Here is a 144179-nt window from a genome sequence, read left to right on the forward strand (position 1 = left end):
TGCGCATCCTAAAGGATGAGTTCTCCTCATGGACCTAGTAACTGAACTCCATCTGGTATCGCAAAGAACCTAAACTGGTCTATGCGTAGCTCATTGGTTTACCAGACTAACCTAAAATATTTTAAAACTGAGAGACTAGTTAACTTTTATAAAGGCTACATGGCTAGCAATGACAAACTCGCAAAAACTTGCAATAATAATCAGTTCATTGATTGCTTTCGTTTAGTAACAATTTAGTGTGCAAAAAGCTTTACAAAAGAATTAATTTTTGAGAATGTTTGCTTGCCACACTATTCAATGTTTTTCCTAAATGTCTACAGTTGATGACAGAAAGAGAAGTAGTTATCTTTGTTTGGTTTGTAACATTTCAGTCATAAAAACAGTTCGTGAATGAATTAGCAGAAATCTCCTTCGAAAACGGAATATTCTGTCAAGAAAATGGATATATAGACTAGATCAATATCAAGACTTATTCGATATGATCTCCCCATGAGGGCCTACGGTCGGTTAAATGGTCATCGTTTGACAACGTGCTTGGAAACAAATAAGGCTCAACAAATGCAAGGGATTAATGGGCAGAAAATTATCCGAATCCGGTTGAAATAATAATCACTGTTAAAACAGTTTTTAATAAGCAATACGACAAAATCCACGCAAAACTGCCAAAAGCGTATAAAATGTTATTCCAAGGTTTGATTGTCACCATGCAGCTGCTGTAATGGTTGGTGGGTCCTATAAAGACCCTATCTTCATTTCTGTGAGAAAGGACTTAACAGTATGACTTAATTTTATTCTTGTTTATTTCTTATAGTAAGATGCATTCGTTGAGTTAATGGCATGTAAAGAGGTTATTAGTGTTATGGGAGAATGCATATCGCCACCTAAAATGTAAATTAACATAACATCACTTTTATAAGTTAACAGGTGAAGAAAAAACGTTGTTATAAAAACCACTCTTTTGAAACAAAATTTGAGTTTTGGTTATAAATTGGATATATATTGATTATCATACTTTCATATTGGGACAAAATTTGAGTTTTGGTTATCAAATGGTCATATATTGGTTATTATATCTAACAGCGATTTTCGATTTTTTTTGATGTTTTTTTTGTTACGTTGGTTTACATTTAGAAAATAAATAGTATGAAGTTGCTTTTGCTGAATGTGTCTTTATTTGACTATTATCTTCTATTTCAACTGGATATCTAGAAAAAATTATGCTCTAAAATATGCTGTTCATTAAGCACTTCTTTTTGGCTGAGTGTAAGCATGCGTGGAAAGCTATTCAGAGTCCCAATCGACTATCTGCAGATTACATCTAAAGTATTTTTTGTTGAAATCCGCAACCGAAAAGGGTTATATTATAAATATATATATATTATTATATTATAAATATAATATAAGAATAAAAGCGGTCTGTCTGCGGAAGTCGCTCTGCATGTTCTTGAATAAGATGTCTCTGTTTCGAACAGCGTTTTCTAATTTCCTATTTGCTAAGTTACATTAAAGGGACAATACGGTGCTTATCGTTAGTTTTTAAGATAAAATTCAGCAGCAGTATCAATTAGAGATATTTCATTACACGTTACAATCTGAGTTCTACAAAGTATGAGGTTTCCAAAGTATGTTGGCCTGACATAAAATAGATCTTCAAGCGTAAAACCAAATAATTTATTGATATTGGGATCATATTTTCATGAGCACTTTATAAGGAAACTATTTTTGTATACTTCAAAAGAAAATGTATACATGTAGTAATCATTCTCAAAGGTGGAAATGCAGCAACAATAAAAGTCATTGATTCGTAGAGAGTGCATGCGCTCTCCTTTTATTTTATTTTATTTTATTTTTTTTTTATAATAAGATAATGAAACCTATATAATATTTTCAAAACTCAGCTCTACCTCAATGCAGTATTATGTATTTTAACCCTAAAAATAAGTGATAAAAGAGAACATACATCTATAGACTCTTATTTCTTTATAAAAATATATAATAATACGATATAACTACAGTAAAGTTGTGCGGTGAGTGCAAGTTCGTCATATTTAAACTTATGAAAAAATATTTTTAATTTTTAGATATAAAGAGGGAAAAATTCTAGAGAGTTTTATTTTCAAAGCAGTTATCAAAACTATATATCAGAAAGCCAAAAGTATTTAACTAAGTGCATGAGAGAGAAAGAGAGACGTAAAGAGTAGAGAAAAGAGTTAATAGCTTGCAAAATGTATATATTTTTTTTAAATCTTAAGTTTTAAGTGAAAAAGGAGGAAAAGTTAATTTCAAAATTGTTAAAAAATTATTCATACTCATTGAGTGGTGTTAGAACCATTCCACTTTGTGTTTGTTTTGTGAGAGAGTAGATAGTTGATGTACAAATATGTAGTAAAACGGTACAGATGTAAGTATGTATATATATATATATGTAAATATGGCGAGAATACAACAATACAAATATGGTTAAATACATGGAAATGGAACAAATACGAATAGTGAGTGATCGGTTGAATGAAACAGTGATGTTAAGGCACAAATACAACGGTGTGCAATAACAATTGAAATAAAGATGTATTTTGTGAATGGTGAAAAAAAAACAAAAATATTAAATGACAATCGGAATATTTAAGCTAGACAAAAAATTACAAAAAAGGTTTGCAAAGCAACTGTATGACTTTTTGTTGGGAATTTTTTACAAACAGTGAATTCATTTTAAAGTGTTGCGCACAAGTAAGAGGTTGGAAAATATGGTAATCAAATAACTAAAAGATATTATATTATTATTTTTTGTAAACATTTGTTATGCTAAGTGGCACTGATTCTTATCTCCATACTAAAAAACTGAAAGGTAAGCACTAACTCTAACTTTAGACGCTTTGCAAAAATTGTCGTTTGGAGACTTAATAATTTTGAATTTATGTGGAGTTCGCAACAAAAATTATAGGTTCTTTCGACTAGCAACGAAGGATTTTTTTTGAGTCCACTTCAAACTGAGTTCTTCACAATAAAATCTTATCGTTCCCAGAATGCTGCATGATTAAATCATTGGAGAGTTCGCAATTGATCTAAATCTTAATAATATTTTAATTTCTTAATCCATTTGAACGAACAATATATTAAAAGACACTATAAATAGATATAAAGAGTCGCTATATATCTATCTTAAAAACAATATCTCATGCTGGGAACTTTAGCATTTTGAAGCAAATGATCTGATGAAACTCATAAGAATCTAGTAAATAAAGCTTTAACGCTAGGTAATTAGTGTAGATTGGACTAATAGATTCAGTATTTTACCAGCACTTTTCATAAAGGCTCATGTTTTAAAAGACTAGTCAAACAAGTAAAAAATGGCAAAGTTCGGGTGCAACCGAATATTATCCAAATGTTGCTTTATCAAGAAGTGATGTGTTTTGGTGGAACCAGGCCTTTTTGACGTCTCCTCGACCAAAAAAGGGAATGAGCAGATTCAAAGTGAAAACGATGCTCATTGTCTTTTTTGACATCAAAGGCATCGTCCACCATATATTTGTTCCTTCTGGACAAGCCGCCAACGGCAAGTTTTACGTGGAAGTCCTCAAGAGACTGAAACGAAGGGTCAATCGGGTCCAACAAGACATCGCAGCCGGTTGGAAATTGCACAACGCTCCGACTCGCACCGCATCTTTTGGGGTTACCTAACTAAGGCTGGCATCCCAACGCTTCCGCAGCTACCCTACAGCCTAAAGGTGCCTCCCCGCCGGAGATTTTTTATTTCCTTGCCTGCAAAGGCCGATGAAAGGCAAACATTTTGAGACGACATAGGAGATCCAAGCATGCACGTCAGTTCTCAAGGCTATTCTGAAGAATGCCTTCCGTGACGCCTATAATGCTTGGAAATCGCGTTGGCAGCGCAGCATCGACGCAGAGGGAGCCTACTTTGAAATTGTTTAAAGAATTGTAAGGATTGATTCCATACATTTTTTTAAATCGACTCAGTCCTATTACTTTCCGGACAAATCCTGTACATGTACTATATATAGCTCATACGCTGACCAACATGTTTGGCATATGGAGTTAAGTCAGCCGGAGGTTCGAAAATCTTGATATTAGTTATATGGGTGCTAGTTCTCACCAATTTCGCCTCTTTTAGGCACAAAGATATACTGTTATGAGTAAAACATGCTCTCTAATTTTCATTGAGTTCAAAGTTTGGCCGATATATTCAGCATAAAATCAGGGCAGTTCAAAAATCCTTATATCAGATATATGGGGTTTCTGGGAAGCATTGATCCAATTCAACTCACTTTGAATGGGTTTTAACTCGTCTCGTTATTCTGATCATTTTCAATTACATACTGTCATCATGTTGCAAAAGTATAAAAACTGTTGTGGATGAAGAGATCATTAAACACGTTTTTTTCTCGTTAAGCTTGAAATGTCTGGTTAATCTGGAGTTATTTTATTAAACTAGAGTAGACTCGTTGAACTTAAGAAATCTTATCAAACTAGTGTTGTATCAATAAAGTCGAGTTGTCTGATTAAACTCGAGGTATTCCGATAAACTCGTGTTGTCTCGTTAAACTCGAGTTGTCTAGTTAAACTTAAGAAGTCTTGCAAAATTCTTGTTATATCACGAGTCGAGTTGTATGGTTAAAGTCGAGTTATTTCGTTAAACTCGAGTTGTCAGTTAAAACTGAAGTTAATCGGTTAAACCCGAAATTTCTTGTGTCGTTTTGCTGAACTGCTGCAACTCTAACATTGCCATAACCAAAAATTTGGACATCTCTATAATGGCGTTGATGATAGAAAGTGGGTTCGTAATTATTCAGATTGATATTAAGCATGTATTCCGCAAGCAAAAAGGCTGACGTGATATAAAGTATTTATTTAATTTGCATATCTATGCCCTTAGATCTACTTACGAAGCACTACAGAGAGTTTTCTAGTTCTACTTTTAGATACTATTAAGGAGACATCAAATTTGTGTTACTAACTAAACAACCTCCAAATAATCTTCAAGACTTATGGCGGCTTCCCTGTCTTACCTTCTCTAACTAGCACCAGAGGGAAGCTTTTGAAACTTTTGATTAATAATTCTATTATCAGCTGACTTTGAATTATACCAGCCAAGAAAATATTCTCTCTAAAAAGTAAAATTTCAGCTCCATGGCGCTTCAAGCCTTCATCTCATAGATTATGGTTGCGAAATCTCTTTTTTCAAATTTTTATAGCTTCGAATTTGACGAATCGAGAGCATAACTTTTTGTCACTTCGTGATGCCATTCATTGGAAGATTTTAACATAACAAAGCCACTTGCTCGAGCACAACACTTTAAAATAAATAAATACATATGTGTGTATATATAAAAAAATTAAAAATAAAGAATTACTTACAAAAAACAAAATACAACAAAAGCATTTTGCTTATAGACAATATTCAATATTTTTATTATTTTACGCAAATTTGTACAAAAATTAAAGACCAACACTCAGGTGATAAAGACAACACTTCTCGAAATAATATAAATACCATAAATGTTAGTTGTTTTTTTTTTGAAACATACGAGTATATCAAAAATAAAGGCAAGTACTATATCTAAAAAATATTTATACCTGGGTGGCATTGTGTCCATCATCATTTTGTTGCTTTGGCAGGAGGGTGACACTTGCGAGGAGGAGAAGAGAGTACTACCGAAACAATGCTGCTAGTTTATTACGCTAAGTCTTACGTTTACGCTTAGGATTATGTTACGAGTATTGGGTTAAAACGTTTTTAGGAGCTACGTTAAAGTGCTTACAACTTATTTTAGTATTTGGTTGACTAGTGTTAATACTTGATTTGTTTTTAGTTTTTTTTGTAGTTTTTCTTTTTTAATTTTTAGCCAATTGCTTCAAATTCCGTTAGCTTATGCGTTTTGCTACAAATATTCGTTAAAGTTTTCGATTTTTGCGCTAAAAGTTTGGCGATTTAGGTTTTCAAATTAAGCTGCTGGAATATTCTGTTGTGTTTCATTTCTGTTTCTGTTGCTGTTTTAACCTTTTTCTTTTATTTATTTCAATATACAACTTTTCTTGTTTTTTGTTTTCTCGCCGCTTGTTGTTGGTGAATGTCTTTGTTGCCCTACAACTGGTGGACCGTGTTGCGCCGCAACTTTTCGGCTTCGGCTCTAGCGGGCCAAAACAATAACAACAACACGCTACAGAATCGTAACAAACTTCAACTGAACAGACTAGTCTTCACTGCTAGCGCGTTAATACACCGTTAGGTCGCCGTTTTCAAAGCACTCCTCACTTACTGTTCTTTTCGTGATCTTGCTTTCGTTTAATTTTTACTTCGTATTGCCGTTTCTGTTTTCTTTCTACTGTTCTGCTGTACTAATTATTATTGTTAATGCTAATTTGAATGCTGGCAATGATAATTGTAATTGACATATTGAGGGTGCACTTAAATTAACATAATCTGCTCAGTTAGTGCACAATTCTGTTGCCGCGCGACGACGTCGAGCCGTAGTTGAGTTGAGTGGGGGGTGGGTCACAAAAAAACAAGACGTGAACGAATTGTTGAACGAGCGCAATAAATACGGTTATATTTAAATAGGCGTTAAATAGAGAGTGAGAAAGAGATGAAAAACACACGATGAATGGAGGAAGAGAAATACAAAAAAATAACTGTATTATAATGATTGCATTTTAATTATAAACGTGACGCGTCAGTTAGTATTGGTGAATTGCATATACACATTTCCATAACTACTATAAAAATGAGCAGAAATGTCGGATGGATTTATGTATGAAGCATGAAGAAAAAATAGTTTTTCTTTCAACAAAAATAGGTTATGTAACACTAAAAAGTATAAATAATGAACAAACAAAACAAAATAATAAAAAATGATAGAAAATATTAAATAAAAATAGTGTGAAAAATATTTATAAAAATAATGAGCATAAAAATAGTTGTGAATCAATTCATTATATTGGCATGAAGCACAGTGAGAGCTTTTGGTATTCACCTAACACCATTTTTATCTAAAAACTTTCACACCTTCATTTATCTCAACACTTACTTTTTAGACCCTTAATTACAAAATCATATTTATGATCTCCACTTCATACACAATTGTATATAAACTTAAATCAACGTATGAGACTAGCTAGAAGTTTTTAAATCAGGGCAGAAAGCTTTAAGCATTCATGATACATTTGTCAAACCTAATATAAGCTTTTTATATTTGCCTCTCATAGAAAAGTTTTCAGTTGGATAATGTCCCTTTTATAGTCTGATCTCGTGATTTTAATTCCGAAAGCTCTAAAAGTTTATAATAAATATATGTATATGTCACACGTAATGCTTCTCATAGCTGCTCACCTATCACCTATTTGGCTAGAGAAAAGTTCTTGGAACTACATTTAGAAATTAATGTTACTTTAGTCTGATCTCATCGAAGTAGAAGTATTATAAACAGTTTTCTGGACTTACAGTTATGTAGATAATATTACATAAAGTTTAGATCTAAGCTCAAGTGGCAAAATTTAAAATAAAGAGAGTCCTGAAGAAGTTACTCAGTCACAAAATATTCTCATCTCAACTAGAGATATAGTATTTTTCATTGGTATAACCTTTAATGTTTTTAAGACAGATGAGTGGAGTGAAGCGCTTTTAAGGCCGATTTAGCTTTAATGCTTTTACAGCGTATGAGCAGGTTTCGCCGATATAACCCTTAAAGTTTTTTAAACAGATGAGTTTTGTGAAGAGCTTTTGGAACCAGTTTAACTTTAAAGTTTTTACAGTGGATGAGTATGTTTCGCTGATATGATCCATACGGCTTTTAATATAAATAAGTTTTAAGACGACCTTTTAGTGCCGATTTACTTTAAAGCTTTTAGAGCGTATAAGTAAGTTTTGCTAATAAGACCCAGTTGTTAAACAAATGAGTTTTGTAAAGAGCTTTTAGGTTCGGTTTAGCTTTTAAGCTTTTATAGCATATGTGTATGTTCACTGACATGACCCTTATGGTTTTTAAAACAAATGAGTTTTACGAAGAGCTTTTAGGGCCGGTTGAGTTTAATGCTTTTACAGCATATGAGTAGGTTTCATTGATATAACGCTTGCGGTTTTTAAAACAGATAAGTGTTGTCAAGAGCTTTTAGAGTCAGTTAAGCTTTTACAATGATGATCGTTCCTGGCAGCTTTAAGGCCGATTTTTTATATGTATACATATATTTTTTTTTTTTTGTAAAGAGCTTTTAGCTTTTTTGTAAAGAGGTTATATATATATGTATATATGTAGTTCTGCTTATCAGATGGCATAGTCGAAAATAATTTCAGTGGTTAGTATTACTATAGATACTGTTATTTAATCTTCTTATATTAGATGACGTTACCATACTAATTTCCTAGATAATTGTAATGACCAAGTTGATCCACTTGCTACAAATAATTTCTCCAGAATAGTGTTGCCTGGTATCCAGTTGAGAACATAGACAAATATTTCCATTATTATTTTTCTTTTTGAAGATCAAATGAAGTTTTGAAAAACAAATCTAAATTTTTTCACGACCGAAACTTTTTTTTTTTTCAAATCGAAGGAAGAAACTTGTCGCTTAGTAATTTCGTGTTAAATGCAGAGGGATGAAAGCTTATCCTTTTTTATGCTTGAAAGAGAATGTTGCAATTTTCTCTCAGAGAGTATTCCTTTGAATTGTTGGACAAAATTAACATTTATTTATAGATTAAAGAATATTTTTTTTTTACAATTTTCAGATAAGTTTTCTTAGACTACTTCTTTCAACAATAAACGACGAGCGTAACGAGAAGCTCAGGGATATAAAATAATATGATGAGGTAGGAGAGTGAATATCAGTTTTTAATTTTGGGTAAACAAAACGGACCAACGTAATAAGCTGTCCAAATGAGATCGCTCGACCTTTTAGCTTCATATTTTTAGAATATACCATAAATTTACCCAGAACGATGGCAGGCAGAGTTTGAATTGTCTGCCATCGACCAGACATGCTGAACATATTAACCCAAGTTTAGTTCTGAAGGACACTCAATATAGTAAAGACAATATTAAAATATTTTTGATGATGCTACTGAGCTCACTATGAGCCGTCATTTTAAAAGGCAATTAAAGAAGCGCTGCTCTCACTTTATGTTCCATGGTGAATAATACTCGCTTACTCATTCAAATTTAACTGCATTTGGCATTAAACGAAAACATTGCATTATTAACTCTCGAAAATATTTCCAATTTTTTTTCAAAGTGGAATTAAGCAAAACAACTTTTTGTTACTGCCAATTTGTTGGACCCACTAATTGGCGAGTGTCAACTTTGTCGTTGCCAAACTAATCACGACAATGCTATCAAATTTTAATCAGTGGCGCAAATATTTCGCAAATCGCTGTGCAAAATGCAAATAATGGCAAGCCGTTTGGATATTGTACGAACTCGTTTTTGAAAAATGCATTTATTTTGTTGTTTTTGTTTTTTGCATTTCACCGAATAAAACTAAAATATTTATTAGTTTATTTGGATTGCACAATAAATAACCAAATAACGGCGCATTTGTTTTATGCCACTTTGTTGTTGGCGGTGTGTGTGTGTGCGCGGCTATCGAATTTGGCTGGTCGCATAAATTAATTACAAAACAAATAATTTGCCATACAAATGGCAGCAATACGTAATACGTACGTGCTTACGTCACGCATTAGAATTGCACTCGCTTCACATATACGCTCATGTGTGTGCGTGTGTGTGTTGCGCGCGTAATTTGTGTTTGGCAATGGCGAAATGCAGTTAAGTAATTGCATTTGCATTTCGGTTGTGTGAAAATAAATCACAACAACAACAAGAATAACAAATGCTTATCAACTGCCAACGCTGACTACCCAAATCCAATAAATTCCACTTTAAATTATTGCTAGGTAGATAATTCGCTTTTAATTATTAAATACTTTAAGTGCTAAAGAGTACTTTTTCAATTAGAAATGCTCCGCTAAGCTTCCGAGGGTTATTTAATGCTCGCATGCCTCGTATGATCCGCGCCGATTTGATTGGCTGCAGAGGCACACGGTTGCAGTTTTTGAGTGAGAATTGCAAATGGCACTTCAGCATAGCAGAGTTGTATTTTACAGGTGATTTTAACTCCCTTTTTGGATGCTCCAAGATTTTGCTGCTTTCAATATGATTGAGAGAGCTCAAGAACTCACATTCAGTAACAACAATCAGTTTTTTTGATTTTGCTCTCGAAGAAAATGAGTGACAAGACAAAAGTAATCTGACCAAGACTGGCCTAGCGATCCAAGCAACAATCCTCAGTAAATTTGTTTTTGAGATTAAACTCAATGTTAAATGAAGTGAGTTTTTTTGGAATCATGCTCAAAGCATATGAATGTCAATATAAAAAAGTTTTCTTACTAACTAATTTAGGCAGTCATGTTCAAGGTACTTTAGGTATGTTCTCGAAAAAAGAGTGACCAAGCAAAAGACGTTATTCAAAGCTGACTTAATTTCTTATTCACATAAGGAGTGGTTTTTAGGATTATGTTCGAAGTATGAATGAGTGTCGCCAGTCCGGTCCGTTGCGATACTTAAAACTCCGTTATGATAGATCTTAAGATAAAACGATCCGCACAAATCGCTTTGGGCCTATCACAAATTTGTGGAGAGTTTCAGTTTCGGCTTTATCTAATGGTACGCCGAAGGCTGGACAATGGAAGAGAAAGTGCTGGGTTGTTTCCGCTTGACACGCTTCTATACAACTTTGACAAAATTGGTCTGAGAAGATTTTTTAGCTTTATCACATGAATGTCTATTGAACAATGCCTGGTAAGAGCCTCTACGATTGGGACAAGTTGAACTTTGTCATGGGCAACAAGTAGATATACTGCATTCTGCTCTAGAGCAAAATATTCCTGTAGACGCACAAGAGCGGGTCGTAGAACAGCGCCTGCTAAGCACACGCGCGGTCCATTTTCGTGCAGCAATATAAGGCAAACTAAGTAACAAGTCGTAGGAATTTTTTCTTAATGATAGGATGACGTCAGCCACCGATTGATGGGAGAGGAACGTCTTACACCACGTGGTAAATAAAGCCATTTTGTTTAACTTGAGTTGACAACCAAGTCGCTTCTATTCGTCCAGTTGCATACCAAGTTAGGTTACACTCTTCGACAGATGTCCGATAGCCCTTATTGTTACTGAGGGTTCATTAATTTCATCTAACAAGTAAGGGAAAGGCAATAAATAAGAGAACAATTGCTGGAAGATTAAAAATTGTACTTCTATTATAAGAACAACGTCATCACTTATCATTAGGCTCCAAAGGAGTTGCTAAACTACTCCACCCTGCAGGGTGCTCCTCTTAACCTATCGTATATCTTTGCATTACCTCACTCCACCACAACCGTTCTGTCGCTAAGAATACTATATATGAGGTGTTGAGGTTCGTTTCCACCTCAAATTTTTCGGGTGCTTTAGCCACCACCTTCGGCCGCACATTGTTTAAGGCTGCCTCGATGACGAGAAAGATGTCTACGGCAAGTTCCATATGAAGTTATGACCACTATAGCGTGCCTTTGCTGTAGGCATGATGGGTCCTTAACAGTTCACCCCTCAGTATGCTACTCCTGAAGTAAAAGTCCATTAGCTCCAATGTTTTCAAAAGAAAGGAGGAGAGGCTAGTGGGCCGTAAAGCATATATTCATAAACTCTAATTGAGTAAAATATTTAATGGTGGTGCTCTGAGAAGTGACTTGAAAAGGTTTCAGAATCGATTGAACTTATAGTATCAGTGCAGAGGTGCAGAAATCTCGGACTGTCGTTCATTCAAGCAGTCTAAACATTGCAGTGTAGTGCTCTCATAAATATTTATGCGCTTATACTCGGCGAAATATCTAGTTTAAAATAGACAAATTAATATTTACTATGTAAAAAGTGGAAAGGACCATGAAGCCGATGGAAATTATATGTTTAATTCTCTAACAGTACCGGTCGAAGACTAACCGATGATTTCCAGAAATAGACGAAGGTCTTAGGTAAAGAAAAATTTAAAGACATTTTAGCTCTAAAAATTTTTTTATCTTATTTTAAAGTTTTCTTTTTTTTGCGTTTCAAGACACAAATTAAATTTCTAAAATATTCACTCCTAAAGATAACTTTCATACGACACTATATTCGATCTATATTTCTCACTAAGTTAGCGGGAAAAACTTAAACTAAACTTATCTGACTTTACTCGCCATAACTAAATAGCACAGCTACGCACTAACGTAGAGTTGATTCCAAGCAATCTTATAGTTGTACAGTCTATGTAGTGACTGTTTATGTGGAGACAGTATATCTATAAGATCGCTTGGCTTTATCACAGATATTCTAAGGGCGAACTTAACGAGAAGCTCGTCTGCCAATCTAATACGCATTTATTGTTGCTCATTTGCTCTCATTTATTTTCATTTTTTTTTTTAATAAAGAAACAAATACAAAAACTTGAAAAAAATAAATAATAAAAAATTAATATTTATTTACAGTAACAAGACGACGAAACAAAAAACGAAATACATGTGAGATGAAAGCTGGATGATGAATTGCTGTTAGATATACAGACGTGAACGGCAGTAAATACACATGAATGATATGTGAACGTAAGTAAATGCGAGTATAAATAATGTGAGAATGCGAATGAGACTAAAAGTGATTGCAAATAGAAAGGTGAGGGAGAGTAGATTTCATTTGTGTACATACTCGAGAAGCAGTTGGCGCAGTGTTGCTTCGTCTTCGCCATGACATCTCAGTCGTGATTCACGATTTTCATTGCGTTCGCTGTTGTTGCCGTGTCGGGTGCGTTTTGGCGCGTAACTGAAGGAATGACGATAAAAGCGGCCACCATTATTTACGTTGCCACCACGATGGTGTGCGTCTGCGAATGGAAGACAGACGTAAAGTTACAGATAAAGGCGATGCGCCGATAACACATAGTAAATTCTATATATATATAATACATCTGTGTGTGTGAGTGTGTTCGTAGGTGTGAAAATGTAATGAATCAGTTGTGGAAATGATGATACTTCATCTGTGTGTCGGTGTGTGTGTGTGAGGATACTTGTATGTAGATAAGATTTAAAGGATGGTTGAGTATGGCAATTAGTTTAATGAAAACTCATTTGTTAATAGACGGAGTTTTATAACTATGAGAGTGTGAGATGGCTATACATCAATGTGTTATATGTTTTATTATATATTTCAAAAGGGTATTCACTGTGTAAACATTTATTTGAGAATAACTTTTTCTGTTTGTAAAGTAAATATAAAGGTACGGCGTGAATAAATTTAAAAGTGCCTTAATGAAAGTATAAAAGAACTTGAAGTATAAGGAATGCCATATTTTCGCATTTTGCCTAACGAACAGCATTTTTTTCAAAAATCTATGTGTTTTAATTTTGTTTCATATTTTTAAAGTGCAATTTTTTAAACTCCATAGTGAAGTAGTACATAGCGGTCATCAACAGTAAAGGCGGTATTAACTTTTTAATGGTGGTCGGTGAGAAATTGAGAGAAAAAGTAGCTGAAAAAAATTAAAGTGTTGCCACCTGTTTTAAAACAATATTTGTATAGAAATACCTAAATATTAATTTTAAATTGGAACGAGCTTAGAACAGACATTTGAAAATACTTTCGACTAGGGTTGCCACCTTTTTCAGGTTTGGAATTGAAATATGGTTTTTAAAGGTATGAAAACAATTTTAAGTATTCAAAATTGAAAAAAGTTTAATAAAGGAATTTTATTAATTTTTTTTAGGGTTGCCACCCTTTTGAATATTTTATTTAAGCAAATTTTTGAATTATACGAAAATTGCAATATTTGTTTTAAGATTTAAGAGTTCAGGAAAGATATTTTATTAAATTGTTATCAGGGTTGCCACCCTTTCAAAGTTCTAATTGAAACAAATTTTGAATTATGTATGTGAAATCAATTCTTTGAATAGTTCAGAATAGGCCTCATAGTACTAACAACTGAAAAATTTTAAAGGGTTGCCACTTTTTTAAGATTAAATTCAAGTACTATATTATTTAATTCACATAAATGTTTAAAAATTATTATTTTTTAATTTAATAAGTTGCCACCTATTTGAAAATTGTATTTGTTTGGAAGATTTTTTATAAAAATATTACAATATAAGGACTTAAAGCGTTAACAGTTATATTGTTTAAATATATGAAACCAATTTTTCTTTGTTTGTTTTTGCATTGTACGTCGTAGAACTGAAGAAAATAACAACTGAAGAATATTAAAGAGTTACCAGCTATTTGAAAACTTTATATATTGGGAATTCTCATACAAGGTTGCAACTATTTTCAAAAGTAACAAGACAAAGCGCCTTTTTAATGAGGGTGTGAAGCTGCAGAAAATCTTAGCTTAACAAAATTATTGGAAAATGTTGCCACCTGTTACAAACTTTATTTTAGGTAGCTCGAAAATTAAACCAATAATTAAGTTAAGGAACTCAAAATAGAGAGGTTAAGCAAAATGTACGATTGAAAATATTTTTAACAAGGATTGCCATCTATTTATTTATTTTTGTACATTTTTAGCATATGAAATGAACGAAGTGAATTATCGGCAACAGATTTAACGGATTTAAGTAATATTTGTAACTGTTATATACTTCAATAAAGTTGCCAACTATAAATAAGTTGGACGATCCAATGATGGTATTAGCTACATATAAAGTTCGGGGGAAAAAAAGTATTTCCAGGGGAATCAACCTATAATATTTTGCAGCAAAAATTCTTGTTAGTTTAAAAACAATTCTATCTAAAACAAATTTTTCCACTTCGATTACTAAAAAATCTTAATAAATTTTATTTTCATAGTGAATACCCTTATTATATATTTTATGTACCATATAAAAACATTTTTCGTCTGAAAATTACTCACCTTCTGGTCGCAGGCGTACTGGCGGTGAGGTCAGCTTGAGTGTAGTTGTTGTTCTTGTTGCAGGCGGGGTCTTACGTCGACCACCAAAAACATAATCGTAAGAGTCTTCGCTCAAATTGGACACTATACACGAATGCGAATGTGCGAAATATATACATACATACAAATAATTTATAGCGCATTTTTTTCGTATAAAAAGAGCCAACGAACATAAGAACTCACGAAATAAGGCGTTCAAAGCAAGTAAAGAAAAAGAAAATTAAAAATTTTATAAAATAAAAATTAGTTTCTTAAATAAATATGAACTGCAGTTATACTCACTCTACGAAAATATAATCAACGATAAAGCCACACGACAATAAATTAATTTTTTTTTCGAAAATAAATATTTTTTATACATTTTTTGTTGTTGTTGTTTGTGTAACACAAATATTTAACATAATTGTTGTAACGTTTAATTTATTTTTATATATAATATGTGTATTTGCAATAATTTTGTTTTATTTATTTTATTAGTTTTTTTTCATTGTTGTAGTATAAACAACGCGCAGAAAAAAACACAGAAAAGAAATAGAGAACGAGTAATTTGATTTGTGATTAGCATTTTTGAAGCTTAGTAGCAGATAATAATTAGTTGTTATTGTTTTTTTCTTTTCTCTTTATTTGTATAACAGACATGAATGTTCAAAAATTCAATCATGATGTGGGGAAAATACATATAGATTTAGTGAACCAGTTAAGAAAAGCACAAAAACTCTTACAACTTCATACGTTTTTAGCGAATGCGCAGGCATTAAACGATTATGAAGTGAAAAAATACACAAAAATTTTGTAAAAGCTCAAAAATCGCTGAGCAACTGCGCTCTTGCGGCAGCTGCTTACAAAAATTTTTCAATTCAAAAACAATGAAAGTGAATTTTTTGAACACAAAGATATAGGATTGTGCATTAAAGAATTTTTTTTTACTGAAAAATACAAGCAAGCATCACACTTTTTGTATGCTGATATTCCATGACATTCAATGACAGTGAAAATTGTATGGAAATCACTTCAAAATAGCGAAAAGGTGATAGATACGTATGTAGTATGACAGACTGCAGTTACGCTTATGTTCATTTGTGTAAAATATTGTGAAATTTATAAAGTGTACGAGCAATCGTGTGTATTAAAAATAAAAAATAAGCTGCCATGGCGTATACGCAACCTAAAGTCTAACATAAAAGTTGGACAGCCAGGGCGTACACGCAACTAAATGGTGTCATACTGATGGTGTTATAACTATAAGGGAAAATATATAATATAATCTGTACTTTTTAATCGGGCTATATTTTTGTATTTTTTTAAAGCAAAGCTATTACAGTGTAATCCGGTTATAATGGACTCCACGGGACCATGTCAAATTGTCCATTATAACCGAGTGTCCATCTAATCAGAATATAAAATTTTTAACTCAAAAAGTAAATTTAATGTGTTTTTTTTATTAAAGCATTAAAGTTTATGAATAAAAATACAAAATTAAGAAAATAATAAGTTTAATTAAGTCTTTTGAAAAAAGTCAGTGATTTTCTTTTGGGTGAATGCCTTATTGGCAAAATCTCTTTGTGGTTTGATTTGGAGTTTATTGAGCAAATTGATTGCATCTGAACTATTCTCTTTTTGTTGAAAATATAGCTTCAGTTTCCTAGAATAATTCGTAGCGTCTTCTATTTTTATTATAGTTTCGGGCTGTGCTAAATCTTCATCACCGGAGTCTTCTTCAAGCAGCTCATGCAGAAAGTCTTGAATTAAGTCATTGTCTGAGTGTTCTTCTGTGTTCTTCCTTGAATATTCATCAAACTTGCTTAAAACCACTACGTTATTAATTTCGATAATTTTGCTTAAAGGTTCATCGTCCTCCGGGGCGAAATCTAATCCATCAGGAATGTCTTTTACCAGACCAGCATGTCGAAAACAGTTTCTTATGGTTTCCTTAGAGACACTTTCCCATGCAACACTTAACATATTGACAGCATCTAAAAGACTCACAGCTTTTGTCGGGTTTGCTTCTTCAGGAAGGTCCATAATTTTCATCAGAAGCTGCTTTCTATAAGATTGTTTCAAGCTATTAATGACGCCTTGATCCATAGGCTGAAGAACCGATGTAGTATTAGGCGGAAGAAAATGTGGTTTAATGTTGTGAAGATGCACTTGAGGATGAGCAGGGCAATTATCTACTAATAGCAAAATTTTAGTCTTGGCTTTTATAAGTTCACAATCCCATTTCTTTAAATAGTCAGTAAAGGTCTGAGAAGTCATCCAGGATTTGTTGTTAGCACAATAATCTACCGGCAACGTTTTAACGTTTTTAAAGCATCTGGGGTTGTTATATTTTCCTGAAAGCAGGCATTGTGCAGAAACAGCGGATTGTATTAAATTGTATTTAAAACTTACCAATAACCAATAATTTCCGTTTTACCGTGCCCGATGCATTAGCACAAATCATGGCAGTTATTCTTTTTTAGACATTTTTCCACCACTGTATATTTCACCTTTGATCTTATGTGTTTTGTCAGGCAGCATCTTATAGAAAATTCCCGTTTCGTCCACGTTAAAAATGTTGTCCATGGAATAATTGTTACTTATTGTAGGCCAGGTTTGTAATAGCCAGTCATTTGTAACACTTTGGTCCACAGAAGCCGATTCACCACAAATTTTGCCGAAGCAAATATTATGCCTCTTTTTAAATCTGTCTAGCCATCCGGAACTGCATTTAAAATTAGCACCGACAGCTTCTCCGAATTCATTGGCTTTCATCATTAGCATTGGACCACTTACTGGAAAATTATTGGCCCTTTTCTGCTGAAACCATTTAAACAGTAATTCATCAACTTGAGGATGTGTCGCAAATCTTATTTTTTTTTTCTTGTCGTTGACTTTCCAATCATTTTTAATTTTTTCCCGATTAATCCATATGTTCGAAACAGTCTGTTTTTTTAGGTTTTTGTTCAAGCAAATGTCAGCTTGGGAAGTTCCTCCTTCAATTTCGATTATTGCTTTATATCCCACCGCAGAAGTTGTTTGCCTTCTTTGACTTATTTCCAAGAAAAAATGAACATTTTCTGCTGCAGAGACTGATTGTGTTTCTTGATCGAATTCAGGGAAGTACAAAATTTTGCTTATTGCCAACTGATTGCCAACTTTGTTTTGAAATTTGATTTTGAAACCTTCGGTTATAATGGACAAAATCCGATTTTATTGTCTATTATAACCGGAGTCCATTATAACCGAGTCTATTTTAACCGAGTTTTTTACATATGTTTGAACTGGGACTTGACAAAGAGGTACATAATAACAGAGTTTCCATCTTAAGCGAGTCCATTATAAATGGATTACACTGTATACTTTTTTATTAATATTTGTAATCTTAGTATTTTACGCGCTCATTTTAGAGTTAACTTTTTACATAAAAACCATACTGATGTGTCAATTAAGTTATAGGTCAACTAGCGGTTGATTAAATAATAATATATATTATGTATGTGCTTCCTTTACCCTGAAGTTTCAGTTTACCTTAAACATTCGAATTTCAGAAGATCGCTCCATATAAATTCTTTGATATTTTTGGTATTTGAAAACGTTTTGATTACTAATATGTGATAATAAGTCACTACCTTTTAATATGATTTTTAAACCTTACAGGCAAGTGTATAGTAAGCGCAATTTACATTTTTTTAAGATATGTTTAGCACTTAAAAGGCAGAATCAGTTCTTAGACTCAAGACGAAATGATTTTTAATATAAAAGGATACCCTAAAATACTTATCAAGCTTCGTTTTTACTCAATATCACGGATTTTCGAAACACTATAAAATTGTACTTACATCCGGTCTCAAATGATGCTTTGCCTTACAGAGAAGTGTAGGAAAGCGGTGAGTTGGACAGGAACGCAGGAATATGCAACTATGACAGATAGTTCCAGCTAGATAATCTAGTGGGAGGTGGCGCCTTTTCAGCAAAATTAATTATCAGTATTGCCTTCCGTCTAGTAATCCACTACAGTGTCTTTCAAGCAGAGATCACAGCAATTAATGAAGTACTTCCTGTTCTGATAAGGAATGTACTCACATCTAGGAATACATTTACATATATAGAAGGTGAAGCAGCTTTGAAATCACCAAAGTCTCTTAAAGGTTTTCGTAAATGATTACGAAAGAACGCCATGATCTCTTAGTGAATCTATCATCCTATTCCACGATGTACTTGTACTGGGTTTGAGAACATAGTGATATTACTGCTAACTATGAAGCAGATGGACTAGCTGGAGCACACAACACCCTACAATTAGACTCCAGAAAAAAGAGGATATACATTATATGCCTTTGACTACTTGTAGATACATATTTAAACGAAAAAAATGCTATAAATATAACTGAGTCTCGGTGAAATCAATCTCTAACTTGATCAGCAAGCAGACAAACATCTACATCTCTAATTCTATATTCGAAGCAAAAATTTTCACTAGAAAGATTCACTTGTATTTTGAGTAATAATTATAAATCAGATCCGTGGCCGATAACCACGAAGATTTGTTAAAAGTTGCGAAAAGGAAATAAGTGAGCTATTGAATATTGAGGATAGACTATGTCCAGTGGTATTGAGTTTATTTAAAAGTCATTTTCGAAGCTGGTCATTTGAAGTACACTGTGAGCAGCCACCTTTATATCATATATTAGATGATACCACCAGAAGGCACATATGGAATGACTATATGTATAACACACATGTGATACTCGCAGACTTATTTCAAAGTTGTGAGAATCATTATAAAACGAAGTACTAGGATATCACGGAAGTGTACAAAGCATTAATTAGACTTAAGAGCTTAGAATCGGTACAAAACTTAACACACATATTCTGCACAAGAAGAGAGTAGTAGCCTCCATACTGGTATATTATGAAATCCAACTTCAGCGTCTCACTAGCGCTAATCACAGTATAAAAAAGCTTGTTTCCTCTTTGAATTAGAAATGAAATTCTTTGAAAAAAACGAGCCTAAATCATGGAAATTTGTACCGATAATTTTGGATGATATCTATAGTTCTTATGGCATTCGCGCTCTACCATATATGTATTTCTGTATGTGATTCTTATAAAATAGAAATAAATTTTTTGATGTATAAACTACTATATACATATATATATGCAGTGTTTAGAGCAGCCTAGTGACTGATTGTTGGTATATGTATAAGTACATATCTTCACCTAAAATGCAAAAGAAAGTATCATCAACACAATCGAAATTGAGTTTTTTATTGCTTACGATTCACTACATCATATCACGTATATGTATGTATGTATATGTAGCTGCCGCTGTCAGATATAACCAGTGTATAACCAATATATAACCAATGTATAACCAATATATAACCAATTTATAACCAATATATAACCAATGTATAACCACTATATAACCACTTTATAACCAAAACTATTTTTTTAAATGAGTTGGTTCTATTATATCGTTTTTCCTTCACATGTAAACTTATGAAAAGTTACGTTATTTTGCATTTAAGGTGACGATATGTATGTATGTATGTATGTATGTCGAATGATATGTTGAAGAATACTTGTATATAAGCAACAATAAAAACACATCAATACATTATATAACACCAATTAGCGAAGGTCTATAAAATAACTAAAATATGAAAATCAAGATCATTCAATTATACAACCTCTAAAGAAACGCTTGAAGAAGGCAACTAAAGCAAAAAAGGTTAAATTCATTCAAGAAGCTAGAAAAATAGAGGGTACCAAACAATGGCTTAGCAAAAAAACTAAACAATACAACTCCAAACAAAATAGTTGAGCAAAAAAGCTATGAAGGTTACAAAAGAAAACACCTACGAAAAATTTTAAAAAGAAATACAAAACAAAGAGTAGTCGTAAAATAGTAATACTACCGAAAAAAAGGGAATTATGCAAAACACAACAAAAAAGATTCACATTAAAAATCAAGAAAACACAGAAAATTGCATTGCATGCCCAAATATCCAAGCAGGACGTTTCAGATGATGGATATTGGTGCTGGGTGATTTACATTTAGTTGCTTGAAATATTTGTCACACCTGGAAAAACCGTTAGCGGTTGAAGCACTTGTGTTGAACGCAGTGGCGGTGGCAGCGGCGGCAATTGTCCGAATGGATCCTGGCCGTTCGAAATGGAAGACGATGGTGGTGAGATCATCGATATATCACCGCTAGTCGCCATTTCATAATTGCGGCCAGCTGAAAGTAAACACGCAGAGAGCAAAGAAATTACGAAAGTGTTTTATAAATATGTGCATAAACATTTGATGTTGTAGTAATGAACTCAGGAGGCAAACAGAATTACAAAAGAAACGCAACAGAAAACAAATTTCAACAACTAAAGTAAAAAAATAACAAAAAAAAAATATTTAAGTAGTAATTAGTAAAAATTAATTACCACACTTAAATACGTAACTCATGACGTCTTAACCATATTCATTTTATGCCGGTTTCTAACAAAATAAAGATAGGCGAACTTTCCTCGAATTATGTCGGGTGGGTTCGATGACAGGATGACAAAGTAATCTTGATAGTCGAAAACGGGAAAGGAAAACTAGTCTAAATTCAACCTAACGAGAAAGGTGCATTCAACTAAGTTAGTACGGCTGCACTGATAACAATTACCACATCTTCTAATTTTTATCAGAACCTGATGGTCTAATTAAGTTATATATTAAGCAATAGACCGACCACGTACTTTGGGAGAGGTATAAAAATCGCTCGACAGCTCATTTGTGGCACAACGCAGGGAGGCATTCTATTTCCTTTGCTTTGGGTCACCTTGATCAACGAATAAATACTTCTACTTAACAGGGAGAAGTTTTGAGTCGTCTACTATGTGGACTTTCAGGCAGAAATTGTGGGCATAACGCCAGGTGCCACGTATACTTCTGCTCTAACCAGCATTTCCATAAACCTTCTAATAGAGAACCAACTTACGTTATCCGTAGCATCAGCACTGGATATCACTCCGTTTAGTTATGCAAGTATAAGTAGGCAACTCGGTTAAAATCTAATGGATACCCAGTCATATACGAATAAAAGGAAATAAAAAGGCAGACGAGCTGGCTCGCTCGGGGTTGAAGCAGTAAACTCAGGACATACTACAAAATTACTTTGAGCTAGTTAACTCAGCATTACTTATTAGGGTAATTACAGAGCACAAACCAATAAGATCGCAGCTTCAGAAAATGGCAAAAGTGGATTCGGCCGAATGCAGGGAATCCGAGAAGTATGATGAGACGCTACAACATTCCCAGCCTTTAGCCAGATGAGAGGAGATATATCCTACGGCTACCAATGCTCTAACTTAAGAGACATTGAGCAGCTGGGGTGGAAAAAAATCGGTATTTTTTAAATTGATTGAGTTTCAATTGATTAAGTCACATTTAGGAATAATATAACAAGTTTTAAAATTCGTTAAAAGCTTATTTCTAAGAAGTCGTAGGTACAACAGCAAAATCAGCCTGACGGCCTCTAAGGTCTTACAGAAAAATAAATTTCTTAATTTTATTTAGTCTTCAAGGGACCATCCTGAGACCCACTCATTCATTATTGGATAATATTCGACCGAATAGACCATGTCCAGCACGCAGTGAAGAAACTATAGCAGCCGTAGCTGAGAGTGTACACAAAGCCCGACCCTCCAGATTAGGCGCCGTTCATAGCAATTCGCACTGACGTATAGAACGCCTTGGCGCATTTTACGTCGAGATCTTCTACTGAAAGCGTATGAAATACAACTTGTACAAGAACAAAAGCGCTCGACCTTTCCAAGCGACATCGATTCACTCTATAGGCTCTCGAAAAGTTCCAAAAAGAGCCAAGCCAAATTTTGTTCAGCGGCGAGGCCCATTCTTTGCTCAATGGGTATACAAACAAGCAAAATTGTCACATTGAGGACAAAGAGCAACCTGAAGAGATCCAAAAGCTGTCATTTTATATAGAAATCTGGTGGTTTGTGGGACGGTGGAATCATCGGTCCATATTTCTTCCAAAATGATACCCGTGAGAACGTAACCGTCAATAGTGAACGTTATCGCGCCATGATAACCGACCACTTGATACCCGAAATTGAAGCTCATAATCTCAGCGACATTTGGTTTCAACAAGACAGTGCCACTTCCCAAAAATCACATCAATCAATGGATTTATTGAGAGAATACTTCGGTGAGCAGATAGTTTCACGTTTTGGGCTGGTCGATTAGCCACAAAGATCGTGGCATATCACACCGTTACACTTTTTCCTGTTGAGATATGTTAAGTCTAAGGCCTATGCGAATAATCCCGCGTCGATTCAGGTCTTGGAGCAAAGCATTATGCGTGTCATTCGCCAGTTATCAGTCGAAATGCTTGAGCGAGTCATCGAAAATTGCACTCAATGGATGGACCATCTGAGACGTAGTCGCGGCCAACATTTGAAAGAGATAATCATCAAAAAAAAAAAAAAATATGGCAAAGGATGTTCTTTCGAATGATAATAAATATTTCTCATTAAATTTGAACTTTCTGTATTTTGTCTTTGAAAAAGTAGGAAACCTCGTAATGGATGAACCTTAATCTATATTTTTTATATAGTACATTAAGTTTGGCCCGAAGTTTGTAACACCCAGAATGTAGCGTCGGAGACCTTATAAAGTATATATATATATAAATGATCAGTATGTTGAGCTGAGTCGATTTAGCTATATCCGTCTGTCTGTCTGTATATATACGTCTCTCAGTTTTTAAGATATCGTTATGAAATTTTGTAAACGTTATTTTCTCTTCAAGAAGCTGCTTCTTTGTCGAAAGTGTCGATATCGGACTACTATAACATATAGCTGCCATACAAACCGACCGATCGGAATCAAGGGCTTGTATGGAAAACTTTCGCATTTGACAAGATATATTCACGAAATTTGGTATAGATTATTTTCCAAGGCAACAATGTAATATCCGAAGAAATTGTTCAGAACAGCTCACTATAGCATATAGCTGCCATACAAACCGAACGATTGCCATCAAGGACTTGTATGGAAAACTTTTGCATTTGACGTGGTATCTTCACGAAATTTGACATGGATTACTGCTTAAGGTAAAAACATAATCACCGAAAAAATTGTTCATATCGGCTCACTATAGCATATAGCTATGCCAAATTTAAGTGCCAAATGTAAGTGCCTAAATCCTTAAACTTCCGAAAAATTATTAAAGAATGCAACCTAGAGCATTTTTTCCTATTATAGTATGATTGAATTTTGTTACCTTTCAATAGAGCATAATCATAACGGTTCCTTATGCTAACCAACCACCAACATCAGCTTAGAGTAGCTTGTCACAGCTGCTTCCCGCTTAAACATGGCTTGCGGCTTAAACGCTTTTTAAAGACGCTTTTCTTGCTTGATGAACCGATTTGCTTGCGCTGCCAAGCAAATACTTGTAATTTCATCAATTTGTACTTTAGACTGTTACCGCTGCCGCAGCTCCCTCAATCTGTCTTCACTTGCGGCATTTGTTACCTGCGGGCCATTAGGTCGCGTGCTGCACGTTCGCGCGGCGTATTTTCGAAAGGGATAAAATCGCTTTAGATGATTTTGATTTGAAATGAACTTGAAGCCATAAAAAGCCCATTAGTGACATGGCAAATACGCGATGCCGTGGACGCTTACAACAACAATACCACGGCATACAAATATATGCAAATGTTTGCGAGCGATTACGCATTCGACAACACACACATGCAGCAGCATGCATGTGTCTGTGTGTGTTCCAATGTGTTTTTGCGCAAGTATTAAGTTATGCAGTTAAGCACATGCGTAGCTTTTCATGGCGCTCACAGCAGGCTTGCTTGTGTGTGTGTCGTCGTCGCTGCCGTCAGCTAAACTGTCGGTAACCGCAGCTCCACTTTTCCACAACATTAACGCAAATTGCAAAGGATAAAAATTCAAAATCCCCCATTGAATTTGAATTGGCATTCCACGCATCACTTTACCTCACACACACATGCATGCATACATGGCAGAAAAACATTTAACGTTGAAAATTTGATGTTTTTTTACGCTTTTTCATTTTTAGTGAAAAAACGCTTATCGATTAGGGGGCAGACAGAAGCAGCTATGGAATGCGCCAAAATTTAAAAAAGTGTACGCATATGGTTTCGTATACAATAGGGAATCGCTTTGCTAAAAAACTGAGCAAGTAGTCATTTGTGGGCACATTAGGGTGGTTTTTAATATGTCATATGAATTATGTTAGGTTTGATTAAGTTAATGCAAAAAAGTTACTCTTTTAGGTTTCCCCGATATTTTATTCAACAAAGCTCTGATAGGTTTGCAGACATTATGCCATGAGTAATGAAATTAAGTCATAAATGAAGGAAGGACATATACGGAAATCTATAGAGCAACTGAAACAGAGTTGGCACTTGTTAAAAAAGCTCCGAAAAAACAGCTAAAATAATTTAGTGTAGAGAAATCAACTTCCAAGTATAAGCCTGTTGTGCTTTATGTCAAAAATTTCCAAAATAACGAAACTATTTTGTCAACTTTTGTCCGTGAATTTGACACAAAAACGTTGTTGGCAAAGTACAAGACAATAGGCCGGCCGATCATAAACGGATATGGTCACCTATTTATATATACAGTAAAAATCAGTATGCTACACTCCGAACGCTTTCAGCAAGCCAACATCAGACATCAACTTTTGTCGTACAAAAACATATATGTACATATAGTGACGACTACAAGCTGTCCAACGAACATAATGCATTCCTTTTTAAATAGCTTCCCGGGGTATTTTTTGTCAGAAAACAACATATTTTTTGTCAGGCGGCTGCTTGATGCTAAGCCACCGCCTAGTAACATCAAAGGTTTCTTCTCGAACAGTACGCCGGTCAGACTACCAACACAACAAGCTTCAGGTTAGCTTTTCGTTATTCACAGTGAAGCCATCAACATCTTCATCGACTGCTCCCCAGTGAATGGAGTCGAACCAGCATCCATCGTAGACGAAGAGATCGAAAAATTATTAAAGAATGCATCCTCAGTCTAGAGTGGAGCCTTGCCCAACTTTGTTCTGGACGCTGTAGCAGTTCAAACTCCTGCTTATCCAGAATCGACATGTCGAGTAAAACCAGGTAGATTAGTATGTTACACGCTCTAGTGGCTGCAAACTACACCTTTCATTGAAAAGATCTTTTTTTCTTACGCCAACAGCGTAGATATTTATCTAAAAGAGCCATTGCGAGTATCACAAAATGAGCATGGATTTTCATATTTAGTAATTAGGAAGCTTGCAAATGTACAAAAAAATACATCTGAAATGATTCTATGTAATATAGCTTCTGTCTTTACTTAGATTTGGAAAAGAAGGAACACTGCATTATTGAAAAATACTGAGTTTCCAGTCTCCCAAGATTTAGCGAATCTTAGTTAAAACCGAATACTCGAGCTTATTCTAGTTGATTTCTTGTATTGATTCAATCCTAAGCGGAGTAGCTCTTTGATATATTGGTACGAAAAATAGTTGAAAATGTCTTAAATCCAATTTAAATGATCATTTAAGCTCCCAGACACAAATAACAACATGATGAATAGCGATCAAAGTGTCATACCCCAATGATCGATGTCAACTAACCTAAAGGTAAACACCGTTAAGACAGATATGATACTCTATACAAAAAGTATAAGATTCCAACACGGTAACCCCCGATGTTAAACGGCATAAAGTTTGCACCGGCTGCAACAGAAAGGCTACCCAACCTACCACCAAACTGACATTACAGTGAAAGGCTCGGCAGGGAAACCAGTTCTAAGATTGGCGGCGCTATGAGAACTTTCAGCAAGAATCTACGGGCACAGCTCGAGAAGCAGGTCATCTGTAGACCACATACCTTCATGCTTTATCTGTGAAAGAAGATTTCAAGTCCCACTATAAGATGCACGCGAATAACCAGCAAAGCTTACAACATCTATACAGACGAATTCAAAATTAGTGATGGAGTAGGCTCCGGGATCTATTACGCAGATCTAAATTTCAAATGAACCTTCAAGTTGCCGCAATATGTATTAAGAGTATCTTATCGGCAAAGGTCTTCGCGGTCAGCAAAGCTGTTGGGCTAATAATGCGGGTAACAATATAAATAACATCAAAATACTCGTCGATAGTTAAGCGGCAATTAAGGCGATAATCTCTCGTCACATTGCGTCAGAGAATGTACTTGGAAGCAAGTAGGCAGTAGAAGTGGCGGCTACCAGAAAGTGGCTGCACATATACTGGGTACCAGGCCAAAACGCATTTCGGGAAACTACATAGCCGATAAGGATATAAAAATATTCATCCACTGATCCTTTTCAGGGTATACATAAAACTCTAATAACGATACACAGTGAAATTACCGGAAGGGCTGACAGACGGATCAGGGTGAGGTAGAATGCCTGAAGCACATGCAGGATCGCCAAGCTCATGTATAAAGGAACTGAGGGAAAAAATACATGCTTCTTACTCACATGATCTCGGAACGACTTGGGGGAAGTTGTTAGCTTGTCGCGGGTTACAATTTACTGACATCACATCCGAGTCGTTAATGTGTTATATGGGAAAAACGCACGTGGCGAAGCTGAATCATATCTTCTGCTTCTATCCGGCCCTACTTAGAATTATCTCAACACAAGTATTAAAAAAATTAGATATCCAATCTCTATTAAACTTTGCAAACAACGTTGGATTCCTGTACGACATAAGCTTCAGCTCGTATTAATATGAACTTCATCTGGCACTACAAAAGACCTGTACGTTTGTGTATGGCGTGACAGCTAGCCAGTATAACCTAACCTTAGCCGGATATATGTATATATAATATTACATCAAAAAAGTTCCCAAAATAATTCCGAATCCCCGTAAAGTGAAGTTGTTCATAAGAGCTGAGACTCTTAAGATTTCAACGGAACGTATTGGATATACAGGTACGATATTGTTAATGAATATTTGGGTATGCTAAAGCTCTGATGTGGGTGCCGGGCGAGCTAACTTTTGCACAGCTACGAGTTGATGATTCGAAGCAGTGCTTGTAGATGTACAAGCGTAATAATCACGAGTTTTTGCGTCGATATGGCACAATGGATGAAATATGGCTGCATCATTTCACTCCGAAGTCCAATCGACGGTCATACGAGTGGACTGCACTCAATGAACCCGCTCCAAAGCGTGGAAAACGCAACAGTCGGCTGACAGGGTTATGGCGTCTGTGTTTGTGATGTGAATGGAATAATTTTTATTGACTACCTTGAAAAAAAAAATGACCATCAATAGCGACTATCACATAACGTAATTGGACTCTTTCAAGGTCGAAATCACCACATTTGAAGAAGAAGAAAAGCTTTGAAAGGCCGGGAACTTACTTAAGAAAACTACCAAAAAATATGTTTTACAAAGTTTAAAAAGAATAATTTTAGGAGCAAACCTGTCACAATTAATATAGATAAAAATGCCTTATAATATACTGAGAAGCATTTGTGTTGAAAATATGCTCTGTTCCACCTTTAAAACCCGTTTTCAGCTCATTTTTTCCGGGCGTGGCTTTGAACGCATTGCCAAAAATTAAAATCGCAAAAAATCGGCAATAAAAACAAATTCTACTGCAATATCCATGCATTAGCGGTCGTACAGATTGGCGGTTGCGCCGGTTGAAGCAAATCGAATGTGTGGTCTGGAGAGGAGAGCAGAGCGCACACACTAAACCGAAGCAGGTGAAGTTGATAGTGCCAAAAAGCAGGTCACGTTGCTCTATTGGCACATTTTCAGCACACACTGAGTATATACATATATGCGAGTATATAGCGGCATGCGTGCGCTTCACAATGTTATTCAAGCCAATATATAAATGCGTATGTGTGCGTGTGTGTGTTTCGGGTGTGTAATTTATGTAAGAAGCACTACGCTTGGTTTTCATATTATTTCTGAATTCAAAGCCATTTCACCCACAAAAGGGTTCACGCCAACTGCGTATGCCTAACGGTCATATCATATAGGCTGTATATTAAGATCTTTTTTGAGGATTTTTTTTTTGAATTTTTTCAAACCGCTTCGCATTCGTTAAAAATCACAAAAATGCAAAGCATTCACTCGGATGTTTTGGCGCTAAAGCTGCGAGTGCGAGCATAAAAGTCGTGCAAAAAACAAAAGCAACGCATGAAATAAACCAGGCCACACTGGCTGACGTAAATATGCACACACACATTCTTAAAAATATACTAATACATGCGCACATGCATACTGTTGGCCAAACGCACTCAATCACTCCCACCGGACGTTGAACGGCCGCCATGTGCGCTCAAATATGTATTAGTGAAGGCACGTGTGTGTCTGCGCTTCCTTTTTGTATGGTTGTGTGTGTGTGTTGAATAACTGTCGGTTCGGTGCGGTCTTCAAAACACGTTTATGCCATATTTAACTTAAAAATTATTGGTTTGTGGCAACGACCTCATTGTTATTGCAACGGCACCTTTCGCTTCGTTTTACACTGTGCGGCGCTACACGGCGTATGAGTTATATTTTAAGCATTTTAATGTTTTTGGCAACATGTAAAAATGTGCAACGACGTGTGCGTTAAAATATCCCGTTAAACTGTGTTATAAATACTTAAGTTGTAAATTACATTTTTTATATGAGCGTTGGCAGACAAACAAAACAAAAACAAAGAGGGATAGATAGTAAAATTTATCAATGGCCCCGGTGAAATGGTAACGAGTGTGTACGAAGTTAATATGAAAACGGAATTTGTATACAATTGTACTTGTAAGACAATAAGTGTAACTGTGAATGGGTAGGAACGCAAGTTCATAAGAAGTTGAAAAAACAAAGGAGATTGTGTTGGAAAATAGTTACCTTTGCATTAAAAATAAAATAGAAGCTCTCTAGACAATATGGTAGCTATATGCTATAATGAATCGGTCTGAATAATTTCTTCGTAGATTGCACCTTTAGCTTCTCGGAAAGAAACGTTTATGTGCATAATATCGCATAAATTGAGGGACAAGTTCGCCTATACGCAGATGTACAGACAGATAGATGAGGCTAAACCGACTCCGCTCGACATGTTGATTAAGTATATATATAGTTATATATAGGGTCCCGGCGTTTTGACCGCTTAGGATATAACTATGAAAAATCATGCTTTTAAATAAGTTGATTCTTTCAGTTTTTTGTGTTCAATCATGAATATTTCCCGGAGATTTAAATTTAATAACAATCTTGGAATGTCTAAATGAAGAAATTTGTCTTATATGATGAGATTTTTGAGTAAAACTGTACTTGTGTATATTTTGGCATTAAGTTAATATGAACGGAAAGCCATCACTATTAAATTCTCCTCTAGAAAATTGTCTTTCTGTAACTTTTGCTTTTAGTTCATACTACTATACTCGAAGGCCTGTATAAAGTAATGTGAAGCATGTTTTATAGGCTAATGCTATATTTACCACGAAGAATTTATTGAGCCCTTACTAATTGGGAAGGTGCCGCGAGGTTGATGTCCTCGTAAGATTAAAGGCTGACCTCACCGGCAGTGGAATGGACGGGACAAGAACTGAGACGAGTAGGCCTTTGTGGCATTTACTGCAGTGACCATATAAAGGAGCGCAAATTCGGTTTGGGATTCGTAGTGAGAGAGAGACTCTGGCACTTACTCCGTCGGATATACCTCTATCAATAATTCGCATGAAATAGAAGCTCTTCAACATGTTGCTGTTGATAGAAATAACTTCGAAGTCGTTGATAATTCCATCGACAACGCAAAATAACTCTTTTCCAGTGCTATTTCGAACTGAGTAGGCAATTGAGAAGTACAATAAGTCTTTCATCATCCCCGTCCTGTTATAAGTATGGTGCAGAGGCATGGACGATGACAACAACTGATGACTCGGTGTTACGTGTTTTCGACAGAAAGGTGTTGCAGCAGATTTATGGTCCTTTGCGCATTGGCAACGACGAATACCACAGTCCATGAACAAGACAAGCGATGACATTTACAGAGTGCAGCGAATTAAAAGACAGCGGCTGCGCTAGCTAGCTCATGTTGTACGAATAAATGAGAATATTCTGCTGTGAAAATATTGCACCGGTGAAGCAGAGGACGAGGAAGACCTCCACTCGGTTAGAAAAACCAGGTGGAGAAGGACCTGGCTACACGTGGAATCTCCAATTGGTGCCAAACAGCGAAAAGGAAGAACATTTGACCCGCTGTTGTAAACTAGGTCATAACCGCGTAAGCGTTGTCTACGCCAATAATGAAGAAGAAGGAGAGACAACTGTCAAACGAATCTGTTAAACAGAATAAATAAATATATATTTGTTACGAAAAGTCGTTATTAAAAACAAGGACGAGTTCAAAATTGATAATAGACATAACATTGATAGTTAAGATGAGATTAACAAAATGGGAATTGTACCTTAGCTAGAGTATTCAATGCAGTTCCGCTTGAAGTCGGAAAATAGAACTTGTAATCGGGGCTTAGACATAAGTCGGCAAAGATTGGGCGCTTTAGTTTTGTTCGCAATAGCTCTGCGGTATGTCTGAAAGTATGATGTCCGAGGTGTTTAAGCCTTGATCACGTAATCATGAAAAACGTTTGAGATGTCTTCTTCTTAACAGCTTTTATAGCTGGTATGCGGTAAGAATATTAACCTTACTGCGTGGCCTACGATAGACCAGATACCCTTTAGAATCACTACAACTAAGGAAAGACTGGTCCTACTAAAGGTGAAACAGCTTGCGAACTACTTTGGGTGAAAATTATCTGCGACAGCGCAAAAACTAATGATACCCAAGAGTTGGTCAAGCTCCAGCGAATATGAACTATACAGTAGAATGCATGAGTAGAACATAGCTGTGACCCAATCACATTGTATTGATGCATTTGCTTGCCTGCTCATAAATTGTACAGTTAGCTGCGATTACGGCTTAGCCTGCCACCTATACTAGTAGTATTCTCGAAGTGTTTCGTTGCCGTAGATAGCGAGGTCAGACATTCATTTCATTAGCGAGCAACTGACTAGACAAATGCGCCACAAGCAGTAAATTTCACAACCAATATGTTGGGGAGAGACTTTAGGGGTTTACAAAAACAGGTGTAAAAATTGGGTGTGAAATCTCATACCTCAAGAACTACTTGATCACTTCGAACTAAATTTAGTGAGTGAAGTTACAAAGACATTCTTATTGTATGTACACTATGAAAAATAGCGCAATCTGAAGACAACAACACCTTCTTTTCATATAACATTTAACTTTCAAATTCCATTAGATTATTTCAGTATACAAATCGAACATCAATTAAGTTAAGAAAGTTGGAATAAAACTTTACACAAACACTGCTCCAATGTATTGCATCTTAAGTACAAAATGGTCGAAATCGAAGGTGTTTAAGGACCCAAATACCAAATATGTGTACCTCAGTGCATATGGTTAATTCTATCAGTCAATTTGTAAGGTCTAGTAAGTATTGAAATTCGGGGAGCACATGTTTGTGATGACAGAATACCCTTGTGCTCCCAATAAACTTAAAGTAAAATTTTTTCTAATTTCGGTCAGACTTTTCAGCGCTTCTATCGGCAAATATGTATGTAATGAATCTGAATGAAATTCAGAAACAATCTTTTTCTAATGGTAAAGTATCCTCTTCTCAAAAATGTGTGAAATCAGGGTAACATTTCCCCTAATCGGCAGCGGATTCTCAAACCTCCGCTTGACTTCACTTAGGTTAGATGACTGATCAGTGATCGCATGTGGACTGCTATATGTATGTAGTTCCTTGCGAAGCCATAGAAAAAAAGGACCTGTGTTCGAACTTATAAAATATTGGTCATTCTGTGAGGTCTCTTAACGCATTTTTATGGGATTGACCATTCAAGGGCCTTTTTCGCTTTTTCGAACAAAAAAATTAATGTCTCCGGTTTATGTTTGACACTAGTATAACCAAAAGCCATGTTACTAATTCCAAGTCGAATAATTTCTTCAATGAATAACAGTTGGTAATGGCGAATATTGCAACCAATCAAGCGTGTTTTTCAACAAAAAATGTCTGCAGCAGTATTTTTTAATTAAGTGTAATCTCGAAAAACAAAGAATCTGTCAACTTTATCCATATTTACTCTATATTTAAGTGCTTTTAGCTATTTATTTTTTGCATTAAATGCACTTGTAAAAATATACTCTTACACGTCACTTTACTTTCTGTAGATATATATGGTATTCCCATACACCCTCTTATACATATACATACCTATAAAGATACGTCGTCATCCCATTCTGTCGCTTACAAATTCAGCCTCACACAAAATGATATTTAAAAAGTTAATTAAAAATGCTTTGTCTGACAAAACGCAAGCAGTTAAGTACACATGTAAACCACAAACGCGCACACATTTACACATATACGCTTAGGTAAACATTTTTGCACTTACCCGGAAACAAGCTGATTACTGATTCGTTCGACACACACAAGTGATTTCAGCGATTTGCATATAATTTGCCGTGGAAAGCTGAAAATAAATGGCGACAGCGACTGCTAAATCAAGCGTTCATTCGCCTCTAATTTCAATGCGACAGCTGTGGCATTGCGTAATACAGCGCGCGCACCAACACAAGCACACAAATGTCGCGGCAGGACTGCAGCGAATGCAAAGTAAACACAAGCGCACACACATACATGCAAACGGCTAAGGTCTTTAACACATTTAAAAGCTAAAAGCCTTCACTGTTCAACACACACACACACACCACTTGCTAAGCGCCTCAGTGCTGGTGTTCCGCCGCAACGCTTTTAAGTGAATTGAATGCAACCTTTGCCACAGGCGCCAAGGATAACCGTTGCTTGCCTGCCACTGTGCGCTACATACACAGCCGCATCGTGAACGCCCGGCAATCGCGCTCACACCTACTTTCAATTGCTTAACACGCTTCTAATTTTGCTGGCTTGCTGGCTTTTTGCGCTGCCTTTAGAGCTTTTTGTGCGCGCGGCCACGGCCGCTGCTGCCGCATGAGTTTTTTGTCTTGGCGCAGAGCAAATTCACCAACAAATCAAGTGTAGCCACGTAGGCGCACCAATATGAACACATTCAAGCGCGCACATACACACACTCATCTTGAGCGCAACTTAACGGCCACACACTTGTAAAGCGCGCGCACGCGGTCCTTAACCTCTGGCGGTTGAGGTCGCCGCAATTGCAGATATTAGCCGCGTCACAGTTACTTTCGCATTAGCAACGGCATTGACATCAACGGCGCGCCCGCGCTGCAAAGCGTTTGAGTGTCACTCATTCACTAAACCACCGCGCGCCGCACGCGGCCATGTGTGTTAGTCCATCGGGGCAGCGCCGTCATTTATGGCAGTTGTGGCATCGCCGTAGCTGCTTCTATGTTAATGTTGCTTCATTCAGTTTCCATTTTACTTTTCCCCTGCCACATTAACATATGCAAGTGCACGCACGCACACACACGCATCACACACTTATGCTGCTGCGTAGTTTTGTATATATCCGCATGGCGTAGCATACATTCAGGCGCATTGACAACATTTGCTCAGGCATCTCTTGAGTGACAGGTTTGTTTGCACTGTTTGTCTGTTTGTTTTCATTGCGTTCTTCCGCAAAGCATGATGAATAAAATTTCTGCATGCAAAGCGTCAACTTTGTCACAAGCGCAAGCACGCACACACACACACAAGCGCGCATTCATTGCTTTAGTGACACAAATGCTTTTACAAAATTTCACAAACACACACACACACGCATACAACTTTATTCATAGATAAACACACATGGACGCGCTGACTGATTGACTGAGTTGACTAGTCGCTGGGTGCCGCTGCTGGCTGGTGGTCGCCGGCGGTTGCTTGGTGGGCTGCGAGGCCGTAAAGTGGAAAAGTGGCAAAGTGGAAAATGGAGTTGAGTCATTGCAAGTTGCAAAGTTGTGTAAAAAGTCGCAAAGCAAATATTTGCGCAAATTGTGTTGCTGAGGTTAAGTTCTATCCGCAGTCGTGAGTTCATCCTTTCACCAAGCCAGTCAACCAAGCAGCTAAGAGTTATTTACATAGATGTATGGCGGAGTATGTGTAAGTGTTGCACAGTAGGTATTATGAGAATATTTTTTATAAAAAAATATTTAAGAAGCCTTGCCGGAAAGTGTTTGTGAAAGTATTTATATCAAAGAAATTAATGAATAGAGTTGCCACCTATCGAAAAATTTGATAAAATAAAATTTATGTAAACTTTAAGCAATTTTAGAAACCTTATGATTTTTCCACCAAAAATTTAAAACAGCGTTGCCACCTGTCATAAATTATCAAACTAGATGAAATAAAATAAAAATATTCCAGAGGTTTAAGCAACTCTTGCTGAAAGAATTTATAGAAGAATTTAAAAAAAGAAAAAATTTATTATTAGAGTTACCACCTATCAAAAAACTAAAAATTAACAAATCAAGTTTATGTAAAATTGAAGAAAGTTCCTCTGTAAAATATTTAGTACAAATATATTTCAACATAGAGTTGCCATCTGATGAAAATTATAATACCAAAAAAAATATAATAGAATAATCAAAAATATTGTAAAACAATCTTATATTATAAAAAATATAATCTAAAAAATGTTTTTAAAGAGAACGAGCCGAAATCGAGCTGATGTTTTAATATATTATAGGACAGAGTTGCCATTTCTCAAAACATAAAGCTCACCTTATAAGCAATGTTAAACATTTTTGGGATATATGTATTTCTAGAAACCTTTAATTTTGAGCATTTTTATAGCGGAGTCGATTGTGAATGTAAGTCAATATTTGAACAGGGTTGCCAACTAAGAAAAAATAAAATATAAAAAAGTTTATAAGAAACTTACAGGATTGTTAATTGATTTCGCAGAAACAATTACGAAGTCTTTCGGTTCTATAAATTTTAGAACGGAGTTGCCACCTAACGAAAAAATATAACTCATCTTTTATGGAATATGTATTAAATATCAAAAGTTGGTTGGTAATGGAAAGTGCAGTGTAGTATAAATATATATAAGTTTTCTTTGATAGAGTTGCCATATGTGAAAAAGTAAATAATACAAAAAATTTTGCTTGAAAATTACTTTAAAGAAAAAATATTAAAAAATAAAAGATTTAATAGAAGTAAATGGGCAATTCTTTATTTTCAAATTTTTTTAAACAGAGTTGCCACCTATTACTCATACTGAACACTCCAAATGCGAAATTTTGAAATGTCGTTTAGGTATTATTTAATGTTAGTAACATTTTACAGACGCTTCAAAATAATTTAGTAACACTCAACTTTCTAGAAATCTTTATCGAGTTGCACCTCAGACAAGCGGTTACTGTTTCATCATCTAACTCTCTATTTTAAAGTTATGAACTCTTCCGCCGGATCAGGCATATATGAAAATTCGACAAAATTATGACAGCTACTAAATAAAAATTCAACTGATATCTTACTTTGACACTGGTGACAGTGGAACTCTCATTCGAGGCGTCAAACCAGGGTTTGTAGCATACACAGGTATGAATAAATTCATTTAACCTAACTCGAACAGTTTTGGCTTTTCTTTTTAAAATATAAAGAGCTTGAACTTTACTGCCAATCTTTACTTAACTATGCTATCAGTTTTTTAGTATTACTAAGCCCACTGTAAATGCTCCCTCTCTCTGCTTCCAGTAGCTGCCAATACATACATACATGTACTTCTTAAACATATTTAAATGTTGCTGAATGTGTCTATTTTGACTCCATCAGCTCGACATGATTGCTTTGGCCATGAGAAGCTAACGGCGTGCATTTACCACCGATGCACCGATTGTCGTACGAAGCGAAACAACGGCACTTTGGCTTTGGTCAAAGAATGAACTCAAGAGTTGACAGGAAACAATCTTCTGCATTTCCCAAACACACAATACTTGACAAAACTTAACTGGGAATTGTGGATTGCTAGTTTTCCGTAGTGCACATGTGTGTAGCACGCAATGTGTGCTCATTTTCAAATATATTGGTTTTAATTTAGACTGTGTGTTGAGAATTTTGCGAAAGTATGTATAATATAAATTAAATGACTGTAAGTATTGGGTTTAAGTTATTGTAAGCTATACATGTATTTGATACAGAAATATAAGTAGTCAAAGAAAAAGTGGCAATCAGCGAGGAGAAGTCAAAAGAAGAGCAGTTTGAAAGAAGGCGGATTTCAGATTCAAGCTGGCTATTAAAAAATATAGCCTTGGCTTAGCTTAACTGCGGAAGAGCAACTAAGTTTCAGATCTTTTACTGATCTTCAATTAATCGATCGTAGCGGAGCGCATCAAATAAATCCACAAAATAATCCTCATGATGAAATCTTTTAGTTCCTTCATAGCTTTAGCACTGCGCTCTGATACTTGAAATGGTTGTTGTTGTTGTAACGGTTATCGAGTCCTGGTGGTAAGCTTGAGATAAGTTGACATCGAGGCCAGCCAACGTTAGGCCCAGGAAACATGCTGTTTCGACGGGGCCTGACCATAGGAAGAGGGGTGACAGATGCGTAAGGTTAGCTGAGCATGCAGAGAGGTCGTTAGAGTCATACGGGAACTCGTTACATGCTGCACATATATTTGGTATGTAGAGGTCGATTCTGGATGAGTAGTTGTTTGACCTGCCACAGTATTCAGAATGAAGCTGCGCAAGGGTCACTCTCGATTCTCGCGACAACTCGAGCTCGTCGTCTGCAATTGGTGTTGCTTTATTTACAAATACGCCACTCACTGAGATGGAGTCCGCCAGTGCATGTCTGAAGTTAGTTGCGTCCGGAGTCTAGTTGGCGTATTGTCTTATGTCGAGGACGGAGTTGAGAAAAGACCTCCTGATTTTAGATGGTTCCGCCCAAGCAAGTGGCTGAAGGATTAGTTTCTACGAAAACACCCCAGCAGAAACTAATTGGAGAAGAGTTTATTAGGCTCCTTAACTGGAAGAATACAGGAGACATCAAGATACATCCTGTTATAGTTCGGAGTTCAGTGTTCTGGCATGTCTGAAAGTTCCTCGCCTGAGTTTAACTGCATTCAGGCGACCATATTAGTGCGGTGTAGTTAAAATGCGGCGGAACGATTGTCTTATATGTTGCCAACAAAGTCTCATTGGTCTTATCCTTATTGCCGATAATTCAGCAATACAATATCAATATCATCAAAACAATATATTTCTTGGATGGGCTCGTGCTAAACGTCCGGTTTAAGAGGACAATTACTAGAGGATATCTTAATATGTTTCTGGTTTTTTGACAGATAGACAACTTTCACACTGCGGACGCTGAAGTTCTGCAATAAGAAATTTCGCTATTTGTTGATAAACATCTACTTTTTCCATCTCGTTCTCTCTGTCATACTGGATTCGCCTATGTGGCAGTGAATATATAAAAAATAAAAGGGGCCTTATTTTGCTCTCTTTTTTAACTTTTGTGAAGAAAGGTCTTAGTTTTTTTTTGATGAAATACAAACTGGAATTAGTAGAGGTTTGGTAAAAATAGGTCCACAAATTTCCAATAGAGTCTTTAGTACATACTATATACCATACATATATACTAAAGCTATCTCGCGTTGTATAAGTGCGATCGTGCTACACTAGATGGTGCTAGAAAAATGGGATTCTCTACTAACACACTGTCTCCTAGAGTTTTGTGATTGCTTGACTCCGCATTTTTTCAGCACGTTTCAAGGATGGGCACCAGAAAAGAGGAAATACCCCATATTGGACAGTTTTTCTCCTGTCAAGTCAATTTGAATATTATATTTGGTTCACATATTGAAGGAGTCAAGCAAACATTTTGTTAGTTTCGACGATTCCATTTTGGTAATTTGTATGCCAAAGTTGCACCACGCTCTGGATTACCATTTTTCGATAATATCAGGATTAACGATCACGATGTACTCTCAGAAATTGGACCGTTTGCGGTAAGCAAAGGCTCAGAATTTGCCAGCTTTGACAATAGATGAGGAATTGTGTTATATCAGAACAACTCTAGGCCATAGCAATCGATACGGACTCATCAGAAGTTTCAGTAGCTTGGATGGGATCATCTTATGCACCCACTTTATAGTGTGGATCTAACACTAAGCGACTACTACCCGTACCTGTCTATGTCTATGAATAATTTTACTGGAAAATTCGCCTTAAAGGAAGGTTTTGGAAATCGACCGACCCAGTTCTTTGGCAATAGGTCGAGGGTTTTTTTATGAATATATCGAACAAACCGGGCATACTTCAACTAAATCAAACAATTCTAAGTAAGCCAAATGAGGACCTCAATTCAATGTTAAAGTAAAGGAAAACTTTTTTCCATACCTATTATACCTAAAATCATACAAAACCAACGCTATACGCTGAACTTACGTTTAAGAGTACAATTGATACTCTTTCTCTAGCATTATTTGCAGCTACAGCACTCTACAACTATTAAAATTTAATTGAATATGTTTTTGTGGACGCAATAACCGCAAGAAATGCCAGTTCTGTCACTTTACTGAGGCATTGTTTAGCGGATAATTTTACTTCTTATCAGATTTTGTGTCCCCTAGTGAGAGGGGCATAGGTACACTCGTAGAACTTATTCGATTGACTTAGAGTTTGGACGCTATAACGGCTGCAGCGTGTCAACCCTTAGCACATTTATTATTTCTTATCCATTTAACTGTTTTATATGCTAATGAACTCACTTTCTCCAAGAGAAACTGAACTTAAGTGACCACTATACCTTTTGGAAAGTCTTAAGTTCAATTCGCTCACTTACAGTCATATACTAAACTAGTAACGAAAACAAAAATTGTCTGCCATTAAAATGTCTACTCAATTGCAAGTAATTTAATTTAGCTATTCGAAAAATAGATAAGAAATAACAAATTAAGAAGGCAATTTAGAAAATTGTTGAAGAAAATGCCGACATAACAACTCTAAAAGCAAATAATTAAAGTAGAAACGGAAATTTAATACGTTTCGAAAGAATTTCCTTGAATTGTACAAGAATTAACAAATAATTGCTGTGAAATTGGATATATAAAAAATTGTTTTGTTTATGCGCCAAAAAGTATGCAATGAAGTGCATAAATCTTACTGTAAATCATTTGCTTGATTTTATGTGTATTTCTGAGAGTGTGTGTATGCAGCAGTTTATAGAAATATGCGTTGATTGATGCCACTGATCCCACTTGATTGGGTCAAACTTAATTGAAGCAAAAAGCGGCGGGGGGCTCCATGGAAATTAAAACAAAACTGCATAACTGCATTCAAGTGCATTTGCGTATGCATAATTTTCTAGATAACAATAGCTAGAGATTTGCAGGCAGATTTGCACAAGTGTGTTAGCTTTTGTGCGTAACCGTGTGCATGAGTGGGTGGGCGTGTGACTATGGATGGCGATTTATTGTTCTCAACGCGCTGGAAAGTGCGTGCGTATGAATGAAAGCAGTGAATTTGTGAGAAATAGAATGAAGAAGCATATAAAATATTATTTTTAAGGTAAAATTTTATTATATATCGAAAATTTTTATATATAAATCCTGGATTTTTTAGGTTTTCAAAAAAAGTATCCAAAATAAGGTGAAAAATTTTAACTATCGTTGATCAGGAAAGTAAATTATTTTCACAAAAATCCTATTATAAGGAACAGTCACTATTTAAATGACACTTCAAGCGCCTTCTAACCCAGTGCTCTACCAAAAACTAGTTCCCACAACAATCAGTTGCATTTTGCCGCCTTTGGCAACTCGATGTTGGGTTAAAAGCCCTGAGTGATTTATGCTTTTATTAACGCTAGATTGTTTCTTCATCCATTCAACCATTCGTTTATTCATTTAAACAGTCGAACGAGCAGTCAATCATTTATCGTTTGCTTTTCACTTTATATTGCACAGCAATGCACACACACACACGCAAGCAGGCATATATACAAATACAAATGGGATTGTGAAAGCATATATATTGTATTTTAGTTAACATTTGCACTTTTATTTAATCAAGTACATTTGTTATTTGTACCACACATATACATACATATATATTGTGATATGTGTCTAACTGCGCGTGTGTGCTGCTCAACACACTCAATATGAACAAAGCAAACACTTGCTGTCTCAATATTGTGTATTGTTTACTTTGGAAATTGTCATTGAATTTTTATGAATGATTGTTAAAATAAAATAATTTAAATGCAAATCATTTGTTCTGCATCAAATCGTTTATTTAAATTTATTACTTTTTTCTAGTGATTCCACAGAAAATTTTTGAGTGGCCTAAATATAAGGTTGGGAAAATATGTTCTATATATAAATATACGTATAAATAGATATAGTAGAAAAAAAGAAAAAAAAACATTAACTTTATTCTGACAGGTTAGTTTTTTTTCCATTCGAATGATTTTGGTGGATATTTTGGGTATGAAACGCCTTCTTGCTCGACTCGTTCTGATGAAACTAAATTTTTTTCAAAAAGAGTGACGTAAACAGGTCTCACTGTGGACATACTTGATCGTGCGAATTCCGAACCGACATTAATGGAGAGCATTATAATTGCGATGAAACCTGGGTTTATGAGTTTGAGATGCAAGCAAGTCAAAAATCGTCGGAATGTCGGGGAAAAATGTAGCCGAAACCAAAAAAAAACACCCCAAAGCCGCCCAAAAACCAAGGTGAGCTGACTGTTTTTTCGATATTCGTGATTTGGTGTATCATGAATTTGTTGCGGAAGGACAGACGGTCAGTATTGAACAGACTTGTTCCCCAAACTGAAATTGGCGCTCCATGGTACCCGTTTTCAGTCGATCGAAGAGATAAAAGAAAATTCGCTGAAGGCCATCCCAAAAAGTGCTTATGAAAAGTGTTTTGAGAACTGAAAATATCGTTGGCATAAGTCTATTACATCTGTTTGGGATTATTTTAAAGACGACAAAATAAATGTTAATGAAAAATCGAATTTTTTTTCGCAGATCGCACCGTTCCCTTAGACCACAAACCATATCAAATTTCATATTTGAAGATTTCTTGTCAAAAGAAAAAGTTTCCCATACAAGCACTTGATTCTGATCATTTGTATGACAGCTATAGTGATCGGATATCAGCAATTCCTACAAATGGCGGTTTATTTATAGAGTCTATGCCAGTGAGGATTTGCGAATGTTCAGAAAAGTGTGCAATTCAAAACCCAAATACTCTAAATATGACAGCAACTTTCGCGGTCAAATAACTATGGATACTATGTGCAGAATGACATTAAAAGTCATGGTTGGAGTGGACCTTACTGCACCAAACATGTTGATGATCGCCACAGGTTCGACTAACTCGAGCTTTCTTGCACGTGGTTTTGCCAATGGTTCCTGTGCAGAAATATAAGGCAATCAATGCATTCTTTGCTCTCTCGCTTCCATAAAAGCTTCTGATCCAGGATGAACCCTAAACACTTCACTTTATTCTACAATCTTATAGGATTGCAGGCGGATTCTTCCCATCCGTGGCACTGATTCCTTCAGGATCTTGTTTTTCCTAGTAAATTAAACCAACTCAGTTTAATTTTGGTTAAATGCGAGACCACCTACGGCCATTCAATTGATTATGACGCAGAGATACTTTTGCGTCAACCAATACGTTATAGTCAAGAACTTTCCTTTCTGCATGAGTTCAGTTCATCGTCTGCATAGGCAATCACCTGGAGGCTACGATTTTCAAGTTTCTTCATTCAGGAGTTCGGTCCCGCCCAAAATTCATAGAATAAGAGAGAAAACTCCAACTTATGGTGTGCCCGTACTCACATTTCACCGAGCATGTACGTTACTCCATTCCGTCACGACTTCACTCCGTCGTACAGATGACTGAAAATGAAGTGTTTGTCGTTCGATTAAATCCCAAAACTTTTCAGGGTTGTTAAAACTTCTTGTTTTCTTCTAGAAAAAATTGAAGACCCCAACAGCGAGTTTTTTAAACCTTATGGCTACTAAGGACAATAGTAGGCAGTATCTGCCGACCTTCTTTTACAACAAGCGTGTTACGCTTCTGATAAATGTTCTCTTGCACTGCGCCCAAATATGTACCAGTCTATCAGTCTCGCAAAAGTTTTCAGTAAGAAAAGCTTGAGCCTGGTGGGCCAAAAATTCTTGTCCATGACGTGGGAGCTCTTAACAGCCGCCGGGATGAACTTAGCTCTGACTCGCATCCAGACCCCTGGAATATATCCCAGTTCGCATAGATGAAATCAATTACATGACACCTTAACAGCCAGTCGCAGCTTTTGTTTCTAGTCTCAAAAAGTTGACTAAAAACTAAAAGTTCAGCGACCTTCTATCAAAATATATATTATTGGTATGATATGATAAAGGTGAAATCTTCTCTTTAATCATTGAGTAAGGCCTGTGGAAACAATAGTACTTCATACTAGGTTTTATTTGTCTTCAATAATTGTAGACACATTTTTTTCGCTTTCCACATACAGAGTATTCAAACAATTGAGTTTTCACTTCAATTCGACTATTTAAGAGCTTTTCGAACTTTTCTGGAGAAATTTTTTCTTTATATACGACATACATAGTAACAGTTAAATAGGCGACCTATTATCGTCTACTTGTGCTCTCGTATTCAGTATGTACATACTTCATTTAGTTAGAAAGAGAAGGATCAAATATTTTGCAATGAAGCTTCAAAGCTTGCTATTAGCTGTGATCACGAGAAGTTTCCGATGAATACTCGTCTTTATCTTAAAATTATTTTAATACTTGGTTAATAATAAGAATAACAATAATTTTAGTTTAACATGATTTTCATTATACATATGTCAAAAGCTTAAAGCTCTCTTACCATCAAAACATCGAAGCATTTCCTGGAAATACAACTTATCTGCCGATAACTCAGAACCATTCACTCAACTCTACAACATTAAAATAATAAATATCGCACATAATTTACGAAATCACAATTAACACCTACGATGTGGCAGCATTTGTTGCAACAACACTCAAATTGCGTCGTGTAATGAACACATGTGCGACTTTTGGCCCCGAAGCACTCAATAGATTTCGAATGTCGATAAATAGCTGAAGGACATTGAGCGAGTGTTTGGGCCAACAGCCGAAGAGAAAGACACAGCAGCTTACAAGCTCTAGCTGCCATAAGCTTAAGAAGCTTATGCCACACCACAACAACGACAACAACATCAGCAACAACTCGAGCATATGGTGAACACAATGTGAACTTTGTGGGCACGAACATGGCCACAAAGTAAATTTCGCCATTGTTGCCCGAATGCCAAACATGTCGCATGCTGTATTTGCATACACTCCACACACACACACAGGCACACGCACATGTGCGCTAATGTAAGCGCATCTTGTTTTGTTTACTAAGAAACATATTTGCTAATACATAATAGCGGGCTGTTGAAATATTCGAGTAATGTAAATAAATGAATTGGGTTTTCAGTGATGAGCACAGCACAACAGCTGACAAATACCCTGCCGCTCACGCGCCTACATCTATGCCATATGCTGCGGTAGTAAGTGTTTTACCAATACAAGGAGATATTGCGTATGTGCAAGTGTAATATCCCGATTACGTTTAAGGATGTGCTCGACAAATTTATCAATGGCTCACAATGCAACATAAAATGTTTTCTGTGGCACACACACACATACACTTACAACTAAGTATACTTATGTATGTCTTTATTACAAGCTCATAAATAGAGCGAGTAGCGGCACAAAACAAGCCATCGGAGTATAAATATTTTTGAGTTATATATACTTATATACATATTTAGTATATATATACTCTTATACAAAATGACAAACGACAATATTGGCCGCATAAATATGTTATATATAAGCATGTGATAAATTTCGTTGTTGTCAACATCAAAAAAATCACAGCTCACACAGGAATGACTAACTGCTGCTGCACGATGGGATTTTCGAAAAATACAGCTTGAGGAGCATAGATATTTTAAGTTTGATCGAGGAGGTCATCTAAGGAATTATTTGGATAGAAATCGATGACCTGTAAATAGAATTCACAGACAGACTAGGAAACTAAGGCCTTCGTCACAAGACTTATTCTAGTTTTTCGATTTATTAACTGTAATATATTAAACTCCCAATATAACCAGCTGGAATTCGTTCTTTGAATGCCGAAGAACCCAAGAAAAATATCTAGAAATTAATATAAAGCATAGCTTTAGGCTGACGGCTGCCAGACGTAGAAAAATCAAATTCTTTCGATTTTTAAAACATACACACCGGCGCAACCTCTAAAGCAACTCGAATTTGTATACCGAAGATTATAAATTTTTCGAGAAATTGAAAATTTTAGCATATCTTTAGGATACAGGACAAACCAGAATGAATGCTATAGTTAAATGCATAAGACATATCCAGAAAATTAAAAGGCTAATTCAAATTTAGAAAATTAAGGCCTTTAAATTATGATTTCGATTTAGCCATGTCCGTTTGTCTTTTTATATACGAACTAGTCCCTCAGTTATAAAGATATCGTTTTGAAATTTTGCAAACGTCATTTTATCGTCAAGAAGCTGCTCATTTGTCGAAATTGCCGATATCGGAGTACTATAACATATTGCTGCCATACAAACTGTACGATCGGAATCAAGTTCTTGTATGGAAAACTTTCACATTTGACGATATATCTTCACGAAATTTGGTATGAGTTATTGCTCATAGAAATAATATAATTTCGGAAGAAATTGTTCAGATCGGATTACTATAGCATATAGCTTCCATACAAACTGGACACATAGTTACTAAAAGAAATGCAGCTGTGAAGGGTATATTAGCTTCGGTGCAGCCGAAGTTAACGTTTTTTCTTGTTTTAGCAAATTTGAAAGCAAAAGGTCTCTGAGTAGAAAACCAGTCTCAGCAGCACCAAAGAAAACATCTTTTAGGGAGGATCGGCAAGTAGAACGCATTATCCTAAAGAATCGTTTCAAAACCATTAAAGACATCAGGATGGATTCCAAGGACTGAACCGAAATCACTGCTAGTACTATACGAAACAGGCTCCGGGATGCTGGCTTAAACGCTCGACGAGCCGCAAACAAGTCTCCTTTGACTAAGAAAATGCGTCAGATATGGGCTATAAAGAACCAAAGCTGGACTGAAGTCTATTGAAAAAAGTAATCTTCGCTGACGAGTTTAAAACACCTTTATAAACAAAAATTCAGAACCTTATAAGTATTTTGTTTTTTTTTTTCGGGGCTATATTTCGGAAACCCATATGTTTGTATAAATCTTTGGGATTTCGTTATAATATTATCGATAAAATTAATTAAGAATCGGCGTTTTCAGTTCATCGGGATATATAAGATCTTTCAGTTTTTGGGTTAGGTATTTTTAGGTTAGGTTGACATTTGAAATATGCTTTAAATCAATTAAATCAAAATTAAGAAAAGCTCTTTTGCTAAAATATTCTCAGGGTTATATACATATATGTATATTATTAGAATGTTCTTGTTACTTCTTATTTAATTTTTGAGGTTAGAATTTTTATTGAAGGTAGGATTGCGACAAACCTACAGGTCATAGCAGGGTGTCAAGAATAAGTATATCGATTGTGGAAGATATGCAATATATTTTTCACTTACAAAATATCTTAGCATGTATTTGAGGTAAGGTTTATATGAGGGATGTTCCAAATCATTGCGATAATATATTCCCTCGGATTTTTTTAACAATATAAAAATTATCAAAGAAACATCAAATACATCTATAATATATCTATGACTCTTACGCTGTACTATACACGCACATAAATACGTATATTTATACCTATAAGTCTGTATATAATGTACAGCAGATCTGCTGGGATATGGCGTTTGCCACAGTGTTCCCCTATAAGCTTGTATCGATATGTAAGCCATCGTTCAGTTCTAATATTTACCATTACCCCTTTGTTTTCAACGTTGTCGTTGCCGTTGCTGCTGCATATCAGTGCTTTGCAACACTCCTTGTTGCATGTTGTTGTAAATATTGCTTAACCTGCTCTTGTACTTATTTGTGTGCTGTGTTATTTTGTATTTTCGATAGCTGTTAACGGTGTTTTTTGAATTGTTGCTGCTGCTTGCTACCATGCCACATGTTGTAGTTCATGTGGCATGCGCTTGCTTGGTAAGCATTGAAAATATTTCTGTCACTGTTGTTGTGCAATCAGCAAGATTTGTCACATGTAACCCCTCTTTTTGTCGACAATCCGGTCCCCATTGTGTTACTTTGTTCTATTGATTGTTATGATATGCAATGATAATACGCCGAGCGGCACGTACAATTGAATTCTGTTTACGCTTTTCGGTAGTTTGTTCTTGTGCTTGTTGGTTTTTATGTTGTGACACAAAACACTTGTACATGTGACCTAAAAACAATGAAAACAGAAATGCATCCATCCACATGTTGAATTTGTTCGCAATTTGATATAGGTGGAATCCAGGAAGAGTAAATGTGTCGTAAGATAATATTTTCTCTCTGAATTTCGAATGAGAGAACATAAGGAAGAAATCTATCTATTTGAAAAAATTACTCTCGGTTTGGCAATGAAAAAAGTGCTTAAATATAAACTTTTATGAACTCATCAACTCCTAGTTATTTAATACTAGGTTCCTAATATTTCTAGGCTGATGGCTACAGCCATCCACATGAACAAATTGAAAAGAAATAGATAACCATGAAGGTTTCTGATGGCTTCGAGACGCTTTTGTTTGACACGAAATCCTAACACAGGAGCTGTCCGACTTCACGCGGAACTTATCTTTGGCTTTACCAATAATAACCATCTTGAAGCACAGAGTTTGGCCAAATTAGCCTTATGATCGAATTCCGACTGTTCCCTGTTAACTCCGCGTGAAAACCGTACGAATATATATTTTTTCTAGATTTGGTGAATGGTTTGATGAATTTTTGGTGAATGTTTTGGGTATGAAGCGTGTTATTGATAGAATTATACTAAAAGACATGAATATTTTGAAAAAACGACATCGCACAGTAGTCGAAAAGGGAATCCTTTATAAGGTAGCTGAGGACTCTACATTCACCCGCAACGCAGTCTTACTGATGATGAGACGTGGGTTTATGATTATAACTTCAAAACTTAAATTCAACAGTACAGCGAATGCCACGAAAAAAAACTAGAAAACGAAAAAACCCAAAATACTCGTATGCTGAATGCATTGAAGGCCATCCTAGCCGATTCTTATAATTAATCATAGTTATTCTGTATAATAAATATTTTTATTAAAATACGTAAAATTTGATCACATGATCCTATCTGAACTTGTTAATTATCCACGAAATTTAATTTTGCCATGAGTCGGCTTATCAACATTGTCACCGACACACGCCATAAAATTAATCGAACTTAGACACATCACAAGGTTGACTGGCAAACTGATAAGCTTCTATTTTTATATTTCTATGCCTAATAAACAATGACTTCAAGACTTCTATCATCTTGGCAAAACGATTTTATATTCACTCAACACTAACATTGGTAGCGTAGTCAAGGTTTTTAGTTTTAAATTACATAAGTACTTAAAATAAATATCAAGATTATATGCTTAAGTACTTTCATAGCTAGGTTGACAGTGGATTCATACGTGGTATGATATAAAACAAAGAGGAAAGTTAAAAAAATGTTTGTATAAAGTTTGGATGGGTAATACCTTTAAAAAGAACATATTAAAAATTTAAATCGATATATCCGATAGTTTTTACCAGGAACAGTAATAGTCATGAGGAAGTGAGCAAGCAATCAGTTAATTTTCAGTTTATATTTTTTTCCTCATAAAATGTTCGTCTGTTCAGTCAGCTTTATTAGTTTTTCCGATGATGATGATTACAACGTATGGAGGCAAAAAACCGATTATAAGACTTTTCTTACTGTTTTGTATATGCTTTTCATAATAATAATGGCTTGCCAGTCTTTTGACCTGGTCAAAAATCTATTCTTTTGAGGCCAGAACCGATTGAAATTTGATATAAAATCAATTTATTTTTTTGGATTTCTTTTCTGACCATATGTTTTTTAGGTTTGATTCACGGAGAAGTCTGAGATCGAAATTATTTATTTATTTTTTTCATACGCTGCTTTTATCTATTTTTATGAAACAATATCTTCAGGTTAGGTTAGTTTGAAAGATATGAAGTAATTGATCTCTTACTACTACTTTCTGCATATATGCATACATAAAGCGTCGGTCAATAGGAACAGAAACTATACTTCACGAGGTGATAAATATAATACAAAAACTGTTTACAGTGGCTGACTTTCCTGCTATAAGAGAGCTTTTAACAATATAGAATTAGGCATGATCATTGAGTCTCAACGTGTGGCGGCATAAGCGATATGATGAGCAAATGGACAGAACTATCATATCATAAAAAATATAGCTCAGTGACATGAACTCGCTGAGTACGTAAGCACAGGAACACCTCAGACTAATGTGCTTTCTCCGCTTTTATGGGAGGTGGCACTAAACGAAATATTAATCCAATTCAAGGGAGGAATACTCAGGAGTAATTTCCATCGAATATAGTTGTAATCATAAATATACGGCTATGTAGACCAATTCTCACATATGGAGTACTGATACTGCCCCCCATAGTATTAAAGTGAGAATATAATATCAAAAAATTAAATGAAATACGGAGGGCTCCTTATGCTCCGACATTAACTGCCTACAGATGTTTTCATACGGAATTAGCAACTTTTTATGTTGTAAGAGTAAAGGCGATTGTTGGCTCGAAAGGAAGAGTTATGGACATAGCGATATCCTGGACCAGCATACACTAAATTGAAACATTTCGGTCAATATCCTATCAGGGCTGAATTTTGGTAGTGCCTTCCAGATGAGAATATCATCTAGACGTGAATTTAGAAGAGGTTTAGAAGGAGGATAATACTATCTCTATGTATATCGACGATTACTAAATAGACTGCATAGCAGGAACGGAACTATTCTTCGCAGATCTTCCTATCTCTTTTCATCCGTTTACCAAACTCAGCTGACGTCTGCTAAGCGGAAGTACCAGACATAGAGAAGAGCTGTGGACTTCTACTGGATAACTACGGTGGGATACAGATAGTCACAATATATATACCTTAGATAGCCAGATGGCATTCTAGTTTTGTCCTTGCTAAAATAAATTTCAGCGTGGTTTGCTAATGTAGGAAGACTTTAGACTCACTAGCAGATCAACTCCACTTACCTATAATTTTTATTTCGGTCACAATGTTTTCAGCAACGAAAAAGCAGAAGAGTGGGCCAAGTCAGGTGCCTATCTAGACGAGTCTGAGGTGGATGCAATACAAGTCCCGCTAGGTACCATCATGAGAGAGACAAATACGCGATTTGAACAAATAGCTCATAACAGATAGAAATCTACAACCAATTGCCGAATAGCGAAACAGATATGGCCACAAAATTAAAAGACAAGAACTAAATACTTATTAAATATACACAAGAAAAGTATATGTCGTCACCTTAAATCAAATCAAAAAAAAAAGTTACGAAAATCGCTTTCAGATATAATAACTAGTATATAACCATTTTATAACCAAAACTCAAATTTTGTTTCAATATGACTGTATGATAACCAATACATAACCATTTTATAACCAAAACTCATAATTTTTTTCACTTTGAGTGGTTTCATTATATGGTTTTTCCTTTGCTTGAAAAGTGATGTTACGTTATTTTACATTTTAGGTGACGATATAGACTTATAGCCACCATAATTGGACATTGGACAATTGGAGAACATGCCTTAAGATAGTAGTCTGGTAACTTATGCCTATTGTCATGACTTCTTTAGAGGGTGGTTTTATAGGAAAATAAAAATGAATTATCTTGAATATTTAGAGTGTTTTTATTTACATATTGAAAATAAAAAAAAAAAATTATTTGAAAAAATTTAATACTTTATTACTATTATTATTGTCACTCGAAGTTGGAACCTCAAAAAAAAAAGCACGTGGGTGGCCCGGGTGATTTTGGCCTTTGATGATATCTGAAATCAAATATTCTTGATTATTCTTAATCTATAGCCATGTCATTCTGGTCGGAACTACTAAAGTTAAATTTCAAGGGTAAATAACAAAATGGCGGACTTTGAAAAAAAAGTCTTTTTATTTTAGCAAAGAAAGGGTTGTAAAATAAAAAGTTAGGGTGAAAAAAATTCTCGTTAGTACCGACGAAAACTATATGTGTGGAGAATAGCCTGTTAAAATTTGAAAGAAATCGGTTAAGTAGAAAGTTAGGACCCGGGTCGACCAGAAAAACAATGTTTTGAGAAAAACGCATTTAAAGTTCAACAACTCCGAGAGAGAGAACTCCGAGGCGCTCTAGGAAACTAGTTATAACTCCTGAAAAATTTCGAATTTCTGTCTGAAATTTTCATAGTATATTCTCAAGACATTGTACATTCAAATTAAGCAAAAAAATTTTTCGATTTTTTGAACCCAAGTTACCAGACTACTACCTTAAAACTGGTAAGGTCCTATAACTAAAGGGTTACTATGAAGTTTTAGCGACGGAGAAGCATTTCACTATCAAAGGGTGAGTTGAAAAGACATTTCGTCAAACGTTTTCACCTTGTATACGCTAATGCTAGACATTTTACGAGGACACGACATAATTATACGACTTAAGAACATATTAGAAGTTAATAATATTTTTAGAAGAAATATAACTTATATTTTCCCTCAAGCATTTTGTGAATCTTCCTCGCCGAAGCGCAACACTATTATGAGTGTTTCAAAAGACTTGTTAGCACAAGGTTGCATCGTAAGTGTTGCCAGTTTGCCTGAACAACTCGTATTGTTTGTTCGATTCGTTACTTTTCAATGCTTGATAAATCCAACAGAGTTAATATTAACTGATTTTTGAGGTTAGATGTGGTTTGTTGAGACCTAAAACCAAGATCTCTTTCAAAAGCTAATAGTAAATAATTTCAAATAGAATAATAATATAAATTATGACAATAAATTACAGTAAATACAATAAATTTTATTAAATCAAACACTCAACTTAATTATTTATATTCCACTGAAATAATTAACGAATCAATTTGCATTAAATATTAAATCAAGCATTTACGTATACAATATACATTCATAATAGTAGCACATACCTCACAATTTACGCAGGCCATGTCGTTGCAATCAAACTAAAAAAATAAATGTGTCACTCCGCCTACCAGCCGTCACGGTTACCAGATCCTATCCGTTCCTATGTGTGTTTGCCTGTGTCACGTGCGCGTGAGCTACGCGCTATGCGACGAAGAATACCGCACGCAGAGACGTCAACAACAACGTCCACACCGCGTGCAAGCGCTTCGCTGCTGTCTGGCTGTGATTCGATTGTCGAACAACAACAACCAGCGGCACAGAAAACGCCTTCCAACTACTTTCAGCTGTCTCGTCTGCTGTCTGGTATCCTGTGGCTGCTACTCGAGTTTCACACACTAATGACTACTACGTGTTGCGTCGACGTGATTGGCAGTAACGCGCACAGTCGCTCGCTTAGATTAGCGAGTTGTGTTGCTATGATTTCTTTTTATTTTAATAAATTTTGACGTTTTGGGTTTAAGGTTTCTCGGTTCTAATGTTATATTATCAGCTTTGCTAGAAAAAATGCATTAATGACGCTGAAACTAAGTATGGATTCACTGCTCGCCTATTTGGAGTGTTCGATTCACCACTTTACGTATCTCTCAGTGGCAGCGCTGGTGATCTGAAAATATGAAAGAAAATTGCTAATGTTGAGGAGATAATAAAACAAGGAAAGTAATATTATCTAGTGTTTATTAAACAAGATCTTTTGTTCCCTGCTACATTGCCGCTTTCGCTCACTCCTCTCTGCAACCTTTCAAGTAATTACTATATTAATTAAGTGAGTAGAGATAGGCGCACCCAAAGCGACTCACAAACATACATACAAAAACTTAAATATACCCTCGACCACATTCAAGGGTATTCACCAAGGCTGTTGGCGCTCACAAAAGCCCAACGCGTGCAGCAGCATTGCATGCAATCACCAATATTATAATTCATATCAAGCATCGAGCGTTGAGTGAGTGAGTTGCAACATTATTATTAATTTGGCGTGGCACTCGTAGAAGTTCGTCGTTCGCATTGAATTCATCGAATTGCATTGAATTAAATTATTTCATTGACAGAGTGAAAATTGCAAACAAAGCGCCAAAGTAGCGCAACTGTGAGCAGGAGCGTGTGTGCACGCGCACTTTCGTAGCTTTTGAAGCCGCTTAACTGTTAATGAACAAAGTTTCAAGTACAGCGAAGAGTTTTAATGTGAAGAGTGCGCGTAATGAATAAATACATCAATGCGCTGATTTATATCTGCCATCTGTGGGCGGAGTAATGCACCGAAATATATTACGTATACGACATGGTGTACTTGATTTTATTTCACCATTGATAAATGGTATAATATCATATAATAAATTACGTAGCGACGTGTATGAACTTGTTAGAGCAAGCATTTAAAAATAGAGAATAAAACAGCTAGAGAATAGATCTGACAAAGTTATGGCAAGCCAGTTATGGTTATGGTAAAACACTTTGCATATTTTTGACAATATCGCTGCAGATATTTTATTCTTTTTTTATTAAACTGGTAATTAATTTGTGAAGATTTGCAGTAGGTATTACATATAGATAAACATATGTATATACTTTAGGTAGTTAAATATATTGTATTTATTATAGGTAAGGTGTCATACCTAATGTGACAACCAAAAAAAAAAAGTGATTTTGAGAATTAAAAACACCAGAGCATCAATTGTTTTAAAATTTTCAGAGTATACAAAATATAAAATTTAACAAACAAGAAGTGGTTTTCGAGTTACACGGCGCTTAATAGAGGTTCTGCACTGCACTGTAGCGATTACTACCTTCTCTGTGGAGGAAACATTAACATAATTCTCATTGAACTAGATGCTATTATGCATACAACTACTCCCGACCGAAAAAATCAAAATTTAAAAAAAAAAAAGTTGAACTTTATCAAAAAATTGTGGTCGTTGCTGGCCAGCAAAATTTCAGGTCAAAACTGTGGTTGATCATTGTTTAGAGAACTATGTACAGCTTCAATTGCACGGCGAATAACCCTCGGACAGAAAAACCTTTCAGATAATGCGGATGGGTTTTAGTACAATTCATATATTTGTAATTCTATACCGAAGCATTATGAAGTAAGATTATTTGCATTCATTATTTTATATAACATGTAAACACTGCTAAAATGAGAAATTTATAAAAATATTATTTTATTTCTGAAAACAATTTTATTCTTAATTGCCCTTTCAATGACGAACACGCTGATCGAAGTGGACGCCCTAAAGCCGTTGTTACCGAGGAAAATATCAAAAAAGTCCGCGCGAGCTCACTTTTGACCAAACACTAAAACAAGTTTATGATTCAGAGCAATGTTTGAAGATTTTGAAAAGTAATAAACCCGATTTTTCGCGTCGATATGTGACAAAGGATAACAAATAGCTGTATCGTTTCACTCCGAAGTTCAATCGACAGTCATCCGAGTGAACTGCTCACGACGAACACGCTTCAAAGCGTGAAAAAATGCAACACCCGACTGGCAAAGTTATGGAGTCTGTATTTTCAGTTGCGCATGGCCTATTTTTTATAGACTACCTTAGAAAAGAAAGAACCACCAAAAATTACTATAACATAGCGTTAGTAAAAACATTTGAAAAGCGAAATTGCCGAAAAACGACGGCTTTCGAAGGAAAAGATAGTGGAGTATCATCAAAGCATTGCACCAGGTCACAAGTCAGTGAAAACGATGACAAAGGCTCAGATTCTCAGATTTTAAAAGAATACTAGTTGGGACGAAATTTTCGCGGAATGAAGAGGTGATCCCCGAAACTGAAAAAAAAACGAATTTTGTCCAATAAATATGTTTTACTCTGATAGGACGGGTACTTTTCAATTGATCTGATGAACCTCTGACTTGATATTGCTCTCACACAATGTCAGTTATTGTCTTATAATAATATTGTCCTAAATTTTCAAGTTGATCTGAGTAATAGTTTCGGAGATACAGCCTTGAGAACATGTGCGCTCGAGGCTAGCTAGGCTAAGTGCGCCGTTTTTTAAGCGCGTTTTACTCGAGAACTACTAAACCGATCTTCAGGAAATTTTACACAGGTCTTTGAGATACAATTCTTAAAGACTTGAACGGAGGATTTTTTTTTTCGATTACAGCTATTTGAAAAAAAAATCGCGAAATTGTCACTGAGGTTTTAATTTTTTGTAAAAATGTCTGCCAAAAATGCAATTTTCAGTGTTTTTCCTTCGTCCAAGCTCTAAGTAAAGGTTTTAACAAAAGCAAGTATTATTTCACTTTTCCTGTAAGGAGTTATCCTGCCAAGCGCACCTTTTTTCGAGGGGGAACGGGAAATGGCGTCGCAATGGCCAAGTTTAAAATATTTTTCTCCAAAAATTTCAACATTTCTTTGTATGTTTGTAGCAATAAGAATCTAATAAAATATTTAATTTTTTTATGGGGGGAAAATGTTGGAAAAAGTCGATTTTTTTACCCGAGGAAACTCATGTAAGCCCTTAACGTGGTTGAAGTGAATTTGTTATGAATCGGATTAATATCGGCGGTATTTTGAGTATTTTTTTAATGTCTTATGTTGGTTCAGATTTACATGATCCACTTATTTGACAAAATTTTTGTGATATTGTCCTCACTCAATGAACAATTTATAACTGTATTTATAACGGTAAATATTTGGACTAAATTATATAAATAAATTTGGTTTTATAACTGAAAAGTGTAAATACGCAAACCCACCTTAGCAATTCGGCATAAAAAAGTAAAATAAATAAGTTACATAAGTCATGCAAGCCCCGCCCCTGTGATTTTAAGGAGGAAAGTTATTAAATATTAATTTATGTACCTCTCACATAATATTCATTTATTTTACCCAGTTGTCAAAATAGAAAATGGAATAATAAATTTTATTCATAAATATGAAATATAAAAAATTTGCGCTCAAAACCTCCCCGGGGTCACAGGTGCGCTCCTTTATTTCCTCGATTGACACTTCATAAAATAGATGACTTTTGAAAACAGAAAATAAAAAAAAATATTTTCAATTAATTTTTATTGCGCAATAATTAAATGCTCATCAAAAGAGCTGCACTTTTTAAAGCGATCGATTTGTAATTAATATTAATTAACTGCTACTCTCAACACAATTAAATATGCAGCATTGCATTATGCGCGCCATTATTTAATTTATGTACATGGAGTTATTGCCACTGCCATTCGTCATCATTTCCGTTGATAATCGCAATTATTTATAGATCCGCAGTAGATGTTTTGTTATTTCCCAAAACATTAACGCCGCTCGACTGGCCACCTGACTGACGGCTACGCCGCCGTCCGCGCGCCCGTCTGTTATCCTTAATCTCCTGTGTGCATATTAAATGCATTTAATAATGCTAAGTGCCTGCCAGCGCATGGTGGCACCAACCAACCGGCGCAGCAGCGCTTGTGCCAGTACACGCTACACCGTTAGACGCAACGCAACGCTTTCGCCTTTCGTACTTCGACGTGTTGACTGACTTTAGTGAAGTTGAAGTTACAGAAAAAACACAAGTTAAATAGAGAAGAATAGCAGGCAATGGCACACCAGACGGTGCAACCGATACTGGTGCACTTCGGCACCCTATTTACATTCTGCAAGCTGCTCGGCCTTTATCCACATAATTTGCAGGCATTCCGAAGCGTACACTCGCTGCAAAGCAGCAAAATTGGCACTGCAATTGTTGTTGCCACTATGCTTGCTATTGTTGTACTTTACAATTTGCTCATATACTTTTTCTCGAGCGAGGATCACGAATTGAAAGCTTCACAAAGTGAGTATTGCGCTTTTAGACTACAACTACAACGAGTTAAAACATAACGCATCACCCTGTAGGCACGCTGACCTTCGTCATTGGCATATTTCTGACGTACATCGGTCTCGGCATGATGATCACCGATCAGTTGTCCGCTTTGCGCAATCAGTCGAAAACTGGCGAGCTCTATGAACGCATACGCGCCGTTGACGAACAGCTCTTGAAGGAGAATGTGTACGTAGACATTTCGAAGACAGCGAAAAACATACTTTTAATGATCGTACTCACGGTCGTCTGTGAACTGATCATTTTGATATCCACCTATATAACGTTGGTTGAGCTCACGGACTGGAAGGCGATACTGTGGCTGTTTTCTTGTTTTCCAACCCTTTACAATTCGTTGGACAAGATTTGGTTTGCGAACACTTTGAGTGCTTTGAAGCAACGCTTCTTTGTTATCAACATGGCGCTCGAAGACATGGTCGAGTCGCATGAGCGACTTAAGCGTTGGACCGAAAACGGTGGTGATGGTGGTGGCCAGATTTTTCGAAGACCATCCATTGCGAATGTCTCAATCGATCCGTCGCTGGAATACTTGTATAAAGAGCTTACTCACATGGAGGCGGTTAAGGCGTACAATATGGCGCGGAATAAAATTTCACCAAGTGAGTGCTAAATTGTCGTGTTGATTGTGGCAATTTTAAGGTAAAATTTGTTTCGATTTTGAAAAAAATTTAATCAAAAGTGATGACTGTGGAAGATTTTTGTTTAAATATTCATCATTTTTTAGTTTAGACTCGCCGTGAAAGTAGGTTTACTTGAGTCCTTGTGACTAAAAACATGCTTTACGAACATACACGAATATGGAATTATAAAGTTAATATTTTTTTCTCTCACAAACTATTACGGTCTTTAATATTATTATGAAAAATATAAGTATTTCTCTTTCTACACATCAAGCCTAATTAAGCGACTAATTGTTCAATTAACGAAAGTAATGCAGTTTAGTTAATTTTTTTTCTGAAATTACCATTCAACAGTTCAATGAACATTAATTTTAGAAAATTCCTAATGATCAGTACAATTAACTAATTCCACAATTAGTTATACTTATAATCAATTAGCGTCAAATTGTGCACCCTATAAATTGTATATTCCGTTAGAAATAGAAAGCACAAGAAGAGCAAGAGAAATCACGCTACACGCAGAATTTACAAACAAAATTAAGAACAGTTTCTAATAAACTGTCATCTGCTAATTGAACTAAATTTAGTAAATTTTAACAGAAATACGATGAGTCATTAATTGCTTCTTTTAACTGACTCATTTGAGCATGGCATGTAATTACAGGCAATGTGATATTGTAAGCTATACTTGTAGTAGGTCTTGGTGTTAAAAATGATCTACAGAATTGAACAGTGTTGTCCTTTATCTTTTACCAAATAATCTGTAGATACAAATTTAAATTTAAGATAAACCTTACACAGCGACATCTAAAGTAAAAACATTTTCTGTAAATGATACTAAATTAAGACAAATGTTTATATCTGTGGTCATCTGGAGCAATATGATCTATGAGTATGAAATTAGGGACCAAATACCCTTATTACTTGCAGTAAAATCTCTCGTGTTAAAAATTGAGCAAACATATTTTCAAACTACGAATATATAAATGCAATGAGCCTCGTCTTGATTTTTGAGCGGTTTTTTGGTTTCGGCTCGTTTTTTCCTCCATTCCGATGATTGTTGACTTATTTGCATGTCAAACTCATTAATTCATGTCTCATCGGCAATTATTATTCTCTCCATGAATGTGGGATTGTAATTTGTGCTATCAAGCATATCCAAAAAGACTTGTTTACGGTACTCTTTTTGAAAAAAATTCAGCTTTATCAGGACAAGTCAAGCAAGAACGCGTTTCAACTCAAAACATTAACCAAAATTATTCGAGCGGACTCGCGAGAAATGTCAAACTCTCTTGTCATCTCTCTAACACTTGCTTGATGATTGATTTTCCATCCAGCATGTTCGTCGTCCAGATGTCTTCACCGATCTATCGCCCGTCTTTGGATGCTGTGTACCACTCGTAGGCTTGTGTTTTTGACAAAACTGAATCACCGTAAGCCTTTTCCAACATTCGCAATAATTTCGAACACGAAATTTAGTTCAAAATACAAAATTTAAGACAAATACTTTGTTCGATATTTTTATCCATTGTAAAAATCAAAAATACAGTTGATTGATAAATACCATTAACCTTAGCAATCAACTGGAGTGTATTTGACAACTGTTTATTTCCGATGCGAGGATTTTGTAAAGCGAATTTGCTCCAAATTGTGAGTTTCCAATGAAATCACGGCCGCGAAATTGGTGAAAATGTCCCAGACGCATTTTGCGTAGTCTACACTATCACGAAAACACGTATTCTAGTAACATCAAGCATTCGGTGAAGGTTTACGACCTAGTCATTGAAAAGCTTAAAAGTTAACAGTGCTTGGAAATTATGGTGTTAGTCAGAGGGATAGCAAATGATCTCAACATAGCTAATGAATCGTCTCAACTATTTTGGTTCACGTTTGTGTAAAAAGCGTGTCAATTCTATATTCGCACCAAAAGACCTGAGTGCGCCGACACATTTTAGCCGAACAGTTTTCTACCAAACAAGAAGCGGCGGTCATCACTCAGCTGCCATTTTCGCAAGATTTATCTCCCTTTGAACTATTTTTGAACCAAATAAATGTGTTTAAGGGAATGCGCTGTAGTTTTTAAACGATTTTAACCTTTTATATATACTTATTTTTAAAATACTGTGTACAATTAAAATTATTGAAGGAAATTTTTTTGTAAATATTTATTTTGTTTATGTCTTTTCTATCTATCTACTTCACTATTACTGTCTTAATTTAATTTTTCTCGGGGCTCTCATTGTCACATTAGAAGATGCCTAAAGCCATGGCAAGTTCAAAGAAGTGAGACTAGCAAGGCCCAAGGAATGAGAGAGAGTTTAGTGTTGCTTATTTTTTATAAATTTTTCAATATTTTTCGCTCTTTCAGTTTTTATGTACGCATTCGTTATTTATTTCATTTAATTTCCTATTTGCGATAGCTTAAGCTTTTATTCGTCAAAGCTTTCATATTCCAAAGCATTCGCATTCTAAAGTTTTCATATTCCAAAGCTTTCATATTTGGAAGCTCAATTTGAAGCTTTCACTAGCTAATGTGAGAAGCTTTTATAAACTAATGTTTTGAAAGAAAACTCGTTGCTCCAAGTTACTTAATTCTTCTAGTAGAAAACATATTCCCAAAATAGAAGCAACGACTAACAAATTATAGTTACTATTTATATCAAAGTGAAAGTCAGGTTGTTCTGCAAATATTTGGTTTATGGAAAGATAGTACATTTCTGCCAGTTAAGAAAATATACATGTATTTCGAGACTTATTTTCGACGAACCAAAAACTCATACTCAGCGATGTAATCACAATAAAATAATTAAGATAGAAAGAAAAGAAATTTTAACGAGTAGAAAAACCCATATTCAGATTTGCTATTGTTTGTTCTTTAGGAAAATATTTTTAAAATTTTGTTTCGTATTGTAATTTAGTTCCCTACATTACTAATAGATCCTTCTACTGGTCAATATAATAAATTATTTTCTTCTTGTCATTAAGGCAATCAACACACTTATTAAAATTATTCAAATTCCAGACATTGAATTATAATTTTTCTATCGCAGTCGCACACTCCCTAAACTCATTCGGCGATGCACTGGAGACACCAAAGAAGCCGTATAAATACACCAGCCAACCGCCAACATTCAATATGGTCTACGAAAGCGAACTCAATAAGGATATCGAAAAGGTGGAGGAGAAACTAAACAATTTGTGTCAATTGCACGATGAAATCTGCGAAATTGGCAAACTGGTGAACGAGCTATGGAGCTATCCGATATTGGTGCTAATGGCCTACGGTTTTCTCATCTTTACAGCACAATTGTATTTCTTGTATTGCGCCACGCAAGGCCAAGTAAGCAGTTTGATTGAGCAGCGCGTGAAGAAGCGTTTCTTGCTACAGTTTCTCTTAACAATGGTCTACTTTCAGGCCATACCATCGCTGTTTCGCTCGGCGAAGAGCCCCGCCATAACGACCATTTTCCTCAGCTACACCGCCGGCAAATGCATCTATTTGATTTACCTCAGCTGGAAGACGTCGCTCGAGTCGAAACGCACCGGCATTTGCCTGCACAAATGCGGCGTCGTGGCCGACAATAATTTGCTCTACGAAATTGTAAGTGCTCATCTATTGTTGTGTGTGTGTGTGTGTGTGTGTGTGTGTGTGAGGCTGTTGGTTGTTGCACATTTGAGTGCCCATCAGCTTTCGCATATTTACAGCCAGACATTTATAATGCGAATTCTCAATTGTATCCTTGTTATTCCCGGTTTGCGTGCGACTATGCGAAATAGGTCAACCACTTATCACTCAAATTACTAAATCACTCAGTTGATTTCTCTGCTTGCGGTTTCTTCACCCTGGACATGGAGACGCTCTATGGCGTAAGTGGTCGCAGCTTAATAACCATTGTATGCGCATAATTGAAAACTATAATTTATTATTGTTGTTCTTGTTGTTGTGTTCATACACAGGTGAGTGGCGGCATTACGAGTTACCTCATAATTTTGATACAATTCAATTTGGCGGCCCAGCAGGCCAAGGATGCCTCAAATGCTGCGGAGACAAATTACAATACGATGCTCACCACAGAGGCTGGCAACACCACAGCGCTGATGGACTACTTCACCACCACCTTTATGCCGTACGCACAAACCGATCTCTATTAGTGCTGCGTGGCGCTGCTGCATACGTATATGTCTGTGTTTGTGTTGGCAAAATCTTTACAGGCTGGCGATTCATTTGAGATTTAAATTGCCATAAATTTTGCACATTTAATTCACTATTAATCAAACACTTTGAAATTCAATGCGTCGATATATCAATTTTACCGTGTCTTTGTATTTTGTAGTGTGTGTACATCTCTCTTATATAGATATATTTACGAATGTCAGATTTATTGCTTCACATAAATACAGTTGAGTGCATAAACTCTTATTAATGTGCTGACCATTTAAACGTTTAAGAGCGCATTAAGAAAATGGATACTTTACTGCAAGTTGGCAAGGTGGCAAGTATGTCAAAATGAATTTTCATAAAAGTTTGGCTCATAATAGTAGTTTGAGCATCAAACTCAAGTTCAATGAATGTCGATAGCAAGAGACTTAAGAAATGTGTTCTAAGAAAATAATCTGGAATATTTGGTTTGCTTCTGTGACTGATCCCGCATATTGGTAACCTGCATACCTTTGTAAATATCCGACGTTTTCGAGCCAAATTTTGTTCAGCGATGAGGCCCATTGAGGGAGAGCAATCTGAAGAGCTTCAAGGGCTGCCACTTCGTGCAGAAAAACTAACGGTTTTATGTGGTTTGTGGGCCAGTGGAATCATCGGTCCATATTTCTTTAAAAATGATGGCGGTGAGAACGTATCCGTCAATGGTGGTGCCACTTCCCACACATCGCATAAATCAATGGATTTATTGAAAGAATACTTCGGTGAGCAGATAATTTCATGTTTTAATCCGCTCGATTGGCTACCAAGATCATGTGATATTACCCCGTTAAACTTTTTCCTGTAAAGATATATAAAGTCCAAAGTCTATGCGGACAATCTCGCTTCGATTCAGGCCTTGAAGCAAAATATTACGCGTTTCATTCGCCAGTAAGCAGTCGAAATGCCCGAACGAGTCGTCGAAAATTGGACTCATCGAATGAATCATTTGAAACGTAGCCACAGCTAACATTAAAAAAGATAGTATTCAAAAAATAAAAGGTAAAGGATGTTCTTTCGAATGATAGTAAACAAACCTCAGTACATTTGGAGATTCTGTGGTTTTCATTAAAAAAGTAGGGAACCTCGAAATGGGTTCCCCTTAGTTTGATCTGATGAACTGATTCTCTCTCTTCTTCTTCCAAGCCGCTTATGCAATTGGTGCCCGGAAAAATTTTTTATCTAACCGCATGCAACAATTTCGCACATTGTCCAGTTAGAAATTCTACAACTATTGTAAGTTGAACTTCCATGAGGGTAAAAGAGCTCACTACACCTCTTATAATGTACCCTGAGCCTGACGTACCATTTAACAGCAGTTGTAGTTGACCAACGCTTGCTGAGCTGGCCTGAGACTCAATTATACAGTAGTGAGCTGCAAGAAGTCACCGACCTTCTCTACCCACTTCCATTGTGCAGCTAGTCAGACTAAAGTGCTTGACTAAGTAAGCTCATCATCTTTATAGTTTCCTGCAATACCGCTGTGGTCAGGTCACCAAACCAGTCTGATTATGTAATAACTCGTTGACAGAGGTAGGAATCTTGACATCCCTACTAGTTTCGAGCTTAAAGTGAGATCGCAACTAATAGCGCCACTGTCGGATTGGATATTCTTTTCTCCGAAGAAGGCTGCATTCTAAATCAGATAATTTCCGACAGTACGCACCTTTACTAACCCTCCCGGCGAGCTTTGATCTATGCGTAAAAGTGTTCACCGCGCCTCTGCGAATTCTTCACTTCCCATACGTTTCTAAAAGCTATATGAGCAGAAAAAATATTAAAGGCGTTTTGGTGATAGCTGTATACAATTACAGGATTGTTTAACTGCCCTTACAAAAGGCTTTATGAAGTGGTGGTGTATATCTGATCCTCCGGCGTCTTAATCTTAAAGGATGAGCTATCTAACCGGTTAGTTTAACTAGATGAATGGCGGTCAGAGTTCCAAGGATTTTCAGTCTTGATCTTTCGAATTCGATACCATAACTAAAGAAGTTAATGAAATGGTTCTATTTCAACTTTTTCCAACAATTTCTATATCTATATCTGACAGTACTTTTCTTAAAAGAATCGCGTGGACACCGATCAGATCTTGGACTGCAGCATTTAAGGGTAAAGTGAACTACAAGTATGTTAAACAGTTATGCTTCTGGGTAAGCAGTTATAGTTGTAGGACTATACCCAATTCCAACTCTTGCGTCCTCGTCGCGCACCCGGGAAACGTTAGTAACCCTTGTGTAAGATGTGGAGTCACGGTTAAAAGAGAGGAAACTTCACCAGAGTCACTCCAACATATTCGGTTTAAGGGTTTGCAGAAATTTAATTGCAGCGTCTGTTCACCGGAGGTGCAGCTGCGAGCGGGCGTCGGTCTTGAAACAAATGGTTCGCTATATGAATGTGTATAAAACTACTATTCTTCTAGTGAGGTTGTGCGCAAGCTGTGGAACCCTGCACGTAGAAAGCACTTCCAATATAAAGAAAACCAACTTTTGAGGACGACCGAACGAAATATGAACTTTGCTTTAAGGGCATGCATCAAGAATGTTCGATCCGAAGTAGATGGGTTTGGAAAAAGCAAACTAAACTGAGATAAGCCAAGTAGCAGTTGTCAAAAAGACCTAGTTCATAAACACTTTTGTCTCATTGAAGACCACACGTCTAAAAAAACAAGGGTTAAAGTCACAAAGTAAATTGTCGAGTTGAATCAGAGAATATGCGGGTACTTGCTTAAATAGTATATTCAATTACTATTGTGAATGACATTTATGACAAATTAATATACACATTTTTCCGTTTTCTTTGATTTTAAAAACTTAAGACTTAAAAGTAAATATAATAGTTTAAAGAAGATAAAACTAAGGTATTATTAAAATATTTTTTCACGGAAAAATATTGTGTCTCCACCAAGAAAGACGCGAACGCGCCGGAAGCAATGTTAGTGCAGAGTTGCAACGTCGGGTATAGTTTTATATGTGGGATCTCCAAAACAGCGTCAAAAACCATTTGACCGATAGTTGATATTATTTTCCTATACAAAGTTTTGCATTTGCAAAGAAGGTGCTTTATAGTATACTCTTCTTCTACCTCTTTACATATTCTATAATAGTCATTGTATGGTTTTCCTAGTGCACTGGCTGGTCTACCTATAGGACAGTAAGCTGTTAGCACTCCTATAAGAGTTCCTATGTCATTTTGTTTGAACTTTGATAGTCGATATGTGCGGCACACATTCCATTCATGCCAAATTTGTCTGCTTATTGAGCAAGTTAAGGATTAATTCCTAAGAGCCTCAGCTATGTTTAAAACATAGTTTATCTGCCTCGCAATTACCAGGAATAATAATATGTCCTGGAACCTTGAATGCTAGCTCTACCAAGAGCTCAAGGCATTCCCTCATTATCCTTGAAGCCCTAAGGGACTTTAGTGGTTTCAAAGCCACTTGGCTATCTATATATATGTTGTATAATTGAGCATACTCTTTGTCAGAACAAGATGGCTTTCTTTAATTGCTCTGATTGGAAGCCACTGTTGTGGTCTGCTAAGCGACAGGCAGGCAATTCTGATAACTAATTTTGCTGAAAAAGCACTACCTTTCACTCATTTATCTATTTTGAATCTAACCGTATTGACACTTATACATGTGTCCCTGACCAAGTCGTCCCTTTCCCACTCTTCTCCGGAAGGTAAGCCATATTGGGTACCGAATTCAAGTTCTATTCATTATATTTTATTCCACTCTCGCAACAATGTTGCGAGTATTATAGTTTTGTTCACATAACGGCTGTTTGTAAGTCCTAAAACTAAAAGAGTCAGATATAGGGTTATATATACCACAGTGATCAGGGTGACGAGTAGAGTTGAAATCCGGATGTCTGTCTGTCAGTCCGTCCGTCTGTCCGTCCGTGCAAGCTGTAACTTGAGTAAAAATTGAGATATCGTGATGAAACTTGGTACACGTATTCCTTGGCTCCATAAGAAAGTTAAGTTCGAAGATGGGCAAAAGCCCACTGCCACGCCCACAAAATTTAAAGTGTCACTAAGCCATAAATTATCTATTTTTCACATTAACCATATTTGGACGTAATTTTTTATGGAACATGTGGTATTTTTCACCCCTTATGAACCAAAAACCATATCTCAGGAACGACTAAACCGATTTCAATGAAATTCGGTACATAATATTTTCTTAACACCCTGATGACATGTACGAAATATGGGTGAAATCGGTTCACAACCACGCCTTCTTCCAATATAACGCTATTTTGAATTCCATCTGATGTCTCTATTAGGAACCAATGATTATATTTTATTTGAAAAATATGTAAATGACGTATAATTTTATAAAATGTTCGGTGACACCCGAATTAGCCCTTCAATTCTTCTATTAAGCCAAGGCTGACTTCTTTCTTCATTCTGTAATATATACAGGGGTTTTCAATAGGGCACTACGAAAGTAGGCTGACGGCATTTTTTTCTCAATCCAGCAACAAGTCGAAATTATTAAAATTTAGTACCGAAGTTCCGAGTCAGTGCCCTTAACTTTAGAATTTATAGTAAATAAATTTTATTCTTCTTCTTTTTCTTTACTGGCATAGAAACCGCCTACGCGGTTATAGCCGAGTTAACTACAGCGCGTCAGGCGTTTCTTCTTTTCGCAACGTGGTGCCAATTGAATATTCCAAGCGAAGCCAGGTCCTCCATCACCTGGTCCTTTCAACGGAGTGGAGGTCTTCCCGGCGGGTACTGCGTCGAATACTTTCAAAGCTGGAGTGTTTTCGTCCATTCGGACGACATGACCTCGCCAGCGGAGCCGCTGTCTTTTAATTCGCTGAACTATGTCAATGTCATCATATATCTCGTACAGCTCAACGTTCCATCGAATGCGATATTCGCCGTGGCCAATGCGCAAAGGACCATAAATCTTTCGCAGAATTTTTCTCTTGAAAACTCGCAACATCGACTCATCAGATGTTGTTATATATTTTATTCCTCTACTAAAATCATGAATTAAAGCCAACCAATCAACGCCTTCGAAGCACTTGAATAAAAATTCATTTAAATTTCATTAATTAATGCGGCAACGCCGGATAAATAAATTCATTTGATTGCAATAATATAATTACTATGAAATTCATACACAAAGGAGGCGAGAACAACAACAAAATCGCCAATAATTAACACTCAATTTGCAATTGCACACCACACATACACACGCACACACCCACGCGCGCTTTAACCATAATTGCTTTGTTGTATTAAATGTGCGACCATCTTCGGTGAACCGCATGATGCTGGCAGCGGCAACTGTGGCAAGCCGAAAAATGCCGCCACACCAACTACGAGCGGTATTATAGCCACGCCGCATATCAACATTTTAAATCATCTCATTATTTTGCATACATTAGCACTTTTACAACTGGACCGTCCGTCCAACACACGTCCATCAGCAGCACTCAGCCACTGCTGAGTATTCATTAAAATGACCTCAAACACTTGAAGCATAATTACATTGCAGCCACGTCTATCGGGCGCGACGTTAGATTTCGAGCACTTCAACACTAGTCAAGCACTTGCTGTTTTGTGTATGTGTGTGAGCGTGTGTGTGTGTGTGTGGCTCATATGGTTGACTGATATTTGGCTGACAACTCGTTGGCTCGCGCGCAATGGTAACATGAAACTGTAAATTGAACAAAGTGAGTAATTATTCAGGCATTTGTGGCCGCCACACCACTGGCGCCACCACTTACACCCGCGCGCGCGCAGCAAACCAGTGCCCAACAGCCGCCGAATTGGCATTCAGTCACTCGTTGCAACACTTTGCTTCCGCTCGTTGCCATCGCATGCATCTATTAATGCAATTTACAGTTTTTGTCAACTCGAAATATTTCGCTGCCCAGCAGGCAACGCTTCCCCCACCAAAAAAACAATTACAAAAAAAAACACAAAATGGAGCAAGCGCAGCAAAAGCGGCTAAAATAAAAAGCGCAAATGAGCTGCATGAGTTGCCTGAGTTTGAGCCGTTCACTCGGCTTGCCTCGCATGTTGCATGCATGTTGATGGTGGGGTTGCCTGCAACTGCCAGCTCGTCACTTTCAACGCCATCATCATCGTCGTCGTCGTCGTCATCGTCATCGTCACAGCTTCATGCATAAATGTTTCGAATTAAAAGTTATTCCACGAAATGCTGCCAACACAAACACACACAGTCAGCTGCATTTGCTGGCGCTCGAAGCGGGGATGGCGGGCGCAACGGGCGGCAGCCTTCACAAGCGAGCGTCATTTGTGAGCCCTTGTACGTCGCGCGCATTTCTATTTGTTACATTTCGTTGGCGCTTTGTCGGCAAGTTACTGTGAAAACAAAAAGTTTGTCAAAAAAAGTAAGAGAAAAACGAACGTTGCATACTTCAGGGCGCATTTGCTGTTTTTATGCGCTGTTCGCCGTTTAAATAGCGCGGGTGAAAGTTTAGTTGCGCAGAGGAAGCTTCGATGAAACCATTTCATAGTTGTGTGCACCGAAATGTTAATGTCACAGTTGTTCTTCCGCTTACCGCTTCCCGCTTTCCGCTGCCCGGCCAAGCGGTTATAGTTTGCCCAGTTTTAGCGCCAACTGCCAGTCATTAGCGTGCCGTTGGCTGGCGGCGGAGAGCGCAGCGCAAAAAGAGTTATAAAAACGGTGTCTGAAGGGCCAGTAATGTCAGTGCGGTGTGCCATGAATACTTAAGTGCATATGGGTGTGCGTGCGTGTATGTGTGCGGGGCTGCTGATTAACATGCACGTGCTTTCATTTCTGCTACGCCGATTATATGCTTGGTTTGACATTGTATAAGCTGATGACTTTAGTATTTTGTTCAAGTTTTGGATTTATTTAATAATAGAAAATGGTTTTCAGAAAATAGTAGCGTTTTTGGTCGGCTGCTAACTGTTGGCGCCAGCTGCTCTCTGTATCGAAATTTTTTATTTCGAACATATCAAGAGCCTCTTAATGGTCAGTGTAGCGTAAGCTTGCAAGATATTTTCAAAATTTTTTTTCAGACAAAAAATAAAATATTTTACAATTGTTTTGAGAAATTATAAAAAGAAAATTTTCAAAACTAGGTCTTTACGACGTCATTTTCAGCAGTCGCTCGGCACTAAACCGCATCCGCGCTGACATCAGAACTCAAAATTTTAGTCGTTTGTCTATTTTGATTCAGATGAAAAATTGGTGGGTAGCATCCAAGAACAATAGAATTGTTTTATTTTGAAATTTCCTACCAGATGTGCTCTGTATCTGCCTGCAAATTTAGTCGGAAAACATATTTTCAATTCTGAAGCTATGAAGAGCCGAACTTCGAAATGACAGTGAATTGAAATCCTATTTTTTTAGTTTGAAAAAATTTTCTTCAAAAAATCTGTGATATACAAAGCCTGCGGTTTGAATAAGACTACTGGAAACCAAAGAAGAAAAGGTATGTAATCATATAGAAGGGCCGTACATATCCATAACGGTACTTTTGCCTAACCTTTCTCTATGCAACTGTCAAAGATAATACTTAATCGCATGTAAGCATATTGGAGAATAGATCTACGATTGTGTCAAGATGAATATGTTTTTTGGCAGCTACATATGTACATCTTATAGTGGTTCTGTAAAATTGTCACCTTATTGTATAATATACATATGTACATACATATATAGGAGTTTACTCCTGTAGAGTAACAGCTTAAAAAACACTGCAAATTTCACAATTCAACCCACCAAATCAAAATGAAAACCAAACAGAAAATGAAAATACTTTAAGTGCAAATAATCAAAGAACAGATCCAGCTGAGCATCACTTAATTAGCTGTTAGAAGTTATTCAAAGCTCCACACAAACAGCGCTCCCAGAATGTTTTAATCGGTTTTCAATGCACGGATTTGCTAAAGAACATTGCAACAAGCCATTTGGGTGCAATGATAACGCAAAAACAACAGAAGAATAGCAAAAATAAAGAAGGAGAATGAATAAGGAGTGAAAAAATCGAGTTAGTAGCATTCCCAAGGCGATGTGCATACATACGGCGTCGTCAATGAGATTGTGGCAAGGCGATTGCCTGAAGCAGGAAAATAAAGTAAAGATTTGTGAGAGAGGCAAATTCAGCTGATTGACATGTAGAACAAGTTGTAGAGGAAGGAAAATAAGCAAAAACCAAACCAGTGCATGATGAAGTGTAGAATTATGATTTTTGTTTTTGAAATTCACACTTCTTTTGGAGACAGTTGCTAAGCAAAAAGAACCAAACTTTATACCCTTGTCATAATGTAAAAGTGAGAGTTGTCCAGCTGTAGTTTTTTCATTGTTTTTGCTTTTTCTTGCCTTTTTCTTATGATAGTAGTTTTTTTCGAAACAAGTTTTTCTAGTAATTATAATGAGGCAAAATTTTTATTGAGCAAAAAAAACGCTATGAAATGGCTAACAAGACAACGACGAATCAATGAAAAATGATTTTAGATGTTACTAAGCTAATTGTATAATTCATGTATCTATATTTCATCCAGATCCAGATCCAAATGCCAATATAAGAGAAAATTTATTATACGGATTGTGGTTAAAATCAGTTTTTGGTTTCTTAACTACATTGCCAGATTAGTTAATTGACGTTCGTGTTTGGAACAAAAAGAAGTTGACCGTCGAATTAATGATCCAGTATGGAGATATATGTATATCAATTTTGGCTCCCATTGATGTTGTTATACAGAATTAACTGAGAGCTTCTGGTTGCTGTCGAGGAATAGGAATTCATTCTTCTAAAAACGCCTGTCGGGCAATTGTCATTCTCATATCATAGCGACGAAACGCAAGGAAACAGTGAACGCAGTCGATCTATCTATATACTTAGAGTAATACGAACTAGTAATTTTTTAACAATCATGCAGTAAGAATGGTGATTCCTCACACCAACTGCCAATGCTCTCTAAAAACGGCATGGTTTAAGGCACTATACCAGTGTAACCCATGAAAAATTAGGAGATTTTCGTGCGTTTTTTTAACAGCAAGCACTCGCGATCGAGTCTTTCGAAGTTCTATAGTTCAGCTATATTTTAAGATTTTTTTTTTACAAAAATTTTGAAAAATGTCAGAGTTATGTGCTATCTTGGGAGGTGACAAAAAAAAAAAGGGTCCCAGCTGCTCTCATGTTTCCGGCCAAACTTAAAGAGTAGCTGAAACAAAAAAAAAATCACAGGTAAAAAGGTTATTAATTTTCAACTAATCAAAAGATTAAAGGTAAATATATTTCCTATACAAATATCCGTTTTTTTACAGAAATTTTAGTTCATTTTTAATCTTCTTTTCAGATTAAGCCAGAAGTTCTAACTTAATCTTCTCGGTTAAGGTTAAACTCAATAGACGAATAGCAAATGAAATTTTTCCAAGTTTTTAAAACCAATGGTCTAACTCGTCCTATTCATGCGTCATTTGACCGCTTGTCAGTACTATTGCTCAAAGAGCCGCTAATTATCTAAGTAAGAAATTATATAATTAATTATCGTGGTAAGAAATTGGTTATAAAGAGCTTTTTATACCCTGAAATATATATGTACATATAAATAATTAACAAACGAACTGATTTGATTTAGCCATGTGCGTCGGCTTGTCTGTATATATGCGAATTAGTCCCTTGATTTCTGAGATATCGTTGAGAAATATTGCACCTGTTCTTTTCTCACCAAGATACTGCGCATTTGTCGGTACCACCAACAGCGGACCACTATAGCATATAGCTGCCTTACAAACTGAGCGATTAAAATAAAGTTGTTTTATGGATATTTTTGTATTTGTAAAGGCTATTATGGTTTAAAGGTACTATTCACTTCGTGCAACCGAAGTTAAGGTTTTTTCTTCTTCGTAATATTTTATTCATTTGATGAGGTCTGTGAGACCTTTAGGTACTAATGAATCTCATGAAAGGAAGAAGCTATGCGTAAGAAACTGTTTTGTGTCCCTCATACACAATTTTATAGACAACAAATTGAACCGCTCTAATAATGACGTTTATCCATCAGTAAATCTCAGTTCAAAACCTACCCAATTCGTTAATATTTAAACACTTTCTAAATTCTTTATTTCACATTTATGCAGTCTATTGTTTTCGCATGAAATCAAGCGTGCTCCTGCGATAGCATGCGTCCTCAATACACGAGTTGTTCACAGTTGAAAATTTAGTATGCTTCAGCGGGACCACACTGACCGCACTTGGCGCCAATAAACTTCTTATTTGAACATTCACACACTGCACGCATTCATTAGTTCATTCACGCGTTCATTCACTCATTCATTGTGTGCAATCATTCCTTAACTCATTCCCTCTTTCGCTCGCTCGCTCACTTATTCATTTGCGTAATGCGCTCATCTATTGTTCCACTCAAGCGTTCAAAGTCGCAACGCAATGGCGTGAACCGGCCATCGGTTGGCTGACCTGAACTGTGTTTAAAACGCTCGATTCGCGCACAAACGACGCTGCTTTCGCATGCATTGCTTGGCTGGCTCCGCCGCGTTGCGGTCGCGTTGATTTATTCATGACGTAAAGTTGGCATTTAGGTGCTAGGCGCTTGAAACCTGGCGCTGCGCATATATCGTATGTATGTATGTATGTAAGAATTATACATGCACCATTATGCGCATTTTAGTGGCCTTTGCTCTCTCGTTGTCCCTTTGTGATGACGATAATGCAGCTCAACAATTCCCCAAACTCATACTTTGCCGAGCATCCTGCCCAAGCAGGCTTTATACGTGTTGCATTGTTGTTGGATATTTTGTTTTTCATTACTATGGTTCACCTTAGTTATTTTTGTTGTGACAAATTCAAAAATGCCTTATTAACGAACTGTACATGGCCATGGCAGTCTTTGGCGAATTTGTCTCGGTTACACCATCCGATTGCGCTAGCGCAGCAAGCAGCACGCATGTACATATATATGTCTATAGGTTTGTGATTTTATAGTATATAGTTACTGCTAGACATATGAGTAGATATGTACGATATAATATGTATATTACTGGGTATCATGTACATTTCTAATGAAGCACAGTTGACCACTTTCGTTGCCCAAAAGCGCATTACAGCTGAGGTTAGCCGCTGCTATGAGCGCAGCGTATGTGCTGCATGTGGTAAGTTTAGAAAATGGGGAAGAAAAAGGTGTCATGATAGGAGAGGTCAGCAATGTTCGATTCGTACTGATATTGGACTCAAACAAACTAAAGTTTGGGAGAGTAGAGTCTAAACGACCCTTCTTAAATCTGAAATATTTGAAAGCTTGCCCAATCGTTTAGTCAAAATATATATTTATAGAAAGACATAAATAAGGGAAGTAAAATATGTAAAATCTTGAAAAAGAGTTTGGAACTAGAAAGGTTAGGATTTTTGTAGGCAGAACTCCATCAAAAGAGTTCTACTGAGCCACGTTATTTCATACAAGCACCCTTTAAATCGAACTAGAGTTACTTAATCAATAATAATTAACTTGATTTTGATTGATCAGGGTAGAATAAATAGTTAAAAAGGAATATCAAGGCGAACATCTTAGATCTTGGAACACCAACCAGGTAGGAATTAATCCTTAAGATTTCATATGCAGAAACATGGTAAAGACGAATCGGTAAACTGCAGAGGATCATGTGATCTAGGAAATTTTTCTTTGCAAATGTTCATCCTTTTATCATTTGAGATGGAAAATCTGGCATGGCTCAAAATGTTTCATTTCAATATTCAATATTGAATGGCTGAGGGGAAAAACTCCGAAATTCTTTCAAATCCCCCGATTTATTAAATGTTGCTCAGTTGGTTCTGACTTGAGAGCACAGTGGGTCTAATAATGATATAAGTGCGGCCTCTTTCCGTTGAAGTTCTTGCAAATTCTCTTTCCCAATCTACCAGCAAGATAGTCAAGAGCGCTAAGTGAAAACGAGCTGACTGCGGCGAGAATTATTGATCTGCTATTGCAGCTATACGAAAAACTAAGTACTGGCAACACCATAGTCAAATTTATTATCGACAAACGAGAACTACCGTAACTTTAAAGCCGGCTGAAGAGCTGCACGGACACAGCAACGTTCTCTCCAAGAGAGAATACAAATTTTTGCAATGCTCTCTGTTAAGAGCTTCCTGTAATTTCCTTCACAATATCACCTCTTTTATAAGAGGCTTGGTACTTGGTCTTCTCATTGTTTTTACAGTAATGTTTTGAAGTTGTGTATGAGACAAGGTATACGACCTTTCTTCATGGACAGCCCATCACTCGATTTCCTCAGAATCTTTTCTTAGTTAACGGACTTCATGTAAGTAAAGGCGAAGAGATTTCAATGTAAAGAGTAGAGCTTTTACTCACTTACAACCTTACATGACTATGATATGAGTTGAGTTTACGTCAAATAGTTAGACCTTAGCCATAAAATATAAGACAATTTGTCAATGCTCGTAAAACTAGGTAAGGAGAGGATTAAATGCGCTTTCAGTGCTGAAAACAAGATGTTACTTTTCAACGAGAATGGTGCAATGAAGCTTAAATAATGACTTTTGGTGTCACGTCAGTGATCGGAGTGTACTCGTTTTAAGTCACAAGTTAAACCTGTAATTAGACAATGACACAGCTTAGTAAAGAACCGAAAATAGATATGAAAGTAATATAAAACACTGCACTTCAAATACATACTTGTAAGTTCCCTCCATACTGTCAATTGAGAGAAGAAATCTGAGCAGCATTTAAAAGGTCTATTAATCAATCTTCGGCTACGTAATAACGTTACTTCTTGGCAGCTGTGAAGCCAACCACCGAACTGCTGAAGACTCTTCTCATGTTCTCATTTTCCGCATGTGAGTTTGAAGGCAGAGTTAATAGAGATTGACCATACAATGAAAACAGGTTACATCTTACGAAGTATGCCGAAGATGCTAGTGATCTCTTTGCCCTCAGTAAGGCTAGACTCTCCTTAATTGTGGGTTTTTTTAAGAGGTCATTGCTCTATTGCGTTCCACGCGGTAAGACTGGGAATCCTACCAGACTTCATCTCCAGAAGCTGTATGAAAGAAGATTAATTGGAAACAACTCAACACTTCTTTCTTGACTGTCCCACATTTGGGAGGTCAAGACTGAAACACTTGGGAACGCATACTTTCAGACATCCCATCGAACTGGCGGGAATGGAAATGAAACGCCTGTGCAAATTTGTTTTGCTAATTTATAAGTTCGAACACAGGAGTTCTTCTTTTCTATGGCTTCACAAAGGACTACATATACATGGTAGTCCACGTACGATCTTGGATCAACCATCTAACCTAACTTAACCTAACCTAAGATATCCTTCTTATAGGACCAATACAGTAATTCCGAGATACGAAAAAAAACAGACAACTAAACTTTAACCAAAATTTGAGTCGAGAACAATTCTATGCTTACGAGTATTATTTGGAAGAAATTACTATGGGTATAATAGGTAATACGTGGTTACTTTTTCTTCTACTTTTTGCTGCAAAAACCTTAACATTTCCGAAATAATTAATTATTTAACTTTAAACGCTTGCCTACACATTTCACCAACTTTCTGCACACCCTCACTCGCTTCAACTGCACTCGCCACGCACCGCCGACCAACGACCAACGACTAAGCCAATTGCAGAAATTTAATGAAAACTTGCCGCACGACCTTAACTTTGGCGCCCACAGTGGATTTCCGCCGTAGTTAAACCGGTTGCAAATGCCAAATGTGACCACGACGAGCTGCCTTGGCCAGCAGTCACAGCGGCCAAAGCGCGCCGAGTACGCCGTGTACGCCGCTTGGTTGTCACGGCGCAGGTAATTTCGTATGAATGAAATGTAAAGTTCACATATGCAGCTCAATGGACCCACACACCCTCACACCCTCGCCCACACACACACCCATACACAGTTGCAAGAGGTCGAGCACAAATATTGTTGCAAGTTATTCACATTTATACGTAACGTTCAACGACTCATGTGCGCCACTAGCATGTTGCATGCACCATTATGCGGCGCACGTCGCGTATGAGTGCTATTTAATGAAACTTTCATTTCGCTTGTCTTAAATTTCGCTGGAGCTTATGGCGCGCACATCCACATATACACAGACAGCACCTACACCCACTGGCATTTGTAGTCAGCTTTACAATATTATTGCGCTTTATTTACAACAACAACGGAATGTGTTTTGGTAGGCGAATTTACATTTTCTTTAATAAACGATTTCATTTTCACAGCAATTCCGTCAGCGTCCCCGTACCCCTCTCTTTGCGCCACTCAATACATTCAAATCCTCTTTGTTTGCTGTTTTTTTTTTGTTTGAGATTTTCTGTATTGCATTTTATTTGCTCAGCATTTTGTCATGAATATTTAATCAATTGCTCTCTGCTCGCCCCAAAAACTAGCAGTTGCCGCTGCTTGTCGCCGCTCGCTCTTCACACCGTCACAGCGTCACTCAGCAACTCACTTAGCTCACTCACTAGCTGAGCTGATTGCTTTGTTTTGCCGCGCTCTGCTGGCATTCTTATGACCCAGTCGCGTTCATAAATATTGCAACCGATTTCATTCTACTTTTTCCACTTTTTTTTACTTTCCGCTTTCTTTATTTTATTCATAAGTTTGAATATTGAAAAGTTTTGACACCCACTTGGGCTAGTTTTGCTCTTTTGATTTTTGCTCACGCCGCGACACTGAGTGCTCACAGCCATGGCGTGCTGTCTGTGTGAAGTTTCAGTTGCAAGCACTTTGTTGTATTTAAAATGCACAATTTTATGAATGCCAAATGTATTGCAAAATTAAATTGGATTTAGATTGAATGACACCTCGGAAGAGACTTTATTATCTGCACTCAGAATTGGTTAGTTTTTGCAACTCTGAAGGGAATAAGTTTTGCTAAATTCATCAAAATTATTATAATATTTAGTAAAAATAACAATCTGTATTTGAGTGAATCTTTGAGACTGATCAGAAGATTATCAAATATAATTGTGGTCATATACCTTTAAAAAGGTTAGACTTTTGAGATATCATATATAAATATATATTAGTTAGGTTAGGTTAATATGGTAGCCCAATAAGCCACGCTTAGACCAGTTTTAATCCTTTACGATACCCGATGGAGTTCAATTGCTAGGTCCTTGAGAAGTAGTCATCCTTTGGGATGCCTGCGCTTGACTCGAACTTTAACAGACTCTGCGGCCTCACTATCGATACCTCCTCCAGTGTATCATACCATGGAGACCCCAGATGCTTACAACGTAGCCTTGCCAAAGCGGGACATGTGCACAAGAGATGCTCCATTGTTTCTCTGGTGCCTTGTTCTAGACATTTCCTGCAGTCTTCTCGATCTGATACATACTTACAATATACTTATGTATAACATATAAGTAAATAATTGGACTCAGTTCAAAGTGGAGTTTTTAATTCTAGTTGTGGTGCATAAATGATAGAGATCGTCGTATGTCGACAAAATGCCTAGAACCTGTCATAAATTCACTGACCGAAAATGAGACAGTAGTTAGAACAGCTATCATTGCAGTGATGTGAGCCTTTCCAAGAGTAAGCTGTTCAATGGAGTTTCTGAGTCCAATTCTGAGGCATTCGCAAGTGGTGCCACAAGTGGTGATTACTGAAAAACGCTGGCTGAACTCGCGCAATACCTATAAATCCAACGCGCGAATGCACGAAGACTTACAATAGATTAGGAGTCGGTCAGTCCGTACAATAGAAGATACTTAAATGTCCTTTTCTCTCTGATGAAGTACTTAACACCTAGTACGGTGATTATGTGGAAGGTACATTAGTTGGGAGTATATAAGGTTTAGCGGATTAATGTTCCACACTCCGGCTTTTGATGCTTCCCCCTACTATAAACAAGGGGAACCGCTGCTCGTTCCCATCCTGATGTCTACAATATCGCTGTGACCAGGTATTCAGACAATTTTAATATGGAAGTAGCTTTATGGTTCTGAGTGGGTTCATACCTCCCTAAAAGGAGCCATACTTCGTAGAAGTAAATCTGCTGCCACCTTAAAGGCTGCCACTGCTTTAAAGACATTGTGGTGAGCTGGTAGCCTGAAGCAAGAGTTCACTGAAGGCTTCTGACACAAGACTCTCGCACCAATTTCCTTTGAGTTTCGATACAGCCACATCACTGCCATTCTTCTCCAGCGACTTCGAGCCACCAAAATATCTTAGGATGTACGTGCACTGAACAGACCGCTGTAGAATTCAAGCTTTTTTGACGCTCATGTGATCGCACTCATACATCTGATGCAATCGGTTTATTTAGACCATACTTCTCGGTTGTAAGGAAAGTAATGTGAGGTCAGTTTAGGTTATACTCTTTTCTTTACTTTTCCGCTATACAGAAACTTGCAAGTATTGTATTGCGCGATGTAGGATTCGCTGAACTGCAGCTTTAATTTAACTAAAGTATTTTTTAAGTATTGGTCAATGCTTTTGGCAAAGTTTAAGAGAAACTACAAATAAAATTTTGATACTTCAACCAGTCCCTTGAACTTTGAAATTGCAAAATATTTAGTTCTAGATAGGGCTGAGTCTTTCTCATGCTTACTTCCCTGGAATTTCCGCATATACGAGGGCTGCTATATATATTCTGGCCTAGGGCAACACTAAGTGTTGCCAGGTGCAATCTGACATTTCCATTGGAAAATTTGACATTTCTTAGCAAAACATAACTCAGAACGTTTTGTCATTTAATCGTGAATTGTTTTATTTACAGGGAATTAATAAATTCATCTCGGCCAAAAAATGGAATTAACTCGTGAACATTTTCGTGCTATCATTTTTCACAACTTTCGACGTGGATTATCACGACAAGAGTGCATCGATGAACTAAAATCTTTGTATGGCTATGAAGCACCACCGTTAAGAATTAAAAAAAATAAAAAAATAAAAAAAATTAAAAAAACCATTTTCGTTGATAAATCTGCCTATTTACATTATTAGGCCAGAAATATATATAGAAACCTACGTATCATCATTAGTAATTTTCTTCTGACGCGTATTTTCCTTCTCGTCCTTTGCACATAGATCTCTGCATGTCCTGAACTATTCCATCTAATCCCAATCCATCTCTCAGCCCTTCGGAAATTTTATTGCGTACCGTTTTTAGCGTATTATGTATGGCCGTTGGTTTTAACGTGAAACGTCTATGTTAGCGAATCGATTTTAAAGTAAAAGATTGAAATAAAAACAAGATTGACGCTGTTTTAAGTATTTTAATAAAAAAGAACACTTTTTAATCCTGGTAGTCAAAAATTGTATAATACTACCAATACTATCGACCATTCGTCCTTATAAAAATCGGTACTACCTAACTAGATCAGTTTTTACTCGACCAAGTTCTCTTATTTCGACATCACGCCTCAAAAATATTCGAAAAATGCATCTCAAAGGATGTTTTTTTACTTGTGCTTCAGTGAGGCAATAATTTTTGAGAGCTTGATATATTTGTCAGTTATTACTTGATTTGTACTCAGTTTGGTGTGACAAGACTTACTACGGAACATTGTTCGGTGCATAGAACCAAAAAGAGACGGTCACCTATCCCGATTTTCACAAGAAAGTTTTTTTTCAGCGATGAAGCTCATTTTTGTTGAATATTTCAGCTGTGGGTTCAGTGTGCATTTTGAAAAAGTGCAGAAATCTAACTGAAGTTTGCCGAAGGCCTCGTAAAGCATCTACTTTATGTGATTATTAAGCATAAATAAAGATTGGATAAATATATAACGGATCTTTGTAACGACATTATTGGTTAGTTAGTCTGTAACTCATCCCAAACTTCACTTAGTGTGTTCATGAACCTCTCTCACCGTTACCTAAGAAGAACGAATCGATCAAGTACTTCCATATAAGATATTGAACTCTTCTATCAAAAGAGTAGGCAATCAATTGAATGGATCCTCAAAACGCCCCCTTTGTAGCGAATCAGCTGGGATTTTGAATTTCAACGAAATTATAGGCTTTTGGAGTAGGACTTAATTTATTTTTCTTAATGAAAGAATAAACTTTGGACTTGAAAAGTTGGTCCCTAGCTTACTTTGAGAGTATAAAAAGAGTAGTTGGGACCTTAACGTTCGCGGTGAAGATAAGGACTTTTTTTGCGGGTTTGAAAAATAACATTGAAGCCACAAGCTAATCAAATACCCTACCATGTTTGTATGTTTCCTTACAGTACTGCTGTATTAATTATAAGAGCCGCCATTGCCAATCGCCCACAACACACCAGACATTATGTGGAAAACCGCATATATGTATATATTTACCGTTATTAACCAGCAACCACTAAGTATGCATTAAATCGCTTAAGTATTCCAGTAATCAACATAACCGATACCGTTGCAATAGTTAACCACACACGAGCGCATCTTTTAAAGATTAGCGGCAAACGGTTATTACATCAAGAGCTTTTCGCTTAAGCTTTTTATGCACGACTTTTAAGCTTAACCCCGTTTGGCGTGACTCATAAATACTAATTTAAAATCAAAACAAACAGACGCAGACACCGCGAGTGCCGCAGTCGTTGCGGTGAAATTGCAAATGTAGCAGCAACAACAACAACAAACACAAATCGCTGCCACCGCAGCTGCAACAACAGCAACAACAATAATAACAACAGGGAGGGGTTAAAGCAGCAGATTAAAGCATACTGATATCTGAACGATTAATATTAATTTCTGCTGCTCTTCCTGTCAATGCAAGCTGGCAACCGCTGTGGTGGAGGCGCGTGCTCCCCTCGCGCCTGCAACGCTGCATTGCAACTCAATTTCTTGATGTTTTCATAAAGCGAACATGCTCATGTGTTTCCAATTTTATTTTTCTTCTTTTTTTATTATTTTCCTTTTAATTTTTTTCGCTTCGCTTGTGTGTGCGAGTAAATCGAGCTTAAGTGCGCATTTCTGTTTTCTCTCTGTGTGGTGTTTGCTTTCCTGGCAACTTTACGCGCAGCGCCTTGGCTGCAACCACAGACGTTTGCCTCACGCCGCAGCAACGCTTCTGTGCTTCTGTTGCAGTTTTTTCTTCTTCTTTTTTCTTTTGATATCCTGCATGCATTTTTATACTTGCTTAAGTGTGTGTGAGTGTTTGCGTGCGTGTAATTTTTCCATAGTCAGCAGTCAACATTACAATTGCAATAGTAATAACAACAACCAGCATAAAATAGCATTCACAAAGCAGTCATCTTTATTAACATCATCCTTGCCGGGCTTCATCATCGTCATGCCGACATCATTATTAGCCAATAACGCATACATGAACACACACATATATATTTATTTTCATATTTGCAAAAGGAAACGTCGGAGACCCTACAAAGTATATATGATATACATACATACATACTATAAATGATCACCGTAACTAGCTGAGTCGGTTTAGCCGTATTCATCTGAATATAAGCGAACTAGTCCCCCGGTGTTAACGATATCGACTTGAAATTTTGCTTACGGCTTTTCCATCCTAAGGAGCCGCTTATTTGTCGGAACCATCGATATTGGCCCACTATAGCATATAGCTACCATACAAACTCACCGATCCAACTCAAGTCTTTGTATAGAAAACTTTTTCATTTGAAGCGATATCTTCACAAAATTTGCAACGAATTAATAACTGTGGCATTGCTACAATTTCTAAATAATTTGCTTAGATCGGACAACTATAGCTTATAGCTGCCATACAAACTGACTAATCAAACACAAGTCGTTGTATGAAAAAACCTTTTTAAATCGACAAGGTATCATGACGAAATTAAGCACAGACTATTACCTAAATCATTACTGCAACATGGGAAAAAATGGTTCTGATCGGACAACTATATCATATAGCTGTCATACAAACTGACTAATCAAACTCAAGTTCTTATATGCAATTTTTTTTATTTGACAAGGAACCTTTACGAAAATTTGCATATATTATTATTCAATGCATTGCCACAATCTGCAATGAAATTGTTCAGATTGGACTACTATAGCATATAGCTGTCATACAAACCGAACAATAAAACTCAAGCCCTTGTATGGAAAACTTTTTTATTTGAAGAGATATCTTTATCAAATATAGCAAAGATTATCACCTAAAGCATCACTATAATTTGCGAAGAAATTTTTCAGATCAGACTACTATAACATATAGCCGCCCTACAAACTGACCAATCAAACTCAAGTCTTTGTATGGAAAACTTTTTCATTTGACAAGGTATCTTCACAAAATTTGGCATAGACAATTACCTAATTCATCGCTAAAATCTCTGAATATATATGTAGTTCAGATCGGGCCACTATAGCATATAGCTGTCATGGAAACTGGCCGATGAAAATCAAAATAATGCTTTGTCTATACAGGTATATGCTATAAAAACGTACCTGTGAAGGGTATTTTAGCTTAGGTGCAGCCAAAGTTAATTTTTTTTTCTTTTTTTTTCGCTTTTGTTGTGGTGGGGGCTCAGGAGATTGCAACTCGGCATGTCTATGCTACTTATGCGTTGTAAAAGAAAGGACGTGTATGCGCTTTGGATTATGACTTGATGGATATACATTTACACACAAACTTTTAAAAGCAGAGATACACAGTTATGCAAGCATAAATATACAAAGGCATATAAACATAAATATGTTTCTTTACTTTACGATTTTTTAAACTTTTTTAATTAAATCATCAGCGCTGCAAGTTGCAAGCAAGCATATGCATATTTGCCGTTATGTGCATGTATGTACTTATGGAAGTACATAAGTATCCAGAAATATATAAATATGCTTTCCCATAGCATATTAAAATTTCACTTCCCACTCTCGCTTTGTTCGTGTACATCGCAATATTCTCATTAAACACTTTAGTTTATTCAATATGCATTTTAATCATTATTTTTGCTTCCACCTACAATAACAACAAAGCACTGCTGTACTTACATGCACCACCTTTAATTGAGATAGTCGTGCTATAACCGCTGCATGTATGAATGTATGTATATGTTGTAAGAGTCGCGCATATTTTCCCAGTGTAAATATTTATAGCTATAAATACCCGGATGGCATTACAATTGATGGCGAATTAATTAAATCAACTTCACTGAAATATTATTAAAATTGTAGGAAATTTTCGAACGATTAATGCAATTTCAAACAATGCAATGGTTAATGGTAGTCTTCGATTAGCCGAGACTGAAAATTGATGACTTGTATAAATCGCATAAACTGGTATAAGCACATAGAGATATGATGATTATAATGTGATTGCAATTGTTAGGATCTCAGTCAGGATATGTGAATTGGAGAATACATGAAAATCAGACGAGATCGAGATAACATTTTCATAAGCAATACCTAAATCAGTATTCGAAGCTCGATTTCTAGAGTTTTCATTCTCATTCTTCCTCAGAACAATTTCGGATAGCTCTCGCAGGCTATTACTTATTCTATGTATGAAATTATTATCAACAAGGAATCATATAATATCTATGAATGGTTGTTCATTTCCACAAACCGAGAAACAGAAGTGATCATAAAGCATTATGTATTAATAAGTAAATATATATAGTATATTCTAAACAGATATGAATGGCATTACTGATACAAGCGAATCGATTATACTCTTGACATCCTATCAAGTGATAAACATAAGTAAAAATCTCTTCAAAGCTTTAGTTTTGTCGGAATATATCAAACTAACTAACAAACATTTATAATTATAAAAAAATATAAAGTATACTACTTAATTAAATTATCACATTACAATAAAGTACAGTTCTTTATTCAGCAACATTTTGCATGAGCTGAATAAGCGCTGAATGTCAATTGTACGGTAATAGCACGACCCTATACCCCAGTTTCCAAGTGATCTTGTATTCAGCACCATTCAGCTAATATTATCTTAAGCTGAATAGAACTGAAAAGCACGCTACAAAGCTGCTTCTGGAGCTAAGGATGACATAATGCGAAACATTTCGATTCGACAGCGAGCGCTCGAAACTCATATATTTTATCGGGTATTTTAAAAACAGTTATGGCATTTCGTTCCAGAGAAAATTGAGGTTAAATAAAAGAGTAATTCTTGATTGAGTCATTCTTGCTTAGCATATATCGCCACAGTCATAGTTCTTTAAACAGAAATACATATGGGATCAACGTATTATAAACGTTTAGAAACAAGTAAGGAAGGGTGAAGTGCGGTTGTAATCGAATATTTTATCTCTTGCAATCAAAGTCCGGAAAATTGCTTCATATTAAAATATTGGAGTGAGGGTTAGTATCTACCATATTTTATCTATTTTTTTCCAATAACACATATTATGAACGGGCCACACACTAATAAAATGATCCCTGGGTTTCATTAAGGTACTCAACATACCATCATCAATCAGATGGCGTAAATTCAGCTGGGTGGTCGAAAATTTCACCCGATTTTATCCATTTAAGTCAAAAAGACAAAGATCCCGTAAAAAGGAATCGACACACTTCACCTATTTGTCGATTTTGAAGCTGCTTTTGACATCACGAAAAACGGCTCTGAAAACTGACTTTCCGTTTTCTCCAGGTTGGGCAAAGAAGCGAAGCAAATGGGCGGGCAGAGAACGAGGGCAAGACGATTCTTGGTAGAGACGCTTAAGGGATTAATCTTGAGCGATTTCAGTATCTTAAGTGGTTTAGAATATATGCGTATTAAACCAATTAGAAGGCGAAGCCGTGCACATTTTTTCAAAATTTTTAGAACACAGGTGTCGCTTCCAACTGGGTATCCTTGTGTCAAATTACAGTTCTAAATCTTCATTTAGTGCTAAGTTATTGTTTTACACTCGAGCAAATGGCGTAGAGTGTGCGTGGCAATGGTCCGATTGCGTCCATCTAGGAACTCGTTCTCGGTTTTTTGCAAAGAAGTCAAGTGTGTACTAAGTTTCATTAAAATGTCTTAATTTTTACTCAAGTTACAGCTTTCTTAGATGGACAGACAGATATCCGATTTTAAAGTTAGCAAGTTTTATTTGATACAAATAACTATTAGGCGAACAAAACTATTATACTCTATAGCAGCATGTTGCAAGTGTAGAAAAATGTTAAGGTTTAAGTTGCTGTTACTTTCTTCTCTTCTTTGCGCTCAGCATAGAGTGATTTTCTAATTTTGCGCATTTATCATCATTTTATATACTTCGTAAATATAATACATCTGACGGCGTTGTTCTTGAAAACCGTGCTTTAAATTTCTTCCAGGGCTTAATCGTTCATTTATTCGAGCATTTCATAATTATATAGGTATATACAGTACATGTATGTACTTATGTACAAAATATTTGTTTAAGAGATAAGTAAGAATACAGTGACTCCGTTAAGAAGCCGAAGAAAATTATAAATAGCGGGCAGCTGATCAATGAAATCTTATGAATATTGACGGCAAGTACATACTAATGTGAATGTGTGTGAATGAGTATATGTAGGTATATTTGATAACCAATGTACGGCATAAAAAATCTCAGACATTGCAGACAACATTCAATCTGATTAAAGAACAGTTGTCGCCATTCACAAAAGCTTAAAGAAGCACAGTTCTTCCTACTTCTTGAAATGACGCAATTGTTTTTATATTATTTATAAATGTTTAAGAAATATTTCAGCATTTCACAGAGATATTTACTTAGTTATAAAGCTTTATTTTATAATTAAAAGTGGAGTAGATAAATTAGGCCGCATACTTCAATTATTCTTGGTGAGATGCTTTGTCTGCAATTTCTGTATATTTCTTAGTCAATTCTTCTGTATTTATAAACTTCAAATTATAATAGTTTTGTAAATGAAGGATTGTTCGAATAACTAAAACTTGTGAAGATAAATATATTTTGTCTAAAACTATATTCTTGCGGTTTGGCATATTTTGATTATTGCTGTATTGTTCCGATATTCCGAAAATGCTTTCGAAAGCCACTGCGCAGGCCGTCCAAAAATGCTTTAAAATGAGGAACTGAAAGCATTACTCGATGAAAATTGTTTCCAAACACAACAAGAGTACGCAAATCTTTGGGAGTCACTCAAACTGCAATTGGAAATTGTCTATAAGTCGCCGTATACCTTCGAAAGCAAGGAAATTTGGTGACATATGATTTGAAACCAAGAACCAAGAATGTATGTTTTAATGCTAAAAAATAAGTCGATTTTGCATCGGATCGTAACTGGTGATGAAAAATTTACCCACTACGTGAATTCTTAATTCAAAAAGTCATATGTGAAACCTGACCAACCAGCAAATTAACGGCAAAGCCACTCTCTCTCTATCTCTCTCTCTCTCTCTCTGTATTTTGTGGGATCAAAAGAATGTGCCATATTCCGGGCTTCTAAACAACTTTCCATCATGACAACGCTCGGACTCTTGTTGCAAGACCGATTAAGAACTATTTGGATTACACTGGTTGGGTAGTTTTTCTCACCCACCTTTTAGTCCAAACCTTGCCGCTTCTGACTACCGTTTGTTGCGGTTGATGTGGAAAGCCCTCATTAGAATAAGATTCGCATCAGAACAAGGTATCAAAAATTTGCATTATTTCATATTAGATGTCAAGCCGACGCAGTTTTTTCGGGATGTAATACACAAATTGCCCGATATTTGAAAAATCTTATTGCTTCGGCCTTTGCAATGTCAGAAATGGATGGTACTGTCTTCAAACAGAGTTAATGTGAATATCTCAAACTGAAAACGAATTATCAGTCAAAAATATTTTGCCTTGATACCATATTCTGTTGAAATGAGAGAAATTAGTTGAAAACCTGGACAACCTGAACGACTCCTAATGTTGAACCAAATTCAATTCATATTCAAAATGAGAAAAATTGTTCGCTTCTCATTTAATGTCAGTTTGAATCTCTTCAACTTCATTGACTTTTAAAGTGATAGGTTACTTTGGTGTTCATGAAGGCATCAAAAGATGAAAAGAACTAGTACTACAGATACATATGTGGCAACTACCATAAAAAAATCAAGGCAATAAGTCCATAATTCATTGATCTCTCCGAGCCGTTCGATATCAAACGAGGTTTCATACAAGGCTACTTCCTATGGTGCGACTTCTACAATATATTTTTGGAGAAAATAATATAAATAGAGAAGGTACAATCTTTTATAAGGTGTTTAGCTGCTGGCATACGCCGATGATATTGATATTATTGGCTTTAACAACCGCGCCGCAGTTCTGCTTTCCCCAGACCAGATAAAGAAGCGAAGTAAATGAATCTGGTAGTGGGCGAGAGCAAGACGAGATATCTTCTGTCAACAAACAAACAGAATAGTTCTGCGGGAGACTTATGGTTCTCGACTATAATCGTGTAAGCAGTGTCTACGACTATAAAGAAGAAGAAGATTTATACCACTGAAATTATATCGGAAAGTATTTTACAGAACAGTGTGATATTGGTTATAATGTGAGATATATCAATGAAACAAACACGATTTAGTTAAGAGCAGTTTACTATCACATATGTACAAGTGATATCGATCAATAGCATATCTCCAACATATAAATGCTTGGTTCCACATTTTCCAAAGTAACGAATAATGAATTCTTCAGAAAAAGAGTTTTGAAAATATTTCAGACACTTTTAATTATAATAAATTGCGTCCGTAAATTAACGCTTAATTACTTGATATCTGCTTCGTACTTCATGTCTGAACTCTGATTTTCACAAAAAATAATTCAGAATTATTTCCTCACAATTCATGTACCAATTTTACTTAATTATTATTCATAATTATTTTTAAAGTCGCCGCCAATTTTATTGCCCGTCTGTCGCTCAAATATTTTGCAATACAAATATTTACGACTTTTTGGTGCCCGTCGACTTTTAACCGACAAAGTCAATGAACATAAGTCAGTCGGTCATGTAATTTGCCAAGTTCGAAAACCGAATCAAAATTACAGTTTTTTTACAGTTTGCTTAGCTTAGCTGTAACAAGAGTTAGTGAACTTCAACGCGAGTATTTGCAAGTGCGGAGAAATCAATCGCGCTAAACTTGTTGTGCGCATTGACGTGAATAATTGTGGAACCGGTTTATGGGTTTTTCGATACCAATAACATGAGACACTATAAGTATATGGGCTGCTTAGAATGCACTTGTGTTATAGACACTCATACAAACAAGCATTTACAAATCTATGCGGTGGGTTTAGAAAGAAAAGTGACCATGGCCGTAGGGTAGGTGAGCGGTTAGGTGAGTGCATGTGCATATATATACATATATGTAAGAATAAAAATTTTTGTTAAAAGGTGGAAAATGGCTTATGAAAAGTCACATGACTTTTGAGAATTTTGCATTGAAAATTTTAAATTTTTCTGGAAGCTGTTTTCCTTTAAGTAATCTTCTTTTCTGGAGGTAGTGAAACTGCTTAATTAAAAATATATATTTACGATTTATGTTAGCTTTGGTTATAAGTAGAGATAGATATCAGATCTGGACATTTAGAAACAATTACTTTATGACGTCGAAGGCTTCTGAAAATGGATCTAACATTGAAAGCATCGACAGAACGACTCGAATTCATTACATTTCTGCTAAGAAGATGGATTCCAATTAATGGTAAAATTCCAACCATAGTCTCAAAACAGTCTATAAAATCAATAAGGAACTGTGACTAGTTAGGGTAAGAGAAAAGAGATCACTGGATATCTTTCAATTAAATCAGGCAAGAAGAGCTCATGTCGATGAAAATACTGGCAATTGATCAGCGTTGATGAACATCTCCGCCTAGTCTTTCCTTTTGCTGTGCCTAACGAAACCCATACGAGCACGAGTCTCATAACATAGTAAACCTGTCCAAGCATGGTAGTGACTGATCCGAAATATTTAAAGAAAATGTTCCTCCAGAGCTCCAGAAATCTACCGTTTAAATAATTATAGTCCCATCTGCTTCAAATCCGCTTAAGTATTCTGAAACTAAACCTTAGCGAGAGTTCCGCAAGAGCTTATAAAAGGTCTGTCGAAAAAGAAACAGGACTGTTAAAAAAAACAACAAAAAATTAATATTTTTCAAAAGTAATATTTTTTTATTCAAAGTAGTTTCCTTGTGCTTCGATACAGCGTTTAGCCCGGTCAATTAGCATTTTAATGAGTGTTTAAGGTCATTTTTCGGAATGCTCTTGAGAATATCGGTCGTCGCACAGGCACCAGGACTCTGCCTCACGGTATTGTGGTCGAGCACGACGAATGCGTGACAAATGACGCTTCATAACACCAAGGTAAAATACAGCATTAATCGTTTGGCCAGGTGGGACGAACTCTCGGTGTACAATACCCTCGGAATCGTAAAAACAAATCAGCATTGTCTTTATTTTTGACTTCTGAAGACAACCGACTTCTTATCACAGAGGTCCTCACGACCTTTTTGGAATCGCTTAAACCACTCATGCACATTACTACGGGATAGGCACTGATCACCATAAACTTTTTTCATCATTTGAAATGTTTCAGTAAACGTTTTCCCAAGTTTAAAACAAAATTTAATATTTGCTCTTTGCATTTTACGACCGATGACCAAAAGCTGCTGTCACTTTTTGATCGATAACATCGATTGTAGTTATTCAATTGTCTTAAAATTTTTACGAAATGTCAACAAGAGATCAAACTTTTTATTTCATATACCCACCAATAGATGGCGCCACCAGAAACAGTTATATTTAAAAAGTTCTGTTTCCTTTGGGACAGACCAAAGCAATTCTGTATATAAAGCAATAAAATATCACTAACCCTTGCTACTAAGTATACAGGTAGAATGACATCTTCTCTATACTAATTACCAGTTGAGTTGACAAAGCAACGGTGTAATTAATTTGATATCTAATCCTGAGTTTCAGAGTTTCTAGTCTAGTTTCTTGTTACTTCAGTAGATTGAACTGCCGTGTAAATATTTAAGCTTAAAGTTCTGCCTATTGTACCCGAAACCTAACGGAATACGTAATCGAACACATAGCAATTAGGTGGATTGTACGAAATTCGGAGTCTGTCACTATCAGAGCAAAGCAATTAATGAAATTGAAATTCTCAAAACAGTTTTATCACATTTTTTGTGCGTTCATGACGTCTATTTTTTATCAGATACCACATACTATTTTTATTCCCACTAATTATGATGTCTGCATAGCTGCAAATTAATTTCAGCTGCGTACTTAAAAAAAATAATCTTTTAAATACCATATACCTATTAAGTACTTACGTGCTAAAATGTCAGAGAGATATTTATTTAAGTTTTTTGTTTATTTCTTAATAAACGAGCCGATCTGAAACTGGCCTGGAATACATAATATTATATTGGTAGGCGAAAAAGTCTTTTCGTATTTTGTCAATGGTTGTCATGCAGTCGTATATTTCCAGTGCTACCAATCATATTGTGTCATACCATATAGTGTTGGAAAGAATAAGCTTCAATTATTAAAAAACAAAAAATTAAATTCGGGGAAGTCGAAAAAAAAGTTCCAGCTGTTCAAAAATGAGTGAAAATAATGAAGAAAATCGCTATATTTTGAAATTTTTGTTTAAAAAGGGGAAGAATGCCACGCAAGCCCCAATGAAATTTGTGAAGTTTACGGTGACGATGCTGAATCAGTTCGTGTAGGTTCATTCGTTTCCGTACTGGAAATTTCGAAATTTCGATTTACACTCATGGAATAATGTTTCCAGGGGAGAAATGGCAAAAAGTGCGCTACCAAAATGGTACATATTTGTTTATTATATAAAAATAAATAAGTTGAAGTTTGATTAGAAAAACGAAAATACTTTTTCGACTACCCAATATATTATAACATAATATTTTATTGCTTTCCTTACTGCAGGTAAGTAAAAACTAAGTAAACGACTTCACAAGTTTCAAAAACTAGTCAAAGAAATCGAGATTTGACGATAAAACATTCTTGGAGCTTCTACGGATCCCAAAGATTGTAATATAGTTGTAAGTCAAATTTAATCACTTCAAGTTTTTAAAGTAGCACACCAATTCATTCTCGTATACTCATAAATTCTATCAGCTACTCAAATTATAGGTTCCTTTCGCTGGACGGAAGCCCAGTCAAGCATAATGGAATATACATATGTAAACGCCAAGTAGGTATGTCTATATAATATATATATATTTATTTATGATATGGAGAGGTAGCAGCTATAAACGTATTCGCTTTAGTAAGAACAGCGTTAGTACCAATTAGATAATTATCGCTTCAAAGAATGATTACAGTCTTTATAATTTGCATAAATGTCAGCTAAAATCAGATTGTATAGTTAAATATTTATGCATAGGTATGTATGTCGTAAATTTTGTTTACACTTTAGATGTACTTAATGATAATAGAATAAAGACAAACGTTTATGGAGAATTTACGATCGTTTTAGTGCTGATAAACACGAATAGTTCTTATATGGAAATGAGCTTGCACAAATAATCATACTCGAAGAGCTAGAGTGATCCGTGGGAACTGGAAAAGCTTCAAGCGATTTTCAAAACATATTTATGTTAAAACTAAGAAAGAGAAAGTTCTTGAAAAAAATAAACAAGAAAAAAGTTTGACTTTACAACATTAATCTTATAATCACTATTAATGAATCAGTAACTCAAAAATTAATGATTTTAAATAATTTGGATAAATAAAAGTTTTGGAATTATTTAGGTTTGTTGTGGTTAGTGTAATTCATGGACCAATTTCACCTACTCTCGTTACCAAACTCTATCGTGTCTAAGGAAATACGTTCATTTCTTTAATTTTCTAATTCAAGCTTGTATATAAGCAAAGCACAGCTTTGAAATACTTATATTAGATATATGGGGATTGGGAGAATTACTGAACCTGAATTTAACCATTACTATCCAAGGTATAAGCTTATCAGAAAAAGATACTCTCTTAGTTTCTTCAAGTTATTTTACGACCTCGGGTAGCTCATTAGCTCTATACACCAGCTGTAAAGACAATTATGACTCACTATATATTGGTGTGGTAGCCAGTAACGGAAAATAAATATAACTACTAATAATTGAAAATAAAAAGAGATAAGTAAGGGATATGATACTATGATAGTTCAAAAGTTCACGTTTCTACCCATTACAACGGATTTTCGCATCCCTGTAGAGTTGAATTTAAATTCGGTGCCCATATTGCTTTCCCTTTCAGACAAAAGTGGAAAGAGGCGAGGTGGATAAGGCGCGCAGTGATAAGCATCTATACGTATGGCTTCAAACTAGATAATCGAGTGGGAGATGGTGTCTTTTCTGCAAAATTAAACACCAAAATCGCTTTCCGTCTACCAGAGCACATTCTTATTCTTACAAGGAGTGCGCTCATAACAAGGAATATATTTATAGTATATATACAGAAAAGCGAGCAGTTTTGAAATCACTAAAGTCTCTTCTCAAAGACAGTGGAAGCTGTCAGAAAATAGGAGAGGAGTGATATTACAATGCCTAATGGTCTAGGTGTGACGTTAGACAACTGTTATACCTACCTACCTATTTCAGATCGACTGATATACGACTGATATAGTACTTGACATTCCATCAACCATAGGCACTGACGTCTCGCTACCAGTGAGCCTTGAAAACTAATATTTCGATTTCGATAATTTTTATATAAGAAATTGTCATCTTTCAGTGATAATATAATTCTGATATATTTACTTCCTATGAAGTGAAAGACGCATGGGAAGGAGACGTGTTTGTGAAACCATTAATTTTTCCAGCTATACCATAAACATGACTAGAGTATGTTATGTACTGGTAGATATCGCTCGAGGAGTTCGTGATGTATGAAATGTCACCTTAGACTGACCGGTGCCCCCTCCAAAGTCTTATGTGTAAACGGATTAAAAGTATGAGGTGTGTTCAAAAAATAACGGGAATCTTAAAATTTCCCGTGTTAGAATAGCCCAATTTTATATTTTTTTTTACTATATTATTATAGCTAACTGCCCGACGACCGGCCAAAAAACCACTTTTGAATGTAAAAATGAGACAAAAGCGCCTCCACTGGAATAAGCCGCACAAAAGTTTGATCCAGCTTTGGAGGAAAGTCATATTTATAGAGTAATCCAAAATAAACCTCTTTGGTCCAGAGGGTATCAGATCGTACATTCACAGAAAAGTTTGCGAACGTTTCAAAAATGAGTGTCTCAGGTGTTCCGTTAGGTAAGGGGGAGTCAGATAATCTGAGCGTATTTTCACAGCATGGTGCTAGAATGTTGGGCTTGATTGATGGAGGTATTTACGCAATTAAATACCAACAGCTCGTATATGAAAACCAGGTCCCTTAAATTGCAGACAACTTTTCTTATGCGGACAACGCAATTTTTCTGTATGTAAGAAGAACATTCGCTGTCTGTTGCTTGCAGACATGCCTTTATTAAGACTTGCTTTTGTTCTTGTCAATAAAGGGCATCGATTTTGAATAAAATAAAATTTATTGAAATTTCTGACATTTGAATGGCAAACAACTGGAACTGCAGTCAACTCAGCTGTTTTCTATATATTTGTTTGGAGGTATTTATATAGCAGTGGTATATATGTTAGTACATACATTTGTTGTATACACTAAATGTATTAGGGAGGGTCAAAAAAAATATCGAAATATTGGGTAGTCGAAAAAGTCATTTCGTATTTCTAATCAAACTTCAACTTATTTTTTTTATATTTATAATAATAAATAAATAAACGAATATGTACCATTTTGGTCGACTACTTTTTGCCAAGTAGTTGGAAGAGAGATATAAATTTTTCTATCAGACAATAACAAAAAAACTGGAGAACCGGTTCGTTTTTTCTGACCCACCCTAACATGAATGCAGTTGTTGCCTGTACAGCTGTATGCAGCCGTTGTATTTGCTATTCACGTGAAAGTCAAGCCGCAGAACAACGTCAATGAGACAACAACCGCCACCACACGCCACCGCAGCAATGTAATATATTTAAATTATTGCACAATATAATGGATAAGTAATTGTTTTTTATATGGAAAAGCGGATATTTCCAATGAAAATTATACACGACGCTGCGCTAATACGCATAAAAACAACAATAAACACCTTTACTTACATTCATAGATATGTCTATATGCTGGTATGTATATAGTTTACCGATTACAACAACTAATTACACCGAATTTTTCACAAATTCACAAACATACAACGTTAAATTCGGCACACACGAACTACAACAACGCGATTTGTTACGGAAATTATTATTTTTGCTTTGACGCGCGTCTAAATTCCTCAATAAACAAGAACAACGACGATAAAAACAAAATACTTTCGATTTGCAGCAACCGCTTAGGCGTTCAGATTAGCCAAAGTTTTCGGCGAGTAATCAATGTACTAAACGTCTAAAATCGTTCAAAAAATAATCATTTTCGCAAATGCTCACAAAAACAATCGAAAACTTCGAACAAAAAAATTTACTTTCACATCGAATTATTCCCCGCACCCGACACAAATGTCAACAAAGCAAAAGAAACAATAAACTAAAGCGCAAACTAAGCTGCCTTCGACTTGAATCGCGTACACGAGACTGACTGCCAGCCGCGCTGAGTGATCGCTGAGTTATTGTCAAATTGTGCAGCGGTTCAAGACAAAGCCAGTTATTTACGAACCTCGGCGTGAGAGTCAAATATTATATTGAAAATAAAGCAAAAAACTTAATTAAAGTCTCATATCGTAAACGCCGCACGATAGCGCGCTACGTGGATGCCAGAAAAGCGATTACGAAGCTCGATTAAGAACCGGCTAGTCATGTTTATCAGCTCGCATGCGCTCTCAACCGGCTACGCCAGCGGCTACAGCGGCCGGCAGCGCGCCCAAACACCTGTGTGGTTGATACATTTATCAAACGCGTTTGCGCTCTCTGTTGCTTGCTTGCTCTGAGCTTATCAGCTCATTTAAATGCTATGCAGCACTCTCGCAGTTTACCAGATCGTTGCTCGTGGTTGAGAGGTGCTCTGTTTATAATTTCTATATAAGAGTTTAATCTTATAAACATGTATGTGTACATATGTAAATAAATATATATGTTAATAAAATATATATATACGATATAATTTATATATGCATGTCTCGTGCTGCTAAGCTTAAAGCTTTAGTTGTAGATTATAGCGCTGAAAACATACAATGAAGAGGTAAACAATTCAGTATAATAGTGAAATTATTATAGCTGATCTTAAAGTCAGCAAAACAACTTAAGGTTCCAAGTAATACTAAATCCAATACCTAAAACGAAAAGTATGAAAAAGAAAGTTTTCCGAATGTAGGAATTCCACTCAGAAACTTTTAAAAGTCGTTGAAAATCAGCTTAACCTAGTTTCTTCTCACACTAGTGCTAACATAGCGGCTGAAATGAATTTCTGTATAGATCAGTGTAGAAGCCTTTAATTTTAGATTAAAGCCATTGGAAACGAAATTAAATTTTTAAGGCTTAAAAACGGTTAAAATTACAAGTCCTATAGCAAAAAGTCGTATGGCAAAGTTGTTGCTAATGAAAAGATCTACAACCTTTGTATAAACAACTTTTTCATATAACCTCAAAATTTAAGTAAAAGAATCAAGTATTCAAGTTTCTATTACATTCAAATAAAAACTTTTACGAAAATTGGTGTCAATTTAGCTACTTATGTCCTATTATAATATTATTAGATAAAACCAAGCAGAAAACCTTAGTTCGACCAAAAATCGAAAAACAGAATTTTCAGCAAAGAATTCTCCCGTTAATATATCAGATTTTTTTAAGAGTCAATAGGCCTTATATTTGTTGAAATCTCTACTTTCTAATGGCATAAAAAATATATGCATCACCCTGGAAAAATTTCCCCGAAAAGTCGAAAAAATTTCCTCAATAATGGTATAATAATTGTATGGCAAATTTCAAAATCTCGAAAAGAAAATGTATTCACAGCTTGTCGAAAGCTCAGAAAACATTACAGATTCCCTACTCAGTCAGTTGCTAATTATATGAATCGTACTAAGCTAAGAAGAAGAAGAAGCTTAAGAAGGAATATAATATATTATCTGGCCATCATTGTATTTGGAAAATTCTCTTAAGAGTGCAAATTTGAACCATTAAAAATTCATTAAAATTAGCACTTAATTGGCATGTGAAAGTCATAAAGGAAATTTATGAAGTGTTCTTAATAAAAGGGCCACCTATTCAATGGGAAAATAAAATTTCATCAAAAAAATGTTGAAAATCCGACATAAATGACTCAGAAAACGTTCTGGCTGTATGATATGGAAGATTTCGTCTTTATTTTCACTGTCTTTGTTAAATATATATTAAAGGAAAGTTCTGCAAAGTTACGAGCCTACGGAAATTACGAAAAAAAAATCAGAATAATCCGTTTTATAGGAGATCCGGTCCGGTTTTTATAAACACTTTCTGCGATGGCCGCGTTTCATACCTAAAATATCCAGCAAAATCATTTGAACGGACTCGTGACAGATGTCGAGCTCTCTTGCCATTTCTCTAACACTTTCCTGATAATTTTCACGCTTTATATTCTTCACTTTTTTAATATGTTAATTTGTTCATCAGTTGAAGAGGTCGAAGGTCGTCCAGAACGAGGCATTTCCCAACGACTTCTCGACTATTGCAGAAGGCTACCATTCGTAGGCTTGTGTTTTTAATAAAACTGCATCACCGTAAGCCTTTTCCAACATTCGCAGTGATTTCGTACATGAAATTTGGTTAGAAATACAAAATTTAAGACAAGTTTTTGTTCGATATTTTAGCCATTATAAAAATCGCAGATCACGACTGAGGTGTACCGACTTAAGGAGCTGCTGTAAACAAACTGATTGACAGATTGCGCTGATATTTGGCATAGTATTTAAGGACAGTATTACCAACTTAGCAAAATACATTTTTTTTTAAATATCATTTGCCCTGAGAATTGAATTACAATTTCCGGTTGCTTTTTTGTTACAATGTATACATTCAGGGTTATAATAAAGGTTTAAAAGGCTGTAAATAGTTAAAGTTGTATGGAGAATGGTGAGTTGGAAGCATCGGTGCACCTTCCTGTCACTATTCAACTTTTGCTAAAGTGGGAGATTTCATATCTGATGAACGACAGATAAGAGCTGGTGTACCCCAGGGCAGTGTTTTAGGCCCAACACTATACATCATATATACAGCAGATCTTCCAACAGCTAATAATGTATTAACTTCAACTTTTGCGGATGACACAGCTATAGTGAGCCGTAACAAATGCCACATTTTAGCATCACGAATATTAGCGACGCATTTAAGTTCTGTCGAAGAGTGGCTAGCGAACTGGCGTATAAACGTGAATGAACAGAAGTGTAAGCATATTACACATATAAGACCAAAGATGTGCCCGGCAGTAAAAATAAACAATATATTAGTACCCCAAGCGAACGAAGTAACATATCTTGGTATTCACCTAGATAGAAGGCTTACGTGGAGAAAACACATCTCTAGTAAAATAACATGTATGAAGATTAGAGCTGCAAATTTAAATTGGCTTTTAAATAAAAACTCAAAACTTAGCCTAGACAACAAAGTGCTTTTGTATAATGCGGTCATAAAGCCGATTTGGATGTATGGCATTCAACTGATATATTACAAAGGTTTCTATCAAAAATGCTTAGAACAATCACGTGTTCACCATGGTACATGCGTAACGAAAATATCCATAAAGACCTTGGTATCCCTATGGTAAAGAAAGAAGTAGAAGACAGCAGAATTAAATATATATCTAAACTCCGAGATCACCCAAACCCTCTGGCTAATGCTTTGGTACATTCCTGCGATCAAACACGACTTAAAAGAAGAGATATGCCAGCGTACTAAGGAGCAACGTATCACCAAAAGAGCTCAATCACTTGCTTGAGCCTGTCTAGTTTTTAATTAGATTTAAGATTTTATAACTTATTGTTAGGCTTTAAGAAAAAGCAGATCCAATAAATAAAATAATTTTGAAAAAAAAATAAACTTTTGCTAAGCGAAAATCAAAGCATCTTGGCAGTCTTACCTTCTGCAATCTTGACAAATTGACTGCGTCAGGCTCAAGCTGCTTTGTCGATATGCGAAGGGCTTTCAATTACAACAAACCGACATTTCTACGCTTGCAAGTGTGATCATTCGTGAATTTACGAATATTAGTATGATTACTTAACATAATCTAATGGGAAATAATGCATATTTCGCTAAAGGATTTTGTAAGAAGACAAAATACGGCTTGGAACATTGTGGAAGGAACTTGAAACTGCACTCAAAAGCCACTGCTATACTGTAGCAAGGATCTAATATAATGCCTGTTAAAGTTCCCATAGCTTCAGCGCGGTGGAACTTAACGTTTTAACTTGTTTTCTTTTAAATTTTATCATAAAAACATTCGCGGTTCTTATCGCAACGCCGAATTTTATTATCTGTAATAGTTTTATCAGTCAAACATCAAACAATATTTTAAAATAGCATAATGTTAGCCTCGAGTGCAAATTGAATCGAATGAATGTCAATATTGAATCACGTGTTTAATAGAACTCGAGATCTTGTGTTATGATTAGGCAAATTTTTGTTCTTTCATTTGTCAGGTATTCGATAGTGGTGCGTGTGCTTTTAGATAAGAGTCATTTGATACCCGTTCAGTCTACTTCCATGCGTACTGCTGCTTGAGTCAGACAAGAAAATAGTAAAAACCACAAAAACAATATTTACCACTCTAACAACAAACAAGAAAAATAATTAGCAAGTAAGGAAGGGTTTACCTCGGAAGCAGCCGAATAGTTAAAATGCTAAATATTAAGGGTTACTGAGTTTGTGCCAGATGCCTTCCATATTCTATAGTAAAAATTTTGGGAATGACTTCAATATTTGCTTCAAGACATGTTTTATCAGTTATGATTGCGCTCACATTTCACCTATTTTGTAGGTACTACATTATGTACGACCGCTTTAAGGCACCAAACCTTCAAAATTCAAGAAATTATACAATTACCAATTTGTGGGCGTCTTAATGGTTCGATTTTGCCTACAACACCAATCCCTTCAGAGCGCCAGAAACTCTATGACAAGCTAGGCCAATGTACCCAAAATGCTATTGAAGCAATCAGCTGCACGTCCAGATGGACAAACGAGTATATACACATCGCGCAATCAAATTTTTTCGTCATACTGATAATCTCAATAAATATATACATATTTAACCCTATACTTATACACATGACTTCCAGCTACTACAAACAGTCGGGAATACGTAGCCCGACTTTTATCTGGCCAAGTACTGTCAACTTCGCAACATTCTTCTGAATTATTTCAGCAATGATTTCAATCATTTTACCGTAATCAACATGTTGCGAGGGCATAAACATCGAGACTTAATCGGCGAATCTAACAATTTCTTACAAAACAAGAAATACTATACATATTTCTTTTATCAACGAATTTAATAAGCAGAAAGGTAACTACCTCATTTTTGATCTAAAAATAAACTGGCATTACTTCCAGAAAACAGAACTTCAGTAGTGAAATTGATTATTTTTTAGGTACCTCTGGCACTTAATACAACGGGTTTTTCAATAAGACAAATCGCTAAATCGGCCGATACTTCTGCTATTTCACGTTCGATATTCGTACGAAGTTCATCAATCGTCGCTGGCTTGTTGGCCAAGATCATAGACTTGACGTAGCGTCGCAGGAAATAGTCTAACGGCATTAAGCCGTACGACCGAGCGACCAATGGACTGGACTATTTCGTGAGATAACACGTTCACCAAACTTGGTTTTCAATAAATCGATTGTGACATTCGCTATGTGGCTTGTGGCGGCGTTCTTTTGAAATCGCATATTGTCCAAGTCAACAGCAATTAATTCGGGCCAAAATTATTCGATTATCATTGAGCGGTAGTGATTCCCACTCTCAGTAACGTGCCGGTCTTGATCATCACGGAAGAAATACGGCAAAATGACGCCGCCGGCCCACAAACCGCAACAAACCTGAAGATGATTATTCGATGAAAATCCGGATCATTTTCAAGTTGTTGTTCAGCTCAATTCACGAACATACGACGATTCTGGTGGGCAAGCGGCTTCAGTTCTTACGTGAATTTGATCTTTTAAGGATGTAGGCCAAGATCTTTTTGCAGAATTCGCCACAGAGATGCTCAACGCTTGAGAACGACGTGTGAGAGTCTAATTTGGGTTTTCCTCAAATGATGCACTAGCGGCAGCAATATTCTCGACACTACGGGCACTTCTTTGTCTTCCTGGCGCGGGAACATTTTGACATTTTGCGCTGTGCCTGTGGGTTCAAGTTTTTCCACTAGACGCTCAATTGTTGATCTGACAGGATGGTTATGACGACCATAAATTTGACGTAGCGCTCTTAAACTTGAGGCCACTGACTCCGAATTTCGGTAGCAAATTTCAATAATTTCGAATCGTGGTTGGGTCGTATATCTTTCATGATGAAATTGCAAACCTTACTGAAAAGAAATGTCGAAAGTTCTACTTTTGCAGCGTCCCTATTGGAAAACCCGTTATTTGAGAAAAATATATCGTCTCATATATTTGTGGTAAATTTAATTGCCTTCGAAATTTTCAATTCAGAAGTAATTAAAGTTATCGTAATAATTTTTTTTAGCGAGTACAAAAATTGTAGGAAAATAGTTATACTTTGCTTTCGATTTAAAATACTGCTTCGACCAAGTTCTATTGCGTAAATTATCACTGCGTCACATCAGCAGTTTGAGTCACAGTTGGGAGAAAGAATGTGGGATAGAGAGAGTGAGGAAGTTGAAAAGATAAACACTTTGATTAATAAAAATTGAAGGGAGAGGTCATGAAACAGTTAAAGCTGTCGACTTCACAGCAGAACGTTCGTGAAAAGATGGTTTGAGGAAGTTTCCTATAGCGCTTGAAATTTTATTTACCTTAGAGAGTTACCGCTAAATCATAATAATAATAAAGATTTGTGATATAAAGAACTTTATGATAATCTCCGTCTGAGCACTGAATGGATGCTCAACCAGACTAAACATTTTACCACCGTTTTATGTATGTAATTCATGACAAAATAAGAAGGAAAGTTAATTTCGGCTGCACCGAAGTTATACTATCCTTCACTGATGCCTTGCCTATAGATCAATTTGTATGACAGTTCGATCTGATAATTTTCGGCGGAGAATGTAGTCTTGTCTTAGATAATAATAGACTTATGACAAATGTCATGAAGATATCTTGACAAATAAAAAAGTTTTCCATACGAGTGCTTGATTTGGATTGGTCAGATTGTAAGACAGCTATATGCTATAAAGGTCACATATCGGTGATTCTGACAAATGAGCAGCTCTTTGAGGAGAAAAGCACGTATGTGAAATATCAGTTGGATATCTTAAAATCTAAGGGACGAGTTCGCGTGTATGCAAAATAACAGATAAACAGATGGACTTAAAAAGATTGACTCAGCCCGTCCCCGATGGTTTCTTCCGGTTGTTATTTAATTCATGAATGGCTTAATCTATCTTATACGTGGTATAATGTGCTCTAAAATGAGTTGCATATCAAACTCATCATATACTCATTAGAACCTAACCTACAAAGCCAAGGCGTTAATGATCACTGCGAGCTCTTAATAACTGCATACTAATTGAAGTTACGCCATTTTCTTTATTTTGCTCGCCGCCTGTGCGCTATGTCTTCATAATTCTCCTTTTAATTGTGACTACTTTTCGCTTTTGTTGTTGTTATTGTTGTACTAGTGTCAGCAACATTACAACTTGCACAATTTGCATGTGTTGTTTATTGTTTTTGCTGTTATTGGTGTCACAACGCGACATGCAGGGGTTAGTGTGTAATTATTTATGGTGTTCATTTGTTTTAGACTTACAACAGCAACAACAATAATAAAATAATGAACAATATACATGAACTGAACTGAGCGCAAGCGGGGCAGAGGGGAGGTAAATGCAAGAAAAATATGCGAGAGAAAATTTGCAAAACGTGTCATTTCCATGCCAAGCGCACGGCCCTCACTCATTTGTTATATTGGCGGGGTGAAGGATAAGGCGTAGGGCCTCAACGTCTTTTCTTTCTACCCATACTTCCTCTTACGTTCTTAATCTTATGTATTTGTTTAAATACAAATATAAATAACAGCGCTCATACGCGTATTTATACTGTCACATGTGAAGGCACATATACTTGTCTGCCGTGTGTATGTGTGGGTTAGCACTTGCCGCAGTTGTAGAGGATAAAGGATATGTTTTATAGGTTCTATGTGTGTAGTAAGTAAATATTTACTAACAAGCCCAGTAGAAATTAGAGATAGATTGAAATAGAGCTGTCAGTGCTAGATGAAACTCTGCGGTTAACTATCTAGTTTCGCTCCAAACAAAGAGTATCGTTCTCGTGATCTTCGGTTGTTATCAAAAATAATAAATAATTTATCAATTTACCTCCTTGTTCGAAGCACATGCTTAGAGCTTGACTTGAGGTAATTATCTCGGATTGTTTCGAACTGGATGCAGGCTTTTGTGATAATAATAGTTTGTTTGATATTTTTTCTCTGATATTTTCATTTAAGTGGAAGGTTCCCTGAACGTTATTTAATGCAAAACTTTTTTTTACAATAAAAGTGCCAAGTAATCGCTTCATACATGATACTAAGGACAAGTGAATAGAGCGAGAGGAAGGTTGAATGAAAGGGAGAGTGATAGTGAGAGGGAGATTAAGCGGATACGGAAAAATAGCGGTTTTAATACTTATGTCTCTCGAAGTTTCAAAGCTGCCTAAACAGCCTACCCAATATTGAGAATATGAGAAAGTCAAGAGCTTCACCATAAATTTCTGGCCTACATATTGTTAGATCATCAGTTGTCTATTTCTGCTGACGAATTATTAACCGAACTTTATTAAACGAAACTTCTTCTTTATTTTGTTTCAGGTAAAGGGTTTTTATATGGATTAATTTTGCCTCCAAACGTTGAGTTTGAAAACTGAATGCGTCTTAGAGATTGTTCCTTAGAAATAACTAGGCAACGTATTTTAAAGTATTTTAAAGATTCTCGTTCGGTTAAGAAATAATGAAATATAACTTAACATAACACAATTTGACATAACTTAACTTAACTTTATTTTACTTTATTTAACTTAAATTAGCTTAGCTTGACTTAACTTACCTTAATATATCTTAAATTCATCTTAAACATAAACTTATACTTAAACTTAAACATAAACTTAAACTTAAACTTAAACTTAAACTTAAACTTCAAACTTAAACTTGAAAACTTAAACTTAAACTTAAACTTAAACTTAAACTTAAATTTAAACTTAAACTTGAACTTGAACACGAACTTTAACTTAAACTTAAACTTAAAAAACGTTAACTTAAACTTAAACTTAAAATTAAACTCATGGTATAACGTAGCTTACCGTGAGCTAACATAACTTAAAGTAATAAAAATAAATTAAACTCAACGTAACCTAACAAACGGTAATAAATATAACATAATAGCTCAACATAACTTACTATAACATAACGTAACTTAACTCCAACTCATAGTTCAGCATAACTTACTATAACTTAACGTAACCTAATTTTAACTCATAGTACAACTTAAAGTAACCTAACTTAACTTAAGGAAACAAATAAAGTAAAACATAACTTACTATTACGTCACTTAACTTAACTTGACTTAACTTAGCCAAACTTAACTTAAATTTACTTAACTTAACTAAACTTAACATATGGTAATAACATGACATACCAAATAAAAAAAATTACATAGCATTTCATTTTCGATAAGATTTATTGATATCTTAGTTTTTAAGAGACTTTCTAAAAATTCTAAAAATTGTTTGACAGTTTGAAGAGAAACTAGGTACTCTTTTGTTTCAATGAGCCATTTTTACCTGCTGTAGTACGCCACAGCGCATTATCCCATATATTTACTACTAATTATCAAATACAAAACAGCTAAACCTGCCCGTCCTAGTAGACGCATATGTCTGCAAAGAAGCGTTGGTGAGAAAAAAATGCATAAAAATCGCTTCGTCTCCCAAGGCGACGCCTCCGCTTGTACTCGCCTACTTCCGTCTTGCTTTCCTTCCTTCAAGTTTTCAACCTACAATCATATGCGTAGCATACTTTCAGGCATATAATTTTTAAGAACAACATGTGCAAATACGAGCCAAAATACAATCTTAAGCCCACATGCACACTCACACTTGTATACACGCTGGGCGCATTTGCGCGCACGCAGTCTGAGCAATAAACGAGAAGTTTATACGAATAAATAATTTAAAGTAGAATAGAAAGGACGTCGTCTGCGTCGGCTTTGTCCTCGCTGCTCGCTGTTTTGTGTAAGCGCGACTACACCCCGGAGGAAATAAATTTACTGCGCCTACAAGCATGCACCTTTTATTTTTTGTTTTTGTATTTTATTTTTACTTTTACACTTTTCGAGTTTCTAAGCGAAGACGCGGTAGCGACAGCTGGCAACGACCGAGCGACCCACTTCTGTTGGCATCTAGCGCTGGGCAGCAATGTGATTACCTCAAGACTGCGCTGTAGGCGTAGCAGAAAAGTGCGATATGCGAAGGCATAAAGAGCGTATAATTGCCGCGCGCTAAGGCGCTTGGAGCACCGGTGAGCGCCAAGCGACGCGCCGACGACATGAGAAATGCGTGCGACGCATGCAGCCGAGCGGTCAAACGGCGGACTGGAAATGCACTGCACGGCTGTTTAGAAAACTTCGTGTGTATGTGTGTGTGTCGCATTAGCGGTTCGATGCTACGCCGCAGTGACATAGTAGGCAATGGCGCAGCAACGTAAAAGTTTTTGCACATAATGGCCTCGAAATTTGCCACAGAAACTTATAATCGTTACTTCCACGCTTGCCACGCACTTAACTTAACTTGGCTCGGCATCTATGCCACTGAGCTGGCCGCATATGGGAGGGTGTGTCTCAGTGTTTGCTTAGAAGCGATAGTGTAGCGCGTACGTGTGTGCGCATCGACAGCATGTTGCAACGCCGCAAAGTAGGCAAGTGGAAATTACAGTGATAATTTACTAAAACGGTCGCGCGAAATTGAAAAACTTTTGCGAAATTTTAAATTCGCACACATCGCTTGGCGGCAAGCGAAGAGTGGCAATAAAAACGGCGAGGAAATTAAATAAAATAATGCGAAATCAATATTGACGCCTGCTAAGAACTGAAGAGATAACATGAAACTATTCATATGATCACGCACCGAAAAGTATGCTATGCTTGGATACAAAAATTACATTACAAATCAAAAAGAGGAAGAATAAGATTAAAAGTGATGAAAGCATTATGGACATATAATATATATTGATAATTGTAAGCAACTATTTCTCTGCACTTAGATAGTTGTGAGCAAGACACCTAAAATTAGACTATGCTAAAAGCCGAAAATTATGCTACAAATATAAATAATGTCAAAGAATAAATAAGAAATAGCTGCTACGTTGATAGATATTATTTTCTATAATTTACCGTTAGATATTTATTCCAGCGCCTAAAACTATACTAGCCTCAATTATTGGTCAAACTATCTGAAATATTAGCTATATAAAAGCGATTACATATGTTGAATATAATATTTTTCAGCACTTAAAAATTAATGAAAAGTTAAAGCGCCTAAAAGTAGACTGTTGTAAATGCTAACTACGCAAATGAAATTTATTATAAAATTTGTTACCCTACATAAAAACGATTTTCTTGAAAATAATATTTTTCAGCACATAAAATTCAAAAAATTAATTTAAGCGCCTAAAAGCAGACTCTCTAAAACACCAACTACGAAAATCAAATTTGGTATAAAATTTGTTCTTTAATGCTCTTTATGGCAACTTCAAAGCGATTTAATATAATATTTTTCTGCACTTAAGGGCCTAAAATTGGTCAAAGCGCCTAAATTTAAGTTTTCTTATGCACGATTTTTTTTAAGAGAATTATATTTATTGTAAAAATTTGTTAAATACTTTATAAAAAAGCAACATAAGAGCGATTTAGTTGAATGTAATATTTTTCTGCACTTAAAACCTTGAAATAAATCAAAGCGCCTAAAATTAGACTAAAATTATACGCATTTTAGGCTTTAACTGCAATAATTTTAATATAATTAGTTAGAAACTGTTCTTAGGCTATCCGCAAACAAAGCTATATGCTCGCTAACTTAAAACCCAAGGATACGGTCAAGCGCCAAAAAGTATGCACTTAATAAAATGCATTTGATAAAATAAACTTAATAATATATGGCAAAGAGAGACTTATTTTTAATTTTATCAGACCACAAGTCGCAATATACAACCAGCAGACACCCACTAACCGCCTCGCGCCTTTAAATATACCACACATTTTACAGCTTAAATGAAAAAAGTCACCAGTAGTAATAATTAAAATTGTTAATTAACTTTTTTTCAGTTATTGGCTGCGCCCCGCTGACGTGTAAATTCGCCAAATTCCCTTAGAGCGTACACAAGCGCACAACAAAAACAAAATAAAAAGACGCAGAAAACACTCTGGTTAGCACCCGAAGCGGCGGCAATAGCCTGCGGAGCGAGTATAAAATCGCCATTGCCGCGTGCGGACCGGCGGATGTCACACATACAAAGAGAGAAGAAGAAAAAAAGTTTTTATTGAAAAACTCAATAGCGAAAATGACAACAACAATGGCATACTTTTCAACCATGCGTCACGTTTTCAATTAAATGACACAACATGCCAGCTCACGAGCCGCCGCTGTGCAAGGCACACACACACACGCAGCTGCAGCGCTGCTAACGCATGTGCAGTTAAGTGATTACAAGCGCGCTGAGTTTATGTGTATATGTGCGCGCTTTTATTAAATCATCGATGTTGACGCATAAATGCAACGGTTATCAGCAGGAAGAAGCGGCAGCTCCAGCTGGAAAAGTGCAGCAAAGAAGTATTGTTGTATATATGTATGTACATGCATACAGTTGATAGATTTTTTTTCATAAAATAAATAGAGCAAAATTCCGCAAACTTTCTGCAGCTGAAAATAAATTAATTTTTATATAGAGCCATCTAAAGGGATTCTGGCCCTATGTATGGATAAAGTATTAGACCTTGTTGCAATAATTCTCCACATTTTATATTCCTTTGAAACCCAAAATCGAATCTACATAGTACCTCCCTTTTAAGATTTCCAGCTTATGTATACTCTTAACTGTATCTCCTATAAGTGAGAAGGTCAGAAGAACTAGCACAATAAGCTGTACACTTTTTATAACCTGAGCAGGGAACCTTCGGGTCGCCGGTCTGCAAATACGCGATTTTTAATTTTTCACACCTACTTTCTAATGAAAAAGCTATTCATTTTTCGGATCCGCCGATATCGGAGCAATCTCGAATATAGCTGTCCTACAAACAGATCGCTCACGCCCAAGTCCTTGCGAAGAAAACTTTTTTATTTGACAAAGCGTCTACGCATAATTTGGCATAGATTATTATCCAAGGCAACCATATAACCTCCGAAGCAATTGTTCAGATCGAATCACTATAACATATAGCTGCCATTCAAACTGATCGTTCAAAAGCAATATGAAGACACTTCATTTGCTTACAGCTTAAGTTGGTACACATCCGTAATTTACAATGGATAAAAATATCGAAGAAAGAATTGGTCTCACATTTTATATTTCTAACCAAATTTCGTATACGGAATCATTACGAATGTTGAAAAAGTCTTACGGTAATTCAGTTTTATCAAAAAAGCAAGCCTACGTGTGGTACAAAGCCTTCAAAGATGGTCGAGAAAACATGCCTCGTTATGGACGACCTTCGACCTCTTCAACTGAGGAAAATGTTAAAAAAGTGAAGGATAAGGTGTTTGAAAATCGTCAGGCAAGTGTTACAGAAATGGCAAGAGAGCTCAACATCCCTCGCGAGTTCGGTCGAATGATTTTGGTGGATACTTTGGGTATGAAACGCGTTCTTGGTCAACTCGTCCCGATAGAGTTGGATTATTTTTTTTTTTTTCAAAAAGAGTACGATTGTGACCGAATTTGAAGCCAAAAACTCAGGGAACTACCGAATTCATCAGATTTGGCTCCGTGTAATTTTTTCTTGTTCCCCAAATTGAAATTCGAAATTCCGTCGATCGAAGAGATGAACCAAAATTCGCTGAAGCAGCTGAAGGCCATCCCAAAAAGCTCTTATGAAAAGTGTTTCGAGCACTGGACAAATCGTTTTCATAAGTGTATTACCTTTGGTAGAGATCACTTTGAAAGTGACAAAATGAGTATTGATGAATATTTTGCGTTTTATTTACAATTTCTAGGACCTTTTTTTGTCACGATGTATGTGACTAGTGGCATCTGTCATATTTTTACATGGAATGAATTGCTCTTTATGGTTCAAATATGTTCAATGAAAAGTTCATTTATATATTTTTATAACCGAAAGTGAACATAAGAGACTAATCTGTTTCAGTCTTTTACGTACTAGTCATCTTCTCTAGTTCTAGTGGTTGTAATATTTGACAAATAATCAATATCCAATTGGACCAGTTTATAGAATTATGTAGCTGGATTTAATAACTAATTATTCTTCTCAGAAATCTATCAGTAATCCGATAGTGACTCAAAATTGTTGATAAACTAATAAAAAATGGTTTGGTGAAAACAACCATACTAATCAATTTTTTCTGAGCTGTTTATGAGAGTTTCAAACTCGCATACCCTGTCACAGTTAACATTAACGCTGCCGTCTGTCAAAGCTGTTTCAGTCTTTTCCATAGTCTTCTTCTAAGTGGTTGTAATACAATATACCAAATTTCGTGAATCAAATGAAATCTATCTCCGATATGACAAAACTTGCAGCATACTCAAAAACAAGAAGCACCAATTGATAAAAATGACTATCCCTTACGTCCATAACCAGTTTGAGTTTAGCTGTCATATCGTGGATACGCTTGTCTCTTGAACATAGGTGTGATATGATATATTTTTGAAATTATAGCCTTCCTAATAAAATATTATACGGCAAAAAGGCGATCAAAAATGAAAAAAACCGGAGTTGATGGCTCACCCACCATATGAAACACTTCCAAAGCCTTGCAAAACTCGAATTCGCTTTAAAGCTCTAGATCCATTATTTTGGAGCGCATAATTTGCGAAAATATGTGGAAAAAAGAAATAAGAAGTAGCGTTAACTTCGGTTGCACCTAGCTTGATTCCGATCGATCAGTTTGTATGGCAGCTATAGTGGTCCGATATCGGCGGTTTCGATAAATGAGAAGCTTCTTAGGGAGAAAGATCGATAGCTCAAAAATTAAAAGACTACTTCGCTTTATACAGACAGAAGAGTGTACAGAGAGACCGACATGGCTAAATCGAGTCAGCTCATCATGCAGATCATTTATATATACATATATATAAGCTTTCTGAACTTTCCTTTTGGATATTACAAACTTCGTGACAAACTTAATGCACACTGTTCAGGTTATAAAGAATCCAGTGCATGTAAGTACGTTCGCATATATGTACATATATCTACATATCTACATAATTATGTCCGCATATAGGCATGTATGTAATTATATATTGCATACGCTCGCCCATAAGCAGTCAGTTGTGAATTTAAAATCACTTTGTTTGTTGTTTTACCTTTTGTGTGTATTTATACCTTCGCATGCCGTTAAAATTAATTATTGCATACCTTTAGGCGCTGCAGCCTTTATCGCGCTTTATGAAGGACGACAGTCATTCTCACACACATACATATATGTAAATATATAAGCATATAAATGCATTTTTGTGCGACTCAATCACAACAATTTTATTAACAACAACAACTACAGCAACACATGCACGTAACTCCCTTTAAGCGCAGCAACCAGCGCCGGTTGAAGGTGCAAATAAATATTTGAGCTTTAAAATGCATTTACTTAAGCGTTGTGCATTGCAAAAAAGCTGGTGAAAGTGATGGCTGTTTGATGATGAAAAAATTCAATACCGTTATTTATCAATGCATTCTGCGTAGAATGAATAAAAAGCGCTTATCTTTCTATATAAATTATGCATGCATGTGCTTGGTGGCGTGTGTACTTGCAAATTTAATATGACATTTTAGAAATTAGAGCAGAAATGTATTGATTTTGGTAAAGAAATTTTCGGCTTTTTAGAATATTTTGTGCGCATTAAAAAGAATTTTATTCAGCAAAAAAATCTGTTGATAAAGTTATGCTTAGTTGGTATGCTTTTTATGTTCGTTAATATAATTCATGAAAGTAATCCCTCTATTTTGATGGCTATATTTTAATTGATAAAGAAAAATTGAGCATAAATTTTGTTTTGCTGAATGAAATTCCAAAGCTCTCTAGTACGAGTATATGTATTCTATATAATAAATTTTTGAATGAAAATTGTTTGATTCTTGCTAACAAAATATTAAATTTAACAAAAGTACATAATGGTGCACAAAAAATAGACTTTAAACAGACTTTTACAATATTTTTTCCTTTATTTTTTACGTTGAATATCTCATAAACGCTTCACTTATTCGAAAAATTATACGAGCCATATTGGCAGAGCAGTAAATTTTCTACGAAACTGTGAAATTTTTCTCTGCACTACAAAACTCATAAGAAAAAAAAATTCAATACAAATATATTTCCGAAAAAATCACAAGAGATCATTTTGTAGAGCACTCAATTTCTTACAAAATCTATTAAACAAAATTTGTTTTTAAGTAGCTGGAAGCGAGATATGAATTTTTGTATCTGGTTATAGAAAGAAATAGAAAATAGTAAGGTGGAGAATCTTCTCGTTACACTAAAGAACATATATTATCATACTTAGGGAGATTTTCATAGAAGTGCCCAAGAAACTATTTTTCGGCGCACGAAATGAAAAAAAGGAAAAGTCCTTCATAAATGCAAACTGCAAGAATTGCCAGCGTTTTCATATTTCCCAAAATCATATTGAAATATTTCGCGGTATAAGAACTAAACAATGGAGAAATGAGAATTTGGAATTCACCATGCATCAAATGAAAATAAAAATAAGATAAAAGTCTTATGAGACTCTTATTTGAAACGAGTCAGTCACTAAAAGGAAACTTTGGAAATGTTTAAATTGTCCAGCTCAGTTGAAAGTAGATATCTCTAGCTAACCGACATTCGGTTGGTGAGTGGCGAATGTAAATAACTGTTTAGACCACACGGCATTCGATTGAAATTTTGAAAAATCGATTTTGTTTTTTGTGACATTATCGGAATATAATAAATAACTTTTTTAAACAACATTAAAAAAACGAAAATCAGTGATTTTTAGGACGGTCACACTGAGATGATCCCTTAAAAATAAAGTAAGAGATGTGAAATATCCAATACTTTCTTACGTTAAATTTAACAGAATTTCAACTGAACGATTTTCGGTAAGAGAACAAAATTCACGCATAATAGAAAAGTGATGAATCGAAAGCGATTGTTGTTAGTGGCTACTAACCGATGCTATACGGAAAACAATTTGACCCATTTTCATAAGCAAATGCTTCACCTCTTGAAGAAATTAGATGAGCATTTGTAATATACGTGGTCATACAAAATTTTCTTATCGTGAATAGTGCGAACTAACTATATGAGATAATTTTGGATTAAACGAGGTACTAAAATATTTGCTTAATATAAAAATATATGTCGAATTGAGATACATCGAGTTAGGAACAAGTTTACGGCCTAAGCCTAATCTAGACTGCCAATATACGAAGTAAAGTAAATAGAAGACATTTTAGAAAGATCCGATTTACATTCTGAACGCAATTTCATAATGCTATTTTCATAAAATCCTTTCTATCTACTGACTAAAGTCTGGGACAGTCGATTTTCACAAGCTTATTTTGAGATCAATATTTCATCAGCAAAATCATTCGCCATAGACAAAAACAGGTAGTAGTCACTTGGTGTTAGATTCGGTCTATGAATTAGGTGTACATTTTATAGTAGTTTTTTTTTCCTGCCAATCCCTCCAAACACATAGCAACACCTTCCTTACCGGCAATCCCCATTTTCTTCACCGGAAACCATCCGCATCAGAAATGAACCCATTTTATTGGGATTCAGCAACGAGGTAGTGTTTACTTACATTTGAACTGACGATTTCCAGTTTTTATTGATTTTTTTAATGACAAAATAACCGGAATGAAATCTATATAACCAAAATTGCGAGTTATTGGCTGTTACAGTAGCAGAACCATAATTTTTATTAATTTTTCAGCCTTCAAGACAACTCTAAAACATGGTGTGTTTATCTTTTGCTGATACCCATCTTCGCCACGTGCTGACAAAATGTTGAGTGAATAAGTCACAAAACTATCTGCGAAGTTTTTTACTACGAAGTCAAATATCTCTTAATCTGCCGAATAAGTTGACTTGTGTTTCGTCTACTTGATAAACTCTTGTCTCTGTCTATTTCATATTTTTTGGGGATTTCACAGGCGTATGATGGCGCGTTTCATAGTCCAATCTTCAAGTAACTTGACTAATACAGATTAATTTTGATCTGATGAAATATCGTTAAAATTCATTTTGTAAAGTTTCTCATGCAGTACATACCACATACAAGGATATAGCCTAACGCATGTGTCGTATCTTCATTTAGGATTTACCTATCTCGCTTGAAATGAAATTTTTACAAACTCCTTTAAGTTTATAAACTCATGAATGTATGAAATATTTACTCGGATTCAACGTTTTCGTTGAACAAAATGTAGTAATAAATATATACCTACACACTTACACACAAATTTATGCATACGCTTACAATGAAAATTTGTGAGAAAGCAAGCAACCGACTATGAATGTTTCAAAACATTGCAAAATGCATTTATGTAAGCATTAATGCACGAAGGACGGACTACAAGCAATTTATAAATGCTTCTATAAACTTCGCCGAACATTTCCATCTACATACACACATACATACACTAGTGGTAAGAGTTAGAAAGCAACATTTTACAGCAGTGAAAGCGAACTTTTCATACAACAATTCAACAATTCATGAAGTGAAATGTAATGAAATGAAATCACAAATCTCAAAAGTGCCAAAATACCAAAAACAAAGTAACTCGATTTACTGATGGTCAGTCCGTCAGTCCGTCATTCACCAACTAGTCCATCAACAGTCGATTTTTTAGTTGGTGAAACTTGCTGCTGAAAGTCTGTGTCTGTGGGTGATAAGGAAAAACGAGAAAATAATAAATGGAAAGTAATTTTCATTTTCAGTTTCGGGCGTTGGTTTCTCTTTTACTTATAAATATGCTTCGTTGGGTATTCTAAAAGCTGTCAGATAGACTTCACAGAGCTTCCAAAGGGTACTAGGTTGGCAGACGCTGTAACAGTATTCAAAGCTTTTACTAAAAAACAAGCAACTAATTACAAACTATACACTTCAGAATCAGTACACGGCATTCACCCGATATCAACATGACTTTTTTTTATATAACAGCTGATATTTGTTTGAAGATGACATTAATTGGAAGATTTTGATCAAAAATATACTAGTCCAAAACCAGTTAAAAGCGTACTTTTTAGTTGTATAATGGATAAAACCGGCTTAAGTTCGAAAGATTAAGAAATAGGGAGTGATAGATGGAGTGAGCTGTAGTCTAGGACATTTCAATATACAAACACTTTCTAGGCAAATAGACTGATTCCGCGTAAAGCCTGAACTGTTTGAGACGCTTGTTCGTTGTGATGCCCAGAACTTCTAGGCATAGATCGAAAAGACCGTAGCATATTTACAAAACCTAGAGCCTGTCACAAATTTATTGAGGCAGCCAATAGCAATTCCACCCAATTCGACGGGTTCGTAGAAAGTATGGAAACCACGATGCTTAAATCTAAGCTGACTACAGCTGGACAGTGAAGAAATTGTCTACATATTTCCACCTCGAACACCTCATTGCAACTCTGACAAGTTTCGTACGCTAAAATCTTTAGTCTCACCGCCTGAGTGCCAATAGAATTCCAGTCTATCTTTGTGACGATGTGAGCTTAGCTAAGAGCAAGCAGTTCAATGGATCTTACACGTTCCAATCTGGGCGAAAAGGCTTTAGCAATCCAATAAGTTTTGGTAATCTAGCAAAGGCTGTCCGCCTCTTGGAAAGCTTGCGCGAAGACTATAAATCCAGCGAGCCCAAGGCCTATTAAACTTCTCTGTAATCGCAGTGAACGCACACGTTCCAAAAAGAAGCCGCGCTTCGGAAAGTAAATCTGCTGTTACCTTTACGAATACCATTTCTGTTCAAAAGACAATACAGTGGTCTGGCACTCTGAAACAAAAGTTTATTCAGAACTCTCGACAGAAGACTCCTCGTCCAACCTTGCCCTTGATTCTCCAGCCATCCGTGAAAAGGCGCACTGCGCCTCTTCTCCAGCGACTCTGCCTTGCCTACATATATACGGGGAATGTGCGTAGGGAATATGCCGCTAGGAATAGGCTACCTGGTCAAAATTATCTGTGTAAAAGGTAAAAAAAGTAAAATAAGTGTGAATTTCGGAATATCCCACTATGGGATCCTTAATGTGTCCATTTTATCAAAGTCTGATAGCTTCGTGGACTTATCTCCTCACTTACTCGTTACCCTTTTGTGACCTGGTACCCTGTAGAAGTGGAATCGCTTGTTCCTGGTGATACTCTCTAATGCCACTCTGCTAACCAAGACACTTTTGGTCGATATGCGAAACGAGGTTATTGCCTTCATTGCTTCTTGACTGTCTACGTAGACGTATCAGAAGCTAGCTCCGCGACTTTCCCAATAGCAAAGCCATCTACTTTGAATATACTACAGTGATTCGGCAGTTTAAATGACTCTCACTGGGCGGTATATTCCCGAACTAACTTCGCTCTCCATTTTAAAGTAATCCAGTCAAAATAAACATATATTTTTTTGAAATTTGCATGGATTTACTCCGCAGAATACTTTGTGGGCTGCACAATTTTGAGTGCGAACTTTTTAGTTCTTCACATAAAAATCAGTCTGAGTGTTAAATAGTTACTGAGGACGGCGAAGGCATCACTTTGTGTGAATAAACTTGTGCTAATCGAATCATGTTAAGAAATAGACTGTTTATTTGACACCTATGTTAAGCCATTGGACTTCATTTGACCAGTTTTTGGTTTTTGTCACTGGTCAGTAGCGTATCCTGATTGACCAGCTATGAGTTATTTGATTTAAAAGCCTCACATCTCTAATCAAACACCCTTCTTTATTCGCGAATTTTGTAATAATTGAAATTTTATTTTGAAATTTGAATTCGTTTAAGGCTTTTCAAAGCATTTTGGCAATCGCTCTATACAGCATCTTAATTTCTCATTTGCACTCTATCAACATCCACGATCCACACACACACTTTTGTATGACCATAAGTAAATAAACAGCAAGTGAAGTAAATAAATTCCAAACTCTTTCGAAATCTGCAGTCTATGAGCTTGAAGCGAAAAAAAAACAGCGAAAAAAACTGACACACATCGAATGCCGAAAACTTTGCCATTTGCCACAACATGACAGGCGCTGCCACGAGAAGCATGGAAAATTGGAAAATGACGAAACAGCAAAGTAAAAGTCACTCACAAATCACCAAATTTTCGCATAGTTAGTTACAGTGTTTTGCATATTCCGTAGCGGAAACAGCGAAACAAGCGCACGAGCTGATGAACCGGCGAACTGGCGAACTGACAAACTGACGAACTGACACTCACATGCCCGCCGACTCGCGCGCAATACAATTTCGCCTACAAAGTTGGCTCGCAAGTATATAGTATACATATACATATATGTACATATATCCGAGTATGTAAGTTTTGCTTTGCCTTTTTTCTTCTAGCTATTTCATTTGTTTCTGTGTTCCGCTATTTTGTTTGACTGAAAGTCGGCGAGAAAAACTTGGCAAATGCATTTCATTAATGTGAAAACTTTACAATTGACAGTGACTTTTCATTACAACACGATCTTATGGCCCGCGCCAACACACTGCGCTGCATGTACTCCTATATACTATATATACAGTGTTGGTCATTTAAATAGCTACAAGTGATAAAAAGGAAGATACTTTTGCAGTCAACGTTTACAACTTAAGACTTTTGGTTAAAGATACTTATTTAAAATTATTTTTTGATATAGAGAACTATAAATCACATTGCATATACAAATGTACATACTACTTTCGGAAAAAGTAGCAAAACTTTTTAATTTATATTTCGTCCGAAAACCATTCGACCAAATATTTGTAATATTTTTCTGAGTTGGTATGACTGTCAGTGACATTTGTCATTAGTGTTTAGTATACGTTTGTCTTTCTGAAGAAAGAGTAGTATTCAACAAAGACGTGCCATTAAATTTTATGTGCGAAATCAAATTTCTGTTGCCGAAAAGAATGTGCAGAATGTTGGAAAGAGCCTTCGGTGATAATTATTTATCGTGGGCAAGTGTTTTATGTTGGTACAAATTATTCAGCGATCTTACTGACATCGTTGGAATACTGGAAGGATCAGTGGAAACCATTTTCAAAGATAATTTAGCGCTAAGGAAAGTAAAAGCACAATTGACTCGAAAAACACTCAATTTTTTCGAAAAACGGCTTTAAGTTAATGTCTGTGAGCACTGCTTTCCGACTACTAGGATGTCATGAAACGTATTAATACTGGCGACAGCAATCGGCAGCCAGCAGTCATGGATCTATGCTTACGACCCGGACACAGACGATCAATCAAGTCAAAGCAGGTGACAAATAAAGGTTATGTTGACAATTTTCTTCGATTATCGAAGTGTGGTGCACTCCGAATTTCTTCCGACCGTCTAAACTGTCAACAAGTTTGGATCCCATATTTTAGACCAAAAGTATGTACTTTCACATTTTCGCCGTTTTCCCTTATAGTTTATGAGATATTTATTGTATGTAATTAAAAAAAACGATTTTTTCATATTTAGATAGGTTGTACATTTGAAAGACGTACGACTACTTCAATATATTCCTGGAAAAAATATTTCGAGCTGCAGATAGAAATAGAGAATGTACATTGTCGGTGTACGTCGATGACATTGATATATTACAACTACCGCGCCGTTAGTTCTGCTTTCTCTAGGTTGGACAGAGAAGCGAAGCAAATGGGAACTTGAAGCCGTAAAGAATTTCGTTTATCCTGAAACCAGCCTTACAACAACTTCAGCTTCGAAATCCAATGCGAAATAACTCGTGCCAACAGGTGCTACTTCGTACTGACTATGTAATTGAGAAGTAAAGTCCTCTCTCAACGAACAAAAACCAAACTCTATAAGTCACTGATCATCTCCGTCCTGCTATATGGTTTAGAGGCATGGACGATGCCAAAATGTGTTGGTGCGGCGTTACAAGTTTTCGAGGAAAAGGTTCTGCGAAAGATTTGTGGGTCTTCGCGCATTAGAAAATGCACATACCGCAGTCGTAGAACGATGAGCTGTATGAGTTATACGACGACATTGACATAGTTCAGCGAATTAAGAGAGTCCCGCAGGGGCACTCCGTTGGAGAGATCAGGTGGAGAAGGTCCTGGCTTCGCTTAGGATCTTCAATTGGCGCCAAACAGCGAAAACAAAGAACGACTTGGGCGCTGTTGTAAACTCGGTTATCACCGTGTAATCGATGCCTATGCCAATAAACCACTAAAGCTTCTTCTTTTTCAATACATATCCTCCACCAGTAACGCTACAATATCAAAGTCAAATTTTTTACGATGGACGTGGTACCCCGCATATTGTAATGAAAACCTATTTATCAGGATCTATTCAACCGATATCGACCATATTTGGTATATAATACTAACTTGACATTCCCATATTCCAGTGCAGAGACTATCGGTCAATCTCAGAGTTATATTATATAAATTCGGAGAGAGTAATTTTCTAGTTCTATGTCTAAACTGGGTTGAATCGGATTAATCATTTATTTAGCTCCCACACACCTAGTAGTTAGAAAGATTTTCCAACTTCCAGTGAACTTTATACCACATATACCGCAAACTTCAGGTGAAAATTTGGTCTTGACTTCATATAACTAGCAAACATTTGTACCGGTAGGTATATTCCTGGCTTTGATCAAGACAAGTTGGAAGAGTATGAAAGTTCGTTTATACCCGATCTTTGCTCTTTCTTACTCGTTGACATTTTTTTCGATCGTGTATCATTGAGAAGGCCAGAATCACCGCAGTAGTGGTGAGCTTTTTTTGGCGTCGACAAATGTCACGGGTAATTTTCTAACTTTTTTCTTATAAAAAACTTGATTGCGTATTCATTACGTATGCATAAATATAATATTTTTTAATTCGCTTTTTACGTTGACGTAATAGGTGTGCCTCTTACGTTGGGACTATTCTATGAAGGCGATGACTGAGTTAGGTAAGTGGGTGATTTATTGTAACACTCAGAATCGGAAAAGAAGAAAATTATAAATTTTAAAAAACCGTCGAGCACCAAATCTGTAACAAATTTTCTCAGAAAATTTGGCAATTTTTCGAAAGTAGCCTAAGTAGATATTGTCACCTAAAATGCAAAATAGCGTAACATCACTTTTGATAAGTTTACAGGCGAAGGAAAAACATATAATTGAAACCACGCATTTTGAAAAAAAAAAATTTGTTATAAAAGTTATATATTGGTTATCCTTATAAAACTGTTGGTTATATATTGGTTATCATACACTATTGAAATAAAATTGAAATGAAATTTACACTGATATTGAAACGAAATTTGAGTTTTGTTTATAAAGTAGTTATATTTATAGTATCATATCTGAGAGCGATTTTCGGTTTTTTTTTTTGGTGATGATATGTAAGTCCTAATTTGCCGGCATAAAATCAAGAGAACTACAATATGATGCCCAGCAAAAGGTATGGTACATAGCAGTTCCTATTAATATGAACGCTGCTGTAACTATGTAACGTTGTGATTTTTGGCATATTGCAGTCGCTGCTTACTCAATATTCGTTGTGCTAAGACAACGTTTAAATATGCATTGGAAATGCTGGCAACGGGCACATAAATGAACGACTGCCTGCTCGGTGCACCGATTGGAGTGCCGCTGTGAGGGACTTAACGCCTACAAAAGACAGACATTGGCGGCTGTTTGCATGTGTGAATGCAAGTGGAGCTGCAATGATTTGATGGTTGACTGGCGTGAGCGACGTGCAATGCTTTCGGCTGGCTTTTGTTGCTGCCACAGCAATAGTTGCCCAAAACGTGGAAGCAAGTGCAACACTATGCCCACTATTACCCTTCGCAGCCCTCCGCTAGCGCCGTCAATTAAATACTAACTAAAAATATATTGCGACGAGGGGTGGAGATTAACATAAGAAGGGGAAAATTATTAAAATTTTCGGCAATTTTCGGTTGTCAGCTTGTTGCCCGCTTTTCGCGTTGCCACTCGAGTGCCTCGGATCGGATGGCATGCAAATAGCGGCGACTGCTTTGCGACACGCTAAATTATGTTACTGTGTGTGTGTGTATGTGTTTGCAACACAATCACAGTAATTTGAATGTTGCTCCCATTTTGCGATTTTTGACACTGCTTTCGGTTAACTGTCCGTGGAGCTAGTGGTGGCGCAACCGCCAGCCTGTTTGTCTGCCAATTTGCGAATATGATACAAGCGGCAATCAGCTGCACACACACAAACACAAACACATGTAAAACATAAAACGTAAATAACAATAATAATAACTACGTGCAACACAGTTAAGTAAGGCTTCTGCTTCGCTCTGCGGCATTCAAATTTAGTCGCCTTACGCCATTGTCCTTTGCATTTCGCTTACTCATGCCATTTCGTCGCGGCAAAGCACTTGCCTTTATTTATTTGCCCATTCATATTTGCTTTCTATTGTTTTTATTGTTGTTGCGCTGCATGAATTTCAACTTCTTTCACGTTTTTTGTGCTTGGCGTTCAAAGCGTAGCGTTCAGCGTATTTAACACCTACTTCCGTTCCGTTTGACGTTATGCAAATTCGCGCAACACGGCCGTAATCAACGGCGACCACCGCCAGACACCAGTTGACTCGACGGCCTCTGCGCGCCGCCAACAACAAGCGCGCAACTCGAGACGCCACCAACTTCAAGCGAAGCCAGCCAAAGTCTTTGTTAACCAGTGTAGTAGTGCAGCTGTGTGTGTGTGTATTTTTTTTTTTTTTTGTTGTGTTTTTGTTTGTCGGCGTATTGTGTACTAATATTTTGGCAGCTTTATTGCTGCATTGTGGCAGTTTGCGTCAACCCCACCTGCTGCTCGTTAGCTGGAGTCAACGAAATAATGGACCGCCCCTTTTTCTTTCTTTTTTCGCTGCTTTTCGGCTGCTTGTTCAACACTGACTGTATTTGTGCGGAACATCAGCAATTACATATTATTTATTTACTCCTATTAAATTGTGCTTGGAAATTACGCTAGTACATCAATTACTTGGCTTATTTGTTGTTTTTGTCTCAAAATTTATACTTGCCTTGCCTGGTCTAAGGCAGCGGCACTTTACTGCGCTTAAGTTTTGTACATATAAATTTTACAGTTACAATGTTTGGTTTTATTATTATGCGTTTGAAACCCAAGCCATGTACTTAAAGGAGATTGTGTCAATGTTGCCAAAGTTGCTAAAGTTTAAAGGTTCTATGACAAAACTTGCTGCAACTGCCACAGCTTAATAATTAAAACCGCAATTCTGATAAAGTTCATCAATCCAAAAAACAGCAATTTGTTGCGATTATTTTCCTGTACAGAGCCAGCCTTTCATTCGCATAGAAGATGATTCACGGTCTCCTCTTCTACTCGTATACCAAATAAAGCTCTAATAGAAGTCATGACTCTAAGACCTAGAATGTTTGTTTAAATGTACAATGTGTGTATGATAAAAGAGGTGTTTACCGATACAGCGTTTGGTTCTACTCCTAAAACCAAAAGAGCCACCCGAAGTATACTCTGGAGCCACAGTTAAAGTACCTTGCAATACGCGTGATATCAAACGACTCTGCTGAGGTACTAGCCATTATGGTGCCGATCGACATCCTGAGAGACGAATTCGCGCGAATATACAACTTAAAATGAGAGGAGAGAATCTAAAGCATCGCAATGTGGCAGAAAGGTGACCAATTTCATGCACAGACTGATTCCCGACGTACATTGGCGGATAGATAGACAAAATGGGGACCTACAAGGTGCGTTCCAAAGTGAACAGGACTTAAAAAAAACAGAACAAATGGGTTTTTAGGCAAAATCAATTTATTTTATTCAAAATAGTATCCTTCTGCTTCAATACAGCACGTCGAACGAGTGTTTTAGCTCGTTGACCGGTATCAGGCGAATACGGGGAGTGGTTAATGGTTAAAATGTGATTTTTGGTCAAATAATTGTCCATCGAATGTTGGATTCTGAGCAGTTTTTGGTCGTCAGTCAATTTGTGCGGAACAAACCGTGCACACACCTTTCGTAAGCCCAAATTTTTTGTCAAAATGTGATAAATCGATATTTTGGAGATGTTCAATTCCCTTTCCATGTATTTCAATGATGATTTCTGCTGATTTTTGATGAATTCACTCACAGTTTCGATGGAATTTCCGGTGATCGCGTATTTTGATTGGCCCACATGTTGAACGTCATTTATGTCCTCACGACCACTTTGAAAACGTTGAAACCACTCATGCACTCTGCTACGGGAGAGGCAATCATTACCATAAACTTGTTTCAACAATTGAAACTTTTCTTTACCAATTTTCAAACAAAATTTAATGTTGACTCTTTGTTCGAAGCTCATTTTCGCACCGATAATACAAACATACTGACACTTGAAACGCAATAACTTCACTTCCAATCGAAGAAAAGTCATGAAATTCATTGTTCATCACTGGACAATTGATAAAGATATCAGTTTCTAACGCACCAGTCGACATATAGATGGCGCCATCAGAGGACGCTAGATTCAAAAAGTACTGTTTACTTTGGAACGCACCTTGTACAACTTTGAGTCTACTTGATTCAAATACTCAGTGCCCATGGGTGCTTTAGAAGTTAGTCCGTATTTTCCGACCTGTTCAGAGAGTATTGAAGACCCAGAAGACGTACTGTATCATTGCGCTCGGTTTTCAAGTATAAGGGAAAAGCTGAAAACCTAACTTGACGCGCCTTTTTTGGTCTTGACTCATGCGGCAGCTTTCCCTGAGATGATTAAACTTTGGTTTCCATGTCGTAACATTAAACCCATGATTCGTCCCCAGGTTTAATCTTCTGGAGCAGATCTAGTACATCGCAGACTGATTTAACTTTTTCGGAGCAGTAATAACGCGACGCTATTTTTGATAGAAAATGAAGTTTTACAACATTCTGGTAGTCGGAAAGCATTGTTTCACAGACGTTAACGCGACGCTGTTTTTCGAAAAAATTGAGTGATTTTGGAACCAACCGTGCTTTCACTTTTTTAGGTACAAATGATCTTACAAAATGGTTTTCACTGATTCTTTTGATATTCCAACGATGCCAGAAAGATCTGTGATTGTTAGTCACCGATTGTCAACCATCAATTCCTTTATTTTATTGACGTGTTGATCATCAGTTGATGTTGATGCCGGACCTGGAAGTGGATCGTCGTCAACGCATTCTCGACCCTCTTTGAATAATTTGTACCAAACATAAACTTTTTCTAGCGACAAATAATTATCACCAATGTCCTTGGTTCTACTCGTCAAAAAGTTTTCTATGATTTTTTTTTTCTGAACCAGTCCAGTTCCTGCGATATGTCATTAAAATTTGTTCACAAGAGTTCGAAACGTAACGTAGAATTAATATCGAAGGTTAACCCAAATATCGGATGTAATTTAGTTCTCAAAATTAATTATATGTTAATTTCAGTGAGGCCCAAATAAAACTCACCAAAAAAGATAGCAAGTTACAGGTACGTGGTTTTGTCTGAGTTATCTGATCGTTTCTATTCGAGTAAATTCTATGAAGAGTTACCAGAGAAGAGCATTCGACCCTAATATGGGATCTGGAGGACGTGTTTATAAACAATCGCTGCACTCTCAATGCTAGGGACTTGTTTCTAAAAGTGCTCAGAAACCACGTTTATTAAATTTGATATGCATGTTTACTTGAAATATGTATATGCAAGCAACGCTATGAATAGAGTGGTAGGAGACTTCCGGTGTTGCTTAAGGTACATTTTGTATTGTACTATACTCGAATTTTCCGGTCTGGAAAGGTATCTGACAAGAGAAATTTTAAACAATCAGTGGTCTTTGCTATCATTGCTGCGCTCTGAGAATTTATTTGCTAAGCACCTATGTTGTTCCCCTTTGCTTTCGTTAGTAGATGTTATATGCAAGTTCTTAGCCTTTGGAGTTAGGAATGAAAACTACTTACTGAGATGGTTCTATCTGTATTATACCCCAAGCACATTTGAGAGAAGACTCTTCCTCACCCATGATTGAGCATTTCGTGAGCTCTCATAACATTTTGTTTTAATATTCATTCCTATAACAGATCTCCTTGCCTGCCTGTTATAACAAGTCTTTAGTGGAACTTCTTGCTTTAAGTTTCTGGTTTGCCTAACCTTACCTTAAATAATGCTTTATTTCAGAACATTTCATTTGGCACTCGTTTCATTTCAATTCACTCCTTCGCATTTCTTGCGAGTTGTCTTTGTATTTTATTTTACTCGAGCATATAAATGTTGCACACCACCACATGTGCCGCAGCCAACAACACTTTAGGCGCTTAAGCCCTGTTAATTTCTTCAATCAATCCAAAACGCAACATTCAACCAAAATTGCCGCCAAGACAAGACACTCACACACACACAGAGACGCGCGCACACCGCTGTTGGCCGTAAAAAGTGACGGAAATGTACTGTTAGACTTGACACGATCGATAAAACGAAGATAAGAGTTTCCGTTGTGTGTCACTGTTGGTGGTGCTGTTGTTGTTGATATTGCTGTGAATCTTGTTGTTGTTGTTGTTTTCGGTTTTTATTGTTGTTTTTCGGTTTTTGTTGTTTTTTCTGTTTTTGTTGTTTTTATTGTTGTTGTTGCCCACGTTCTTATTGCCGTCGCCATTGCCTGCAGAGTGGCTTCCTGTTGCTTTTGCGCCTGCACGGACAGTAACGACCACTAAAACAACAACAACACCGTGGCAAACACCAACGCCAAAGCCATTACCAACTGTGTTGCAATTATTGTTTTGTCGTCTACATTTATTGCTGATATGGCCATCACTTTGCTAAGTGTACTTACAAACAAACACATACATGCACACTTACGTGTATATATATATACAATATTTATATGTATTTGCAGTGTCGCTTTATTCAAGTTGTCCACTTCGACTTTAGACGCCGCTTGCGCTGTAGGCGATAGTTGCCACGCATACATATATTCACACACACATACATAAGCAAACATAACGGAATATAAATATATATTGAGCTACATATGTATGTATGTGTAGGTATCATTTGCTAACCTAACCAGCTGCCTTGGGTGCGTATGTGTATGTGTGCGTGTCTGTTTATATTGCTATTCTACTAATCTTCAGCTTCGTTTTACCATCATACACTACTCGGCCACTTTTGTTTACTTTAGTTGCTGAAAACATATATTTTTTTCTCCAAGCACCCTCTCCCGCCGCGTGTGGGCTCCTCTTGTAGCCGTCGCTGTTAGTCATAGCATAGTTTTAGGCGCTTAAGACATGCTGACTGCCAGGGATAATGGCAGCATTAAAGTGCGACTCTGAGCAAAAGGGTACAGAAGTGGCTCGTACATATGGCTACACAGCGCCTGGCTAACGGCTAACAACAACACCAAGAACATTAGCAGCAGAAACAACAACAACAGCAATGACAGCAGCAGTGACTACACAATGACAGGCAACAATGACAAAAAGGCTAAGTGACAACTAAACTTAATGGCACTCAACACACAGAGGCAACGGACATTAGCCTCATTGAATTGAATAGCACAAACAGAAGAGACAAAATGGCGAAACGAGACACAGCACGGAGCACAAATAGCGTATACAGTTCAACCAACAACAACACGCAGCGTAGCGGAAGGGCGCTGAAATTGGCGCAAATGGCGCTGTGTGGCCTCACACAGGCTCGCCTGTTGGGTATTATCTACTACTGGAAGGTGCGAGTGATGAGTTGGTAAAGCATGACAAAATATTAGGACCACATTAAGATAACACGCTGTGAAAGCAGCAGCAGCAGAAGTGACGTACAAAAGGGAGCAGCAAAAACTTGGAAATCACTCAAACTCACATGTGTGAGTAGCGTAACTACACATACTTATATATTGATAGCCTAAAATCGCAAAAAAGTCAAAAAAGAGAGCGAGCAATATTTCGACAAATGCGAAACGGATAATGCACGACGGCCTGGCCTCGGCCGAAAACGATTTGGCATACCAGCAGAGGCTTGTAAACATAAACGATCACAGCCAAGTGAGTGCGGTAAGTGAGCACACAACAAAGGTATTAAATCACCGTTATATGACGCCATTATATGGACGGCCTATGGTGGCTTTTGTCGCTTGTGCTGCTTGTCGTACAATTTCCGTATCCGCTGTGTAGTTGTAAGACAGATTTAGTGAGCGCTAAACTGGCGGTGAGAACTTTGATGATTTTGTGGTGGTGTCTTAATATGATTTAGTCTGTGTTTAAGGTATAATAGAACCCAACGAAAGATAGTTTTTTATATAGATCGGAAATAAAAAAGATATACTACATAACAAGACAATTATCAAAAAAACCCAATAGTTATAAAACAACTGTAATGGTCTATAATTTCATCAAAATTGGTTGAAAACCGCAGATAACAAACGCTAATAGCATTAAATTAACAAGCAGACTGAAAAATTCAAATCACGTTCGTGGAAAAACAATTTTTTTAGCAAAGTACGATTTTACCATCTGATCAAATTTGACCCGGACTGAAAATTTAATATATAAATTTGTGCGAGATCTGATTTCCATACGACAATTACTGTACAACTTGGCAGTTTTTTGCTTATGACGCGAATAGTTGTCCTGCAATTTTTACTATCAGCGTTAGATCGCTTTCCTGACAATGAAGCATCGTAAGCAAAAGTTGATCTTAAAAATAAATAAAAATTTATTTAGGCAAACAATCATCAAATTGAATGCAGTAAAATCTATGCACTGGAAGATTTGCGCAAAATAAAACCCAAACGAGATCAGAAAATGAAAAAAAAAATTCACTTGTTCTTAAAAATAAGATATTATATGTTCAAATTGAATCCAAAACCGAAAATCTAGGCTGCCAGCATAATACAAACCTACTGGACAACAGTAAAGAGACTCCCCGACTGCAATGGCTGCATCCCTTAGACTTACTATTTAACGGATGATGCAAGTACAGGTACTTTTTCCAATAGCCTTTTTTTGACAGATCATAAATGAGTTGTGTCAAGCTGTCACGTTATTTTTGTTCATGATGACTTACGCAACATAATCAGCCTACTGAGCGCACGACGTTTCGCAACACCATTACCCATCTTGAGTCCCAGCATTCATTATAGGATAATGTTCGACCGAATAGATGGAGATCTTATATTGAAAGCATAAAAATTACAGCTTGTGCAAGAACTGAAGCAGCTCGACACCGCTTCGCTCTTTGGGCTCTTGAAAAGTTCCAAAAAGATGCAAGGTTTCCGAGGCAATTTTTGTTCAGCGATGAGGCCCATTTCCGGTTCAATGAGTATGTTAACTAGCAAAATTTTCCGCATTTTGGACGAAGAGAATTCTAAAGAGATTCAGGAGCTGACATTTCATCCAGAAAAGACAACGGTTTAGTGGGGTTTGTGGGCCTGTGGAACCATTGGTCCATAATTTTTTGAAAAATGAGGCGGATGAGAGCGTAACCGTTAATGGCGACCGTTTTCGTGCTATGATAACCGACTATGACCGACTAACCGACGATGACGGCTGAAATTGAAGCTCGTGATCTCGCCTTCCACACATCGCATCAATCAATGGATTTATTAAGAGAATACTTCGATGAGCAGATAATTTCACCTTTTGGGACGATAGATTGGTCACCAAGACCGTGTTTAATCACAGCATTGCAACATCAAATATAACAAGTTGCAAATTGCATTAAGCGTTGGCCACTTAGCAGACTATTTTTCCGGCAACTATAAAGATTTGTGTTGAAATATGATACATAATGTTGTTTTTTGTTAGACCAGTGATATTTCTTAACAAAAAAAAATTACACCGATTATAACGATCTTTTTACTAACATTTAATCAAGAGATCTCAGTTTTGAAAACTAGCGATCTTGCTCTTGAGAACGGAGACTGCCTTCCAGATGAGATAAAAACGATGGATGCGATAGCAATTCGAAGAAAGTTTCGATAGTTTTCACTCATTCCACTATACAATGTTTTAGCTCAATTCCGAGCTCGAGCTCGTGAATGGTTATCGACCTACTTTCCACAGAAATTTATTGTTAAAAAGGTTGATACGATCAAATTAGTGTAACTTTTGTCAACCATCCATCATCGGCTTAACGTATAAAATTAATATAAGTTAGATCTGTCAGGCAATTTACAGTAAATACTTGCTTGTCTCTTTCGCAACAATATGAGCTTGGTATCCTTAAAAATCTGTTATGACTATGACATTGGACAAAACAAGCTCTGTTAATTAAAAAAAAATATATTTTCACAATTTATTGGCGCAAAGGGAGCTCGCGGGGCAATGCCTCGTTGTCGTCCTACAAACTAAATTCAACAATATAATGATAATAGCTTCCGTTGATTCTTCTTTTAATCGAGCAGAAAATACTGCCAAGCTGACTTTCGAAACCTCACTTAAAGACCTTGTGTGTTGGCAACGAATAATATGGCAAATGATATTCAAATTTCGAATAAGTCGAACCAAAATCTCAAAGATTGAATTGAACATAAACCTGCGACTGTTTGTAGACCATTCAACCCTGAAAATATGCAATCTGGTATTGGCAAAAAAGCGAAAACACCTCTGGTTTAGAAAGACGGATTGAGAAGAGCCTATTTCACTTAGTGTAGGTAGTTAACTCGCTTATAACCGCTCAAGCGTTGTCTACGCTTATAAAGAGGGAGAAGTTGGTGTGATCTTGCCAAACGGAAAAACGACTTTCGGGATTGGTTGGTGGATTTTAACACAATAGCTTGGTGGATAACTAAGGATATTATAAAAACCCGTCATAGAAAATGGGAATGGAATAATTTTTTAAACGAGAGCGTACGTAACCTTGTTAAATACGAGTAGACTAAGTATTACAGCATCAAAGCGATTTTAAAGGGCCTAGTTCGAGTATTGAACAGAAGAGATATAGTTCCTCTATTATGAAAAAGCTTGTTTCGAACAGGAATTCCTTTCGGTTTTTAGGATGAGCCTACGCATACTACCTTAGCAAATAATAAAATAACATTTCTCATTCTTCTCTACGATTGTCTGCAATTCTTCAGTGCCAAGAAGAGTGATAACTAAAAGTCACAAAAGGGATCTGGGTCATAACAAAAATTAATTTTTTAATGAAATTTCAGTAAATAAATACTGTTTTCAATTCAACGATGTTCTATATGGTACATCATAACTAAACCCTTACATTTGTATGCAGATGTATGTGTGATTATGGCATTTAAGGGCGTAGACAATTTATCACTTTGCATTGCGAATTCCCTTGAATGTCATTTGCTGACTTTCTCACTGGAACCCTCAATGTTGGACCTGAAAACCACCAACACATATGCCATTAACCACCGACACGATACATTTGCAGCTATACCGTACTGTGGAATGGTCGGTGCTCGTCATTCACTCACGACGTGCTCTGCAAGAGGCCACTTATAGTCTCTATTTTCGTTTTTTTTTTGTTTTTTCTCTTTAATTCTGTTTGTATGATTTTGTTTTATCTCGTATCCTTGTGTGCTCGTTTGTAAACAAATGCACGGTTTCAAGCGCTAAAGTGTATAAATAAGCATAGAAAAGCAGTTATGTGAGCAGCCCAAAGTCATCAGCACTTTGTCCGTTATAAATGACTGCCAAGCAACGCAGGGACCCACACTAGAGCATACACGTAGAACACATTGGCCATAAGCCTTATCACACATACATACATATGTACATCAGTTCGGTTTTGTCTTTTTGCAGTCTTAAGTATGGAGATTTTTTGAAAAACTGCTCATTATGCTGGCACTTTTAATAAATAGCGCACCTGAAAGCGATGAATTACGAGTGGCGAAGATAGTTGCTGCATTCAGAGCTATGTTTTTTAATTAGTACACTTTTAGCTTGCAGATTTCGAAAAAGAAGAAACTTTTCCCGTTTTGACATTCTACAAATGGCTTCCGAACACTATACAGGTTGGTTAGTGGAGCCAAAAACAAAAAAATACTTCGGTATACCATATTTAGTAAATAGAAAAGCAATATTGCTATGAATGACATGAATGCGGACTTAACCTTTTCAAATATTTCAAGTGAGCTGTAACTTTACTTGGAGGTCACTGCTGTCATTACTGATTAGACATGTGTTTGGTTAAAAGTTAGAGCACTCAGGTAGAAAGAGTAAAACAAAATGTTGACAACACCCTTCACTCCCGAAGGATGAGGACGTAGAAGTTTAGAGGACTGAGGTACAATGCAAAATGCTTTCTAAAACAATTCTAAGTAACCGATATATTGGTTAGTCGAAAAAGTCGAAAAGCCTTTCCATATAGTGTTGGAAGGTGAGATTTTAAGCTTCATTTAATCATTTGGGGAAGTTGAAAAGAAGTTACAGCTGTTCAAAAATGAGTGTAAATAATGAAAAAAATCACAATATTTTTAAATTTTTGTATAAAAAAGGGAAGAATGCCATGCAAGCCATCAGTATCAGTTCGTGTAGCACAACAATGGTTCGCCCGCTTCCGTTCTGGAGATGTGAAAGATACACCTCGCTTTGGTCGACCTATCCTTGAAAAAGTCGATTAAATTATGAAAAAAATTTACCAGGACCGTCACATAAGCAGCCATGATATCGCTAAATAACTTGACAGTCATCATCAAACGGTTTCAAACCGTTTAAAAAAAAAGGCTGGCTACAAAAAAAGCTCGATGTTGGGTACACATGAATTGTCTATGAAAAATTTAATTAATAAACATCTCCGATTCTTTGCTGAAACGAAATGAAATGGAACCATTTCTGAAGGGAATGATAACAGGAGACGAAAAGTGGATCAAATACAACAATAATGTGCGAAAAAGATCATGGTTCAAACGTGGTGAAGCTCAACAAATGGTCGCAAAGCCAGGATTGACGCCTCGAAAGGTTATGCTGAGTGTTTGGTGGGATTGTCACCTATTGTGAGCTGCTCCAGCCTGGTCGAACGGTTGATTCTACATTTTACTGTCAATAACTGATGAGTTTGAAACAAGCAATCCAAAAACGGCCAGTACTGATCAACAGAAAGGGCTTCGTCTTCCATCAGGACAACACTAGAGATCTTTGATGACTCGGCAAAAACTGGGAGAGCTTGGCTGGGAAGGTTTGATGCATTCACCATATAGCCCTGACCTTGCACCATCGGTATTGTTTTGGTCAATGCAGAACTCCCTTAATGGAGTAATGTTGGCTTCATGAGAAGCCAGTAAAAATTACTTGTCACAGTTTTTGCCGAGAAACCAGAAAAGTTTTACACTGATGGAATAATGTCTCTAGCGGAAAAATAACAAAAAGTGGTCGATCCCCTCTCTCACAACCTGTAAACGGTCCATCACAGTAATAAATTCCAGTATACTGTTAAGTGTTATTGAGGCGTTGTGGTCACCATTCGCATCCATGGATCCAAGGCACTTAATCCCGCGCCTGCAGACTGCTATGCAATTTAGCGTTAGGTGCTCGGGAGTTTCGGACTCCATGTCGCAGAACTCGAAGTTTGCACAAGTTGCTAGATCCATATTTAATAGATGCTTTTTAAGCTTATTATAACCAGTATAAAATGCGACAAATAGGCGGAACTTATCTCTCGGGAGATTTATTCCATTTTCGAACCTGGTGAGATTGTAACCAACCAATAGCAACTTTACCTGGCGCCTTGGAGTTGTTGCCAATGCTTCTCCCTCCAGATAAAGTCCACTTGGTTACAACCTGATAAGCTATTCAGCCGTTCTATGCACGCCTGCTCCAGTAGCAATTTAATCTCGTAAGCTGAAATTGCTTTAAGTGCTGTTTTTGCCTTTTAGACTTTTGTTTAGAAAATTTAAACCGGCCCCTCGACGTTTTCGAGCCGTCAGTGTACCATTAAAACATGCTATCTCTTAGCAATAGGTCAGACATGAAATCATTCCTTTCAGTCTATCTTATCTTTGGCAACTTAAAACTTCTTTGACAAATTTACATTTTTGGTCATATTGCCTCTTGGGTTTTCATTTGTAGGGCTGATATTACCTTCCCTCTGCCTAATCCTTCTGCTGCCATTTAAAGCATTGTTTGTGTGAGTCCTAACGTGACCTTAAGTGCTGCCGTCGGGCATTGCAAACGATGCACAGAATCAAGTAAGTCTTTGGAGTTTCTATAGTCAAAGTAAAGGAGATTTATAAAGAAGATCAATATATATATTGTAGAAGCAAGGAGATAAGAGAAATAGTGACTGGCGGGAAGGTACTACTTATGTTCGGAGATCCAGGCCACAAAAAAAAATGTGGGAAACAAAATAGCCGATGAGATTGTCAAAAGTGTCTTTCATCTGACTATAGAACTAATACAGGAAATACGCAAGTCGCTGAAATGAAATTATGCATGCAAGAGAGCTCCGAAGAAACACACATACTTTTTTCACAAGATCTCGAAAGAACTGCAGGACGGTTGTTGGCCTAAAGACAAATCACAACCTACTGACATCACATGCGAGCCAGATGGGTATAGATAACAACGATGAATGCAGAAAGTGTAGGGAAGTAGGAATATGAGAACACTGGAACACCTCCTAAGCTTCTGTCCAGCATTATATAGAGCTCGTCTTAAATAGCTAGAAGCTTGGCAGAGCAAGGCACTAGCTGAGGTATCAAAATTTGATATGAAGTCTTTCTTAAAGATATGAAGAACTGAACTTCCATCTATCATTACTAAGGACCAGAAGCTGTCTATTTGGCTATAACAGCCAGCAAGTATAGCCTAACCTAACCAACCAGTTTCACACTACTTCAAAACCATTTATAGTTATCTGTTTAAATTTAAATCTTCATAAATTTTTTTATTTTGATTTTGTACAGATCTTCTATGTTTTCATCGAAAAAATAACAATTTATCGTCTTAGCTCCATATTTTATTCAACCAACTATCCATAAAAAACACATAGAGCCCTATCTTTCTCTGGCTCCTTTCGGTATGGATCGCTTTTCTCCTAGCTAAGGCCTAGTTGTGAACTGACTAGCTTGAAGCTCAGCTGTCTGGTACCAACACAAGTTCATATATAACACTACATACACACAAAAGCATATATTACAGATATTCATTTATAAATCTGGCACTCACCAATCGCATGCTGTCATTTCCAACGACCCACTCTCTTAACGACAAAGCAATGTAACGCTGCAACAACAGCAATCTGCAAGTAAATGAGAACAAGAACAAACATTTCATATAAGTAGAATAAGACAAATGTGCGAAAAATCCTATCAATCATTTTACAGCGCAGCTCACGCCTTTCCCCCTCCCCCTTATATGTAAGTCTTTACATACACATCTCTTATACAGACTTAGCTACATACTCGCATATAATTTTTGCAACATTTTTGTTGTGATTACATTCTTATTTTATTTCCTCTTTTGTTGGCTTTTCTTTTGCCTTCGCTTGCAAATACCCCGAAGTCGTTTTAAATCGTTTTAAAATAGCTAGCACGTTCATAAACCGTCACCCACACCGGCCATCCTTTGCCAGCGAGGACTTGACTTGACTCACAACTTGCCAACTGCCACAGCTAACTGCCTGACATGGAAGGCCAGTCTTCCGCTCGTACTCTGCTCCACTTTCAATATTTTTTTCTTCATTATTTTCTGTCATTGTTTTTGTTGCATCTTTATTGTTGCAAATCTGCGAGAAATAGACGCTGGGGAGAAAATCGCAAACAACAAAATTTTCGCACTCAGCCAAGACTGTGTGGCACGTCTTCCATCAAATCTGCTGACACAATGCTTGAGAAAAATATTATATGGACTTTATGTAGTATGTGTTGGTGTGTGCTAAGAAGCTCTGGGTAGTGGAGTCTTTGTTCCTAAATTTTGGTTGCATTATTCATATTCATAAATATTTGAAACACTCTGTGCACTGAGGCTAAATTACGACGAAGATTGAACTTTCGAAGGTTTAGCACGAGAAATTATGTACAATAAATTTTTGGAAAAGTCCGTTATTGAAGACGAAATAATAGTCTTATGAGGATGTGTGCTGCAATAAAGTAGACGCTATTTACTACTTCAGAGATTTTGATTTTGCAGGGCTTCCAATATGATTTTAGGACTTTTTAAACGATTTTTTTAAAGATCTCAATTAGTTAAAACAAGTTAAGTGTTAATTGGCTCATAATGTTTGCCTTTAAATTTTAATCGATTAAACTTACATAATTAACATTTGACAGCTGTCTGAAATATATTTCGGATTTGTTTATTAAAGCTTGAGGACAATATTTCGATGAAATTGTGTTTTCCGTTTTCAAATATATGCTTTGTTGATTTCATAGTATAAACTTTACAGGATTGTATGAAAACTTTTACAAAAACTTTATCTCTATTAAAGATTAATTGAGCATTTAGCAAAAATTCAAACTAAACTTGTCAACATTAATGAAGAAACCATCCATGGGTCTTTTGCACTATACACGAATCTTTGCGAGTTTATCTTTTCTCCATTAGCGGAACATTATTAGCTTTTCTCCATTATCTTCCATGCGGAGAAGAGTTCTCTAGAATGCTCCAAGTGCTTACTCATCTCGTTTCGATGAATAGCACGGAAATGATTAGGACTTATAAAGCGTAATTTTTGTTCGTCTAGAGAGGAAACTGCTTCACAATTGCCTACCGATCCCAAAGAAGCGCCTGTTGGTTAGAGTTATTCTGCGTTTGATCTACAGACTTAGATTATTGGTGAAATTTATACTGGTTCCAAGATATACTATATAATTTCGTTAACTCTATCAAATTTATAGTTGCCACCAGTGATGTAGTTCTCAAGTTGCATGAAAAATTTGTGTGCGCCCTCCAGGTGAGCAACTTTGAGTAAGATTCTGTTTCACGGCATGGAAAGAGGCAGTCTTGACGGGCTCAGCTGAATTTGTTCGCTGGATATGGGACCCGCCCCGTGGAAATGTGATTCCAATGGAAGGAACATGTTAATTGATATCACTTGTATCAAATATAAACCCAGCGTCTAGAATTTCATTAAGGATGTAAGGATTGTTTTAAAAGGGCTGACAAAATCTGTAATCACTACAGTAGTAGTGAGCTTAAATAATATGAGTCAAACAGAGCGTGGAAATTTTGTAGATTAGATTTTTCAAGATTACCTACTCTCTCTATCGAGTGCTCAGTAGGCTTTTTTATACCCTGAACAAGGTATATTAAGTTTGTCACGAAGTTTTTAACACCCAGAAGGAAGCGTCGGAGACCCTGTAAAGTATATATATAAATGATCAGTGTGTAGAGATGAGTCGATTTAGCCATGTCCGTCTGTCTGTCTGTCCGTCTGTCAGTCTGTCTGCATATATACGATCGGAATCAAGTTCTTGTGTAGAAAACTTTCATATTTAACGACAATCTTCACGAAATTTGGTATTGGCCTGTCCATCACACTGTTGCTCATAGAAATAATGTAATATTGGAAGAAATTGTTCAGATCAGCTCACTATAGCATATAGTTGCCATACAAACCGAACGATCGGAATCAAGGGCCTGTATGGAAAACTTTCGCATTTGACGTGGTATCTTCACGAAATTTGACATGGATTACTGCTTAAGATAATAACATAATCTCCGAAAAAATTGTTCAGATCGGATTACTATAGCATGCAGCTTCCATACAAACTGAACACATAGTTACTAAAAGAAATACACCTGTGAAGGGTATATTAGCTTCGGTGCAGCCGAAGTTAACGTTTTTTTCTTGTTTATAATTTCGTTCAACATGATTTTTGACGAGTCCAAGAGCCAGCGTTGGAGTGATTCTCCGAGCTCCAGTTATGTACAGCGAAGTGAGCTTCTGAACCCTTTCCATTGGATTTCGGTAGGTAGATTTCTGTAAGCCTGTCCATCACACTACTGCACTTCTGCTAGATCAGAATTGGTCTTACAATAGCTGTGTAGTACCACTGCATGAGAAAGTGAGAAGGCCACACATTGTGTCAAGCATTTGTCTACACGCGTAAATGGCATTGCTGGCCTTGAAGGAGTACACCCATGAAGAGATTTTGTACTTCCTAGGTTTTGTGAAATTTTAAACAATTTGTGAAGTAGGGTTGCCACCTACAGATGGTTTTTAAACTGAATACAGCATCAAATATGTTTCAGATTTGAGCTGTTCAGAAAGGCTTTGGGAAAATTTAGAAAATTATATTGGAGTTGCCACCTAAGGAAAACTGAAAAATAATAATGATATAAATAAAGAATTTCAAAATGATTCCTTTACATGGGTTTGGAAAATATTCAATTAAAATTACTAATTTTTTGCATAGAGTTGCCACCGGTTTGAAATCTAGGGCTTTTAAGAAGGTTTTGTGAAATGTTAAATAATTTGTGATATAGGGTTATTACCTGTAGAAAAGATTTAAGAAGGCTTTGCGAAAATTTAGATAATTTTTGTACTGAAGTTGCCACCTATTGAAAGCTTAAAAGAGCTGTGGCATAAATAAAGAGTTTCAAAACGCTTTATGGTTCATGGTTTTGGAAAACGATAAAAGCATATATTTTTTTAAAGTTGCCATCCGTTGGAAATTTTTGAAAACCAAAAATTTTTAAAAATGTATGGTAAGCCTCGAAAATTTAAACAATTTTAAGAAATCTCAAATTTAAACATATATTGCAAAAGGGTTACCGCCTTTCTTAAAATTTCAAAAAGAGCAAAATACAAATTATGGCATCAAACGCTCTCTAAATCACTCTTCATCATTCAATAGAAACTCAATATTTTTCTTAAAGAAAATGCTCTCTTATACGCGTATTGATACATTAACACTATTGTATAGGTGTTAATGAGACTTTAAAAGTTTATAAAACTTTCAAATGCAAAAGCAAGTTCTGAAACTGCGAAATATGTTGTGTGAAACAATCTGACCGCTCCGTCCATAACTTCTTGATATTTGAATGATTAAGTGGCAAAAGAGCGCCGCCGACAATCTCCTGACAAGATAAGCACTCAAAGGATGCCAAAGGATAAGTGAGAAGACAACGAAGCCAAAACTGCAAAACCAAAATAACGCCAACCACAAAATAGAAGACGAAGACAGCACAGAAGAATCAAAGTTCGGCGAAAATACGACACGAAAAAAACAAAAAAGAAGAAGAAATTATACTCCTGTGACCTGCTTTCAGCAAAAGCCACAGACCAGCTACCCAACAACGCCAGCGTTAATGCGCAACTAAAGAAGTACAACAACAACAACAACAAAACAATAACTATGCTATGCCACGAAGCTGGCAGCTAATGAAAATGAGCCGTGCACGAAACAAAAGGGCAAAAGTGAGTGGAAAAATTGTGGAGCTGTAAATTTACTGGCGTTGCATGCCACACGGTGCATGCGGCAAAGTGTATGCAACAAATTGTGCAAAATGTTTAAAGCTAAATAAGCTTGCTGCCGCTCATATTTCTTGCAAACTTGCTGCTGCCAGCTGCTGTTGTTATTGTTGTTGCTGCGGATGCTGTTATTGTTTCACCGAGGCAAGCTGCATGCAACGGCGGCAACGCGGGCGGGCGGCGCGCTAAAACATGCAAAGAAGCCGAGCACTTTGAAATCGACACTGCAAATCACTGGCTTGTCTGTGTCACAACAACAACAATAATAACAACAACCAGTGCACTAACAACAACAAGCAACGCAGTGTTAAAAGCAAAAATAGATTGCCAAGACATCTGCGGCTCATAAATGACGTCAACGCGAGCATTTGCAGCTGCCACTTGGCACTTGACTGCAGCGGCGTCGCGCCCCGCCTGCCCTCACCATGGCTTATTTTTTCAACTTTCAGAGACTCCCCTTGCGCGACGCCGCCGCCACAGAGAGACGCTGTTCTACTTGAGCGCTCCTTATTGCTGCGCTAATGTGTGTCAGTGTGTGTGTGTGTGTTGGTTCATGTATATATATATATGTGTGTGTGTTGCTAGTTTTCTTCTTTCACTTCAGCAAATCGACACAACACATCGAAGGTCGGCCGCCGCTGCGCTGATCCTGTGTTCCCCGCTATGTTGTGTGCTGCATACATTTAGGCGCAGTAGCTAGGCAATTGTTGGCATTGCACACAATCATTCACTGTTCATGAAGCAAATCGTGAAATCGTGCTGCAAATTTTCAATTCTCCCCAAGAGCAGCTTCCCATAAGCAACACATAAAAACATTGCAAAACCAACAACAACAGCAAACAGACAATGTGAAAAGTCCTGGGAGAACAATGCAACAGAAATTCAAATTCAAAATCCAAATCAAAACGAATGGGAAAATGTAAAACTGGCGAAGTATGCATATAAATACAGTAAGTGCAAATGAAAAAGTCATATTGAGCAGCTACAAAGAAAGCCAAACGAAGACAAGCTGCATTCGTATAACGGCAAGTTGATGGAGTGTTAAATGAAATTCACTCGCTTGTTGGCTGCTCTGTCGAACTATCGAGCAGGCAAGCAAGCAACGGTGCAAGGCAAACAAATCTGCGCCGAAAGTACATTGAAAGGTCCGAATCGCCTGAGAGCACTCGAGTGGAAGCGGCTTTAAGGCACGTTCACATACATAAGCACGAGTGCAGGTGGTTTCTTAGGCGAGCGAGACCACCCAAGTGCCCTTCATTAGCTGATACAATAAGCTTGCGGTAAGGTTGGTTTTAAGTCAGCAATTCCAGAGAGTATGGTAGATAATTATCAAAAAATCCTGCCTGTCGCTGGTAGTAAAGCTAGAGCTACCTAGTCGATTTCAAAAATCATAATAGTATCCAAAAAGTTGGAATTGAGGTTTCTAAAGGCTTACGATCAATTAAAATTAACAATTTAACCGAAGTTAATATTCGGTCATTCACTAGGTAATTACGTATTTTTTAGTAAAGCTTAAAAGTGATTTTTTTATTGTGTAAAACATTTCATTAATTTATATATTCTCCACTTTGATCCAATACATTTTGACATCTTTCGAGGAAAATATTGATTCCATGCTCAAAATATTTTTGATTTTTGGCAAAAACTAGTTCACGTGGTTTTTGACATCACGATTTGAGCTAAAGGTTCTACCATCAAAAAAATGTTGCATATACAGTCTGAAGAATATGAAGGGCATTGTAGCATATCTCATTCAAGCTGCAAAGAATTTGGCGAATCACCAAACTTCTATAAGGTCTCGCATTATCCCGGTGAATACAACTTTTCTATTGATCAATTCAGGCCTTTACTCTTGGAATGCATCATTCAATTTGTCCAGTTGATCACACTTAAGAATTATGATAATTGTGGTATTGTCGGATAAAACCTCAAACTAAATGATACCTTTGAAATTCCACCATACAGACAACATACATTTTTTTTGTGTCTATTGGCTTTCGAAGTGGCTGGAGATGCTTTCTTCCTTCTGAGTCCATGATCTCTTGCGCTTTACATTCTTGTAAACAACATACTCTTCGTCAACAGTAACACAGGGCTTAAAATATGCACCACTTCTTTCATGTTTGATAAGCAAAGCACAGTCATTAATGCGACGAAGCAAATTACGTTCTGTAAAAACCTGAGAAACCCATATGTCAAGTTTGAATTAAAACTGTGCTAGCGAACGGCCCGAAATTAATGAAGTTTTAAATGTTTGGTAAATATGAAATTTAAAAATATTTTAACTTCATTGCCACTTTCTTGCTTTTCTTTACTGGCGTAGACACCGTTTACGTGGTTATAACCTATTCGAGACACCAAGTGCAGCCAGGTCGTTCTTCACCTGATCTCTCCAACTGAGTGGAAGTTTTCCTCTTCCTCTACTTCTACCGGTGGATTTTGAATCAATTAACTTCAAATTTGAAGTTTTATCTTCCATCAAGACAACATGACTTAGCCAGCAAAGCCTCTTTCTCTTTATTTGTTAACCTATGTATGTCAATATCGCCGTAAATCGTGTACATCCCGACCACAAATTTTTCGCAAAACACTCCTTATGCCGACCAAATGATGTCATCGTCCATGCCTCCGCACCATATAGAAGGACGGGAATGATAGGGACTAGCAGAGTTTGGTCTTTGTTCGTCGAGAGAGGACTTTACTTCTGAATAACCTACTCAGGCCAATGTAGAACCGGTTGGCAAGAGTGATTCTGCGTTGGATTTCGTGGCTGATATTATTGTTGGTGTTGATTCTGATTCCAATATAAAGGAAAATATCTACGACTTCAAAGTTGTGACTGTCAACAGTGACATGCCGGCGACTGTTTGTTTGATGACAGGAGATATTTCGTCTTGCCCTCGTTCACTACCAGACCCATTTGCTTTGCTTCCTTATACAGTCTGGAGAAAGCAGAACTCACGGCGCGGATGTTGAGGCCAATGATATCAATATCATCAGCATACGCCAGCAGCTGTACACTCTTATAGAAGATTGTACCTGCTCGATTAAGTTCTACAGCTCGAATTATTTTCTCCTGCAGCAGACTGAAAAAGTCGCACAATAGGGAGTATCTGAGTCTAAAATCTCGCTTGGTACCGAACTGCGCGGAGAGGTCCTTTCCGCTTACACAGCCGTATCTAGTTCAGACAAAGTGGCACTGAAGCAGCTCCTTTTCGTGCTGTCAAAAGCATCTTTGAATTCGATGAAGAGGTGGTATGTGTCGAATCTCTTCTCACGGGTCTTTTCCAAGATTTGGCGCATCTGGTCGATTGTTGATTTTCCGAGTCTATAGCCACACTGGCTATTTTTTGCCGGTCTGCTTTAATTTTTTACATAATACGTTCGATAGAACCTTATATGCGATGTTGAGGAGGCTTATCCCATGGTAGTTGACGCCAATTGAGCGGTTCCCCGTTTCGTTGACTGAACAGAGCACACTTAGGATCCAATCGTTGGGCATCTTTTCATCCGACAATATTCTAAATATAAGCAGATGCATGCTTCTTATCAACTCTTCGCCGCCGAAGAGTTTGATTTACTCGGCCGGAAGCCCATTAGTCTCTGCCATGTTGTTGTTCTTGTTAAGAATGCCCAAATTTTTTATTTGCTAGCGACTGATCCGTTAGCTTGTTCAATAACAAATGAATCCACTCGATAAAACTGTCGGTGACATTCTTCAAGCGGTTAATAGCTATTCGAACCTCATATAAATGTGTACAAAACTGAATTCCACCTAACGACTCATAATTCATTCTAATACGCACATTCAAGATCATCGTACCTTAAGTCATCTTACTTGAAGTCGAAATGAATGACTTTAGAAAACAGAAAACTATGTTAAGAAACGTAGATATATCGAGTGTCGAGCATATCGACCAGATCAATGACAAAACTTATTCGAAAAGATCCAAACCCAAATTAGACTCAACAGATGCAAGCGACTTCTTCGGTGGCACGTAGTCAACGTCCTTCAAAGTATTCTTTTTGCAAGTTTTCAATAAGTAAAACAACAAAATCTACACAAAAACTTCCAAATACGTGCAAAATGCTATTTCAAGGTTTCAACTTGCCCACCATTTAGCTCCTATAATGATTTGTTGCGGAGTCTCCTGTAAAAGCATTACACCTCTTCACTTCTGTGTAAAAGGATACAAACTAAGGTATAAGTGGCTGGCTGTTTCAGAAAATGTGATAAAGCAGTTAAGCAATACTCTCTTCGATGGAAAGCATGAGATTTTTCAGCAAGACTCTGTGCCAGCACAAAAAGTAAAAAAAACCCAAAAAATGATTGAAAGCAATAATCCTGGTTTTCAGAGCTGCCGATGACAAGCCATCTGAAAGCTCAGATTTCAATTCACTGTACTATAATTTGTGATTGAAGTTGGTGAAGATACCCTAATTAAGACTCCACAGAAATTGGAACTGGAAAAAGAACTTAGATAGTACTTATCCACAGATAAACACTTATATTTAGAAAAATACTTAGTTACTCGCATTCGGATTTATATTTGTGTTCATACTCTGAAAAATTCCTGTTTCCTGTTCAAAAATATTACACACTTTCTTATTACACCAACAAAAGTACTCATTCAATTGTGACGCAATGCAAACAAAAACCTTAGGTAGCTCAGAGAGAGAAAGAAGTACACCCAGAGCATGTTTCAATCAAATCAAAAATGCAAACACCAAAGGGTGTAAAAAACCCGAAAGGCCAAATAGAAATGGAAGTTATGAAGAACCAGTGAAACAAAAGCACCACAAAATTATTACAAGCAAAGCAAAGCGAAAAATTTTCGCCAGCATTCGCGAATTGAATACAAATTCTGGAGAATTGTAGCATTTGGATGATTTCAAAATTGCAATGCGCTGGCAGCAGCACGCAACAGTGAGCCGATGGCAACGCTACACAGCTTACAACAACTTAGTGGTCATATGCAGCGAACTGAAACGCCGCCGGCAGCTGAGTCCGAACAGCGTGTCGGTATGTCACCGGGCTTTGAGCTGGAACTGTGCTTATGCGTATGTACAGTGGTGTGCATGTATGCAGTTTTCATTTCCTCACGCTTTCGCAGATTTCCTTAAGCAAAAGCGCGCGCCGCCTTTCTTCTTAAAGCAAAGAGAGATTTTTTAAGTTTTTCTTCAGCTTCAGCGCCATTTAGTATGCGCTTCACAGCAACTCCTTTTAATGCAATATTTTCACAGAAAAATCCAAGTAAACTTACGGACGACTGCACAAGCATGAAGCGAATGAAGCACACGCAGCACTGCAATGCCAAATGAAAAGCGAAAAGAAATAAATAATAAAAGCGGTGGCAGCGACCATGCAACGATGGCGGCGAGCGGGTAAAAATCGGCAAGGCGACGCAGAAGACGCACCGACTGCAACGGAGAAGTCGACAAATCGGAATAAATGAAAGCATAACCAGACTTCATCACCAGTGCAAAATCTAAAAGAAATTTCAATAATGAAAAAACACAAAAAAAAACACCAACAAAAAACACTGAAAACACCAGAAAGAATGCGGCAACCAAATCGGGGACACGCTGCAGCATTAACTCAACTACTTGACTATCTCTGCTCGTGATTGTGTGACCAAGAAGCGCGTAGAGAAAGCAAAAAAAAACGAAACGAGTATATTTGTGTGCGTGTGTGTGTGTGTGCGGGTTTAGAGTGCGCGGCAAAAGCTTTTACCAAATTAAATATTGAAACAATATGCAACGTGGCGTGTGTATAGAATTTTAATGGAATTGCTTAAGTAAGTAAGCAGATTTACTGCAAATGACATGTACTGCATATTTAGTGCCATTTCGTAGATTACGTAACTACACGCGCAAACAATGCCATTACGGCCACTAAACACACACACACACACATGTATATATGTACATATATATATGTATAGCTTCATCTGCATATGCCGTTTAAGCAATGACATCCTAAGCGCACTACCTGCCACTTGCCACACATGATCTACAACAAGCAGTAAAATCAACCGTTTTCTCTTTGCGCGAGCTGCGCGTGTCGCCACAAGATGTTGCAACATTGTTGCTTTACTTCATCAGCGTCGTAGAAATTGAAATTTTATGCATACACGGCGAAATCATTTTGCGAATCACAAAGTAGCTTGGCCTCCTTACCACTGATTTGCAGAAGATCTCTTTAGATCTGAGGTTTATAAAGATGGCTAAGAAAAATTGTGTCACAAACTGGCAGAAGAGTCTTATATTTGCAAAAGAAAGTGGAAAATTAATAGTCCAAATTCTCACCTCCTATCACTAGGCCTGAAGGGAATTATAGGCCATGCAATGACCATTTTTGGTCTTTTGCGATACTAGATTAAGGTCATTTATTAGGTCCGTGAGGAATAGTCATCATTTAGGATGCCTGCGCTTGAGGCGGATTTCAACAGACTCTATCTATACCTCTTCCAGTGCATCTTACCTTGGGGACCCCAGATGCTTATAGCTCAGTCTTGCCAATGCGGGACAAGTGCACAAGAGTTGCTCCATTGTTTCCGTGGTACTTTGTTCTAAGCATTTCCTTCAGTCTTCTCAATCTGTCAGCTCCACTCTGCGGGCGTGTGTCGCCACTTGACAGTGACCAGTTAGTATTCCGATCATATTCCTCCAGTCTCTTCTGTCGAGTGCCAAAAAGAATTTTGTTTACTTGCGATCTACCATTTCACACATGACTTTAATCGTTTTGCACTCAGGTAGCTCGTTCCATCGGATTTTGATTTTCTTTACCATGTTTCTGTCCAGACCGTCGTATAGACATTGCATGGGGTTTCTCGTTCACTATTTCATTGCCCTTGATGTCTTTGTGACCAGCCACCCAGTAGAAGTGAAGTTTCTTGCTTCTGCAACACTTTTCTCTGCCGCCTTGCTTCCCAAAACACTTCTGGCCGATATGCGATTCAAGGTTACTGCCTTGACTGCTGATTGCCTGTCTACGTAGATGTTGTTCATAACAAATTCGCGCGGACAAATTCTTTAACCATCACTACCTACCCACCTACAGACACTGTAGACATGGATAAAATAGATGACCCTCGGTCACCCGCTCAAGGAGAGCGAAAAAGTTCTTCTTCTTTTTCCGCGTTTATATTTACAGCGTTTTCTTAGTCCAAGCCTTCAGGAACTGTGGCACCCGTGTGCTGTAGAGCTGTTTTGTGTATGTGTGACCGCTGACGACACAGCTTATAGGATTGCTCTGCCCGCCGTTGGTAACAGCCTCGTCACCCATCGACAATTGGATTAATATTCCAGTCCAATTCGTTCCGTTCTTGACTTTCATATTGGATTTTATTATTCGGGAATCTCTACCTCTAGCTTTCTATACCTACGGCAGGTATCTCATTATATTACCCATTCACCTACATCTGATGATGCATATAGCAGTCCATCATAAGGGGATGATTGGGAAAACATAGCTTTCGCTAGGTGCCGCCTGCCTGCAATGTAATGTTTCTGACCAAAGCCAGCTTGCAATCATAACATTGTAAGCAGCGACACCCATTGCCAGTCGACCCGGTGGAAACAGCTAAGAGGAATTTTTTTCGATCCCA

General features: G+C 36.6%; 3 protein-coding genes and 1 long non-coding RNA gene across 4 annotated transcripts; 1 reads left to right on the forward strand and 3 right to left on the reverse strand.

Moving 5' to 3' along the window:
- Positions 1-12706: 12706 nt before the first annotated feature.
- Positions 12707-15929, reverse strand: LOC126761886 (uncharacterized). The gene is made up of 3 exons (XM_050478321.1): positions 15908-15929; positions 14917-15039; positions 12707-12897 (listed from the first exon to the last, which is right to left on the reverse strand). Exons 1-3 carry the CDS (start codon positions 15927-15929, stop codon positions 12707-12709), a joined length of 336 nt encoding a protein of 111 aa, XP_050334278.1.
- A 523-nt stretch (positions 15930-16452) lies between these two features.
- LOC126761887 (tigger transposable element-derived protein 6-like) lies at positions 16453-17867 on the reverse strand. Its single transcript, XM_050478322.1, has 2 exons — positions 17347-17867; positions 16453-17288 (listed from the first exon to the last, which is right to left on the reverse strand). Exons 1-2 carry the CDS (start codon positions 17396-17398, stop codon positions 16453-16455), a joined length of 888 nt encoding a protein of 295 aa, XP_050334279.1. The 5' UTR covers positions 17399-17867.
- Positions 17868-21020: 3153 nt separating this feature from the next.
- Positions 21021-94353, reverse strand: LOC126761122 (uncharacterized). The gene is made up of 3 exons (XR_007667314.1): positions 93839-94353; positions 52146-52747; positions 21021-21182 (listed from the first exon to the last, which is right to left on the reverse strand). It is a non-coding gene; the product is annotated as an uncharacterized LOC126761122 (long non-coding RNA).
- Positions 56590-62010, forward strand: LOC126761106 (gustatory receptor for bitter taste 66a). The gene is made up of 6 exons (XM_050477051.1): positions 56590-56922; positions 56985-57569; positions 60641-60930; positions 61006-61191; positions 61368-61457; positions 61548-62010. Exons 1-6 carry the CDS (start codon positions 56688-56690, stop codon positions 61740-61742), a joined length of 1581 nt encoding a protein of 526 aa, XP_050333008.1. The 5' UTR covers positions 56590-56687; the 3' UTR covers positions 61743-62010.
- Positions 94354-144179: the final 49826 nt, after the last annotated feature.

This window comes from Bactrocera neohumeralis, chromosome 6 (genome assembly GCF_024586455.1).
Source record: "Bactrocera neohumeralis isolate Rockhampton chromosome 6, APGP_CSIRO_Bneo_wtdbg2-racon-allhic-juicebox.fasta_v2, whole genome shotgun sequence".
NCBI classification, from domain to species: Eukaryota; Metazoa; Arthropoda; class Insecta; order Diptera; family Tephritidae; genus Bactrocera; species Bactrocera neohumeralis.

Bases quoted from the DNA above. Each gene is read 5' to 3' on its own strand.
- LOC126761886 (XM_050478321.1), bottom strand. From the start codon at position 15,929: ATGGAATATCAGCATACAAAAA. The intron at 15,040-15,907 runs GTGTGATGCTTG...ATTCGTGTATAG, and splicing joins GGAATATCAGCATACAAAAA to TGTCCAATTTGAGCGAAGAC. The intron at 12,898-14,916 runs GTGAGTAATTTT...TTCCATTCGCAG, and splicing joins AGTACGCCTGCGACCAGAAG to ACGCACACCATCGTGGTGGC.
- LOC126761887 (XM_050478322.1), bottom strand. From the start codon at position 17,398: ATGATTTGTGCTAATGCATCGGGCACGGTAAAACGGAAATTATTGGTT. The intron at 17,289-17,346 runs GTAAGTTTTAAA...GCCTGCTTTCAG, and splicing joins ACGGAAATTATTGGTTATTG to GAAAATATAACAACCCCAGA.
- LOC126761106 (XM_050477051.1), top strand. From the start codon at position 56,688: ATGGCACACCAGACGGTGCAACCGATACTGGTGCACTTCGGCACCCTA. The intron at 56,923-56,984 runs GTGAGTATTGCG...ATCACCCTGTAG, and splicing joins CGAATTGAAAGCTTCACAAA to GCACGCTGACCTTCGTCATT. The intron at 61,458-61,547 runs GTAAGTGGTCGC...GTTCATACACAG, and splicing joins ACATGGAGACGCTCTATGGC to GTGAGTGGCGGCATTACGAG.